This window comes from Amaranthus tricolor, chromosome 3, assembly GCF_026212465.1.
Source record: "Amaranthus tricolor cultivar Red isolate AtriRed21 chromosome 3, ASM2621246v1, whole genome shotgun sequence".
Taxonomy (NCBI): Eukaryota; Viridiplantae; Streptophyta; class Magnoliopsida; order Caryophyllales; family Amaranthaceae; genus Amaranthus; species Amaranthus tricolor.
The window spans coordinates 30,161,290-30,301,605 of NC_080049.1; the positions used below are offsets into that span (position 1 = coordinate 30,161,290).

The following is a 140,316-nucleotide window of genomic DNA, read 5'->3' on the forward strand; positions in this document are numbered from 1 at the left end:
CAAATTTAGATCCGTATCCAGCATGACCTGGACTAGATCTGACCCATTACAATTCCTAGTTCCAATTCTAATATATTTCTTTAGTATGCTACCGTATAAACTAGGTGCTACACTCATATCATAGTCAATTTAATATAATTCGTCAGCTAATTTGCTTTTTAAATTTGCGATTCACTCAATTTGACTCAAAGAAAGCCCAATACCGACCATAATTCATTTATGACAAATTCTTTAATAAGACCGTCTCATCGTAAGACGGCTTAATATGGTTGACCAAATTTTATTTCTTAAAAATTAATGAAAAAAAATTTATCTAATTATCTAATGTGTAAGTTTAACTCAACTAATTTTATTTTAAATATAAATGACTTGACCTGCTAATATACAGTGAGATGGTCTCATACAAGATCTTGCTTTTCATTTATATGTGCCATGATGGTTGAGGAGTCTTATACAAGGAAACAGAAACATGGAAACTTCTTTGTGAAAATTTAAAATCAATAAGTGAAAAAATTAAAAAAAATGAACAAAATAATCTAAGTTTCAAAATTATTCTAAAAGTAAGCGTGAAAATTTTAAACCTGTGGTTTGGAGCTGTTCGCAATTAGTAACTGCGAACAACCAAATAGGACAAAATAGTTGTTCGCAGTTAGTTACTGCGAACAGCTATTTTGTCCTGTTTGGCTGTTCGCAGTTACTAACTGCAAACAACTATGTAATATTTTTTTTCCTAATTTTTGAGTTGTTATTTGTTGTATTTGCATTAAAGACATCAGAATAAGTAATTACAAGTCAATGTATGTTTCAGGCGGCATGATTTATCGCCAAAACTCCTATCATTCGTAAGTGAAAGCTTGGAGGCTATGATAAAGTAATTAAACATATATATACAACATAATATATACAAATGTATATATATATATATATATATATATATATATATATATATATATATATATATATATATATATATATATGTTTATATATATATATATATATATATATATATATATATATATATATATATATATATATATATATATATATATATATATTCGATCCAAATACACAAAAGTTAAACGTTAACGCTCACGACCTTCATCTAACCTATCCAACTGAGTTGGTCTCCTACAATAGTAAGAGGTGTTTGGGTGTCGCTCTGGCAGTGGAGGGGACTGGTACTGTAATGGCTGTGATAGCCCAGCCTGCGAGTTCCTGGCAATGTCAACGGGGTATGAATGGTCCATCTCCTCCAAATGATAGTCATAAGCAGGAGATGAGACGTGCGCATGGGCGGTAGTCGGTGAGGACTCTGCAGCGACTTCCGGTATGAATTGTTGGAACTGCGAGCCGACGAGCATGCCATGCGCAATCTTCCTCACTGGCTCCTCATGGTTGTACCGCATCACTGTTGCCGCACCTTGTACCTGCAATTAATATTTAGTTAATGTAACATTATATTATTTAATCGGCAACTTAATCATATAAATGCAAATAAAGAATTACAAATCGGCGCGTGATGGAGAGGAACCACGGCATGTAGTCTGTTGTAGTAGGTGCGCCATGAACGTCGATCGGCGTACCTTGTGCCAACAACTCCAGTCTACCATCCCAACAAGCGATATGACGCCAGTTGATGTCCATCCAGTTTGCCGTACCCTGATTTTTGCGCGAAATCTGGTGCAGCTGGGGTTCAGTGCACAAGCGGTGGAATGCCTCGTACCAACCCATCCTCTATGTGACATGCTTATGAATACAAGCCACGAACCACGACCATGCACTTATATTCTCCTTCTCTACCAAGGAAAAGGCTAATGGAAAGATTCCCTTATCACCATCTTGGGTAATGACATTCAATAAGGTATGACAATATTTACCATACAAGTGTGTGTTGTCAATGGCGATAAGAGGTTTACAATGATTGAAGCCTTCAATGCAAGGTTTAAAGGCCCAAAAGACACGTTAGAAGGTCCTAGTATTAGGTCTCACATATATACCCGTGTCATTGTCCTCCTTAAAATACCACTCAAGTACTAACCCTGGGTTGGAATGTTGCAAAGCTTCTAAAAAGCGTGAAAGGAGTGAGTAAGAACCTTCCCAGGTCCTGTATATGGACAACAAGGCTTGTTGCTTTGCACACCACGCTCGCTTATAATTCATATCCACACTAAAATGATCTTTAACCATCTGTCGTACGACAGATACCTTAATGGATGGGTCTTTAGCAACATAATTTCTAAGGACATTCTTAATGACAGAAGATGTCAGGTGAATGTGTCCAGCTGAAACAGTGTCACTACCCAATACACAAGAACCATGCTTACCCTTATACGGAACAATACGGCATGAAGATAAATAAGAATCAAACGTAGCCCTAAGTCTCCACGAACAACCCCGCTTACACTTCAAGGTAAGGACAGTTTGGTTCAAGGTCTCCGTTCTGTACTCCACATTTCTGCGAATATGATACACTCTGATAGCTTTCAACAACGCTTCCTTGCTATCAAACATCATGCCCTTCTCAAACTCTCCGTCTTCGGTGTATGTGGTATCACAAGCCCAAGTCCTCCATGAGTTGTCCTCCTCATACTCGTATAAAGGTGTACATAGGACATAAGGTGTAGGAGGAATGATTATAGGAATGTTGCCAAGGGTCATGTCATTTGCTAGCGCATCCTCATCGACATCCACATCGTCCTCAAAAGGATCGTCAATGAGTTCATTACTCTCATTTCCATCATCCCAAGGTCCCATCTCAGCAGTTTCTCCTAAGTTAACCGTTGAATCAATTGGAACTTGATTCGTAGGGGGTTGAAAAAAAAGTACAAGAAGCGGAAGAAACGACGAGATTTACAGTTTCCTGAGTTAAAATAGGCATAGGGGTAGGAGTAGGATTAGAAGCAACTACATCCTAATGGTACTTCTTCTACGTATAACTCCAAAGAGAGAATTTGGGTGGACTTTGAATGCTCCCACATAGCATCTATAGCTTCATCATCCTCAACAGGAAAGGCAAGCAATTCTCCACTCATGTCATATTTAAAGCTTAGATTTACGGTACTTCTAGTAGGGTCCAATCCAATCTTAGAACATATAAAACGTTTAAAGTGGTTCAAATCCATGTTCGAATTGCATGCAAACAACTTACGTCTTCCCCCAACATAATGAACTTTGCCACTACTTTCTCGAATACAACCAATCCAAAAACATACTATAGTCACGCGAAATTATGTCATTTTCTACATTAATACAAAGAAAATCAACATCATCATCAACTTCACGCCCATAAAAGTACATTATATTCATTTCGTTATAATCTTTTTTGGTCTAAAAATTATTAAAATCCATAATGTAACTAAGTTTATACATACATAATACACATAAAATCCAAATAATAAATCAATTCTTAAGTTCATAAATAATATTTCTAATATCAACATCAACATTAACATTTCTAATAATATTATCAACATTGAATTCAACTAATTTAACAGCATTACTTCAAAAAACAACATAAAGCTATAAAAACAATTATAAATTACCTTCAATACTTATGGATAATTAAGTCTTGATTTAACAACTAGTAACCTATATTTGAAAAAATAAGCAAATTTGATTATAACCCTAAAAAACTACATATACACAAAAAAAACACAAACAAGTTTACCTTTGAGCAAGCTAGAGTATCGCACATTAGTTTTGAAGTGCCAAATTGAAAGAGGAATGCAAAAATTGATGGATTGAATCAATGGTTTTAGAGGGAGAATGTCGAGTGTAAAGGTAGGGTTTTGAGAAATGGGGAAAAATGGGAAAAAAGAAAGCTGATGCGTGTTTTTGTGCAGCAGGTCTGTTTGCAGTTATTAACTACGAACAACCAAACAGGACAAAATAGCTGTTAAGCAGTTACTAATTGCGAACAACTATTTTGTCCTGTTTGGCTGTTCGCAGTCACTAACTGCGAACAGCTTCAAACCATAGGTTTGGGATTTTCACGCTTACTTTTAGAATAATTTTGAAACTTAGATTATTTGGTTCATTTTTTTAAATTTTGCACTTACAGATTTCAAATTTTCCTTCTTTGTTTGGATATTTGAGTCCAAGTTAATGGATTGAAAATTAGTCATACATTGGATCATGTTCGAACCAAAAGCGCTTGTAGTTTAATGCATAGAACATCTGCAAGTGGAGCAGAAAGTTTGGAGTTCGACCCCTATTGGGTGCAGGTACAAGTTGGGGGGTTTCTTGACTACGCGCATCTCTCTTTACTCTCTCCTTCGAGGAACGAGTATAATTTGTCCGCATTTTTCAGGAAAAAGAAAACCCCCCACCCGGACCCTGTCTTATGCAGAATACTGAGAGTGTCCTTCACCCTTTACCCTTTGTTGGGTCATGTTCGAGTAATTAGGTTCAAAAAAATAAAATCTAAACCCTTAAAATCCAAAATAGTTAATAAGTCGGGACACTTTCAATCTAAATAAAGTTCGAATTTATAAATCAAGTATGTGTTTAATATGATTCAATTGAAGAAAGTGTAGTTATTGCAAAATAAGACTATATGACTATACTTAGTTATCATGTGATAAAAGAAAAAAATAAATAAAATCAACATTAAAAAACCAAAAATGTGATTTTTATTTATCCCTTGTGGTTTTGCAAAAACTTTTACAAAATCACAAAAGTTGTTTTTAAAACAATATATAATCACCAACGTCAGACCAACACACCATAAAACATGAGTGTATTTGATTCAACATTAATGTAATAAACGTGATTGTTCTTATTTTTTAATACTCCCTCCGAACCATTATAAATGTCCCATTTGCTTGGGCACGGTTATTAAAAATGGTGTGGGGTCCATTAAAAAGGGTAAATAGTGAAGGGTAAGTAGTGAAGGGTAGTTGAGTAAGTAAGGTATATGAGGGTATATTCGTAATTACTTGTGTGAACTAAGGATATTTAGGTAAAAAAAGATTGACAAAAATAGAAATGAAACAACTAAAAAGACTTTGCCAAATAAGAAAATGGGACATCTATAATGGTTCGGAGGGAGTATTATATTCTTACACTTCAATTCTTTACCAAAAAAATATACATCCTGCAATTAAAATAAGACCTAAATGATTCAACATGCAACATATTTAAATTATAGGTGTTCATTTGAGACATGTTTCACATCAAGTCAAATTGAATCTCGTGTCGCCTTAAGTTTAATTACAAAATCGGATAAATATAAAATAGTTTTGAATATTAATTTTTTTTTTCTCCTCTAAAAAAGGAGAAAGAGGTAAAGAGAGAGAGATTCTCTTTCTACAAGATTCACCACTTTCCCTCTCCTTTTCTTTCCTTTCTCAAAAACCCCTGAAAAAACCCTGCTTTTTTTCAACTTCCTTCACAGTTCAGTGTACTGATGAATTTCTGCTAACTGTACTAATGGTGATTCATTTCAATCATCTCTTTGCTGTTCTTCCTTTTACCATCTTCTTCTTCTTCTTCTTCTTTGAAGGGTCTATTTCTGTTTCTGGTTCTGGGCCTCACATTACCGATGTCAATATTCTTTTGCCACCCAAAATTACTCATCCTGTTGAGTATCGACTCCTTGCGTCTGATGGATGCTTTAAATGGTTTGTATCTAATGCCTTCTTTTTTTCTATGAAAATCATGTTTGTTTAATAATTTATCTGCTCAACTTGGTTTTAATCATGGGGTTACTTGTTTGTGTTGTGATATTCTATGATACTGCCCTTTTTCTGGGTTGCTTTTTACATACTTTTCTGCTCACCCCTTGAATCCCAAGTTGCTACTGCTTTAATTCCAATAATGTACATCATTTTTTAGCTAATGGTTATTGGTTACGATCTTTCTTGAATGTAAATTTCTCCGTGTTTGATTTTTAATGGAGTAGTTGCAGTGAAACCATGTCTGAACAATTGAGAATTTTGGGTAATTAAATGCACTTTAACCATTTCAGGGTTCTACTGAGATAACTAAGGATATACTTAAGAATATCCTCCTAGCCATATTCCCCATGACAATAACATCAGGATTCAGGGGTATGGGATGACAAGTGGGTGTTAATTTGGATGTTAAGTCCGAACTTTCAGTCAGGTGGGAAAAACAAACTCTTTTTTCCTTATGGCGATGTAAATGGGATTGGGGCTGTGAGGAGAAGAAATCAAGTTGTTAATTTAGTCTGAGTTGTCCATAAAGGGTTTGATAAGATGCCAAACCTTGTTGTTTTTAGGGATTTTTTGGGGCATTAGCTTCCTGTGGGAAATAGATCATAATTTTTGCAGCGAAGTTCAGTTTTTTAAGAGATTTATGATTGTTATTGAAACATTGGAATCAAGCTTCTTTCTATGAGTTTGTCTTAGTGAGAAAGGAAACTACATTTTTTTCCTCTGCCAGTAATTACCACCTTCAGCATTGGTCATCTCAGATTTGCAAATGAAGGAAAAAATAAGTAAAACACCATGTATATATTATGTTGTTTTATGTTTTCTTTGGCAGGTCATGGGATCATCATGATATACTATCTGTTGTACCTGAATATAACGGAACCAACCTTTGTTCAACTAGTGCTCGGCTGAGATCAATTGCTCCTTACACTGGACGGAAGGAGACCGCTATTTATGCTTCTGATGTTCGCACAGGAACTGTAGTCCGCTGTAAAGTTTATATTGATATGTTCTCCAAGATCCAAATATTCCATAGCTCTGTTAAGCTCGACTTAGATGGTCTTGCTACTCTCCGGGTCCGTGCTTTTGATAGTAAAGGTATCTAAACACTAATTTACACATTATCGTGAGGTCGAAGCACTTGTTCTATACGTCATGATTTTTCTTGGGCGTAGTTTTTTCGCTTGAGATAAAACTTTGGATACTTATGTTGGCTTGTGATATTTATAATCCTATAATTGTTGCCTGTTGGTAGTCTCGAGTTGGTCTTTCAACATTGCAACTATATGAATCTTGTTTATATGTTTTTACTTCTATATATTAATTGAATGGTTTAGTGTCATTTGTAGCAAATGAGCACTATATGAGCTGACTTTTGATTTAGTGTCATTTATTGCATAAAACTCATTCATGATGTGCCATGCAGATAACATTTTCTCCTCATTAGTGGGCTTGAGGTTCATGTGGAAACTGATGCCTGAAAATGATAATTCATCTCATCACCTTGTTCATGTCCCATTGGCCGATTCTCCATTGAGTGACTGCAGTGGATTTTGTGGTGATCTGAATATTCAGATAAAACTTGAAGATAGTGTATGTGTACTGTTTCATGAAGCTGATTCTTTAATTGATTGTGTTTAGTGTTTGTCTAACATAAATTTTTTGTGCAGGGAGTGTTTTCAGACCTTTTTGTAGTGAAGGGAATTGGTATCGGACATGAGATTGTCTCTGTTTATTTGCATGAACCACAATTGGATAACTTGACGGATAAGATTATTTTGACTGTTGCTGAAGCCATGTCATTGGATCCTCCTTCTCCCGTTTTAGTTCTTGTAGGGGCAACAGTGCAATACACTCTTAAAGTCATTAGTGAAAACATTCCTCAAGGTTTTTTCCTCACATTTAGTTTTGTCCATGTGTTCTTTCTTGTAAATGTTATTATGAAGATTGCCTTGAACAAAGTTGTGCTCTGTCATGAATTGGTAGTAGGGTATAGGCAATATAGGGGTTATCAAGTTTGAGACATTGATAAATCAAAAAATCCTTTGTCAACAACTTAATACATGGTCACCCCTTTGATTCCTCTCCCACTTCAAGAAGTTGTTTTTTGATAAGGGTAATGAGAATGGGTGGGGCAGTAACAAGGGCAAAGAGAGCGTTGGAGACATCAAGGTTTGAACTAATTACTTTTAATGAATATGAGGCAAAATTAAAGGAATTACCAAAAGTGAGAAGCTGTGAGTATACAAATACTTGAAACAAGCTGAGAATATACAAATACTTGAAACCCCAAGATATGTTATGTACTCTATCATATACAAGCTTTGGCATGTGTATGACCCCCTCTTTCTTTTATTTGCTGGATTGTTAATGAAGAGTGTGCTTCGTCATCCCTACTCTTCACTTTATGTTGAATTCATGGATGGATGATGTGCTCCATTAAGGCATTATTTGCTAATGTGCCTAGGAACTCTGGAAATCTAGATAAGCCAGGGCAAGTACTAAAATATTGATCGGTGCTGCTGATTTTTCTTTGCGATGTTTTGAATCTAAGGAAATTCAGCTTGTTCAGTATTTTTCCAGTAAATGAATATAGAGGAAGAGAAGATCAGAGAAAAGAAAGAAGTTAAAGTTCCTAATGTCTGGTTTAATGGTTGAAATTGAAAGGAATAATAATATGATGCTTGGGACGGAAAGATGAACAGCCGGAGAGGAAAAAAGACGGCCAAATAACTTTTCATTTTAAGCTTGCTTTTATTTCAAATCTCTGGAAAGAATGGAAAACATGTATTTCTTAGTCTTCTTTTCTTTTGGGTTCCTTTAAATGATCTCTTACACATAATGTTCTTCCAAACATGTGAAAGTGTCTCTTTTTCCCTTCCACTTCCTTTCTCTTTATAAATCTTCCCTAACAAACACAGTGTACCCTTGTAAGTTCTTTTCTAGCCCATGTTTTCTTATTTTGTGAATCATTTAGGAAAATCTATATAGGTTTAACATGTATTCAAGCATTAAATCGTAGTAAAGTCTATGATTATGTTTTGTTTGCAAATGGTGAAAAAGTCTTTAGGAAGTTGTGTTTGTACTAGATTTAAAGATAAAGCATTAATTTGAAAAGGCTGAAGATTATTTTTTTCTTTTTCTTGCAGTTGTGCCTTTGCCTTCTCCATTTCACCGCTGGTCTTCGTCAAACATTTCTGTTGCTCGGGTGGATGCTATGATGGGTCTAGTGCGGTCATTTGAATTAGGTGAAACAAGTATTATAGTGGAAGATACCAGGGTTGCTGGACATGTTCAGACGTTGTCTATGAAGGTTGTACTACCAGATTATATGTCCTTATACTTGTTGCCTCTGTCTAAATCTGGTGACCCTATGGAGGGAGTAAAATCTACAGTATCAAATACACGTTGGTATGTTGTTGTTGGTCGACAATATCTCATTGAATTGAAGGTTTTTTCTCAAGGGCCTGGTGCTGGTGTAATTTATTTAACTAAGGTACAAACACTAGTTTTTCGTCATTTGTTACTGAAGAATTTTTTTCATCTTAAAAATATCTTGTGATACCCTAAATATGTTGCTTTTGTCTTTTTTATGAGCAATCTATCAATGACTTGAATTGATGTTTCATTTTAAAAAATGCTATATTGTTCTGTTTCTGGTTTTCTGTGACGTTAGTTAGAATCAAGAATGAATTTGTTTCTCTTGTATATTGATATGAAGTGGCTCCATTGTGTTCAACATTCCATAAGTGAACATATTGCCTGTCTATGACATTCATATGTCTCTGTTCATATTGAAGAGTAAAGCCCTCAACAAATGTGTTAAAATCTGTGGATAAGTTTGACATTGCAAACATCATTAAAATCTGTGGATAAGTTTAATTAAAATGGTGCAAGTTTTTTTCTCATTTTTCAGGTTTTCTAGAACATATATTCTTCGTTAAACTATCTTGCATCTAATGTATGTTATTTCTTGACTTTATTTGTTCTGGACTTAATTGCAGAATGAGGATGTGAATTTGTACTATGATCAACCAAATCATTGGAAACATTTTCCCATACCAGAAGGTACTGCAGTCAAGTATGGTGGACTGCATTCAAGAATTTTGGAGGCAACTTTTGGAGGACTTGGAAAGTTGTCGGCTTCTTTAACTTATTCAACTGGATATCTTGAGACAAAGGAGGTAATTTTTTGGCTATCACTGAAACTATTTGACTGTATGAAAATTCTAATGATGCCTATTTTATTTGTATGAACATCTATATATGTTTATATATGACATATAGATATTTAGTGGATCTTATTAATTTATCTATATCCTGTTACATTTTTTCATGGATACACTATTTTGACAAACAGCCACAGGTTGACTTTTCATGTTTGTGGTGGTGGTCAAATTATCTCTTGATTGAGGAGGAGTAGCTGTCTAGTCTATTGTTTATAGCTTTTGAACTGATAGTCAAAAAGTGAATAGAGTTCCATTTATTTATTTTTTCTTTGTGAATTGGTTAATTCCACAACATCAATGACAAGAACTGTAAAAATAAAAAATTAAATTTAACGCAGTAAAAACTTGAATTTGTATTTATATTTGTATTGAGATTGAATCCCCTCTTTTCGTCCCTCTCTATAATCAAGTCTCGAGATTCATCTGTAGGTTATAAAGGTTGTGCAAGAAGTTATCGTTTGCAACCAGGTGAGGGTCAAAGGAGGATGGAGTACATCATCATCATCATCCATTCTGCTGCCATGGTCACAAGATATATATCAAGAGGCAGAGCTTACCGCTGTGGGAGGTTTTTTTCTCACCTTATGAATCTCAATTAATACTTTATCATGGTTGCTTGTGACAATAATCATGATTTCTCTTGGCGGTCTTCTAGGTTGCGCAAGGACACCTGCTGATTATAGGTGGCTTTCCTCTGATAATAGTATTTTATCTGTATCCGCTATGGGTGTTGTTCTGGCCAAAAGGCCTGGTAAAGCCACTGTTAAAGTTGCTTCTGTTTTCGATGATCTCAATTTTGCGGAGGTAAAAATCTTTGAAACTGTTATTATATTCTACTTATTTTTACAAAAGAAAATGCATTAATTCGATGGCGGTGTGAATTTGTGGAAAAAAATTTAAAATGCAAAGGGGTCATCTAAACTACTTTTCATGGTTGCTTTGTGTTCATGTAAAGGAATACATTTGTTGGGTACGTACAATCTGAAACATGCATCTATATCTAACTTTGTTTTATTTTTGAACTTATTACCTATTACTTTATCAACTTCATTTCAAATGTCACTTGTTTGTGGATCTATTCTCGAAAACTTATCTTGTAGCTCAAGGATAAATTTTTTTGTTTACCTGTGTATGCATGAGCGATTCTATTAGCCTAAGAGCTTATCCCTAGCTTCCTTTGGATCAATGCGTGATGATTCTGTTCTGTCTATCTTGGGATTTTCCATCTAGGTGTTGAAACAATGAGAAAAATTGATAGGTTTACTGGTGTCGGGTGCTTTGCAGTTGCATATATAGTCCAGACAGTGAGTTGTTTATTTCAAAAATATTAGTGGGACTTGCTGGATTCTCTGTTCTAGGCCACATTGCATATTGTGCCTCTATTGCTTAGTACTTGCTAAAACTTCTTTTGAGAAGCGTTTTAATCTATTGACTAATCTGACTTAATTCATTCGTAAAAGTACAAAAAACTAACATCGAGAACTTCCTTTGAGAAATCTTTCTTCTCAACTTAATTGACTTTGTAGCGACTCCTTTTTGTGTGCTGATTTGTTTTTCTGTTGTGTAGGTAAGCATTGAAGTTGCTCTACCTTCATCAATGGTGATGTTGCCAAATTTTCCTGTAGAGACAGTTGTAGGGTCACATCTTCAGGCTGCTGTGGCTATGAAAGCATCTAATGGTACTAGCTCATGAATTTTGTTTTGTTAGTTCATATGTATGAAGAATGAACATAAAAGTGCTAAAATGCCCGCTCCCTCTGCACAACCACTTATGAGTACTTTATGTATTCTGGATAACCGCAGGCGAGTTTTTCTATCGTTGTGATGCATTTAGTTCCTTCATAGAGTGGTCTACTGGAAGTGAAGCTTTCAAAATTGGGAATACTACTTTTGAGGCATCTCCAAACAATGTTCTCAACAGCTTAAAATCTATATCTGATCCTGCTTGTGCCCAGATCTTACTTTATGCTGTCAGTCCCGATCGAGCTGTTTTACATGCGACTCTTTTTAATCATGTGAACAGTGGTTTTAGCAGGCAGATATTACTAAAAACATCCACTTCAATTTCGTCATTTTCACCACTTGGTGTACGTCAAGTAGGAGATGGCAATAAGTTTGGTGGTTACTGGTTTGAATCGGAGGAAAAAGGAATCCATGATGGATTGGAAAATATAAAAGATTTATATCTCGCACCTGGATCCCATTTAGATGTTGTACTTGTTGGAGGACCAGAAAGATGGAGCAAAGAAGTTGATTATATTCAAACTGTAGATGTTCTTGATGAACTGTATGCCCTTCCTAGAAATGAGGCCCTTGTTCATCGAGTCAAAAATTCAGAAGGAAATAGATACAGAATTTTATGCCAAGTGCTTGGTAACTTTGTAAGTCTTTTGTTCTGTCTTGTTTAGTGATTAATTCTCCTGTAGCGGTTTGCCTTTTCTGGTAGTTGGAAATTCACCTTCTTTCTTGTTACGTTTTCAGACTCTTGTTTTCAAACGTGGGAATCTGGTTGGAGATGACCATCCACAACCGGTGGTTGCAGAATCAAAATTGCGACTTGAGTGTAGCTTTCCTTCTTCAATTGTGGTTCTAGCAGATGAACCTGGTTTGTTTCCCATTTGTTCATTTAATTCGTCTTCAAAATCTTGTCAATTGAATATGGAAGCTTGTGTAATGCATAAGATAGCTATGCAATAATGCAACAAATAAAATCAGCAAAGCTATTACAACAAAAATAATATTTTGCATCCTGTCACACTAAATATGTGATGACAGACTCAGGAACTTATATTAGACACCGAAGAGAAGCTGCAATGGGGATATTTATTATTAATGGATCCTTATTTTTTAGGATTAAGGATTTGATGTTGTAAGATGCTTGTAAATTTTACATTTAATGTAAATGCATATGATGACTAATAGAATCTTCAAAATAGAACTGATGAGAACTGAGAAGGCTAGTATCAGCAGTTTTTTCCTGCAATGAAGTCCTTAAATTCTTCATTTTCCTATCAATTTGCTTTGGGGTATGGACATTAGTGTGATTTCAGATTCTCCCATTTCTTTCTATAATCAATCATGATGAAGCAATCCTCAATAAAATCTTTTTTTATTTTCTCAGATTTTCCTTTTGTGATTACAAAATTGCATCTAACCCTCCTAACCTTAGTACCCTAAAAGTTTTAAAGTGAAAAAGATATTTGTTTAGAAATTTTGGTGCAAATGTGCAAGTGTTCATCTTCTTTTAGTTTCAGCTGTTTGCAAATCCTCATAGAAACATATGGCTAGTGCAGTGAACAAATGGGACATTATTCTAAAAAGTATTCAAGCTGACCGTGATCCTGGTCGCATTCGCACCATGCCTATAACTGTTGCAAACGGTCGTACCATTAGAGTATCAGCAGTTGGAATAAGTTCTTCTGAAAATGCTTTTGCCAACTCATCTTCTACCCCCTTATCATGGGAATTAAGCAATTGCCAGGAGCTGGCATCTTGGGATGAAGCTTTTGATTCTCAGATGTCTGTATCCAGTTGGGAAAGATATTTACGTTTGGAGAATGCGTCAGGACAGGTACTTTGGACATTTTTATGATTATTTAACTGCTGGAGGCTCTTTATGCTTCCAAAAAGTGGTTTATATATAATGACTCTGGGGTGATTTGTCAATCATTGTGATGCTTATGTCAAAAGCTGCCAGCTGTATAACTTCTCGTTTATTTCTTTTTGTTCATTTCTTCAGTTTCCAATTTCTTTTAGTCCCATTTTCATCTTCTTTAAGAAAGTGAAGTCAAAGCAACCAACTGATTTTGGTATGTTCTTTTCGTTGAGTTTGGCTTCAATTATGAGTAGCTGGTTTAATTGCTAACTATCATAAGAAACAACAAAAACAAAAATGTCAAAACCTTAATCCCAACAATATGGGGTCGTCAAGTTTATTCAAATACAGCAGGTGATGGACCCTATGATTCCAATTACCTGTAGTTTCCTGGATTCCTTGACTCACAAGTCATTTACTTTATAGCAGCTAATCAATATCCAAAGTAGTTCAAGTGTTCAACAAACGAACTTGTCAGCAGAATTATTACCACCAAGAAATGTACCTTATAAACCAAATTATAGCTATTAAGTTTGAAAGTTTTAGAACTTCAAATCCAGATGTAGAAGTTTTGTATCTTGAGTCCTCATGCCCTATAGATGCTTGGTTTCAGTAAAACATTTCGATTCACTTTCTTACCTTGATTAGTATTTAGTAATCACCATTCAACTCATGTTATTGTTCTTCATCAAAGACAGTGACCCTTATCCACTATGTTTTATCTGGTTTGTAGTGTACTGTTCATGCTATGGTTCATAAACATTTCAGCTATGGGTCTCTACTATTTGATGCTTCGGAGAATGCTCTTCGAGATGCTGTTCGTCTTCAGGTATGTTCTGCAAATATCTTGTTCTTGTCAGTTATAAAATGGTTATTTATCTATAAAGACAATTAAGCTTGCAATAATAAGGAACAGGGGTACTCTGTGTTAAAACCAATGAAAAGAGGGAAGTCGGTCATATTTTATGATGACCTGTGTATATCTCAAGAAGACTTAAGGAAAGAAGGAGAAAGACATAGGCTTTTGGAACAGAAGAATTAGTCCACTCCTGTCCGTGGACCTTTTAAACGCCCTTCGTTCCAATGTGTGTTAAAAAGGAAGGCATACCTTCCACCTATCTCTTTGGACTGATCTTTGTGCTTACTGCCTTACTCTAATTTAATTTGTGCATCATTGCACTCAGTCTCAGCTGTATGTAGTATTGAATCCTTCCATACAAAACCAATGGCTTTTGTATGGATGGTGTCTGCAGCTAACCAGCTAAGATCATTCACTATTTCAAAAATACTCATCACCAAAACCTCAACTCTTTCCTATCAGCCATAAGCACATTTACAAGAAGAAGATAGCGTTTTATGCTTGGATCGTTGGATGTTTATCTTGTCATCTTTTCATTCAGGTGCCCTTTATTTTAGAGCTATAACCTGATGCCGAAGACCTGTAATCCACGACGGGATTGAGTGTGATTAGGAGTATGTCAAGTTCTGAGTGCCGAGACTTCTCAGCAAATAAGTATTCCTCTTTCATGCTTGGAGTGGATTGAATTGGTAATAAAGGAGGGTTTATGGCTATATCTATATGACATATGCTATATGAAAAGATTATAAATCTTATAGGACACTTCTTTGAAGCCATTTTATCCTCTTTTACTGATTCTGTACCTCACAAAGGAGGGCATGCAGAGGAATCTAATGGTAGCATGACAACTTACCAAGCTTTTAAGCTTGTTATTGAAGACTATACCTCCTCCTGAATTCTGATACTTGTTTTCAGAAGAAGTCAGTTCAAATGTTGAATTACCAAGTTTTTTTTCAATCTAGTTTTTCATATCAAAGGCCCAAAACTTAGACCTTCTTCGTTTCCATTCAAAAGAACCATGTAACTTCTATAGCTTCTCTGCCACACAATCCCTACATCCTTCAATTCTGAACAATGATACATAAATCAAGAGAATATAAGTTTCAGCTGTGGCAGCCTCACTGTCGATGAGATACATGTGTTTCATTTATCTGTAAACATATGAATATGTCTCATTCCTGTTTCTGGCTTAAAGTAAATTGTAAGCAGGACATGAAATATACATTTATCAGTTTCTTCTAAAAGGTGATGGTCATAAACTCATTACATGGTGTATCATATATACTTTTGCATAAATGTGTGGCATAGGTGTCTTTGACTTTTAAGTTAATTTTTAGCTCTGTTGTGGAGAGGCTGAGAATAAAAGAACTCATAATTTGTTTTACATTTCTGTTAAAATGCAGGTTGTCTCTACACTGCACGTGTTCCCTGAATTCAGCTTACTTTTCTTCAATCCTGAGGCTAAGGTAATTAGTTGGTGCAGTTATTTATTTGCATGCTTAAACCTTTGTGCTTATGAAAAAGCATTGAATCATTTGGGCACTCAGTTGAAAGGATTATAGAGAAATGTACTGCATTGAAAATTGTGATAACAGTTCAGTAGAGGGTTTTCCCCTCTCCAATGACTCCATGAATATTTCAGATTTTGGGTTGCCTTTTTCATTTATAATCTTGACGTCTATGTGGAATAAGAATTCCATTCTGTATTTTCTCTTGCATTTTACTTCAATTATTTTTAAATAGCTTTTCTCCATGTATTTGCTGAAAATAGTACAAGCTTTTAAGTTCTCTATCTTTATTGATTTTTGTGTTTTTATTAATGGACGACTGGCACTAAAACTAACTCTCATATCCATAATTTTTAAAAATTTGATGCATTTGTGTTGGACATACTGGAAACTATGTTGTCTGATTATTGTTACTTTCTACTTTCAATGCTATTGTTTGCATCAGCTATAAGTTAATCTACCTTTTCTCATGGGTATCTATCACTTTCTTTAGTGTTTAATGCTCTCTTGTAAATGCATTTTCATATTCATAACCTAGTGTCATCAAATAGATCCCACCCATGGGAGCTTTTGGAGGTTCAGATGTACGCAACGTTACTCTAGTTAGTGATAACAAAGATGTTTCCAATTGACTCAACCTTGGTAGCAAACTTCACATAAATAACAAACGCACTTGATATAATGAGCAATTTTACTATCTATTTGAATCGAAATCCTCTACAAATAAGTACTATAATATAATGCTCTCTTTTAGCTGGAGGATGAAAATTGATTTTATGAAATTTCGTTCAATTATTGTGTTTTTCTAGTTTCTAAGCTGAAATTTATTTCAGATGAATCTTTCAGTCTTTGGTGGAAGTTGTTTTCTGGATATTAAAGTGAACGATTCTCGAGTAGTAGAAGTTATGCAGCCTGCAACAGGTTTAGAGTGTTCACAATTGACTTTGATTCCCAGAGGTGTGGGAACTGCAGTGGTGAAAATTTATGATGTTGGGCTTTCTCCATCTATCACAACTGCGTCAGTGGTAACTCCTTTTCTTCAAGCAATTGTAGACACACATACACACACATAAATTATAATATATATGATTGTGGATACTTTTTTATTGTTCCTTAGGTCTGAATTTTAGTCAGCCGCTTAACGTCCATGTATGATTGACATGTCGCTTTACATGCTCATATTGGCTCTTTGTGTCTTTTGCTCCATGTAGTACCTTTATCAATACATTTTCTGATGTTCTATTTTGTAATGGAAATAACCCTCAGAATGTACATATTTGGGTGTTATCATTTCCTATGGCCACCTATGGGCAATTGCCATATTACTTTTATTCTTTAACAATATTATCCCCAACACCGTACATATGTGAAAATCTATTATCTAGGGGTACTTAAATACAATGTAAAGAATTTAAATTTCAATGTGCCGCATATCCTTTCCAAGTACGACCTCACTATCATTTGCAGGACTATTTATCTTAATGTGATAGACTCTGGTCTTCAAAGTATTTTGCTTTGTTTTTTCGAAGTACTGCACATGTTTAGTTCAAGATTGACACAGTCTAGTTGCAGGTCAAAGTTGCAGAGCTGGACTGGCTCAAGATTTCGTCTGGAAAAGGAATAAGCTTGATGGTTAGTTTATCCTGATTTTTGATGCTATAGCTGTGATACATTCATACATTGACTTTTACCCTTGGATGTGCAGGAGGGAAGCAGAATATCTGTTGATCTTCTTGCTGGAACGGACGATGGGAATATATTTGATTCCTCTCAGGTTTGATTTGATCCCTTGTGGAGTCCGGACTCCGGAATCATATTTTAACTCTGTGAATGCTCTGTTTAAAACTGAAAGAAGACATGGATAGTACTTATGCTGTGCATATGTAATTGTCATCAATGACAATTGACAATTTTAAAGAGTTTATAATAAAATTATTATCAAGTAAATTATAATGGATAAAATATTAATGTAATTTCATTTTAGATAGAAAATCCTTGTAAACAGGAGACGTGAAGAGAAGATAACTTTTGGAAGTTGTGTTTCTTGATTGAAATTTTCCCTATTTGGAGAAATTTAGCTTCTCGAATTGCCAATAGAGGGAAAAATCAATAACCTATTTGCCCTGGAATTTTTCTTACTTTCTTTATTCATTCCTGTTTTCTTTAATAATTGCTGTAGTAATGGTGTGTATGTGGCACATTCATTCCATAGTTATTTGTGAATCATTGTAAACACAACCTAAATTCAAACACTTATTTTTTTGAAGCATATTAAATGGGACTGAACTGAACTCTAGAGAACAAACCCCAAGTCATATTGTGAATTTCTTGATAAATTTGTCTTGTTAGATGATTTGATCAGACAATTTATATTTGCTCATCTATAAAATTAAGAATATCCATCAAAATGAATTTACACATGGTAATTGATACTTTATGCAACATGAATGTCCATGCCGTAAGGTGAGTTTTTGCTTTGCAATATAGAAATGTTATGAGTTTTGAGAGAAGGATTGATAAAATACAAAATTTGAAATTTTTTTTAATAAATTACTTTTGCTACATGAATGTCCATGCTATAAGCTGAATTGCATTATGCATAATGAATTGTCTGTAACATACATGTTACCCATCTATCTTTGCTTTGGTAGTATGCTTTCATGAACATTCAAGTTCATATCAAGGACCAAATTGTCAACCTTGTAGATGGTGATAACTTCTCAACTACGGGTGATAGATGTGTAAATGCTTCCAGCTTTACATTATATGGCAGATTGTCTGGACTCACCACTCTTTATGTAAGTGTTCACACAGTAAATATTCCAACAACTTGTCTATTACCAAACATATTTTGCACTTCGCACAACTAGAGGTCATATTTTTGATTACTTTCTCCTTCCTTTTGATCAAAACGTAGGTGACCTCTAGGCAACAGTCAGGTAAAGAAATATTCAGTCAAGCTATCACGATTGAAGTTTATACCCAACCAGTCGTATACCCAAGTGATATTTTCTTGGTTCCGGGTGCATCATACATGGTACGTGTCTATTTATTTATAATATATATTGCCTTCGCTATAGTTGTGATGTTGTATAATAATCTTGAGTTTGCAAGTACCAATTAAGCCTAACTAAACTTAAAAACTAATATGTATTAAACTCTTCTAGATTTGCTCTTTTAGAACTCGAAACTGATTGTTTAGTTTCTTGGGTTGAAATGACTCTAACTTAGAATCTAAGGCTTAATGAGATGCAGGGTATATTGTACAGTGTTTGGTTTTTACCTCTTTTGCGGAAATCCTAATTATATAGATTGGTTTATTTATCATTTTATGCAAATATCTACTCGAAACTAGGATAGTTTGGCTAGATAAATCATGTTAAGTAAAGTAATGAAAGGTATTATGGTAATTACACAATTGTGTCAACTTAAAAATAGGATTAGAATTCTTGTGTTAAAACTTGTATATATTTAGGGGATATGTTATAAAATAACAGAATACCTTATATGTGTTGATTCGGTTCATCGGTCGGTTTTCGGCCTTTAGGTGAGTGTGGGCTGAGTCATTTTCAGTTCTAGTGCATGATGAGTTGTTGTGTTAGCTATGTTTGGGTCATCTTCGAGTCGTGTTAATTTTGACTCAGTTGCCTAGCTCTAATGATCTACCCATAAACACCCAAGTAATCTAACCTCTTGTGCACTTTTAACAACAGCCTCTGGTTTGTATTTAGCTTGAATCAGACTCTTGACCCTTGTTCAATATGATCACCTCATAACAAAAGCATCCATACCCTGTATTGACGCTGTTGAAAGTATGAAAACCTTGTCCTCAAATCGTACAATATCGATGCCCATGAATATCATTAAAAATTCAGGTATAAGCAAGAGAGAGGACCTTGGATCTAAGTTCCTTGGAATTTTTCTGTGACTTAGCATTTCAAATTTATTAGGGAGTTCATAAATAAGTCTTATAGGTCCTTCTCCTTCCAGAGTTTCTGCTCATCTGATTTATATTGAAATGTTACTCTGTTTTGCTTCATAAATTAATTTTACTTGACCTAAAATTATTTTTTAAAATTCTTTTTAGTTAAATACCACTGAATTTCATTAAATCTATTGAGCATAAACAGGAAAGACTTTCCTATTGTAGAACTCATGTAAGAATATTGCTGCATGATCCCTCTCATCTTTTGAAACATCTTGTGCTGTACTGTAATTCTGTAAACAACTTATATATACGAAAAATAATCATTTTAATATGTTAGTTCCTTTACAAAAGGATCCTTTTTTATAGTAAAGAACCACTCAAAGTAATGCGATGTGTGAATGCGTCACTTTTTTTTGTACTAGTTTCTTTTAGCCCATCCGTGGTTGTCCTGGGGTTTTTGCATAACATTAAATGTCGTTTTATTGTATAATTTTAAGCATTCAAGAAGCTTCTCTGGGTTCATATTTCATAATACCAAGTGCAGTCCAATTAATCTGCTATTTTTGGTATCACTATCAAATGAACTGCATTTATCTTTTCTTAGGTAAAAATGTTAAATACTTGAAAGGAAAATCATGAAATTATTTTCAATGGGTTGCCTCAAAACTTTCTCCTGGGATTTATTTACTTATCACCAATTTCTTGTGTCAAGTCTAACATCTTCTTTAGCTTACTGTCAAGGGTGGACCACAAGTTGATATCGCTGTTGAGTTTACAAGTATGAATGACAGTACTGTCGTCACTCATGCTTCTGTGGGACAAATATCTGCCATAGCACCAGGGAATGCTGTAAGAGAATGACCTTGCTTTATCTTCTATTTCCTTCCTGTCTCCAATTGCAAGAGTTTCAGTCTAACTTGCTAATTCTGGTTTCTGCTAGACCATAATTGCCACCTTTTTTGGGAACGGAAGAGAAGTCCTTTGTTACGCACACGGTAAAGTCAGGGTAGGGACTCCATCAGCAGCTATCCTGAATGTGCAGAGTGAAGAACTGGCCGTGGGACGCCAGATGCCTATATTTCCTTTCTTAAGCGAGGCAAGAAAAATTAGATACATGATTTCCCCCTTCCCTTACTTTTTTTTTTCTGAGTTGTATTGACAACGTCAACTTCTTCAGGGAGACTTGTTTTCATTTTATGAACTTTGTAAGGATTACAAGTGGACTATTGAGAATGAAAAGGTCAGATTTTTGGTGATTGTTGAAACTAAGCACTTATAGTAATGCTATGTTAATCATTTTGTGTTATTGACTATACTGAATGATCATATACCCGTAACTAGGTACTGAGTTTTCAGCCTGCCAAGCATATGAATGATAAGAACTACGATTCACCAAATTCGGGTCTAAGCAACTATGATGAGCAACAAGTTGATTTTATTAAGGTTCTTCATGGAAGGTATAATTTTTTTGTTATTCGTAAATATTATGTTCCACTCTTGTTTGGGCCAAGAAAATTCAGTTTTTAAAAGTGTAATACCAAAGCAAAGTAAAAATTGAGACTATAGAAAGGTTCTGATAACTGCCTGACAACAATAGGTGTAGTGAATCTTGGAGCAACTCCCGGATATCTGTAACACAGAGCCTTCATTTATGAGCTTCAACATGCTTAGAAACCCTATTTAACTATAAACTTCCCTTTTCTAAGTTAGAAGATAGGGTGATCTAAAGGCTGAATAAATTTTGGACAATCACTAACCAAGACCTTAAAAGAAATATGGTCAGCCCTAGTGCTTTGCTTAAGGTCATTAACTAGCACTCATTGGGCAATATTTGATATATTTAACCTCTTTATTTTGTCATCGACTTGAGATTGTAGACTCTTTTTCTTGCTGTCCCAAGAAAGTTGTTTATGATGTTCAAAATAAATAATTGGGCTTAGCTCTATCTTGTGGTCCAAAGATTTCGCTATGAAGCGGAGGACTGCCATTCCTATTTCCTTTTAAAATCAAGCTTAAAAGCCACAAAATGTTTCACCTATTGAAATCATAATAATTGGTTCATCTCTTTTTGTTACTATTGTCTTCTTAGTGCGAAGTAGGCCTTATATTCTTGCGTTTTCAGTTATCATCCTTGAGGAAGAAGTAATATGAATTTTGGGGAATCAAATTGTGTGTCTGATTCATTGTTACCTGGAACTACATTCGGTTTGGAACGGGGAACGGGAACGGGAACAAAGAACGCAGCCTAGATTGACTCAGGAACGATTGGGTAGGAAACACATTATGTATAAAATATATATTTAAAAACAAAATTAAACTAAAATGTTTAATTTGCTTTAAGAAATTAATTTCAATTGGAATATTTTTAGATATCTAGGTTTCATCTTGTTTTTTTCTCCTTTCTTTTTTCTTTAATTTGTAAATGAAGGCCAATATACCTTTTATAAAAGGTCTTCTACACCAGAACGTCACCTTGAGCGATTTGTGTCGTGTTTCGTGGTGATTGGGACGAACGTTCTCGGATCGCGGAACATAGCTACGTTCCACGTTCCATGTAACTATGGTATGATTTTCCTAGCAAACCCGCTTGGATGATTTACTGGTTTATTGAGCCACATCTGGGAGGCATGAAGGGAAAATAAAGTAAATATGGGTTTGCTTGCATGACTGTGTTTGTAGTGACAAGGTGTATCAGGATAGATGTATATTTCTTGCTTTTTTAAGCTGTCATTCTTTTTTGTCTATTTTTGGCTGAGATTTACTCAAATTCAATGAAATAATAGACACAATATAATGTGACTAGTTCCTCAAGGGCACTCATTTGTCTTTGTATGTTACAACAGTTTCTACTTGTTTATGTTTTCTCAAGGGCACTCGTTGGTTTTTGTATGATGTACTAGTTTCTACTTGTTTATATTCTTGCTATTGTTACCTAATTCGCTAATCTACCTATGAATTGTGAAAAAACAAAGCAATTTGTGGTCGTTTTTGGTTTATTTTTGTCTCTTTTGGGCGAATTGCAGAATTAGAAATCAAATAACATAGCAATTTGTAGCATTGATTATTTGTTTTGTTAAAATATCATGTAATTCATTAGAATGTAATTCCTAAAATTCAAAAGGTGTATACATGTATAAATAATCTATTTTCTCTGGTTTTTTGAATTCAGAGCTGGTGGGAAAAGCAAAGTTGCACTTACATTCACCTGTGACTTCTCGTCTCCAAGTTCTTACTTGCATTCCAGGTCTTATAGTGCTTCTTTATTCATAAGGGTTGTCCCTGATCCTCCTCTAGCGCAAGGAATTCCAATTACATGGATTCTTCCTCCACATTACACTACATCAGATCTTTTACCTTCATATTCGAAATTACGTAGTAGAAAGGATGTTCAGAGTCAAACTGGATCTGTTGCTTATTCTTTATTGGGATGTTCCAGTCGAAATGATGTGGAAAAAGGTATCATTTCTATTGATGGAAATAGAATTACAACTACAGATGGCGACAATCTTGCTTGTATCCAGGCAAAAGACCTCAATACCGGAAGATTTGAGGTTGCCTCTTGTGTGAGGGTGGCTGAGGTATAAATATATGCACTTAACTACATGTGATTTGCCCTATTAAATATTACTCCCTTTGTCCCATGACTTTTGTTAAATTTTCCATTTTGGTTCATCCCATGGTGTTTGATACATTTCCATGGCCTACATTCTTTTTTTAATTTTCATCCGCACATTTAACTTATCTTTTCATCTCGTCCACAGATTTCTCCCACTTCATAATTCAAACCTTATAAACCATTTCTCTTTCTTTTCTGGATTTTCACAAGGATTGTACTTATGGTAAAACTCACGAGACAAAAATGAACTTGATTAAGTTAATGTCAAAATACTTAATTCTACCAATCGATTATTGTTCCTTAGATATTTATGGCAAATGATAGTCATCTTCTTGTTCAGCTAATGGGGTCTTTTCATTTTCGCAGGTTGTTCAAATAAGATTTCTGAGAAAGTCAACAGTCCGCCTTGCTGTTGGCGCCAAAGTTGAACTTCCTGTGCTTTTCTATGACAAATTAGGTATCTACGTCTCATATTGATTGAGTCATGCTAGAATATCATTAAAATGTCTCTTTCAATTATTATTTTTGGATTTCTTTGAGCAGGAAACCCTTTCCTCGAAGCACATGAAGTGGCTGAGTTTGATGTTGTTACCAACCTCAAGGACATTCTTGCTATTGATAATGTTGATAAGAAAAATGGAAGTACTATTGTCAAGGTTTAAATAGTGATCCCTTCTAGAGTCATTAAGCTCCAGTTTGTGTATTCATATTATCACCCTTTCCAATATAGACACTTTGCCATGACTTTCATGATAAAACATGATATGATTCTATGATTTCTTCTTGTGTTAAAGGCAATACGGCACGGTAGAGCTCTTGTTGCGGTGAGATTCGTTGGCAATGTGATGAAGTCAGACTATGTCATGGTAATTTTTTGGCTGAGTATTCCAACTCTACATATGAATAGTTCTTCAGATTTTAGTTAGAATAGAAATGTTACATAAAAAGGTGTTTTGTACATGCTTTTGTAGGTTTTATGATTTTAGTTTGTTGATTGGGGGCAGAAGAGGGTGTGAGGAGAGAACTTATCTTAAAAAAGTAGTGAAATATTTATATATAGGGTATTAGTCAAGGAAAGTAACTTACCAGTTACAACTGATGACTTTAGGGATTTCATGAGTCATTATGACCTTCAAAAGTCATTTGCAACTTGCAATTACAGAATTATGTGCTTTTGTAAAGAGGTCTATTCTTTAAGTTGTTTAGAATTTTTATTTCTTATACTTGGTCAACTCTTCTCTAATGTTTTAGGATTAAGGCTTTAGCATTGTTGTTGATTCTTGATTCTTCCACAAGGTCGTTAATTTTCATTTGAGATAGTATAATGTTCTTTTAATAGGAAAACTTTATTAATAAATGAAGAGCAACATACAAGGATAGGGATGAGCCATCCCATAAAAGAACAAGAAAATTATATTTAGATTCTTCGTTCATTCCCAAACATCTAAAGGAAGTGCTCTACCCTTACAAATTCTACCATTTGTTTCCATACAGATGAACCAAAGAATGGCGAGGAAACAAATATTCCAAAGAATTTTTAGGTGACCCTTAGTACTAAAGCTAAAGAATCTTGTTTGAAGGAAATTTCAATTTTTTTAGAGGCTCTATCTAAAACTCTCCCCTGACGCCAAATTACTCGCAAACTTGTGGTAAAAGAGATGGTTGTTATCTTTGAAGTTATTATACACAATATGCACCATGGAGGGTTATGAGATGATTATGGGTGTCTTTTTTGAAAGATCTCCCAGGTGTGAGCTTGCCCATGGCCACAAGCCAAGAAAACATTATAAAGGGAGTCTTAGCTTTTCAAATCTTATTGGCTAGGAAGTGAGGCAGATTATAAAGAGGTGGAGATAAACCAGAATAAAAAGATGCACTAGAGAACCTCAAGGAAGTGTCATGATTCCAAATCCTGAAATCTGGATCCAGAGAGGGGCGAAAACTTTCTAAAATGAGAAAAAGGTCAGTAATAGACTCAGTCTTTAAAAAGGGTCATGTCTAAAGGAAAAAGATCATGTGAACTGGCTTGGGTTATAAAATGATGCAACTCTAATTAATAAGTTAAATAATCTAGGAATGACAATTTTAAGAGGTTGATCGGCAACCCAACTATCCTCCCGGAATCTAGTCTTAATCCCCCTCCACCCCACCCGACTTCCTACTATAAGGCTCGTAAAAGGAAAAAGATTAGACTGTAACTTAGAAATGGCCTTCCATGGACTAAGGCAAGAACAAGACGGACCAGCAAGCACATCCCATCTAAAGCCAGGAGCACCGTATTTACTTTTGATGACCTTATGCTAAAGCAAATCAAGTTCCAAAGGGATTATCCACAACCATTTCCCAAGTAAGCCATTATTTTTGACCTCCAAATGTCCAAGTCCTAGCCCATCGTTATCTCTAGAAAGTTTCACCTTGAGATAGTATAATGTTCGTTTGTTTTTCCTGGCTATATATTTTGAATTACATGAGTTGAAAATTATTCCTTTTGCTTGAGCATGATTTGGTGTTAAGTGGTGGAGACAATATCTGATACATTGATCATTATATATTTTGTGTATTTTGAACACTGTGATTACAAGAATTTAATATCTTTTTAGAGCATTCAGCATACTTCAAAAGTCAAGGACTTGATATACCTCATACTCCGAGTATCAAAGCAAAGTTGGAGCTACCTTATTGCATTTACACCAATAATGAAGGAAGTTTAGGACCAAATTGAAATTCCGCGAATAATGAACGTGGATTTGAGAAATTTTGGGGTTAGATGTGTAGTTGATGTGCTTGAGGTTTCTGATGTCACATGAATTTTATGCCTTGATCATGGGAGAGGTGTTTCCACCCAAATTCTTATCATGTTGATTCGTTCTTTTTGGTTGGATTTAGAAATGTCACATGATGTAGTCTTTTGTTTGTTCAGATTACTGTGGGAGCACATATAGACCCACAAGATCCAATACTTCACCCTGGAAGCAATCTGAGCTTCTGTGTAGAAGGTACAAGGGGACAATTTTAATCAGTTTACTTGAATTGACTTGGTACTTTGTGAAGCATGTGATTCCTTGATTTGGGATCCTATGTCTGCTAACATCGATGAGGTGCTTTTGTAGGATTACATGATGAAGCATCAGGAAGATGGTTGAGTGGCAATGAAAGTGTTGTTTATGTAGACTCAATTTCAGGTAAAGCTGTTGCTGTTGGGAAGGGTACATCCACAGGTATGAAATTCTTACTGCAATAAGATGTTCCAAGATTAATTCATGAAGACTTTACTTGAAATTATTTCACCTGCTTATGAGGAGGTTACTGTGTACAGTGACATTTCAAAGCTCTAGCTTAAAACTACAAACCACTGTAAGAGTGCTGGATGGTGATCTGATATTTGTACATACTCCAACAGACACCTTAACAAATATTCCTTTTCCCCCAGGAGGATACAAGTTCTCTGTGAAATTCAGGTTTGTGAATTTGCTTTTAGTTTTCTGTATGCATGTATTATTTTGTTTTAAGCATGTTAAATTTTACACCATTTTCAATGTGTTCTCATGCTCGGTCAGTTGGCCTATGTTATTCTTTCAACTCCATGTTCAATGAATTAGCTTGATCGTTTGGCCTCTTTCAATCATTTAATAAAATAAACTATGCTGCCTCATAGTAAAGCAATTTTTTATCAGGCATCTCTCAAATGCCACTGCATGTAAAGTGCTATATCACATTGTAATAAGAAACCTTACCTTGTCTAATAGTTTTGGGAAAAACCTTGTGTTTTGGGTCCAAGGCCCCAATAATAATTGGGCCTCATATTTAGTCTATGATAGCCCATAGGATGGTCAAACCCCAATTTCAGGTTACGTATCAGTCCGTCTCATCAATTATCAGTTCATAAGCCAGCTCCAGTCAGTTTCATGATCAGTACAAATCTAGCTATAATAAATACTCACAAATCATCCTAATGATGTAAGTTTCCGGCCATATTCTTTCTAAGTAATTCCATTTTCATATTCATATTCAACCTCCATCTGACTCTTTGTCGGTCAAAGATTTTATATATTCATTTGTCATGGAATAACTTGGGCAGCAATTTAGCCCCAAATTATTCCAACCAAGTCAGGGCTCTTTGTCAATCAATGATCATATTTATTCATTTGTCATGGAATAACTTAGGTGGCAATATCAACCCTAAACTATTCCAATTAAGTTGGGACTCTTTGTCAATCAAAGATCCTATGTATTCATTTGTCATGACATAGGAATACATAGGATCTTTGATTGACAAAGAGTCCCAACTTAATTGGAATAGTTTAGGGTTGATATTGCCACCTAAGTTATTCCATGACAAATGAATACATAGGATCTTTGATTGACAAAGATCCCCGACTTGGTTGGAATAATTTGGTGCTAAATTGCTGCCCAAGTTATTCCATGACAAATGAATATATAGGATCTTTGATTGACAAAGAGTCCTGACTGGATATTGCACACAAGTTAGTAGGATCTAAATTTCATTTCATTCATAATTTACTTAGAGCAACATTACACATAATTCTACACACCATTATCATTACTTCAAATTAAACCCAGAAATATTTTTACTTTTTTTTTTTTTGGAAAAAATCTTCCATTTTGTCTTTAATGGCAGCCGGCGGACTGTTTGCAAAAACAGTTTTTACTTTCTAATGCCAGACTATGTTTACTTTTTAATCCTCAACCAAAACTTCTTACTAGTACTAGTTGCAAGAACAATTTTCAAAATCTTAAAGTCCTTATAATGAAAAATAATATACCTTAAATACATGGGAACAATGTTCAAAAGCGGAAGAGGCTCAACTGGAAAGAAGAAAAAGTCATAGACTTCACTTTCTGAATTTCATGTGTATGGTCGAAATTTTAAGTAGAGAATGAAAACCATCTATATTTGAAAGTCTTCAAATGCAATTGATGTATACTCGGACTCTTGTTTACCTTCGAAAACAAGACAAAGAAGAATGGCTGGTTGTGTATACTTGGGCAAATGGTTTGTAAATCTATAAAGAAGGTGACTGCACTTGTTTTCAAAAAGAAAAGGCAACATAAGGTAAAAAAAAAAAAGATCTTCAACCTTTGTTCATTTTGTAGGTTCATTCGAAGGTCTTCAACCTCCTTCGACCATCTTCAACCACCTTCGACTACATTCGATATCATTCAAACGTCACGGAATTGGACTGGGCTACCCTATACTTGGATACGTGGACGTCTCTACTTGGACATACATTTGGCATTACCCTTCCCTCACTTAATACAAATTGTAACTAAGTTTCACCCAAAACATCTTGCATTGAGAATCAATGCCTCTATACTTTTTTCTTACCATACTAGATTTTCAATGTCATGAAACAACTAGTGTACTACAAAAATAGGCAATACATATAATACATAAAATGGGATTTTTTAATAGCATATGTCGCACATGTACATGTGCAACAATATATAATTTTCTAATTTATTATATATCTAATATTAGAAGTTGATATCAATACTTAAGTATATACTTCCTATGTTTCGTTTTACTTCCAACTCATCTTTATGGCACACAATTCGAAGAAGAAAATTGAGAATGTGATAGACATATACATTGGGATTAGCACATGTACATGTCCACAAAATGTTTATTCAAAACTTTAATTATGTTAATTAAAAATACGAGTCCTACTGCAACAACTATATTTAAATATACATAGATTAAGTCGGTAAAAATTAGTCTATTTGTGAATTGCGATCAAAGATAATATTCATCAATACATGACCTTTCCCTTATATAGTCAGAACAAAACAAATCCTTCTAAAGTTAGAAAGAATTGAAAGGAAAACACTGTCTAGGTTCTTCTTCCCCTCTTGTTCCTTTTCCTTTGCCAATGCTCTCAAAACACTTTGTTTTTATTCAGTTGGTTGTGACTTGAAAAACTAACAATGTTAATTCCGCAATTGCTGCGGAACACCTAGAAAAATAATCATGCGCTGTTTTTTTTTTCTTGAACTATCTGAATTGGTTGCTCCTTTAAAGCACCTGCTGCTACCTTTATTGTCTAGGAGAGGTGATAGGTCGCATTGGATATTTTTATTTTGATTTTTGTGTCTTGTTAATTACTCACTAGATGCATTAGTGGTAGTGATAACTAGAAGGTGATTTTGCTTAATTTCCTACTTTGCCTACTTCTCTGCTGTTACATTTATGAATAATGCTACTTCCTGCTGTATGACAATGATCCCCTTGGTCAGTTTAATAATATCCAATACTTCTATGATTTTGATCCCTTTTTAATTTATTTTACTTTTTTTTTGTGGTTTTTAGTAACCATGGATCTGGAGCTACTGACAGAAATGTTGATCTTCCTTATGATTGCCTAGTGGAGCCTACTTTTGTTGGGTATGTTCCTGGACTTGACTCACTTTCAAGCGTTACATATCATCTACTTATACTTTTTAATAAAAAAATTTCAGGTATGCCAAGCCATGGAAAGATCTTGACACTGGTGATTCCTATTGTCTTTTCTTTCCTCACTCTCCTGAACATTTAGTGCAAACTGTACCCAAGATGAAGGATAAGAAACCAAGCATATCCCTCTTCATCCATGCTAAACTAAGAGAAGCTAATGATGTGTCTGGTTCTGTGTCTGCACTCTTTCTTGGTGGTTTTTCGATTTTGAATATGGACAAGGTAATTGTTTTTATCATGGTACCCGTACATGGCATATTGAGGGAGATGACAAAAGTGTGAGTGGCCAATATCAATTGTAATGTTATAATACCTAAGATGGGTTAATAGGGATTCGAAATCTTTGCATTGTTGTCCATACTATTTTTAGGAGACATTCCCAGTATAACTTGTGTGATTGTATAAGTTTTATTTTTTCTTTTGACCCTTGACCTAGAAGCTAACTAACATATTAGTTGTGAGAGAAAAGATAGATTAATGTAAAGAAACGGTTGATTTGGGTCATTACATCCTGAAGCTCAAATGTTAAGCAATACTCCAATTTGGTTTCTTGTGGCGCATTTGTGTGATCCTACTGTGCGCTTTTCCTTCAAAAGTTTCTAACACTTATATTTTGATGCTGACAACAATATCAGGATCCTTTGCAGCTGAATCTGACACAAAACTCAAACAGAAGCGTCATAACACTAGTGGGCAATACAGGTAAAGTTCGTAACTTCATGTGTCTGCTACAATCATGCTTAAATAGCTTCTATGTTTGTAGAAAGTTGGAATTATGCATGATTCTACTTGTGAAATATCATTATTAAGGGGACAAGGACAACAATCATGACTTCATTGCTTAAATAGGCATATTACTGATATTTGATACTTTTGGCATAGGTTAATAATCTTCACACCATCACTTTCTGTTAAACCAAGTTGTTTTACGTTGAAAAAGATAACTCTAAATACGGGTGCAGAATGGCATTATAGACAAAAAGGGAAGGAATTCTAAATCTCAGTTCATCAATATCAGACATATTAGGGAAAGCCTTACATGAGAGTTCAAAAGTGTCGGTCCTTAAAAGTAATCAAATAGGACTCTTGTCTATGTAAGTTCCTGTTCTTCCTCTCTAACAGAAGAATCCACAAAGAATTATTCTACCAATTGTAGGATTTTTTCCGTCGAAGCTTCACATTCAAATTTGTGGATAACCACAAAGACTCAAACTAAAAGGGACAATCTAATAAATCTTAGTAAACATTACCCAAAATAATCCAACCTTTACTCGATTTTCCTACAATAATTCCAACTATTGATTAACCATGAATAATCTGAAGTTTTAAATCACTTAACCAAGAATGTTGTTCCACAAATATTAACTTGCTATCATAGGTTAACTTTTAAAAAAATATAGGAAAAATACAAATAAAAATTAAAATTAAAATAAAAATTAAAAGAAAAACAACCCCTCCCCTTCCCCTTTCCCACTGCCACCCCATCTTCACTGTCTTCCAACCGTCTCCCACCCTACTGTCACTGTATCTTTTAACAGGCCACTACATTCCTATCCATGACATGCAAAAAAGAATTTCAATATCTCTTTCATCCTGTTCCAACAAAACTGACCCATATGAACTTGGTTTTCACCAATATCTGAAAAACAGATTAGTATCACTCATCAATTCATAAAAGATTAATCAAAATAATATGATCATTAAAGAGCTTCCAATGGCAGCATAGCCTAGACCTTTTCCATGGCAGCAAACAATTGCCATCTCTCTGCAAATGGCTTCCAATGGCAACAAATACATGACCAGTATAAACACAAGTGACATAAAAGAGATTCTATAGGTCAGCCATGGCTTCCAATGGAGTAGCATAGCCTGCACCTTTTCCCTTTTTTTTTTTAAGTTTCATGAAGTTAAGATTGAGATGGGTTTGTATTAGAACCCCAAGTAAGGCAATACACGGATTTTATTTTTTTTTTTGAAAGTTTCATGAACAATTTTTGTGGGCAGTAGATACTAAAGAGAAGCATTATAATGAAGCAAATAGTACTCCTAATGTTGAAGAACCGATAATAGTGGTCAAGGTGTAGTAGTGGTGAAGGGGAAGAGGGATTGGGCCAACGAGGAATACGTTGGTGGTGGTGGGAAAGTGTTGTTTTTTTCCAGATTTATTTTGACAATTTTAATTTGTTTTTTTATTTTGTTTTACTAAAAAACCTGCTAAACAAGTTAAAGGTCATCCGAGAGCACTCTTGGCAAACACTGTCTAAAGTTGGGATTATTCATGGTTAATCAATAGTTGGGATTATTGTAGGAAAATCGAGTAAAGGTTGGATTATTCTGGGTAATTTTTCCTAAATCTTATTAAGATCCTAGGCTAAAAGGGGTGTGTGTTTTTTGAGGATGCTTCATATTGAACTTTCCCTTTCATTATGAAGTACTTTTCAATTGCCAATTTGCCATGCTCTTTCCTGGAATTACGAAAAAAGAATCAAAGATAAAATGTCTTTTCCATATGCAGTAGTTTTGTGAGTTGTGAATACATTTTTGTATATCTTTTCCATTTCTCTTGTAAGGTCGGAGTGTTCTGTCCAGTGGGAGTAGTATTGATTTTTTGTATTATTGATTTTTTAAAATATCTTCCATCCCAAGGAATTTGCCTTAACTTCCATTTTAAAGAAGATCGAACAATGCACCAATTAGAATTAGAAAAGTGGAAGGTTGAGATTAAGGGTAGCTTTGAAGAGGAAGAGGTGGGCCGGAACAACTTTGGACAAGTGTGAAGAATGGGGACTTTTCAAGAGCATACCACAGTAGTTAAATATACATAGGTGGAGAATTTACTCTTAATGATCATTAGAATTAATTTTCTTGAAGATTGATATTAGATATGCCGAATTACGTATAATTTTTGTTTCCAACGATCTCGTATGTTGATTGTTTTGGTTCATGTAGTCAACTTCATCCGTTGGATTAAGGCTTTGGCATTGTTGTTTTTGTTTAGGTCGTGAAACTCCATTTATATAAAATAAACTACATCTTATTAGTAATTCAGCATACTTCTATCTTTATTCTTTCCTATTCTAGTTTTATATTGTATATATTTTTAATAAAATATATTTCTATGATTTATCTACCTTAGAGTGACTTGACAAATTTCACAATTATTGTAAAAATTTGAAGGTTAAAATGCAACTCCTGCACCCTGATTCACTTTCTTCCAATGTTTTTTCCTGGTGGATAATATATAGCATGAGCAACCTAGGGTCTCTCTTTTGTTAATTCCAAAGATGCTGCACTCGATCATAACTACATAGCCCTGTGTGCTGCTTACATGTATTTTTATTTTAGATGTTGACATCCACTGGTTGAACCGAGACCTTTTGCTTGTTCGGACCTTGCTCAAGGAAGGTTCTGGCTTCAGTGGCCAAGCAAAATATGAGGTAACTTATCATCCCTCAATATTAACTAAATAGCCAAGTAAATTTTCATGATTCATCTGTCGGGTAGTACATACAGTAAACAATATTTCCGTCAGCTAAAACCATGACAGCGATGAACAATGAAAAATTAAATCTGGTTCTTATCTGACAGCCTGAAAGACTCGTAAAAAGAGTCGTGTATTTGATATTTTGATTTTCTAGGTGAAACTGTGATTCTTACCTTTTCCTTTTTGAATCAATTGTCTTCAGATCGAAGTGCTAAAACGAAAGCCTTTCAAGGACACACTCACATTTTCTCTCCCGTGCAATGGTAAGCCTGTTCATGGCCTTCGCTTATTTCCCGTCTGGACGATTTATACTGAATTGATGGAGTACATGCTTTTGTACCATTACACTGTCGAGTTACGTATATTTGAATCTGACTGCACACGGTATACAATTTAACAGGCCAGAGAGTAGAGTTACATGTAAATTATGAACTAAACGAGGCAAAGGCATCAACTATTGATGTAAAGCTGTGGGTGGGAGTAATATTGTGTTTCACAGTCTTGATACTCACTGTGATATTTTTCATACGATTCCTCGACAAACCTGTTCATACTCGGCCTAATGCAAATCTCCACACCCAACCTGTTGCTTCACCTCTTACTCCCGAGCGTACCAGTCCTGCTGAAAATGAAGGGTCTCCACGGACACCCCAACCATTCATCGACTACGTGAGGAGGACAATAGATGAAACACCATACTACAGGCGTGAAAGGAGGAGGAGGTTTGATCCACAAAACACGTATTGAATCGTCAGCAATCTAGCACCCTTGCTGAAAGGTACGTCCAGCTTAGAATCCTACCAAATCAGCCTCGCAATATTTATGTGAGTTGTTGTGATATTCAATTGCTACCATCCCAATTGATCGGAAAATCTTTAAACTCGACATCAGGTATTAGCAAGTACTAAAACATGTAAGTTTTTGTTGAACTTCGCTTATTCGACATCATTTTGAAACAATTCTTGTAGGTAGATTGATCTAGGACTCGTAATATGATAGCATCGTCCCATATTTATCATTCTTGCCAAAATTCATGGTGCGTTTTTGTACGAAAAGATGATTGCAAGGAGGAAAAACCTTTCAACTCTTTAATTTGCTACATATTCTATTTTATTTGTCTTATTTAATGTTATTTTTTGTTTTATGAATATGTTCCCAGTACATACATTAATTCTTGTCTATACATTTTTTCTTTCTTTTAATATCAGTCACGCAATTTGAATTTGTTTTATTGATGTACAAAATGGATATAATCATGTAAAAAAAATGCAGGACAACAAAATGGAGATTAATCATAAATTTATTGTTTAGCATTTTATTAGATTGGAGATGATGGAAAAACTTGAGAGTCAAGAGGATGAAAAGCATGTAGTACTAAACATTGTGAAGATAAGAAGTGTCCTTGTTTGAAGATTGCATGTTTCTAAATTTAATTTAAGCGAAGGTTGTAATTGTCTTATTAATTTTTTGTTCTAACCAGTTTGCCTTATTTGCTTTTGACATGGAGATTAGAACATTGGGTATAGTGGACTAAAGTAGTGAGGTAGTTAAAAATAATAGAAAATAGATATTATGGAGTTAAATGGTGGTGTTGTTTCCTAAAATATGAATGTGAGAAATTCATTTAGACAAATTAAAATGAAAAATGGGCCAATTTAATGGGACAAATAAAAATAAAATAAAGAGAAAATAGTTAAAATAATGTAAGGTTAATATTTTGTTATTTTGATAAGTCTAAAATTCCCTCAAGGGAAGGGAAAAAAACCAATCCATCTAAACGGTTAGTCATTACTAATGGTTTGTTTGGTACTATTTAGTTGTGAAAAGATGATAGTCTCACAATTAACTAAATAGTCCATTTAAAGTATTCAAAATTTTAAAACACCCAACCCAACCTATTCATTGAATTTTTGAAATTGTTGAGCGAAAAAATAAAAAAAAGTAATTAAATAAGCGAAATTTTAAACAAATCCCAAAAGTAAGCGTCTAAACCCCAAAGCTGTGCTTTGAAGCTGTTCGCAGTTACTAACTGCGAACAGCATATAAGACAAACTAGCTGTTCGCAGTTAGTGCGAACAGCTATTTTGTCTTATATGCTATTCGCAGTTAGTAACTACGAACAGACCTGATATACAAAATCAGATCAGTTTCTGTTTTTCGCAAAATCGCATTTCTCAAACCCTACTTCACTCGACATTTCCACCTTCTCCCTCTAAAACCTTTGATTCATTCCATCAAATCGTGCAATCCTCTTTCAATTTGGCACTTCAAAATTAGTGTGGGATACTATAGCTTGCGCAAAGGTAAATTTTTTTGTGTTTTTTTGGTGTATATTTGGATTTTAGGGTTTTAACCAAATTTGTTTATTTTTTCAAATGTAGGTTTGTAGTTGTTGAATCAAGACTAATCTTAATCATCCATAAGCATTGAAGGTAATTTCTAATTGTTTTTATAGCTTTATGTTGGATTTTGAAGTAATGTTGTTGTATTAGTTGAATATTATTAGAAAATGTTGATGTTGATGTTGGTATTAGAAATGTTATTTGTGAACTTATGAATTGATATATTATTTGGATTATGTGTATTATATATGTATGAACTTAGCTACATTATGGATTTGAATAATTTGTAGACCAAAAAAGATTATAATCAAATGTATATAATGTACTTGTATGGGCATGAGTTGATGTTGATGTTGATTTTCTTTGTGTTAATGTAGAAAATGGCATCATTTCGCGTCACTATAGTATGTTTTTGGAATGGTTGTATTAGAGAAAATAATGGCAAAGTTCATTATGTTGGGGGAAGACGTAAGTTGTTTGCTTGCAATTCGAACATGGATTTGAATCACTTTAGACGTTTTATATCTTCTAAGGTTGGATTGGACCCTACTAGAAGTACCGTAAATATAAGCTTTAAATATGCCTTGAGTGGAGAATTTATTGCCTTTCCTGTTGAGGATGATGAGGCTATAGATGCGTTGTGGGAGCATTCAAAGTACACCCAAATTCCCTCTTTGGAGTTATACGTAGAAGAAGTACCATTAAAGAATGTAGTTGCTTCTAATCCTACTCCTACCCCTATGCCTATAGTAACTCAGGAAACTGTAAATCCCGTCGTTTCTTCCGCATCTTGTATTTTTTCTCAACCCCCTACGAATCAAGTTCCAATTGATTCAATGGTTAACTTAGGAGAAATTGCTGAGATGGGACCTTGGGATGATGGAAATGAGAGTAATGAGCTTATTAATGATCCTTCTGATGACGATGTGGATGTCGATTAGGATGCGCTAGCAAATGACATGACTCTAGGCAACATTCCTACAATCATTCCTTCTACACCTTATGCCCTCTGTCCACGTTTAAACGAGTATGCGGAGGGCAGCTCATGGAGGACTTGGGCTTGTGATACCACATACATCGAACAGGGAGATTTTGAGAAGGGTATGATGTTTGATAACAAGGAATCGTTGTTGGAAGCTATCAGAGTGTATCATATTGGGAGAAATGTGCAGTACAGAACGGAGACCTTGAACCAAACTGTCCTTTCCTTGAAGTGCAAGCGGGGTTGTTCCTGGAAACTTAGAGCTACGTTTGACTCTAATATATCTTCATGGCGTATTGTTACCTATAAGGGTAAGCACGGTTCTTGTGTATTGGGTAGTGACAGTGTGTCGGCTGGACACATTCACCTGACATCTTCTGTCATTAACAATGTTATTAGAAATTGTGTTGCTAAAGACCCATCCATTAAGGTATCTGTCGTACGTCAGATGGTTAAAGATCGCTTTGGTGTGGATGTGAATTATAAGAGAGCGTGGTGTGCAAAGCAACAAGCTTTGTTATCCATTTACGGGACATGGGAAGGTTCTTACTCATTCCTTCCACGCTTTTTAGAAGCTTTGCAACATTCCAACCCGGGGTTAGTATTTGAGTGGTATTTTAAGGAGGACAATGACATTGGTGTATATGTGAGACCTAATATTAGGACCTTCCAACGTGTCTTTTGGGCCTTTAAACCTTCCATTGAAGGCTTCAGTTATTGTAAACCTCTTATTGCCATTGACGGCACACACTTGTATGGTAAATATTGCCATACCTTATTGACTGCCATTGCCCAAGATGGTGATAAGGGAATCTTTCCATTGGCCTTCGCATTGGTAGAGAAGGAGAACATAAGTGCATGGTCCTGGTTCATGTCCTGTATTCGTAAGCATGTCACACAGAGGATGGGGTTATGCGTTATTTCTGATAGACACGCTGGTATTTTAGCAACCATGGAAGAGCCGGAGTGGCAACCACCTAATGCTTATCATAGGTTTTGCTTACGCCATTTGCTTAGCAACTTTAATCGTGCTATGGGTAATGTTCGGTTGAAGAAATTGTTTGGTAAAACAGCTGAGCAAAGACAACAAGTTAAGTTAATGAATGGTCTAAAGGCAATTGCGACTGCAAAACGAGAGGCAATTTTCTGGATTGATGACGTGGGTGATATGTCTAAGTGGTCATTGTGTCATGATGGAGGTCATAGGTATGGCGTTACTAACACGAACTTAGCTGAAGTTTTCAACTATGTGATGAAGGGTGTACGTTTCTTACCTTTGACAACACTAGTTGAATTCAGCTTCTATCGGGTTAACGATTATTTTGTTCAAAGGCGTGAACGTGCTAGCGCATGGTTACTTGGAGGACACATGTACACAGTGCATGCCACTAGAATTATCAATAGAAATACTGAAAAGGCAAATTTTCATGAGATAATCGCATTTGATTACAGTAGTGGCGTATTTGAAGTTAAGACCGGGAGGGGTACTAGAGGATCGTCCAAGGGGGGAAGATTCAACAAGTTGACTTGAATCAAGGGAAGTGCACATGTAACAAACTTGAGATATACCACCTTCCTTGTTCACACATACTTGCTGTGTGCATCAAACAACACCTTTCATTTGGGAGGTTCGTGGATCCGTGCTATACTAGTCAAAGTTATGCAAGTACATACGAACATTACTTCATGCCAATATGGGTTGGTACAGGGCATTCCACCGCCTTGTGACACTGAACCCTAGCTGCACCTAATTTCGCGAAGAAATCAAGCTGGGGCAAACTGGATGGAGATCAACGGGCGCCACATCGCTCGTTGGGATCATAGACTTGAGCTGTTGGCACAAGGTGCGCCGATCGATATTGTCGGCGCACCTACTACACCTGACTATATGCCATGGTTCCTCTCCATCACGCGCCGATGGATGACACCACGTGCCATCTTGGAAGCAGCACATTACGCACCTGCTGCGCCTACGATGACCCAATTTGTAAGTCTTCATTTGCATTTATTTGATTAAGTTGCCAATTAAATAATAAAATGTTACATTATCTAAATATTAATTGCAGGCACAAGGTGCGTCAAACGTGATGCGGTACAGCCAGGAGGAGCTAGTGAGGGAGATTGCGCATGGCATGCTCTTCGGCTCGCAGTTCCAGCACTTCATACCGGAAGTCGCTCCACAGCACTCACCGACTACCTCCCATACGCACATGGCATGCTCTCCTTCTTATGACTACCATTTGGAGGAGATGGATCATTCATATCCCGTTGACGCTGCGGGGACCTCGCAGGCTGGGCCATCACAGCCATCACAGTACCAGTCCCCTCCACTGCCAGAGCGTCACGCGAACGCCTCTTTCTATCGTAGGAGGCGAAGGAGACCAACTCAGTTGGATAGGGTAGATGAGGGTTCGTGAGCGTTAACGATTACCTTTTGTGTATTTGAATCGACTATGTACATATATATATATATATATATATATATATATATATATATATATATATATATATATATATATATATATATATATATATATATATATATATATATATATATATATTTTAATTGACTTGTATATTTCAAACATTTGTATATATTTTGTTGTATATACATGTTTAATTACTTTATCATAGTCCCCAAACTTTGACTTATGAATGATCGGAGTTTTGGCGATGAATCATGCCGCCTTAAAGATACATCGACTTGTAATTACCTATTCTAATGTCTCTAGTGCAATTACAACAAACAACAACTCAAAAATAAAGGGAAAAAAAATTAATTAGTTGTTCGCAGTTAGTAACTGCGAACAGCTATAAAAGACAATATATATGTTCGCAGTTACTAACTGCGAACAGCTCTTTTGTCTTTTATAGCTGTTCGCAGTTAGTAACTGCGAACAGCTCCAAAGCACAGCTTTAGGGTTTAGACGCTTACTTTTGGGAAAAGTTTAAAATATCGCTTATTTGATTAATTTTTTTTATTTTTTCGCTGAACTTTTTCAAATTTTCCCTATTCATTTATGTTGAATCCACACTTATACAGTCGACAACTCCATACTTATTCCGATGGCAGATGACTATAGAACAGAGAAACTGAGAGACCAGCAGTATATGAAATATGATATCTGAAGCATACACTTAATTTAATTTATTTAACTGAAAAAATTATTTAGATGCTGCAAATCCATAGCATGACTAGTACTAAATCTAAGACTTGAATCCTTGTTTTATGGCAGTTTAACTAATCCATACATATATAACCATAACCACACCACTGTATACGAGTGCAGTAAATAATCAATTAACAGGACGTGCCTCTTATCGCTGCAAATAAAAGCTCGGGTTTCCTATCATTTAATGCCAAACCAAAAAGCATACAAGTGAAAAATGTAAAAGACGGAGACCTCAATATGTTTAAACAGAATACATCAAACTAGCACTAGCACAAGCAAAGGCGGTTTTCTGAGGGATTTATCTGTTCTTACACCATGCTACCTGGAATATGGATGATAGCGCCCATTTGCTGCTGCGCCGCCACCACTAAATCCTCCTCTACCGCTACTTCCACTGCCATACATGGAACCACCACTGCTGCCTCCATAGCTGCTTCCCATGGCAGAATCGTAACCTCCCCCATATCCGCTTCCCGATCCAGACCCACCATAACCCCCATAACCATCGCCAGGCCCACCGTAACCACTGCCCATCTCATAACCTCCTCTACTGAAGCCACCACTGCCATAACGGCCAGAATATCCATACGAGAGATCTCCCCTGTAAGGACCCATGGCACCTGCACCATATCCTCCATAACCGCCAAAATCAGGACCACCATATCCACCACCATATCCACCAGCTCTTGCCCCATATCCTGCACCAGCTCGATAGGAAGCAGGACCAAATCCACCACCTTCATACCCGCCATATGCATCGTCACCAAATGCCCCACCATGGGAAGACCTCGAATCATTATAACGTCTGGAGGGTGCAGGAAGATTTGGTTTCTTTGGCTCTGCCTTCTTAATCTCCACCTAAAGAGGAAAAAAAGTTCACATCAAAAACACAAGTTTGTAATTGGTAAAATGAGTAATAAACAGCAAAAGCCAACAAACAACATTTTGATTAGTAAACGAGTCCAAAGCAGTAGACTGATTTAATACATGTGATAAAAGGACCTAGAGAATCACTTCAAAAATCAGCATTTACATGGACGTCAAATCCTAGGAAAAACAATCAAATTCCTTCAACAAAAATCAGGTTACGACAACAGAGCCGAAGTGGCACTTTCGATAAAATACAGGTCAACAGAACACCAAAATGGTTGAATAGATAACACACAGAATTGAATCTTCTAGGACTTCATCTCTGAAGCGACAGCCCAAAATTTCTCGGTTGACTAGAAAAAATCTAGGAGGTTCGACTACTGATGGGGATGAGGACAGCATTAAAAATAATGTCAGAAGAGCTTTCTAAGATATTTTTGCAGTGCTTGTCAACTGTATCTATCTCAGAAAAACTGCACCTACCATGCTTTTTATTATCAGTCAAATGACTGCAATCTTCATCCTCAAAAAATAAGTCATGACCAATGCTCAGGCACAACATCAAGAACAAAAGCCCTTGGACTATTGCTAACAAGGTAGTAAACACACCAAAGAAGTTAATCAAGAACACTGAATCCCATAAACAACATGCACATAAGCTAATCCGGTACCCAGCAAAATAAACATAATTAATCCTTCTCCAGTTACAGATAGTACCTGAGTTCCAGCAAACTCAATTCTGTTTCCCTTCGACAAAAGATCATCAACAGACTCTTCTGAATCGAATGTCACAAACCCAAAGCCACGAGAACGATTTGAAGAATGGTCACGCATTATTTGGTGCTCTGTTACATCACCAAATTTGGAAAAGAAGTCTCTGAACTCATCTATAGTTTGTTCACATATAACACTTGATGTCAGATAACCCTTAAGTCCAATCAAATGAAAACAAATGTGAGGAAAACTGCACATAAAAAAGTAATCTGACCTTCATTAATGGATGTTGGAATTCCACCCACAAATATCTTTTTTGTTTTGAAATCCTTAGATCCGATTGCACCCTTTGGTATTGTTCGCTTGATTTCTACCTAATAACAGCACAAACATAAAATCATTAGCAAAAACCAATACTCGTAAGACATTCCTCGAATTATTCAGAACTTGGCATTCACTATGCTTCTTGAGCAAGCAACCTAATTACATTACAGCAACTCTTTTCTGGCAGATCTATACAGTTTCAATATAAATAAGCAACTCGTGTTCCTCCTATCTTAAATTCAACCTACTTGTTCAACAAGCAGTTTTAATCCACTGTATGGAGAAGTGCACATTGTTTTGCAAAACTGGTCAAGGGGAAATCACTGTCTCAAAAAGGGTCCGTGGTCACTTTGAAAACATTATTTTCTGTGTCGGGGAGGGAGGACGAGAGCCCTATTTCAGAAATTACAGGCACATCGTCTATTTTCGAACTTCTAGAATCAAGTTATTTATGCATCTTGCTCATACAATATTTTGATAAAAATTAGAAGATAACAAACTTCATGCATTGACATACTTGTTTCCCATTTATAACATGGGTATCCTGAATGACTTTATCCAATACAGAAGGATCTGCATAAGTGATGAAGCCAAATCCACGTGGTTGACCGGTCCTCCGATCCTTCATTATTACAGAATCTGTGATTTCACCATACTTGCCAAAATGCTTGACAAATTGGACTACAAGAACATTCAACAATTATCATTTGCGTTAGCAACCTTGTTATCATATAACCCCACCAAGAACAATACTACTTGTCTCAAGTCATGTTACTGTAGCATAAGAAACCAATGAAGATGATGTAAATGCATATTTAGAATAGTGTGTAAGTAGGGATGGGAAGGGAAGAGAGTGAAAGAATATTATATACAAATACAACGTAAATGGGAAAGTGGAGATAAAATTGGTGGAACCTAATGTCTGAAAAGTAGCAGTGTGTTATGTCTGAAAAGTAGCAGTGTGTTAAAGATAAATGTAGTCAAAGAGACGAAAAGCAAGAGATGGAAAAAACAACTATAACGAAGAGATGAAAGAAACAGAAAGTAAATAGCAATAACTAACCAGAAGTTGTTTCTCTAGCTAAACCTCCTATGAATATTTTTCTGCAATGACATATGCTAACATCAAAAATTTGCAAAAAAAATAAAGGAAGAAGAAATAACCTTGAGATAAGCGTGAATTAAAAAACAAACATTTGATACCAAAAACACAGTATCAAATGAATCTACAACATTGAAAGTGGATAGTCTTTTCACTTTGAACAAACATGACAAGAAGCAAGAGCTTCTTAAAATAACTTCGCCCATTAAAGAAAGGTACAAACTCCTTAAAAATTTTCTCCTTTGGAAACCTATCCAATGTATGGACAATTTGGTTTATTTGGATGCAAGACAACTTTAGGTAGTAAAAGCTACATTACTTTTGAAAGAGTTTAGAATGCCTTTAAAGATTGGCATTCATAGAATATTAGTTTATTCATAACCCAAATATAATTGTTTCTCGAGTCTCTAGAGATGATTATTGTTGCCTCCAAGGAGTCTTTTGTGCCTCATCCCCGAAAAAACGTTCTCCAATCTGAAATTCTACAGCTCTTTTCGTGTAAATGTGCCATCTGCCTCGTTTTGTAAATTTTAATCATCTAATCACTTCTCTTCTTTTAGCAAGAGAAATGGTCAAACTTCAAGGAATCAACTAAGCTAAGGCTCATCATAAATCATTCAGGCATCAAAAGACTTTCTATATAGATATCCAAAAATTTAGCTTGAGGCAGTGAACAATACTTGTGTAATCAATGCCGCCAACCATCAAAGGATGCTTTTGTGGGTCACAATATTGTAATGAATGCTTGGTTGGATCTGGGTTTACTAGATGTAATCACTAATTTCGTAGAAAATGTGCTCCAATGCAAAATGGTTATGTAGAGTGTGACTCAAAAACTCCATGGAATGTGGTATGTGAAGTTATGTGACGTATGGAGTCAAAGAGGTGCTAAGTAACTTGGAGTATGCTTTGCTTGGGGCTGTGTGGGAAGAAAATGGGTTGTTGTACATGCGCGGGCAAGCACCTGCATTTGCCTAGCTTCTAGACTGATTTGCATTGAGTGCTTGGGTGAGCACTTGGCTCTTTCTGGCAGGCACAATCTAAATTTACAGGTTTTTTATACCCTATTTTATTCTCCCGTATAAATATTATAAGTTCTTGTTTCTAACACATTGAGAGGCATTAAACCACAAAAACAAGGGTTTTAGGGTTTACGGAGAAGATATTTCTTGAATGCTCAAATTTAGTGTTGGATTCAAGCGTCATTAGCAACGCATTAAAACAGAGGTCTTTCGATTGTTTAAGTTGGTTTTATAGTCTAAGAACACATTTATTTTTCACCTCCCAAAATCGTGTCTTTCTTTCTCTTCTTCTTGTTCTTATTAACCTAAATTCGGCCATTTGCTCTAACAAGTTACAAGCAAAAAACATAAAAACAATTAACAAAATAAAACCCTGATTGGAAAAAGACAATAGAAATTGAAAGAAAACAAACCCAGCACTAGCTCCATCGCCAGAACGAGGCTGAGACCTCTCACCATCGTCATGATTATGATGTATATCGTCGTTAACATGAGGCTCAGCCTGAGCACCATAGTTGGCATCTGCTTCTCTGGACTCCATAACTGAAGAACTTACGACGGAAAATGATTGGAAAAATCGGGAGATGAACTTGAAGGGAGAGAGCGGGGGAAGGAAAGATTGAGAAGCTAAAACCCTAGAATTGACGGTTCTGATGAACGCTAGGTTTTATAACTTAATCCTATTGAGTCTTTATTGTGTCCAATGCCTCTTTTTATTCTCAATCATTCCTTGAACCTAATGTACTTACTCATGTTTTCTAACTCACCTCGTCTCGAAACCGTCTTACCGTGAAATAAAATTATATAATTAATTATTTTACATATGGATTATTTTAATAAAAATTATCTTATTGAGATTATTTCATTTAAAAATTTGTGTTTCTAATTGGCTTAATTTCATGTATAAATACATCAAAATCATTACTATTAGCTTATTAATATGAAAACTCACCTAATGTAGAAATTTGTTAAAATTTTAAAATGATACAAATATATATTATTATAATCAAAATTTACTAAATAAATGACATTTTCAAACCAAAAAATAATTATAGACTTTTTTTTATTGAATAATTTTTTAAAAAAAATTTAATCAAACATATCAAATTTTAAGTTAGATTGATAATATTATTATAATATGACATATATATAATTTACCTAATTTAGCTCTGATTTTAAATAAAAAAAATTTAAATAAGACATATTGAATTGTCATAGAATCGACTCTCATCTACTAGTTTTTCATTATCTTCTCTATTATACTCTCTCCTATTCAGCTTAAATGTCCCATTTGACTTTTCACACTTGTCGAGGCAATATTTTTAACCCTTAATATCTTAAATTATTCTTAATTAAAAATTATAAAAAGTTGATATTAATAATTCTTGTATTGAGACGAATCAAACAAGATCCCACATGATTATGTTTTAACTTATAGATTAAAAGTAAAATACAAATCAAAAGTGATAAGTGAATAGTGCCAAAAATCAAATAGGACATTTAAGCTGAATAGGAGGTAGTATAAGTATATGATTACAAATAAACCAATTTGATATTGTACTTATTCATATACTCCATGTCATACATATTTGTCATAATTTTTACTTAAAATATTGGTTGAACGTTTGTCTTGTTGCCCTTGAAAATTTTGGCTATTGTACGTGTGTTTTTAATATTAAAAATTTCAAAATAATAAAATATTAAAAATTTATAATTTATTTTTGGCTATAGCGATAATAAGTTGACTTTTGAGAATAAAATAATAACCTTTGTAAAGGTAAAATAATTACTACCATTAGTCGTTTTGAAAGTGAATTAATAAAATATCAAAACTTAATTATGAAATGATAAGAAAGTATCTAGATACATAAAAGACAAAATGAGAAGAAACAAAGAGTGTGAATTTGAGTAAATTCAAATAATTTTATTTTTTTTGAAATTTAAAAACATATTTTATTCGGTTTTTTCTCTTTTATATATAACATAACTCTAATAATTTTCTATCACTAGTCAACTCTTTTAAAAATTGTTACTTATTTTAGCTGAAATTAGGAGATGAGCATAGATCGGATATGGGTTAGATTTTATTAGACCAAGACTTACAGGGTGAAAAATATATTATATATAATTTTTTTATATTTTTAAGTAACGAGTAACTTCATACTTTATATTAATTGAGCGATTAAATATATGAAGCATTCTAACATTAAGGTTTTTATAATGGAATATTTATTAATTATTTTGATTTTTAAAGTATATAGATACGACAATCCAAATAACACAAACTAACATTTTATTAATTATTTTCAAATCACGTAATGTTCTAAAATATAACAAAATTTCAAATTAAATAATTAAATACACATAATAACTAATATTTAATTTTATTTTAAAAAATAGATGCAAAAGGGTTTATAAGTCGAATATGAGTCTCAAAAGTGTAAACCAAAACTAGATCCTTAGGTCACAAAGCAAATCCAAAAATAAGTAAAATTAAACTCTTAAATTAAGATTAAATTATGATCTGATCTGATCGGATCTAAATTTTTACCGAGACCCATCCCCATCATTAACCAATACAAATTCTAAAAGTTTAAACTTCTAAAGAAGAGAAGTGGAAGAGATTTTTCCACATTTGTGGCTTCGGTGGACGCTGTACATTCCTCCTAAAGTCCTAACTTCTAAACACACATTTTCATTTGTAATTGTTACCTCCATTAAAATTGAATCCATAGAATCTAGGAGCTCCAAGGAAGGGCGAAAATGGCGTGGTCGAGCTTAGCTCCATTGCAGAAGGTACTAATTCAATAACTTTGAATCAGATCATCCTATCTTAAAAGCCTTACAATTTGATAATTGTGAGACGCTTTGTTGCAGATGCAGGTTCCTGCAATTGTTTGCAAGAAGAAAGATAGAGAAAGAGATCAAAATTACCCTTATAAAGTCATCGAAATCACTCCCCCTCCTAAACATCTTGGTGTTCGATGCCTTCCTCTTGTGAGTTTCTCCCTTTTTGTTTTTTTTATTGCTTTAAATTTTTGCAGGTATGAGAAAATCTCATTGTATCATTTTTATATCATCAATCTATTTGGAAATTGCCGGTTTGATTATATAATAATTGCATTGTTTTGATTGATGCTACTTCCATTTCCATCTCGACATTATCGATAGTGGGTTTATACAACCATTGATTCATCATAATTCATCATCATCATATTTGGTATACGCACTTATAGGAGCTACGATTAGGGTATGGGGAGGGTTGGATAAGGGGAGACCATATCCTCCGGCTGAGTACACCACCATTGTTTGATGGCTGTCATTTTCCTCGAAAGTCATTATTAAAGTCATTTCTAGTAGTTATTTTAGAGCATTTTTTAGTTTTGTATCGCCATGAATATCCTGCAATACTAAGTTGCTTAGTTCAAGAAGAAATGGGATGCTGTTAGTCTCTTGTCGTGGCTGAGGATGTATGTTTATAGGTTTTACTGATGCTCCTATATCAGGGTTCACAATATATGCTAGAGGATACCTTGCACTAGAAGATGTATCCCTTTTGTTATATGTCAAAGCATCACATGCAACAGCACCCACTAGATGGATTTTGTACCCTCTTTGTTTGAATGAGCCAATGAAAAATTATATATCTCAAGCGAGCTTTTCAGCAAAAACGGCTCTCTAGGATCGTATCGATTGGTTGAAAGGACTAAAAGAAAATGTTATTCTAGGGGGAATGATACTTATTGGAACCAGATTTAAAGGAGTTGAACACAATTCAAATCAACATAAGGGTATTCCGTTGTATAAAAAACTTATGGTTAGATAACTCCATCCATGGTCTCTTCCAACCACACTTCTAACTTTAAAGTTAGCTCTAGTTGGTTCTATCACAAGTGTAATCGAACTATCAATAGACATGTAAGATGAACCTAATTTTTTGAACTGAGACTTCAATTGAATTTTTAATTAATCTGATTCATCATTTGTTCCAAGCCTGTATAAAGGAGGAGACTTGTTGTCTCGTGCAAGATTAGTGACAACCAGCATAAAAAATTGTTACATCTTCTAACACGAGCCAAACTCAAATATGTCAGGTAGAGGATTGTTACATCAGTTCACTTTGGAGGTTGTTGTCACTGACAGAGTTACAGGAACAATTTATCATATATGTCAGGTAGAGGATTGTAGCATATTTTGGGGAAAGGAAGCTATGTGTTTGATGGACCGGAACTTTGTCTCAACTATTAACTTATGTGTTCTAGTTGCATTTTTGAAAGTTTCCACTAGTGAAATTAAAAGAAGGCGTGTAATGGATGTGTTTGGGAGTCGAGAATGCAAGATTGCTACCTCAGCTGGGATTTTTCGCAGACACGTTTTATGCTAAAAGAATGAAACTACTTAATGCTAATAGTATCCTAAAAGGATTAAACAATTATATAGTAACGGCTAGCCCTGCTAAACTCTTACTCTAAATGACACAGCGAGTCTGGTGACTGTGGTGTTACTCGGAAACTGGAAGCTCTCTTAGCAGGTTGCTTTGATTCGGATTGGACTTTTCGAGACTGAGGGTGCTGTAGCTTTTTTGTATCCTTTCGTCAAATGTGCGTGTTAATTTTGTTCATTTTGGGTGAAGTGTAAATAAATTATCAACAAAAGGGCTGCATGTTATATCTGAAAGTGCGACTTTCTATCTTGATATCCTTGTTTGAAGATGTAACCTTCCGTTTGATCTTAAAGATTTGACATATTAGTGTGATATATACATCAATCTTCATAAATGTTGTGCAGTTTTCTTTCATTAGCTTTTGGAAGAACCCTGATCCTCCTCTTTTTAGCCTTTTTTAAATGTAAATCTCTTAGTAATGTGATAAATAACTCTCCCCCTTAAAAAGGGACATTAGTTTTGCCAAGTTGACCATATGCAGTTTATGAAAGCCCAAATAAATTTGAATCTTCCTAATAAGGTTTAGTCAAGGCACAGTTGCTTGTCGCATAATAGGAATCCATACCAAACATAAAGTAATTACCCGCTAGTCATGTTGCTAATGTCTTAAAGTAAGAACATCATGCTTTAAATTATGATGAAAAAAGGTTATTGTTAGCTTAGTTCTTCCTTCTTCAATGGAGGAGAGAGTTGTTAAATGTATCTGGTAATGTCAGATTATTCCACCTCAGATGGACTTTTCTTGAGTTCAAAACTAAGGTGAGGAGAGGAGGATGGTTAAAAATTGAAATGGGCACCTGCATATTATTTTGGAGCTAGATTGCATAGATCAGGTACATTCTATAATTTTTCAACTTTTTGTGGGTGTGTGTTATTTATCTATTGATCTGGACAATGCCATTTATAATACAGACATTGGTGATGAAATCATTATAATTGTAAGCATAATAGGAGTTGTGTGTGCATAATAAATCATCAAGGGGGCAATATGAAAGGTTTTTCTGTTCATATAGTCATCGACTTTGCACTGGTACGTCGGCAAATACGAAAGGTTTTTCTGTTCGTATAGTCATCGACTTTGCACTGGTACGTAGGCGAACTTGTTGACGCATTGCAAGCTTGCAACATGCTTAGATTCCTCCTTTACAGCGTATTCAGTTCCGCGTTGGTAGTTTTTCTGGACTTGTTTTGTAATATCTGGAGCTGTTTGAAGGCTGTGCTTGTGCAGGCTGATCTTCATCGGTTTACTTGCCAATCATTGAGCATTTTTATGACCGAGATCTCTAAACACCACCCATGATCAAGGATCGAATGCAGGACATTGCTAAAAAGCCTTCCCCTTGCCTCTCCTTCCTTCCCCACCTGTCCATTCCATTTCCACCATTTCTATTTTTACACTTTAAAGGTTGCAATTTCAATGGATGACTCCTAAAATGATACTTCCTCCAATTTTTATTACTTGCACCCAAACCCATTTCAATCCGATAAATGCATTGGACTGCGTAAAAAGGTATCTGAGTGCAAGTAAAAAAATTTATAGGAAGTATATGGTTCTTTATGAGTGGATTTTGCTCCCGCCTAACCCGTGTTGTAAAACAAGCTTAACGAACACAAAATCCCAAAGTTAACTATATTATTCAACGCCTTTTTTAGAATAATTGAAAGTCGTTTTTTTGGAGGAGCCTGAGAGGAAAATGGACTGTCTGTGGTTACCTGTACATAGATATCTGTAGATGAGAAAACATCAGTGACATGTCTCCTCTTTATATAGGTAAGATAGCACAAGTTAAAAAGCTTATCTGTCATGTTCCAATGCTTTGAGCCACAAACTTTGCTGTTGGAGTGACATGAATGGAAATGTTGTGTTTGATGATTCTCTTGTTGTGGCATCTTATGATTGTCGTCGTTTGTTTTTTGTCGCAGAACGTTCAGTGTGGGGAAAGTGTCACGATTGAAGGTCAAACATACACAATTTCGGCTGTTACCCATCGGTACCAGCTGCGTAAGGGAAAGTATGAACCAAGTGAGAAACGACTCGATGTTTTGTCCACCGGAAGATACATTTTGAACCTCTATCTTGAAAATTTGTTGCAGAAATCGTAGAATTATTTTTTTTTATTGTAGGATTGATGTAAACTAATTAGTTCATTGTAAACCAAGATTACCCATGAAACTCTTGTGTACGGTAAAATCAAATATAACTACTATTTATTGGTTAAACGTACTTTTCCTTTTATTCTTATGATTAGATTTCAATTTTTATCACTTACTGAAAGGGCTGATTTTCCTTTCCCTCTTGCAAGTCGGGAATTCTCCAACCTAATCCGATCAAAAAATATATATTTAACTATTGTTTATGAAAATTGAGTCTTATTTGTGCGCATCTCAAAACTTTTGGTATACAATTACCAAAAAGTCTCCAAAATAATCAAATCTTATGATTAACCCAAGTGTAACTTAAAACTTATTTTATCTAATTTTCTTTTACTATTTTCAAACACAAATTATTGTGAGAGATGGTCTCTTTGAGAAATTATTTCTAACTGGGCTGACTCAGAATATATTTTTAAAATAAAATGTTATAAGTAGACATTAAGAATATGGTAAGTAAACATTAATTTTTAATGGATTGGGCTTGAGATATGTCTCTCAAAAAAACAGTCTCACAAGAGACTAGCTGATTTTCCAAACTTATACTTTATTATAAATTTTTATTGTTTTTCCAGATATTTTTAGCTTGATCGTGGTTTTGTTGTAAAAAATTTTTTTGCTCAGCCTTTAATTTCATTTATCACTAACTTTTTGTTTTTCCCTTTTAATTTGGTCTGAAGTGACAAATTTGCTTTATTTAGTAAAAATAAAGTTTTCAAAGTAGTGGTGATAGAAAAAAAAGCCTAGGTGGAGAAGTTAATATTGAAAAAAACAAAATACTAGATACTTTCTCAGTACATTTTATTTTGCTATAATAAAACAGTTGTTTTATTAATTTGTAGTAGGAAAATACGATGAAAAATAAGTTAATGATATATAGATTGTTTATTAATTTGTAGTAGGAAAATACGATGAAAAATAAGTTAATGATATATAGATTGTTTATTAATTTGTAGTAGGAAAATACGATGAAAAATAAGTTAATGATATATAGATTGTTTTATTAATTTGTAGTAGGAAAATAGGATGAAAAATAAGTTAAGTGATAATCCTATGATCTAGACAAATGATATAAATCTAAAGTAAGATCATAATATTGGTAGGATTTTACTATCTTAAATCATAAATAAAATAAATTTTTGAATGATAAGATGAAAATACAATTTAAAGGTCCTATGGTCTAACAATATTGAGTAAAATTAGTCTCCATTATAATATTTCAGCTAGTGTTGGACAAGACCGTCTCAATATGAGACAGATAGCCCAATTAAATCAATTATAATTTTTCTCAATTTGCACTCAGTACTTCATCTATTTAAGGTCATAATTGATATATTTAAGGTAAAAATTGAATTTTTTAATAAGTTGTAACTGATCATAATTAATAGCTTTAAGGTCTGAATTAATCATTCTTAGATCAAAACTCAAACATTATACAACAAAGAAGCCTTGAACTCTTGGTTATTTTCAAGAGCATTTTTTGAATCAATTGGCAAACATAATTCTAAATCGAAACTTCCTCCACCTTCACATCCAGGGTAAACACACATTACACCTACAACTTTATTTTTAATCCCATTATGATCATAAACTGTTGAGGAAAGAGCAACATCACTATTATTGGTCATTGATTAAAGAGTATAAGTACTTTTATGTTCCATTAAAACTAGCAAGTATGCATTGAATAAGAGTACTTGTATTGTGCAATGTTTTAACCTTTTGTTGATAATTTTATTGACAATTTATTTGTTGTTTGAAATTCATCAATTGAATGATAGAATAATACCATTTTATTAAACTTCATTCTGAAATTGTGAAAATAGAATCGTATTTAGGCAAAAGTTGATCAGTTTAACGTCAAAATTGATCACTTATAGGTCCAAATTGACATTTTTATTTTAATTGTTTTGTTTAAGTTTTACTTTAGGTTGAATTTGATAGCTTTAAAGTCAAAATTAATACCTTTAAGGTCAAAATTGATAATTGCACAGAAAATGGAAAAAAGGAGGGAAAGCGTGATGTTGTTGCACGCGCTAATTGTACCAGCTCATATTAACGGGGTCTCATAATGAGACCGTCTCGTCTAAGTTTTTATGATAATATTTTCTTTGTCCTATAGCTTTTGTTAAAATTTTCCTTATGTTTTGTTGTATAGAGTTTCTTATATCTTTATTTTCGACAATGATCCATACTAATTATTTAATTCTTATTTACACATTTTAGTTATCTTTTCACCTTATTATCACTGCATTTATCGCATTTTCCAATAAATCACACTTTTTATTGATAAATTATTGCTTGATTTTAGTACACTTTCGTCCTCTAAGAATTTGACACACTAGAAGTAGTTATTTTTTTATTTGTACCCTAGTTGTAGAATAAATTCAAAGACAATATTAGTTGATAAAAGTGAATATAATGAAGATACGAACACATACTTTCAATAAATTTGTGGATGGAATTTGGAAAAAAATATAAAATCATATCTTACATAAAACTAATTTAAAATTACTAGTCAAAAAGAAAAATAAGTTAAAATATTTAGGACGAAAGAACTCACTATTATTTCCTATGTTTCTGAGAAATTACACATCTTTTTATTTTAATTTGTCTCTTTAACCTTGCTATATTTTTATTTTAGATATTACATCCACCACTTTCTTTAAATTTTTACCCACACATCTTCTCTTATTTTCTCTCACTTTTATTCTTACCAATACTAGCAATAACAAATTTGTTTATTTTGTTTCAGTACAAGCTAGACCGAAAGGAGAGTAGGCGAGGGCTAGTCAGCTAAAAAGAAGCAACGAAAATCAAATTCAATTCTTCCTAAATTAAGTGGTACATCATCATTATTATTGTACCTAGTGTATTCCGTCCATAAAAATCTATGATTGAGGTCTGAAGAGGATGCGACTAAAGAGTCCCGACTTAAGATTCAAAGGATATATTCCTGCAACAAAAAGAAGTGAGTGAAGTTGAAATTGAATCCGTCAACTTACATGTTACTATACAAGCTTGACTTTTAATTATAAAATTATAAATAAATAAAAAATACATATAAATAAAATAAAAATAACTAAGTAAAAAACGAGTAAAAAAATAATAAGTAAAAAACAGAATTAAGTGGTATATGCTGAAGCTAAAATAATAAAAAAAAAAAAAAAAAATGTCATAGGGTACTTTTTTATACTACTTCAATTTGCTTAGCTGGTGTAAAATACTGGTTAGAAGTTCGAGTAGTATAATTTTTCACGCATGCACAAAGGCTTAAAGCCAAAAGTTTCTCTTTCTCACGTTCTTCTTCAGTCTCTCTCTCTCTCTCTTCTTTCTCTCTCCTCGTTCTTGGCTACCAAGCGCAAGCTGCGGTACACTGGATTTCTCAATTTTCTTGACTTCCTCCCGAATCCCTACTTTTTACAGGTAATTATTTGTTTAGATCTGAATTCACGCCACATGTTGATTAAATGCCAATGAGAACCTTTAATTTTTCATTTTTTCATTTAAGTTCTTGAGACTTAGCCATTTCCTTATACTCAGTATTCTTTGTTTTGATTAATTTCTTAATTGGAATCTTGGTATGGCTTCTTGAACTTCTTTTGTTTTGATTTCTTGCATAGTATTGTTAATTGATTGTAATTGATTGAATGATCGATGAGTTGAATGAATCCCATTTTTGTGGAGGTGAAATTAATGGGTATTTTCTGAAGTTTTAAGATAAGTATGATGTGTTTGTGAATATTCAAGAAATGAAAGATCTTTTAAGGAAAGTATGTAATATGTTAATATAAAGCAATGATTCTTGCTTAATTTGTTTTTTTATTACCAATAATTTAGATTTTAAGATTGCTTTTGAATTAAATATGTTTCTTTCAATGATTAATTTTGACAAGAGTCAATTTTGTGAACTGGATTATGTTGTTACAGGGTGTTAACATCTATCCCTATTGAATGGATTATGTTGGTGGTGATACAGTTACACTTATCATGCATAATCAGAATTCTAAGTTACTCAAATCTGAACATTCAGCTGCTGTTGACCATGGTGTAAAATCAGTTCATCATAAGAATAGGTTTTCAATGGGTGAGAAACAGACCCAGAAAGGAAAAGTGGAAGGTAAAGGTTTATGTGATTTAGGGGAAAGCTTGAGTTACAATCAGGTTTCTGGGTTTGAGTCCAAATGTTGCATTAATCATCCTGCTGATGATCCAAATAGCTCGGCTGGTCAGCGAATTGATCAAGGAATCCCTGAATCAGCGAGTTCATATTGTCCTAGCCCTCAAAACAGTTTTCATTCTGCCACCCAATCTATAGAAGCCAAAGAAAGTTGCACCATTACTGAATCAAGTGAATGTCATAGTAGTATTGAGAAATTGAAGGAAAGTGGTGATGTTAGTCAATCCTTTGACTTTGTTGAGAGTAGAAAAGTGAGTAATACTTACAGAGAAAGCACTGGTAGTGATGTTAGTGATGAAAGTAGCTCCAGTAGCATTAGTAGTGCCATGTACAAGCCTCACAAAGTAAATGATGCTCGATGGATTGCCATCCGCAATGCTCAATCTCACTACGGGGTATTACAGCTAAATCATTTCAGGCTGTTGAAACAGTTAGGATGTGGAGACATAGGCAAAGTATATCTATCTGAATTGGTTGGGACGAAAACTCATTTTGCAATGAAGGTAATGAACAAAGCAGCTTTAGAGAGTCGAAAGAAACTTGTAAGGGCTCAAACTGAGAGAGAGATTCTTCAGTCTCTGGATCATCCATTCCTGCCCACACTGTATACACATTTTGAAACCGAAAATCATTCTTGTTTGTTGATGGAGTTCTGCCCTGGAGGTGATCTGCACTCACTTAGGCAGAGACAACCTCATAAATGCTTTCCTGAGCATGCTGCTAGGTCAGTATTACATGGTCTTTAATTTGTGTGAATACTATTCTATCACATTTTATTTCTTTTATGCAATAAATTCGGTAAATTTACAGTTGTTTCAGTTGCCTAAATATCATAAATAACTGTTATGCAGTATGACATTAGTTTTAGATTGTTGGCATCACTTGGGCGCTAATATGCTCCATATTTTTTTGGCATGCATAACTTCATAGCATACAAAGATGTTTACTAAAATATCTTTCTGCTGATTAAGTGGGATTGTGGTCATAATTAAGAAATTGCTTAGGTGATGGAAAAATCAAGTTTGGATTCATGGTTCAAACTCTACTTGATTTTTAACATGCTTAGCTACACTAAATTTGAGAAGGTAAAACATGCTAAGTATTGGTACGAGAAATGTGTTCCTTTGTTTACCCGCTGGTGTTGGTTCGAGGGGTGCGGGTTGCATCTTGCATAGAATATAATGTGAGATTAGAATGGTTGGTGTGAGAGTCTGAAGATTCGTGTGAAAGATATCTATTGGTGTTTTCTGCTTGCTTTTGGTAGCTATGTTTTTGTACTGTGATGGGAGAAGGGAAAATGGATTAGCCCTCTAAACCATGCTCTTTGATGTCATTTGGTCATTCTACGAGAATCTTTAAAACGGGCATTGGTGTCTGTTATAGTTATTCTATCCCATTGGTCTTACTTTCTCTACTTCTACAGGTTTTATGTTGCAGAGGTGCTCCTTGCGTTGGAATATCTACATATGCTTGGTATCATTTACCGAGACCTAAAGCCAGAGAATGTTTTAGTTAGAGAAGACGGTCATATAATGCTGTCAGATTTTGACCTTTCTCTAAGATGTGCAGTCTGCCCAACACTTGTCAAATCATCAAACTCAGGTCTTGAGTCCAAGAGCTCAGCATACTGTGCTCAACCTGCGTGTATAGAACCAGCTTGTATGATTCAGCCCGCTTGCTTCACGCCACGATTCTTATTGGGTAAGCCCAAGAAAGCAAAAAAACCCAAACCTAAAAATGAATCATATTCTCAAGGATGTCCTCTGCCGGAGCTGCTTGCCGAGCCAACAAGTGCTCGTTCAATGTCATTTGTGGGCACCCACGAGTACTTGGCGCCTGAAATCATTAAGGGTGAAGGGCACGGTAGTGCTGTAGATTGGTGGACATTCGGAATATTTCTTTATGAGCTACTGTTTGGAAGAACACCATTCAAAGGGCAAGGAAACCGTGCCACATTGTTTAATGTAGTGGGCCAGCCCCTAAGATTCCCCGACTCCCCTTCTGTAAGCTTCGCTGCAAGAGACTTGATTCGAGGTTTGCTTGTGAAGGAGCCTCAGCATCGCCTTGCCTTTAGACGTGGTGCCACCGAGATCAAGCAACATCCATTCTTTCAGAGCATTAATTGGGCCCTTATTCGCTGTGCTACCCCACCCGAAGTTCCCAGGCCTTTCATACCAACCCTAAATGGTGATCCACCTGTTGCATCCGCCACAGGTGCTAAGGTACCCGGTCATGATGCGAAATCAACGGGTAACTATATCCAGATTGATTTTTTCTGATTCTTTGTGATCATTACGTGTCGACTTTTCCTCGTGCTGCTCCATTGACCTCATGGCATTGTGTAGCTCATACAATGACGGAGAATACATCATGCATATGCTCTGATATGAATCAATTTTAGAAAATGCAATTGTATTGAATAGGTAGTGTAATTCTTGTAAATTTGCATTCATTTCTTGAGATCAAAATTCAATATGATGTAATCTTCGATACCATCTGTAGATGAGGTTACATGCTTGTATTCTTCTGAATAATGATCAAAACCTTGCAGTTTGCTTCAAATTTCAAATGTATATTGGTTTCAAATTAATCAGGATCTTCACAAAGTTTTGAGATGTCAGATTCAAGGTTATATTTTCTAAATGTTTTCATGTTAAGAGAGTATATGAGGCTGCTTTTGACTTTGTTTTTGATATAAATACGACATTTGTTGTTTAGCGACTCTTATCTCCTCTGATAAAGCTATGTAATGGCATTAAAATTAATGTTTTGAAAGCGCAAGCCTCAAAGAGGTTCAACAATAAAAAATAAATGAAAAATATAATGTAAAAGAAAACACAAGTGTTTATGAGGTATCTTGAATATCTCCCCCTCAAATATAGTTTATTATAATGAATTCAACAATTACAAGTATAATAAACCTCCCTTATCTTGAGAACAATCTCTCAAGACCACAAATACTAAAGCAAAGTAAGAACACTCTCAAGCTTCTAACAATGCAATAGCCCTCTCAACAATATGTGTGTTTGTGGTGAATGTTACTATGAGTGATGAATCCTATTTATAGGCAAAATATTCATCACTCTTAGTATTCCCTCATAAATCACCATAAACTCACATTTAACAACTCAATTAACATCCTAATTAACTATGACAATAAACATTACAATAAACAATAGAGTAATGCACCACATAATTGCATACTCACTTCATATTCTGACCAAAACAGAATCCAAAGTAGTCTGTTGATCTTCCTGTTGCTTTGATCAAACAACTCTCATCAACCGTTCCAAACCTTATACCATCCATATTCGACATATCTTTATCGACCCCCTCTAAAGTACAAGACAAAGCATGTTCGATTAAATGTTTAAAGTTAACGTCGTTATTAAGATTATTGGCACTTGTTTTAACATGTTTTGTCTTAGTTACAGTAAATATTAGTGTACTATACTTTTCTCAGATATGGTGATGAGTTCGTTTCTCACTTTACCCTCTCCTTCCCTCCTATGTTCACAAAAAAGTTACGTAATTATACTAATTTTTCTAATTTCAAATGATTGTGTATATCTATGAAAATGATTTAAAATTTATTACAATAATATATTTATAATAGCAAATGAAAATATTAAATATATTGAATATGGTAATGATGAGGACAATAAACAAGAAAATGTGGAAAGCATTCATCATCAAAATTGGATCAAAAGTATTCATTGATACTTACATTTTATAACTCATATTTTATAAATAATAAATTAATTTGTATTTTGTACACAAACAAATATGTTTAAGCTTATCACATTGAGTTCAATTGTATTTGAGGATATTTGATTGGTTAATTTAATTTTTAAAAAAACAATATAAAAATTCAAATATACTCCCTCCGTTCTTTTTTGATCTTCCACATTAGAACACATGTCGACTTCACAATAAAAATTTTTCCGCGCTTTTTATGTTCTTATTAGGCAAATATTTTTTTAGCATATCATGTAATATCTTTCTGATTAGATTTGTTCAATAGATTAGTAAGAAAGATTCTAAAAACTATATCTTACTTACTAATTTTTGTCATATACAATCAATTAAAATATGTATTATCTTTTAATTTACGATGGATAATTATCGGATAACATTAATTATTTATGTAAAAAATTTATTTTCATTAAAATATTTTTGTAATAAATGAAGAAAAAAAAATTGAAATAGATTTTTATAGATAATCATATATACTACTTACATCGCTATATTATAAAAATTACACAAATTTATTAGATTATACATTAATTATTTAAGTAAATAATAAGAAATAAATGTTGGTGAAATAAATTTCAAATGATAATTCTATCGCATATGTTTGACAAAGTTATAACACATAAATAAATAAATTAGGTTATAAGTTGATTTATAGTAAAACAATACTCCCTCCGTTCCTTAATGAAGTTCCCACAAAGAATGTTCACGAAAATTAAGAAAAATAAATCCTTTAAATAATAGACATATTATTTTATTAAATAATAAATTTAATAGAGGAAAATTGGAGACCATAAACTTTTAAAAAACATTAAATAAAAGTTAGTAGAAAAAATATGGGGACCATAACTAATAATAAATTTTTTTTATAAAGTTAGTGGAAAATATATAGGGACCATAAAGAATATAAAATGTTAAAATGAAGTTAATGAAAATTTGGTGGGAATCATAAGTATTATTAAAATATTAAATCAGAATGAATAAGTTTATTTTAGTTCAAAAATTTGTAACATAAACAAAAAGATTCTTTATGGGAACAATAAATGGAACACCATAAAATGACAAATGGAAACTTCTTTAAGGACTAGAGGGAGTATGTTCTTTAGACTGAAAATTTATTTTAAGGTTTTACAAAGACATTTAACATTTAAATTATTATTTATAGGGAAATTTCACAAGGTAGCATTCAGTTTTCATGAAACGCCAATAGTAGTACTTTTGTAAGATTTTTCCGCATGGTAACATCCAGTTTATGCACTATCTAACTGTCATAGCATTTTCCGTTAAATTCTTGTTAATTTTCGTTTAATTTGTCATTTTGTAAGATTTTTCCACGTGGTAGCATCCAGTTTTTACTCTCAAATGTTTAATTCACCGATTAATTTATCAACGCCCTTAAATATTGTAATAATTAAGTAGATACTATGTATTAGTGCTTGGAATGCACCTTTTGAGCTTATAAAATGCGTCTTTTCAATTACTCCCTCCGTTCTTTTTGATCTTCCACTTTGGGTTTTTCACATATATTAAGAAAGATAGAATCTTTGGGTTGTAGTGGGTATTATTTTAATTAAATAGTAGTGAGAAGTAATGATTGTATTGGAAGTATGAGGTTGTAGTGGGTATTATTTTAATTAAATAGTAGTGTGAAGTAATGATTGTATTGAAAGTATAAGAGAGAAAATAATTATAAATAAAAGAAAATGGGGGTTTTATGGGGTAAAAGTGGGATAAAAACTTTCCACAAATAGAAAGTATACACTTGTCATGGTACTTCTTACTCAATTAATTTATTTATTTAGTAATTTGCATCATATTACCAAAACACCCCTTGACCTTTGTAGTGGACTTGGACTGTTGGTCAAATGGGCTTTTGGATCTCCCATCTTCCCTGAATGACCCATTGGGTCTCTACTTCCAGGATACCTTAACTTCCTCCCTTGGAAGTAACTACCTGTTTGACCTAACTTCCCATTCATCCACATTCTTTGATCATCCTTCTTCCACGGTGGATAACTGCCAACTATCTTCCACTCTCCATCATAACCACCAATTGCTGCCCATTACTCCCATGATCATCCACTCCTCCTCAACAATAACTTCCTTTCCTTCATTATAAATAGGGGCAGCCACCAAGAAAGGAGGGGACATCTGAAAATAATCCTCTTAAGCATCCTTGCTCATACTCCGCTCCATTAGCCTACCAACATTCCAATAACATCACCCACTGCATCTTTTTGTATTCATTCTGTAATCACTAACTCCATATTCTCATATCCCCGTTCTAACTTGAGCGTCGGAGGGGTTTTCCGGGAGATCACCCCTCGGACAAGGCTAACGTGTTGTTTCGCAGGAATTCAAGTCGCTTCCTTTCACGAGTCGCTGCTCTTGATTACGCTTCTGCTAAACGGTATTTCAAGTGTATCCCACTTCCTCGTTTCATTACCGAAACAACACTAAAGTGGAAGAACTTTTGAAACTACCCGTGATAGTAATGTGGAAGATTAAAAAAGAACGGAGGGAGTACCTTTTTATGTGTTGAACATTTCTATTAATTTTGATGTAATTACTTATGATCTATATTGTTTAGTGCCTAATTTTATGATTATGTTTTATACTTTTATAACTTTTAAACAAAATAATTTAATATTTCAATATAATTTAGGATTCATATAATAACTTGAATACTTATATAAAATAAGTAATTTTTTATTTAAATAATTCATAAATGGTGCTTGAGATGGTAATCTATCTACTTCTAACCTAATTAGTGTAATTACGTAACCAAAACCAAAAAAACGTTAAAAAGAAAAAATAAAGAACTGTGTTTCGGAAGCAAAATGCAAATGTTGTTGGTTAGTAGAAGTTGTGTACTTTGGATATTTTCAACAACCACGAAGCAACAACAAAAGCAGCAACTCCTCCATTATTCTCTCTCCTTCTACTTCTCCCAAACTCCCTCCATTTCTCCCTTCTGCTCCACCTCATCCAAATCTCCAACAATGGCTTCCGATGACTCTTCAAACTATGGATTCAATCGACCTGAGATGTACTCTAGTTCTCTCGCTAATACCGTCAATTATTACGAACGCCATGTCTTCCTTTGCTACAAAAATCATGAATCATGGCCTTCTTCTGTTGAGAGTTCAGATGATGATCCGCTTCCTAAGATGCTTGCTTCTGCTCTTAAGGCTCGCAAGGATGATATTCCTGTTAAGGTTATTTCTTTGATTCTTTTAGGTTTTTTGTTTTTGAGTATTGGATCTAGTCTTGATTTATTTCAGCGTTTTGATTGATTTATTATGAATTTATACCGTCGTAGCGACCTAGATAATTTTTGTTTCGATTTGAAATCGTTACTATTTGATTAATTTTGGTGTAAATCTTCTTATTTTAGCTGTTATGTTTCTTGTATTCTGGTTGGTGTGATATTCTAACATTCAGCGTGTGATCATGTCATGCGACAGTGAAATTAATTTTTTATCATCTGCTTAGCAAAATATAAGATGAATTAATTTTGTGGTCTGCTTAGCAACAAATTTGACGGCTAATTTTGTGGTCTGCTTAACAAAAAATTAGATGCATTAATTTTGTAGCCTTAGCAAAAAATTAGATGAATTAATTTTGTAGTCTGCTAGCAAGAATTTAGATGAATATATCTGAATTTGATTATTAGTGTGATTTGATCAATAAATTGGTACAACTATAAAGCAATACTTTCAATACTGTTCAAAAGTATTATAATGATTTCAATTAGGTTAATTATAAAGGTTCATGCCATTAAAAAGTAAAGCAATCAGCTATACTGACTTTCTGATCATTACTCTCTCTGCAGACTCGTCTGACATTATGTGGGGGATGCAATGATAATCAGTGCTCAGATGGTGATGTTTACATTTTCCCAGAGATGGTCAGCTATAGGTAATTCACTTTGGAATATTATTGTGTATGATGGTTGTTGATGAGCTCCCATTGTCATTTATTTATTTATTTTGTACTTACTAATATAAGCATCTTATCAGACTTGATGGAATATAGGCTTTGACATGTAGCGTGTTGAATTTTCTCTACAGGATGATTTTGTGTGCATATTAATTGCAAGATAGGTTTAGTGTTTGATTTATTTCAATCACTTTCTTTTCTTGGTGCTTTTTAGTCTTGACATTGTAATTGTTTTGCTGATTGAAGGGGTTTGACGGAGTCAGATGTAGATGCATTTGTGGACGATGTTCTTGTGAGTGGTAAACCATGGGCTTCTGGGCCTCCAGAGACTTTGATTGGTGCATATGTTTTTGTTTGTGCCCATAGTAACAGAGATAAAAGGTGTGGTGTCTGTGGTCCTGTTCTCATTGAAAAGTTTAAGGAGGAGCTTGAGTTGAGGGGTTTGAATGATCAGGTGTTTGTGAACTCTTGTTCTCATATTGGGGGTCACAAATATGCTGGCAATGTAATCATATTTGGAACAAATGCTGATGGCAAGGTTATTGGTGATTGGTAAGATATATTCATCATCTGTTTCCCTTTTGTTTTATGTTATGTATGTTTATAGAGATATGGTGTATTCGACATATAAGTTACTTCTTGATTTTACAGGTATGGTTACGTCACTCCAGCTGATGTAGCAGACTTGCTTGATGTCCACATTGGCAAAGGAGAAGTTATCGAAAAGCTATGGAGGTATGTTATTGTATGGATTTGTGTGTCACTTATATATCTGTTATGCAATTTATTTGTCTTAGGGTTAGAACTGTTACGTTTGTAGCAATTGTTGGATCCCCCTTATTTTTAAGTACAACTGTACAAGCTTACTGCTACTAGAGTTGAGTAAGGTTGATCATTTTAGGCATCACCCACGCTTTCGTGGTTCACCATTGGGCGTTCACTTTAAAAATATTGATCTATTCCATCATCTCAATGTGATTAAGTGACTCTCGCATCCTAGATAGGCTTTGGGAAGGTTGAATGTACGCAACTTTCCTTGTTTTAATAAAAAGGTTGTTTCCTATTGACACTTGATAGCAAACATTATCAACTAGACATTAATATATTGATCTATGTTTAGAAAGTTATGTACTTTTTTGTTTTTAATGCAAATAGCAAAGCATCATTCTGATAGCTTTAGCAATATTATCTGAGAGGTGTGTTCAGTTTTACTACATTATGCTCAACATTCAATGATCAATTTCAGGGGTATTCATGTTTTTTGAGAATGAAATTTGATTGTTAACTTCTCTATTTAAATGTTGAAGTATATTACAAATGTTTTAAAAGATTAAGAATATGCTTTGATTCCATTGGAACATTCACTATGATGTGCTTTTAGTTTTTTTTCTGCATTATGTTTGACGTGCAAAACGCAATTATCAATTTCAGGGGCCAAATGGGCTTGAAAACTGAGTCCGAGAAAGAAGGAAGCAAACCCACAACCGAAAATGCCCAGGGAAACGCTGAAGAAAAATCACCAGCTGCAGATAATGAAGCCAAGGAAAGCACCACAAGCTGTTGCCAGGGTGCAAACAGTGTTTCTTGCTGCAGGGATAGCTCAGCTACTAATGGCGAACTTGCAGAAGGCGATGTTAAGAAAACAACAGATGGTTCTTGCAAGAGCGGCATGGCGTGCTTGTCAAGTTGGGCTGGTAAATGGGAGCAAAGTGATCTTCTAATGGCTGCTGCTGTTGTCGGGGCTGTCGCAACTGTTGCTGTGGCTTATAGCATCTTCAAAAGGTCGCCATAAGCTATCTAAATGACTCAATGCAGTTTATTATTTGCAAGTGATTACCTTTTTTAGTGAGTATGCTTACAATAATTTTTAAAACCCCACATTTTCTTACTAGGTTGCTGCTAAATGCTAATATAGCCCTAAAAAAGTAGGGATGGGTCTTGGTGATTAGGTAGATTTTTTAAAGATGAATCGTATAAATGTCCCATTATATTTTGTATCTTGCTCTTTTGCTCAGTGTTACATTTGCGTCCTCAGTACTTCACAAGCCATATTTGGGGATTAAAGAAATTTTGTACTTCTAAATATAAAGCGCACTTGAATAAGTGTATTACCATGTTTATGTTTGGCTGATATTATCTTTGAAACATACTTGTATTTGTACGATTATTGCTTATTTGGTTGTTGGTACTAAATGGTGGTATTTATAAATAAGGATTTATAGTGCAAATATTCATGAAATATATTATGTCATTCTCATGGTAATGAAAATTTGATCATAAAAAAATTTCTTTTGTTTATAATTTTACATTGCCATTTAATATCACATCCCTAAATTGGTGATGCATTGCAATGAATTTTATGAAAAAAAAATGAGATGGTTTAAGTAAAATAAACACGACCACTACACATGTTAAAAGATTTTTCCACCAAAATCATTACCATTTTGGACATTAAATACCAACTACGATACAAGACGTTAAAGTACTGATAGGATGGAATAACATGGCAAAAGATCTATATTTTATTTTAAATCCATAAGATAAAACATAATCTAGTTAAATATTATTTGAATCACCCAAACCTAATATAATTTTAATTAATATTTACTTTTTATAATTTTTAATTATGTCAAATTAATAATATTAACAATTTAAACAATACATTAACATATATATGTATCAAACAATAAATTGATCAAACCACTATCATCACCGTGGACAAAACACCAACAATAACAATATTTTATTACCTCAATGTCATGACTTTAACTTTCGGCGAAGATTGCCCTCGGATGCATGCAACCTCACTCTTATTATAAGAAATATACATATTTTAATGAATCATTTTATTATAATAATAAATATTCTATAATAATTAAAAACTAAAAATTAGAAGTATAAATTTTTAACCTAATCGAAAGTTGAGACGGTATGACTCGAAGACAAAATCCAACCGTGTAAACTATATTCCGTATTATATTGTAGCCTAGTTGTTCCCAAAGGTTAAAACTCAAGGGATAGTCATGGCGGCCGATGCCGAGGTAACGGGAAATTGCAGAAAACGGAAGAGAAGAGGAGGAAAAGGAAGGAACCGCAACAAATCCTTGAAGAATTCAATTACCTCTTCTACTGCTACGTTGAATGTTGCCTCTAATTCCTCTCTATCCAATTCTACTTCTACTAAATCATCGAATTTTCTCGAAAAGGTATATTCTCGTCTTCGCTTCTTCTGCTTAGTTCTACAGTTATCAATTGAGAATTTATTTAATTTTTTTGGTATTGTTGTTTTAGATGAAGGCTAGGTTATCGGGAGGCCATTTCAGAATGCTCAATGAAAAGCTATACACTTGCACGTAAGTTCCTTACTTTTCTTCCTTTTTTTTTAATTGAGAATCAGATGTCTGCCGTTTAATTTTTATATATGATGTTTTTACTTGTTTGTGATGATTTCTTGATTTCTCTCGGGGTTTTCGAAATTATATTGGGTGCTGAAATTAACCTGTGTAGTCTAATGGAAGTTTTTGGAGACTTTAATACACTCTGTTTATTACAGATGTGGATAGATGTTGGATTATATGTGAGGAGATGAGGACGCCGAAAGTATTCAATATGTGTTTAATCGCTTAAGAAGTTATCAGTGATTGTATCTATTAGTTATTAGCTTAGCTTAGGAAACTGCTACGGATCGTCGCTATAAGTGATAAGTTAGTTTAGGGAACTGCCGCCTATCACAGCAATTAGTTAAAAGCTTAGGAATATTAATTATTCTAATGGACATTTTTAATAGCTATGAATTATGATGATGGGACAGTTTTAATTGTTTTGGCACTGTAATGTACTAACTTTGATATCGAGAAGGTGTGTCGAATAAAAGTTAGAGGGTTTTATCATGTTAAGGTAACCGATGATAGCTTTTTTTGCTGTTGAAATTCTCCTGTTACAAATTAATGTTTAAAACCTGCCTTGCCATTGGAGTGTGTTGTTTTCCTCCCAAAACAAACTTAATCGCTTGTTTCTATGTAAAGATGTTTTTGTTATTGTTGCATGCTATACTTGGTGGCATGGGGTTTATGGAGTGTTGTTATTGTTGTTGATGTCATATCTTATGTTGGCATTCTTTTTGTTTTGCTAGTGGGAAGGATGCTTTGAAGTTTTTCAAGCAGGACTCTTCACTATTCAATATGGTAGGGTTCTGTTCCCATGTTTGAATTCCGTTGTTCTTGGTATGCATAAGCTAATAGCTTAGCACCCATGCAATGCATGACTATATATTGTCACTAAATTGCCTAGAAACATCTTTGAAAGTAAAATTAGGTTCCCACCAGCAAGAGGCACCTCATTTCCTTTTCCTGTTTATTCTCCTTTGACTTAGTAGTTTACTCTTTTGGAAATAGTACAACTATTTGTACTCCAATTTCCTGGGAGTATGCTGCTTTCAATAGCTTATATTATTTTTTTATTGAAAAAACAGAACCTTCATACTAACCCTAATAATATTTTAACACCTCTTAAACGATTCCCCCACATATTCCCATATTCAAGTCTCACACCTATGCTCTTTAAAAAAAAAGTCTCACACCTATGATATATCCACATCCGAACTTCTTAGAAAATATATATATTCAGGGCTAGTTTTGTGAAAACAAGAAAATTTTGTGCTGATATTTCATCCTCAATTGGTGTAATTTTACTTCACCTTCTGAATTGTTTACTTGTGTCATAATATTTCTGGTGTGCATGACACCTGCTGGCTGCTACAGCTTCTTTCCTCCACAATTCTCCTTTGTTTTGTGTTCTCATTGTTTTACTTCTCATTTGTCCTATCTAAAGGACACCATTTATTTTTGGTTTATTACCAAACACCCAATGGGAATGCCGAATTTGAGATGACATTTCTTTGACTTAAATGCCAGTATCATGCAGGGTATCAAGAACAAATGTCACATTGGCCTGAGCTACCAGTTAATGTAATCATACAATGGCTGAAAGATCACAGATCATCTCTTGTTGTTGCTGATTTTGGTTGTGGTGAGTCTTTGTAAGCTTATATAGACTGTTGCCTTCTCTGATTGATGTTTGGTGCATCGAGAAGGCTCACCGCTCAATCGCTCACCAATTGCCTTGCATAAACATTTTGGACATAAATGCATTTTTTAATGTCGATTGCAGGGGATGCACGCTTAGCAAAGAATGTAAAGAATAAAGTCTATTCAATTGATCTCGTTTCTAGTGATCCTTCTGTTATTGCTTGTGATATGTCAAAGGTATGTAGGTTAGCCAAATCCAATTCTTTTTACATCCCTATAAAATTGCATCCGTTTTTTAGTTGTAGTATTGATTTTTAGTTGGAGAATAAGACAAAGACAAAACACAAGTGGATGGAAGAGATGAGTGGACGAGATGAATGGAGAGAATAATTTTGTAGATGAGATTAAAAGAAAGGGTATTGGACTATTTCCAAAAAGAATGGTGCAAAGTTAGTGGGAGAAACTTCAATAGAAATAGGTGTAATTTCATAGGACAACGAGTATTTTGTAATTTTATTTTATGTTCCTTCATCTTAACAAATGTTTAGTGTTCTATTCATAGATAACTCAATATCTTATCATCCTTCTAGTAAATTATTGATTCTCTTGAAAAAGTTGGGTCAAGCTACAAAATTATTGCCACCTCTTGTCAATATGTTTGGGTGACAATGTGGGCGTTTTTTGTTTTGGGTTATATGACACGAGTAACTATCCTTAAAGAAAATATTTGAGAAAATGGAGGCTTCTCTTACTTCCATTATATTACCACACTAATTTTTTTTAATCAAGCTTTGTTTAAATTTACGTTTTGCTTGTTTTAATGGAGTGTACTAATTCATTAGGATTAAGTCATTCAAATCTTTAGTAAGTATTGGAAAATGTGTAAATTGAGCTCTTAATTTCTAGCAGAATGCATTTGCCTATATAATCCGTTAAGTTGTTTCATATTGTTTTTCTGGTTTTTACATGGTATATTCATATGAATTAGCCTGTTCGGACTTCAATGGGCAGATTATGCTTATTTGTTACTCTTTTATGTTTGGTCGTTTAGTTGATGCAAGGCTCTTCAAAAGCATTGATATTTTGTTGCATTAATACGTCAGCATCACAAGGTTATAGGTCTTTTCAGGTGTGTTAAGGGAATTTTATCATAATGTTTGCACTTATAGGATAAGTCATAGCACAAGCTTCGCCTCCCCCCCCTTGTTACATTTGGTGCACTGTGCTATTGTAATGCAATGACCTGCACTCTGTGTAATCTATCTTTGTGACGTGTAATTTGTAAATGCTGAAGAAGTATTTTTGCAGACTCCCCTGGAATCATCTTCAATAGATGTTGCTGTATTCTGCCTTTCACTCATGGGAACTAATTATCCTAGTTATCTTCAGGAAGCACACCGAGTTCTTAAGGCAAGGTAATATTTGAATATGATGTTTTTCGGAGTTTTTCTATTACTTCAAAACTTTTGCTGGGTTTTTGATGAGGTTACGGTGCCTGCAGTGGCTGGCTCTTGATAGCTGAAGTGAAGAGTAGGTTTGATCCAGACACTGGAGGAGCAGATCCCAACTTATTTTCCAAATCCATATGTCAACTAGGATTTACGGCGGTAACAAAGGTACGTGTCGTTTTCCTTTCTCCAACAAGAGGTATTCCATTACGCAACATTTCATCATCCAATGTCGTTAAGTGAATCACACCGAGGCTTCCACCCAGTTTTGGTTTAGTAGGGCTGAATATACACAATTTTATCCTTGGTAAAACACATAGTAATTTTGATTGTCCCTTGGTCGCGAACATTATTTGTAACTTCACGTAAACAAGTATACATGATTTAATGAGCCGTAGGTATTTTGTTTTTAGTTGTACGTTATGTCTTCAGCAAAGAGTATTGGACATGTACTTGTATTAATGCAAAAATCGCTAATTGTTGAGTTGTTTTCTTACAGGATTTTTCGAACAAGATGTTCATCCTGTTTTATTTCAAGAAAAAGGTGCGATTAGCTCTCCCTCTTTTCGTGTCGTGTCACAATTCTGACTGAAAAAGGCATACATGTCAATTAACTATTTCTCCCCAAATGTTCTTTTCAATTTTTCTTGATCAGGCAAAGGAAAGCAGAGATTTGAATGAGATTGAATGGCCTGATCTAAAGCCTTGTCTCTACAAGCGTCGATGAACAATTGTGAAGTTGATGGTTTTCCTTATATAGTGGACTACCTTCTGTATATTTAAAGCTAGCTTCGTTATGTTAGGAAGAATTCGATGCTCGAAAATGATTTTTCGAAAGCTTTGATTCTGGGAAAAGGTTGCTGGAGTACAGATGATGAATCGTTCTCGAATCTCGTCTTCTGACAAATAGATTATTTTGTTTTATTTTATTTTCAAAATTTAGTAATCATAGGAGATTTTAAGGTTTGTAACTGACATTTTTTTTTTGAAGATTGGGTTGTTTTTTTCCTGTTTCCTTGTTTTTTTGTGCAATATCCTCCTTTTGTATGGTAGTCTTGGGTTGTACACTTGGTAAGCCTTAATACAAGCAAGAGTTGTGTGGTAATATTTATTTTTTTAATGTATGTACTAATCTAAAACTAAGAAAATTAATTTCATTTATAATACATATATACTTCCTCTGCTCTAAATTACTTGCAATATTAGAAAAATGACACTATTTATTCATCACTCTTAGTTTGTAATTTGTTTTTAACCTCTAGGTTAAAACATAATCAAGTAAGATCTTATTTGATTCGCCTCATAGCGAATATTATTAATATCAAATTTTTATAAGTTTATATTCTATACATAATTAGAGATATTAAAAATTAAATTAGTGTGTTGGACTGCGTAAAAAATCAAACATTACAAGTAAATTGGAAGGGAGAAAGTAGTTTTGATTTCTTTTTATTTGCTTAAGTTAACGTAAATTTCAATTTTTACATGGTACCTTAACATATGAATCTTAACTTCTGTTGTATTTCTACAATTATCAATTCTAAAAGTTCAAAATTCTAGCTCATATAATAGTTCTAGTCTAATGGTAGTTAGATTGGATTTTTCTTTTATTTAATCTAAGTAGCAAATCTCAATAACTTAATAAGTTGCACATTGCTCTTTATTTTATGTCGTCTCTAGTTTTTTAGCGGTGTTGTCTGACTAATAAAATTTATTTGTAGCAGTTAGAACTTTTATATATATATAGTAGTGGATCTTGAATCTAATTCAAATTCATAAATTTAGATTTGAATTATACTTATGAATCATCAATATCTTTTTTAAGACATAGTTTTGTTTGTGACACACTTATCATGTAAATTTTATTATTATCAATTTATTATAATGTCTAATTATGCACAATTAGATTCATTTAGGATTAAAATATTGTATTTAATAAAGTATAAAAATTAAATAAAACAATAATATTGAAAATATATGATGAAGTATATCTCTCAGACAAACACCCGACATGAGTATTTCGTTATTATTACTGCTAATAATAATATTTTCTTTCACAATATGTCACTATCACTTACAATTTAAAACCGATACAAAAATTACTCTGTAGTTGCAATTTTTCTCATCTCAAAAGGTCATACCTCCCTAGAACAAAAATAAAATAAAATAAAATAAAATAAAAGGTCAAACTTCACTATTGTCTCACATAGACCCAAATTTTCCATAGTTCTATCCATTAGATCCATTCTACCCCTCTTAATTTTGTTGTGTGCTGTTTTTCTTTGTTGTTTGTTATTTGATAAGCACGTCAAATCAACGCGTAAACTCACTATAATTTTAATAATAAATAACACTTTCATCCCCATCTTCCTTTCTTGCTTCCTTTTACTCTCCCATTTCTCTTCCTAATCCTGTTTCTACTCCATTTTCTTCATTTTTTATTAACATATAAATTATCCCCGTTTCTTCCCCAACCGATAACCTACCCATTATTGTATTTGTCTTGGAACTCCCAATTTTATGAACTCTATATCTTGATGGGTGTTTTTTATGAGGTGGGTCGATCTTAAATTTAACATAATTTATTGTAGTGTCAAATGTTTTGATTTTTTATTGATTATTAATAGTAATTTCAAGTGAAAAATGGGATCTGAAAATGGGTTTTATTCAATTCAAGAGTTTAATTTGGATGCCAAGTGGTTGATTGATGCTAAACATCTCTTTGTTGGCCCTAAAATTGGTGAAGGTGCTCATGCAAAGGTTTATGAGGGAAAGTAAGTGTCTTTGTTCAAATTTGTTTATACCCTTTTTGTTTTTTTCAATTTGAATGAATGTGATTTATCTATTTATTTTTGGGTATTTATCTATTATTTGGAAATTTGAATGAAATTACTCTTTTATTGTGAGAAATTTGCTGGTCTGATTGATATAGTATTGTATTATGCAGATATAAAAATCAGGATGTTGCTATAAAGATTGTAAATAAAGGGGAAACACCAGAGGAGAAAGCTAAAAGAGAAGGGCGTTTTGCTAGGGAAGTTGCAATGTTGTCCAAAGTTCAGCATAAAAATTTAGTCAAGGTTAGGCTAAGATATTTGAAATATATTTATCTTAATTTGTCTTTCAAATAAAGCTTTTAGCAATAAGCTCTTGTATAACGGTACCCGTCTTATTCAATTTGCGGTAACGGAAAGCTTATGCTGTAACGAGAGTAATGCAGTTATAATATGGCCTAAATATTGGCTGAAACCATAAGATATCACGGTTTTTTTACACCTTTACAAAGCGGCAAAAACCGGTTCGTTTATTTTGAAAACCTTTACAACGCGGTCGACATCGATGCCATTGTTGTTTTGACTTTTGAGGGTAGATTTGTAGTATATTTGGTTGGCCAAGTGTTCACTATACTTACCTTTGAACCTTTCAAGGTTTGGACTGTATGAACACATTTGAATTTTTTTGGAGATCAGACCTTAGATTATGTTTGGTTCTCCTTAAATTGGTTTAATTGAACTTCTTTTTTCAGAAATGTGTGAAATTATGGACTAATTTTACTGACCAATTGGTTTTTAGTGAGTGAAACTTATTTTTATGATTCAACTTTGCTTAATCTTATTGATCACTAATCATAATTGATTTTTTACACTCATTTTTTATTGAACTTGCACAAATTCTTGTATGAGACGGTCTCACAAGAGACGTGTCCCGTACTTGAATTAAATAGCCTAATAATAGAAAATTTTAGCATAATGCACCTTTTGTATGGAGTCGTCTCACTGTGAGACGGTATCATACAAGAGGGGGCCTTGAACTTAATTGAATTGGATGGTTTAGACTCATCAAACTGCCTTCATTCCCCCTCCTCAGACCCTGCTTCTGAGCGGGACTCATTGGGATGACGATGATGATGATAATGATGAAATCGATCAATTATGTTAAGTATTGCATGCAACAAATTCAGTATTCTTTTATTGGTGGTGTAATTTAATTAGAATGGCTAATGTTTTATAACTCAATAATAGTAAGGTTTTACCTCATATCTCAACATATTTCTTGTATTGAATTTGTCAGTTTATTGGAGCTTGTAAGGAGCCTTTCATGGTAATTGTGACTGAGCTTCTATTGGGTGGGACTTTACGGAAGTACTTATTGAACTTGAGACCTAATTGCTTGGAAACAAAGGTAGCAATCGGCTTTGCTCTTGATATTGCTCGTGCAATGGAATGCTTGCACTCCCATGGAATTATACATCGTGACTTAAAACCAGGTATATTCACTTTTACTTGTTCTTCTAGCTCTTTTTAATTCGTTACCTATGTGTTCAGCTGCCTCCTTTTTTACGACATCAATTTAGCTAGCTAGTAATATTGAAGAAGATTGCACATATTCGAACTTGTAATCACATTAAAATATCTAGTGTGAAGATCACCGAGTGAACAACACAAAAAGCTTATTTAGTACTCAATGGAGTATGAATTACAATAGGTCAGAGACTTATAGTGCATAGATGCAGTAACGGACGCGATCGCTGTAATGACATGGCGATGCGGTAATAGGATTAATGCATTTATCGACTTATTGAAATGCCAAATATCGACCTAAAACACAAGATATTCATATGCCTGAAAACAGCTCAAAGCGCGTGTTTTTTTACACATTTAATCGTGGGAAATATTGGTTCAGTTTTCTTTAAAACCTTTACCACGCGGTTGATGCGAAGCGATGCAACTTTGTTTTTGCACTGTGGTCATAGTTGAGCTAGATCAGGATTTGAGTCAGACATGTTTGACATATTAAATTTGTTCGAGGAATGATGAATGTTCAATTTTCTCTGCTTCCAGAGATAAACTGTTTATAGTTCATGTATTCTGATTTGTGTTCGGCTTGTCTCCAGAAAACTTAATCTTGACATCAGATCAAAAAACAGTCAAACTTGCTGATTTTGGCCTAGCTAGGGAGGAGTCGGTAACTGAAATGATGACGGCAGAAACAGGAACCTACCGATGGATGGCCCCAGAGGTAACATAGATGACTTTGGCATACTCCTCTTCTTTTCCGTCCCAAAGAAATGTTCGTGTTCGATTAAAGTAATGGACTCATATGAGCAAAAATTGAAAAAACTGATATTAATAATCCAACATTGCACCCATCCACTGTGAATAGAAACTAATATTAATAATCCAATCTTTCACCCATCCGCTGTAAATAGGATTATTTTTTAATAAACCAACCTTTGTCCTTAGTTTGCTGTCAATATACTAATAGGGAATGCTGATAGAGTGATAGCAAACAAAGGGCATAGGTTGAATTATTATAAAATAAAAAGTTATGCTGATAGCAAACTAAGGGTAAAGGTTGGATTATTAAAAAACAATCCAAATATGAAATTATTCACAACGAATGAGTAATAAAATTATTAACAGGTTGGAATATGAATATCAATTTTTCCTAAAAAAATTGGAACATATCTTTGAGACGAAGGTAGTAATAAAATATAAGTAGAGGAAAAGCTTGTTATACACAAACCTAACTAGTTCTAATTGCAGCTCTATAGCACCGTCACATTAAGGCGCGGGGACAAGAAGCATTACACTCACAAGGTTGATGCCTACAGTTTCGCGATTGTATTATGGGAACTCGTACATAATAAATTACCATTTGAAGGCATGTCCAATTTGCAGGCAGCCTATGCGGCTGCTTTTAAAGTAAGCATTTCTCGTCTCTAATTGAATCCGTGAGCTGTTGTCTGTCTTCTTTGTATTAAGAAGCAATCATGATGGATATCTTTGTGATAGTTAAAAATATCGGAATCATGTTTTCGATGCCTTAAATATAACTATGGGTCCGTGTAGATATCCCTCGAGCTCTTGGACGCAAGAGTCGTATTTCAACTGAAAATGAAAATCAAGTACCAACTTAAAATGCTTACAGAAATAATTTTGCTTTCAAAACTTTTGTTACCTTTATTTATGGCTTCTACCAGTGTTGCATCATTCGCTGGCCGTTTCTTAAATTTGTGATTCACTCAAAATGGCCCAAAGTCGACATAATTTGCCTTTTCCGATTCACAAGGAGGTTAGTGAATCATGTGACACTGGATTTGACATATGCAATTTTGAGTTACTCGTTTCATTATTTAAGTTTATTAGCTTATTAATGCTCTAAAAGTTCGGTTCCTGATAATTGCAATGCTGTAATGCAAGAATGTTAGACCTAGTGCGGAAAATCTTCCCGAAGACTTGTCCAAAATCGTGACCTCTTGTTGGGCAGAGGACCCAAATGCTCGTCCTAATTTCAGCCAGATAATTCAAATGCTCTTGCATTATCTCTCGACTTCGTCTCCAAAACCTATGATCCCGCCTCAGATAGTCTTTCCCGAGAATGGTTCAGAGTCTCCCGCAACAAATACGTTGATGACTGTAAGACATCGGACAGGCGAATCGTTCAGAGTAACTGACATGGAAAACAAGCAAAGAAGTTTTTTCTTCTGTTTCAAAGAGTGCTACTAAACCCGATAGTCTTTAGTTTCGTTTGATTAGTTCGGGTACAACGTACCATTGTAATCTATGTATGTTGCTAGAAAACGAATGTTGTAGCATAAACACAAAATCGAAATGTTTATGAAAACCGGATAGAATGTAGAGTAGGTTGCGATATTGTCGTTACAATTCGCATAATTAGTCACTCATTGTAATGTGGCTCTGCATTAGGCCCTTTGAGATTATGGGCCTTTGTGATGTAAAAAATGTATAATTAATCAAGTCATAATTAGTTATTAAGTTGATATTTTCATATTTTGCAGCTCTTTACTTCTCAATTGCTATTCTATTTGATTTCTAGATTGGCTATTCAATAAATTGATAAGTGCGTGACCTATGAAAAACCCGAATTCAATCTTGTCTCGGTTGGAGCAATTATTACTTTTTTCAGATAAAATCTAAGATTCCATTCTTTGATGTCTTTTCCTTCTCTCAGCCTACCCAATAACCAAAAAAATATAATTATTCTACCGAATTTGCCACAATTTCTATCTTTGTCCATCCCAATATCTATTAAATTTTATTTAAATTCTTTTAACAATAATCTTTCTAACAAGCACTCCTAAACAGGGGCGAAACCAGAAAAAAAAAGTTAAGAGGCAAAAAAAATATAAAGTAATACTGACAATATACTCTAAGCGGAGCCAAATAAATCTTTAACTTGTTTTGAAGGTGTTGTGTTTACTTTGTCAATCAAAGGCTATAAGTGATCACTTATGGATCTATGATTTCATCAGATTCAAATAATGAACAAATCTGCATCTAACTACTGCATGAATATCAATTCTAGCCCTAACTATCTTTTTTCTCTTAATTCAGCTTCAGATTTCAAGGCAAATGAGCATGCATTTGTAAATCCAAGATGAGCATCACTTTGCGAAGATTTATCTTTGACAATAATTATAATTTGTTAAAAGGTAGGGAGAATATAAGGAGAAAAATTAGTATAAGAGATAAACTTGTATTTGTTTTATCTTTTTATTACATTTCTCATCTCTGTATTACAATAACTTGTAAATATATATATATAGTAAAAGATGGGAAGAGGAGACAAATGTGATACTGTTGTGAAAGACAATGCATTCACTTGTATTGTCACATCAATCTCAACATAATTTTTATAATTATATGTTTTATTATTGATTTTTATTGCATTTATATGTGCACCCTAAGAAACATTTGTGGCATGTCCCTACTAGGTGCACTTAATGATACAGTAGGTATACTAGAGGCGAAGCCAAGTTCTAGACGAAGAGGTTGAAAATTGCTAAATCTTTAGGGTATTCACCTCTGACGTATACAACCTTTTTGTTATCATTAACATTTGAGTAATGGGATGTTGTTCGAGATTGACGTTGTTAGTTAATGGCTGATATTAAAACTTGGGTGTCTTTGTTATCACTAACAAATATAAGGTTGCGTATATCCAATCCTTCAAATCCTGTCTAGGTGGGAGCAACTTAATGACATTGGGGTAATAGAATTTTATTGGAGGTTACGTTGTTGATTAATGGGTAATATTAAAACTAAGGTGTCTTTGTTATCACTTATAAATATAAGGCCCTGGCTAGGTGGAGCAACTAATGACAGTAGAGTTGGGTGTCTTTGTTAATACTAATAAATGTAAGGTTGCTTAATGATATTGGAGTAATGAATGTTGTTCGAGAATGAAGTAGTTAATTAATGGGTAATATTAAAACTTGGGTGGTTGATGCAGTGGTCAATTAAGAAAACCAAATGAGATGTTGAAGCTTATACTTACTACTTTTGTTGGGATTGTGTTTGGGTTTTATTTAGGAGTATCATTTCCAAAACTCCCTAAGACAAAGGTACAATATGCTTTCCTTATTAAGGGTTAAGTTTGTTATGTTAATAAGTTTGATTTTGACCAGATGAAATTGGAAGTATCTCTTATGCCTTCAATAGATTTGACATATGTAGAAGACAAATATTCAGGGCTTTCAACACAAGCATGGTTGAATGTTTGGTCCACTTTGAAAGGCAGAAAGGTTGGCCCTTCAAAAGGTCACTCACTAAATGACACCAAGGTGAATATTCCTTCTTTAATTATGTCTCTAAGAGTATGTTGTATGGTAACGGTCACGAAACAACTTTTACGGATAATGCAGATGGATAATGCAGATGGTGTTGCGTTGATTTGGTCTATATTTTAATTGTTATAAGGTTGAAAATCTTTTATAATATGGTCCTAATATGGTGATGAAGTGGTTATTTACACTATGGTCCCAACAAATAAATCATATTTTCTGTGTTCCGTGCCGTTTGCCACAAGTACAATCTTTGTGGAACCCATAAAGGGAGAAAAGTTAGTAAAAAATGGGATTTATGGGAAAGTGGGATAAATGCGTGAATCTAATGAAAAGAAAAGTTAAATGTGTGGACGATAATTAAAGAAAAAGCGTGAGTCATGACCAAAAATATAAATGAAATAAACCCCATGGGACAGACCAAAATAGAAAATACACTAAAAGCCATAAGACGGAGGGAGTATATGGTTGTGCTTATTGCTCAAGATATATTGGTCTCCAATCTCCACTCCACTATGAAAGTTTTTTTCGATTGGGTAAGGTTAGAAAATCCTCTGCAATCAAGGGGAAGTGGAAACCAGCCTTTGGTGCTTAGAATTGAATCCTTGTCACAAAAGTAAAAGGAAAACTTTCAACTACTAGGCCAACCCATAAATCTCATACTCCACTATGAAATCTTGGGTTTGTCACTTCTTTTCTTCCAAACCACCTCAAATTAACGTCTCATCAAGAGAAAAAAAATAAAGAAGCTCCTATTGATCATCTATGAACTTAGTATTTCATGTTTGCATAAGATTTGGCCATTTGGGCTACATATTAGTAGGTAGATTCATTATAATTTGAGATAGTTTCTCTACAAGGGAGTTTTATTGATTATAAGCAAGAACATTTTAATCATATTTCAAAACATTTGAACATTTTGCAGGTTTGGGTACCAACAAATCCGCGAGGAGCTGAAAGACTCCCCCCAGGTAGACCGATATTTGTAAACGTAGACTCTATGGTAATGCCCAAAGAGGTGTGTCCTCCATCCTCATCCTGCTTATTTTTCTGTCTACATTACTGTTCAAAAGTCGTTCAATCGAAACAAATGCTTTGTTATTTCTAACAAGAGTTGGGTTGCGTACTTGCGTACACCCTGGCCAGGCGAGAGCCACTTAACGGCGTGAGGCTAATCCGATGGCACAAGTGCCCGGTACTATATCTGGTTTTTGCCGCCTTTTTATGGTTGAGTTCTGCAGGATCTTAGTAGAAAACCCAATTACCTAGTTGCCTTCACAGTAGGCTATGAGCAAAGGGATAATATCGATGTGTGCATCAAGGTTAGGAAGCTCATTCGATCTAACGCTCCTCCCCCCACCTGGGTTTTCCAATCATATATTCATATACATGTTGAAGTATTTGCTGAAATTCGATGTTACAGAAATCAGACAACTTTATGATAGTCCTGTTTCACTATGATGGTCGGGTTATAGAATGGAACGAATTCGCATGGGCAAAGCAAGCCATCCATATCAGTGCATCAAAACAGACTAAATGGTGAGTGATAGAGACTATCTTTTGTGTTTGAGACAACACTTTTTGATGCTATAAGCTCACTTTATGTGTGCTGATTTAGGTGGTACGCTAAACGGTTCTTGCACCCTAGCGTGGTGGCGGCCTACGATTACATATTTATTTGGGATGAAGATCTCGAAGTTGAAAACTTTGATGCTGAAGAGTAAGCTTATAGACATAGACACACCCTTAAGACTCATCATGCCATATTTATAATTGTGCTATTCGGAGTAACTGTTTAGTCGACTGCAAATACCTGAAATTAATAAGGAAGCACGGACTGGAGATTTCGCAGCCTGGCTTAGAACCGAATAGAGGTCTAACATGGAAAATGACCAAGAGAAGAGATCAGGGTGAAGTTCGCAAGTATGAGGCACTAAATCTGTTCGTTTTAGCTTTCAGATCTATTTGACAAATGGTTGTTGGTTTGAGCTGTTTGCTGAAACTGTTGGCTGGTTTGACTAGTTGGAAGTATTGGCTTGTATGCTAACTGTTAAGTTAGTTGTTTAATCCAACTATTATGGAGATGTTTGGTAAACATTAGTAATTGGTTGTTGGCTGTTTATTAGAAAGAGGGTCAAAAGCCAAAAGCCAATTAAAAAGCTATTGACAACGGCAATGTTTGGTTTATGGTTTTTTACTTATCTTTTTGGTTGGCTTTTTGGCTTTTGGTTTATTTGTTGGTCAAACAACTAAAAAGAGTGTTTGGTAAATGGCTTTCAAGCCAAAATAAAAAAAAAGTTACTCTAATTAGCTTTTTTGTTGGCTTTTGGCTTGTTGACTTACTTTTTCTTTAATAAACAACCAACTGTCAGTACCCAAATTTACAAAACATCTCCATCAACAGCTAACTTTTTCAGCTAGTTTAAAAGCCACACATTTCCAGCTAGTCTAACAAGCCAACTAAAAAGCCAACAGCCAATTGCCAAACACCCCCATAGCTTTTTAATTTTGCCTTAAAAGGCAGTTTTTCAACTGGCTTAATAGCCATTCACCAAATACGTTTTTAGTTGTTTGAAAAATCATTTACCGAGCACACCCTTCACCAATCATCAAACTTAGCTCCTCGCTATTGATATCTTTGCATAGTGACCGAAGAAAAGCCTGGTGGTGCCCTGATACGTTCCTACCCCCATGTGCCGCGTATGTATAATAATTCTATGATATTGCTACATGCTTATTGGCTAGTTGTTAATTTAGTTGTTTGAACTTACAAGTTCATCGAAATCATGGCGTCAGTATTCTCGCGAAACGCATGGCGTTGTCATTGTTTATGGCACATGATTCAGGTAGTCCATTCTTTGTTCTAATGTTCTTGTTTAAACAATAATGGTGTGTTGCTTTATGACATTTTAGAATGAGTTGGTGATGGATGGGGGCTTGATTTTGCTCTAAGGATGTGTGTGGAGGTTGTTTCAGTTCCCTTCTTTTTGGTGTTCCATTAGTTCATGTCTTTGGTTCATAGAATGACATTTTGGTGTTCTAATAAATGTTGTGATTTCTTTAATGATACAGCCCGCACATGAAAAAATTGGGGTTATAGACTCACACTGGATTGTCCATCAAACAGTCCCGTCGCTTGATTGTTTTAGGGGAATAGTTTATTTAATTAGCTGTATTTTTTTATTCATCTGAAGTTTATCATAAAGTAGAGTTGTGTATATGTGGATGCTAAATTACATTTTATTGGTGTTGGGGTTGGGGTGACATGTTGTATTCGGTTAGAAGGTTAAAATTATGTTTATTTGGACAGGTGAAGCTACAAATGGAAAAGCGCCATGAAAAACATCATAAAACCACTCAGATAGAATATAAAACATCATAATGAAGCAAATACTTTGAACAGAGGAATATTTTGTTGAATATCGTGTTTTTTCTTTATAATAAAGTCATCCTATTATTGTGACGAATTTGAGCAAACGAATCGCAAAATGTGTTTTTGTTTCGAAAAACAAAACTACATAGAAAACTAGAATTGGAAATCCCGCTTTTGCACCCTGCATCGACCACTCGAGCAAGATGTGCAGGATAAACCTGTTGACATTAAGCGTTTGAAGAACATGGTAACCAAGTGCTAAGGACAAAATCAGATACACAACAAACTAGAGTTTAGACGACATCGAACACTGATTTGAATTCGAAAATAAGAACAAGCCCTTTATGGCTAGAGTACTCGACTCTACTATCCGATGGCTAAGCATCCATCAAGGCTCCGTATACATAATTGTCAAAATACCCGCCACCAATGCTCGTCTCTTATAAAGCTCACAGGAAAAGGGAGAAATAGTAGGAAAAACAAAGGTCGTACTAATCTCATAACTACATCCTGAAACGCCTCATACCACACAATTTAACGACCCCAACACCTATATTGAATGTATGTCAAATGTCAATGGTTCGAAGCTTCAATCCGTTAAGCCTGCAAATGATTCGGATTGATAATTGGGGCAGAAGTATGGTGTGTTCCTCATACGAACAGTTGCTCGAGATTATAGATGCAGCTCTAGCCCCATCACCGGATAATAAAACGCGGACTCATGTACTGCTATAGGTACCCTTTTGCAATTTGTTCCTCTAGCTCTTGAAATTCAAATGCATCATCAGCAGTGTATTCCCCTGAAGCCGAAATATGTCAGCTAATGTTTGTATCAAAACAAACGAGACATCCCTTAAAATACACCACTTTTAATTTTCAAATAAGGAATTTAATTCAACGGGAGTTGAAGGAGAGAGGCTTTACCGATTGAGTCTCTTCGCAAAGCCGTTAAATGAGCACAACTGCAATACAATTTCGTTAGATTTAAAATAAATAACGTGCATGATTGTTCAACTTATAAAGAAGTTATGGCCCGTTTGATAGGTGGTAATAAAAGGTAGTAACGGGAAAGAAAACTAAAGTAAATTTAGTTGAAAAATCTCTTGGCTACCTTGATGGCTATGCTCATCTAACTTCAATCATCCCATTTTCTTCATAAAATTCATTCCAATGCATCACCATGGAAAAGGTGGTATTAAGTGGTAATGGAAATTTTATAAACAAAAATATTTTTTTGTGATTTAAGTTTTATTACCATGGCAGTGAGAAGAAACTTTCGATAAAATTTTACGCTATAAATTATTCTCATTACCACCATTTAGTACACTAACCAAACGGGCCGTTAATGTAATTTAAAGAGTACAACAATGGAAAAAACTTGTTACCGACACATATGGGTCAGTAACATTATCATTCATGAGTAGTTAATTTGCGCCATATTATTATGATATTTTAACTAAAAAAGAATGTTTCTTATGAACACATTAGATTATACAAAATCTCTCGTGACTCGAAAAATATATAAAAAAAAAAACTTCAATATTTTAACATAAGTTACCTTCCAAGAGCCATGCCCAAGTCTGCACACAGGGACCGAATGTAAGTACCTTTCGAACACGTGACTCGAAATATTAAATTTTGCCTGCATTCATATCAATGAAATTAGTATGTTTCAGTTTCTTCTAATTAGTGAAACTATCCTGCCTCACCATTTTTTTCTTAAAACATTATTTAACTACCAACATGCACCAATAGGTTTATTAGTTACCTTCTACAGAAAAAATTTCATGAAGGCTAATGGCAAATAGTCTTTTTCCTACGTAAAGCATCATCTAATTATAAACATCTGACTATTGGAACAAAACAATTCATAAAAGATTGTTCTAGACAGTGGCATGAAAACATGGTACTGGATACGGTATGACATGCACAATCTTTTACTGTATTTACAATTGGTTGCCTCGACTTCTAAATTTATATGGATCGCGTAATGATAAAGAGACTCAACAAGTTGAGTAACACTAAGAAGATTCAAGCTCACTATCATTTCCCAGAAGTTAATGTCTATATTCAGTAAGAAAACTTATCGAGCTCAAAAGTCAAAACGCGTGCTTGGCTCGACCGCTTGAGCTCAAGAAACTACATATTCATAAGCATTTTAAGTCAAACTAACAAGATCTCAAGCCAAGTCCAAACTTAAATTGGGCCCGCTTAAGTAGGTCAATAACCAAGTTGAGATCATGTAATTTATGACACAAACTATTTCAGAACGCCCATCATGATTATGTTGCCATATTTTTCATTTTGGGTAGATTTACTTTCAATTTTCTCCTCCACAAATTAATTATTTGAGTCATTAAATTGATGCAATCAAAGTGGAGAGAGCAGGACTTAAAGCTTTCTTGAAGTCTAGAATAAGTTTACCCTTATGCAACTAAAAAAGGTACAATATAATGTCAAAGAGCCATACGTTATTGCTTTATAGGCATGTAGCAAGAGGAATAGTTTGGCCTTGTCAAACGTCATAAGCAACTTTTTTGCAACTTTGAACTTCAATTTTTCTTCGAGGAGTTTTTTTCGAGGAACCCACAATCAAGATGAGTAGTAAACTATTACAAATGGGGCAAGACTACCCCCATTGTAACATAAGCCTGGGGCTACATGGGTGAAATCCAGACCCCATATAATTGAATGAGTCTCGAGGGTAAGGCGGGGAAGAACTGAGCACTACTACATGGGATACAATGCTATGACACAAAGTCTCAAATCTGAGATCTAATCTTTTACATAAGGCACTCTGAACAATCTTGCAATGGCCAAAGGATAGGCCGAAGCACTTAAAAAGAGAGGATGAACAGAGAAGTAGTTGAACACGTGATCTTGAGATCATAGGGTACAAACCCCACAAAGTGAATACTCAATTAGGGAAGTAGTTCAAAGTTTGAGAAATTCAATTTCTTGACTACCAATCCAACTTTGGTGGAAAGTGCATGTTACCTGTGGTCCAAATAAGTTGCAATGTATTTTTTTTGGGTCATCACAAATTAGTTGGGATAATTCCTTATAGGGAAAACTTTACCTACAAATCCTCAAAATCTAAACCAAACACACTCCATATAATCCCACTTTGATGCAATATATGAAAAACTTTAAGCATGAAGCTTATCAAGAAAGACAATCAGAAGGTACCCTTTTAAAGAGCTAAGTTTTGACTAACCTGTCTTCCAAGCTGCGTTCTATGTCAAATTGAAAAATTGAAATTCGTCGAGGTGAAAGTTCAATGCTTTCTCCTCTCCTTGCTTTCTCATACATTTTTTCCCCACCAACCTGAAAAATGGAGGATCTTAAGATAGAAAAGAAAATTTTGTAGCTACAATATTATATAACATATGCATTTGAGAGAACATCAATGAACCAGCATTTAGAATGAACAAAACCATCACTTCCTTCAACAATAATCCACTATAGTAATGCCTAAGTCTTAAACCTAAATTATGGGGTTCCAAGACAAATCAATGTGAGAGCTTATCAGTGACAATGCATCTTTCCTTCTATCAAGAACTAATCTAATGATTATCAACAAATATTCTCCTTTTCCATTCATTCTTATTGTTGTCATATGGGCTTGGAGTCCTGATTTTTCATATCATTATTTTTGCTCGAGTAATCCAAGTCATTTTTGGCCTACTTTATCCTCTTCTAAGATCACCAAATTCCAACTTTCCACTTCTTGTGCACTTTTCAATCATCTTTGCACATTATCAAACAAAAGCAAATGGTTCCCTTTCATCTTGTCAATATTTACAACTCCAAATCTCTATGTTTTCATTTTGAATTCTACCTTTAGGGTATGTCCAATCACCTCATCTTCCCTTTATGATACTTTCAAAAAGCATAATAGTGCTAGTCTTATGACAATACAGTAAATTTTTCCTTTGAATTTAGTAAAACGTTTTTGTTGCACAAAAATGTAGTTGCACATCTCCAACTAAACCAACCACATTTAATCCTATTATTTCCATCTTTAACAGTATCTCTATTCCTTTGGAAAATGACCCCAAGTACTCACAAGACACTTAGGGGAGCTCCTTGGTATCCAACTTTATAAACCACTTCTAAGATCAAATTAAATGCATTGGTGTTATCCTGTTTTTAAGGAAATCTACCCACCACAAAGATCATAAAAGAACAAAACGAACTCCATATATCTCATTTCTACACAATCCTAAAAGAAGGTTGGGACATTAATTCCAATGTCACTTTTCCCAGCCAAGATCCTAGACGGGGAGATCCCATGTCTGATTTCTTTTCTACATGGTGTAGAATACTAAGGAATTCAAGGTTCAGCTTAACCCTGACTTCAACTTAATCCTAGCCTTGGGAAGATGCACATCACTAATCAGGGTATTATTTAGAGAATACATTGAATATCCAAAAGGAAGAGACTAAATGAACTACTATGACATTTCAACCCAGTGTTACCTAATTTGCTAAATACTCTTTGAATATCGAATTAGGAAAAGCAAACTGCGGTCGGTTTAGGTTTATTTCTATCCAATTTTGGGAGAATTGCGAAATCAAAAGGGGGGCAGGTAAAACTGTTTTCTTTTTATAGAACACCATCGTACATTCGTACTCATAATGCTCCTCAAGACCATCTATATCCTGTTTTATCAAAAATAATAACACAAAAATAAAATGAAATAAAAATAAAGAGCTTGTATATCATGCACTGAATTATTGGGTGTGAATGAAATCAAAACAGAGGTTAGTAAAAGACCTACTTTGATTGCAGAAAACATAGGGGGCACTTGCCATATTTCACCAGTAAACGATGCAGCAGCCTTTCTTATGTCCTCATCCTTGATATGTTCCCATGGTTCGCGCTGTATTACCTAAAAGATAGAAACATTTGACTATTCATAAAACCTTTTTCAAACAAATTCATTCTAGTAAAAAAATAGCAGTCCAGGAATAGCTACTAGCTAAAAGAATAACATAAGCATGAAGGCTCGTCAATATTGCAGCTCCACAAACAATAACTTTGCAAAGCAAAAGATTTATGAGAAAAGAAGACAATACTAGGTACTCTTAAAAACAATCTACTTCTATAATGCAACAGAAAGTTCGCCAATCATCAATTCAAAAATCGTTAATAGTAACACCAACATACAATAAATCCATCATCCCAATGCCATTGTAGCTCCAACCTAAGCTCCCACCAACATAAACATAGAAAATAGTATCTTGCACCCAGGGGCACGTAGTGGCAGGTGGACCCAAAGGCAGTTTTTTGCTTTAAAAAACCACCTTGGTGAAAAAACCCGGTCAGATGCCATTTTAAGCACAGAAATAACAGGTAAGATACAAGAAAGAAAGCCCTATCTACAAGTTCATAACATGTAAAACATTAATATGTGATCAGGATAAATTTGCAAGAGTCAAGAAGCTTCACTATGTGGAATTCCTATTGGATGATACATATGACAAAAGGTGATAGAAAAGGTCAGGAGAACAGTCTCTTAACTAGTTCATGACTGCAAACGCCTGACATTTATCAAAGCTCGACATTCTATTTAATATTGGTGTTATTGCAGTGATAGTAAAAAAATTAAAAAAAAATAAAAAGAAAAAAACTCTATCCCCTCATCCTAACAAGAATGTCTCTTTGACGCAAGAAAAAAGCGAATCAAATGTATAACAGTATGCCAAGATAGCATAGTGAATTGAGTAACAGTTTAGGTTTGCTAAGTTGCAAGTATTACTAATAAGCCTTTCAGGATGAAGTCAAGATTTTTATTATCAGCTTAGGTTTTAGTTAAAGCAAGCGACACTCAGTTTGTTATCTGAAATATGAAATAAGAGCGACACTTTCTTTTCCCCCTTTCTGAAATAAGACAGACCGGTGAATCTGCATCCCATGTGGAAGTTGCCTCGCCCAAACGGAAAACTCCGCTGTAACCCTTGATCATGCCTTGATATCTGCAAATATATTAATTCAATTCAGAAACAAGCAACGCGTAAAAAAATTACATTGATGTAAGATCAGATGACCAAACGTGGACCAGATAAAATAATGAACCAAGTTCGAAACTTCACTTTTAAAAATTCATCCTTTTCAAAACTAACCTGTCAACCAACTTAGTTGACTTCCCAACACAAACAATCAGCAAGCCAGTAGCCATAGGATCCAGAGTCCCTGCATGTCCTACCTGTAAAATGCTTATTAGAGGAACATGAGCATACGATGTACAAAATAAAAAGGCTTGCCTTTTTAATTTTAGTCAAACGACGCAATTTGCCACAGACTGTAAATGAAGTCCAACCTGTACAGTACAAGTGTCTTTTTAGTATCTATTTCAATTGACGGGCAAATTAGTTTATTGCGCAATTTTAGCTTATTTTGATACAAATAAAGGGTTAGGTGGTCAAACCAACCACTGCTAATATTTAGTAAACTAGCTGGTTGAAACAGCTTATTGTAATAAATAAGCTGTTTTTGAACAAGTTGCTCATAGCAACGGGCTCAAAATCAGCTGGTTAAACTTGTTAATAAAATCAGCTTGTCAACTCAGCCACTGTAATAAGCTATCAGTCATTTGTTAAACGCCCTTTCAATTGAAGTCATACAACTAAAGATATAAGGTACAGGGGTTTATTTTGAGGTAGTTATCTTTTTGGAGTCTTGTAATTGGAATCATAATTTGAAGTCCCATTAGCATCACAATTAAGGAGTTTATATCAATTAAATGGTCACTATGAACAAGCAAGACCTCTCACCAAAATTAAGCAAATCATACAACTATATGTCAACATTCAACAACGCAAGGAAGAGGAAGCAAAATACACAGAAAATCACAATCTCTACTTTACCCTAATTCACCTGTTGCATAATGTCAAAGAACTTCAATTCTACAAGTAAAGGGGAATCAAAAAGAAAACAATCAACACAAGACACATAAAATCAGAATTTCAATTTACATAGATAATACTACAAACATCAAGCCATTGAATTTGTTATATGTGCATCTTCAACGTGAGAGTTTTTCATAGCAAATGTAGCAAATCCAACAGGACGGGAGAAAGTAATAAATGAATAATCATGATAGAAAAGAACTCTCACCCTTAGGCTTGTTCACCAAAACAACAGTTCCAGCAGGACTATCCCATTTAGGAGGCAATCCAGAAGTCCTAGAAGCCAAAAATGGCTCGGCTACACCACAAACTTGAGAGTTCTTACTGGGAACTTTCTTCAAACACTTGAAGAACTCTTCTACCTTCTTCTCAGATATGTCCTTACCGCCATCCTTTCCTACCTCATTTTTTTCTTGATTACTCATCCCATCTTTTCCTTCCTCAAAGAAAATCATTCCTTTATCTTCCTCACCCTTATCTTCCCTCTTCTTCCTCGACTGACGGGCACTCAAATTCGACTGCCCAGGTTCTAAAAAAGCCTTATCTAAACACTGATCAGGAAAATACTTCTTCTCCAATTGATACACCATTTTATAATGCTTATCCTTCTCCCATGGAAAAGCTAAAGTATCATAGAAATACAATTCTTCTTCCCTTTTATGAAGTGTTCTTAACTCAACTACTTCAGGTTTCAACTCAACAAATTCCCCTTTTTCTCTTATCTTCCTTCGTTCATCATCAGAATCAGAACCATACATTTTCTTCTTCCTCTTGCTGTAATACTTTCTTTTAGATTTATCCATTTCTTCCAACCCATTAGTATTACTTTTATTCTCGGTTAGTTTCTTGTCAACCCAGTCCTCAAAACTTGATGGGTCCGAGTCAGAATCGGATGACTCAGTGGGTGGTTTGGAGTGAGGAGAATGAGGAAGCTTTTGATGAGGATGTCGAGGAGCAGGGCGAGAGATAATCATATCGTACTGAAGAGGATAAGGAGTGGAAGAAGAAGAGATGAATCTTGTTGTTAATGGAGGAAGGAGAGAAAGAAAGCATTTTGTGGGTCGGCGTGGAAAGCGTTTCGAGAAATGGATAAGGACTGAAAAAGGGAGTACTTTTGTAGCTGCGGCTGCCGCCATGGATGCTCCTCGAAGTGTTGTATTTGTATCACTACAGTTTTGTGTTCAGCTTTGTACGGGAAGCAGCCAATGTCAAAGGGGTTTTTGGCTATATCGAATGAGAATGGGAGACTTAAAAGAGTAATTAGGTTGTTTGTTTGGAACAACCATAGAGATCTTGTCGTGTTAAGTGTGATGTTTATCGTATTTCGTATCAAATTGTATTATGCTAAGTATTATTGTGTCATTTTAGTCACTAAAAATTAAGTCTAACTATGAAAATTATGTCATGTTGGACAGTCCATGTAACATGCCTACTTTAAATTGTATTGTATCAAGTCATGTTGTGAACAGTATTGTGTCGTGTCGTATTGTACCTTGGAACAAGCAGAACCATGCCTAGGCAACCCGCGTGCCATCTTTACTTGGAAGGACTTTGGGAGAGGGATAGGAGTTTTGGGTTGTGAACTACCAAAAAATGTTTATTTGAGGGGTGGAGAAGTTGGGGGTAGGATGTGGAATTTCAATTTGATAGTAAAAGTTGCACCAAAAAAAGTGTGTACTAAAGATGTTAATATTGGAAGTGAGATTTGAGAACTTAACTAAAATGACATATTATGAATTGTCATTTATACATATAAATGTCAAGAAGAATTAAGAATACAGTTGGTCTTGAACGAGACGGCCTCATAATGAGACCGTCAATTTGGGCTGACCCAATTCGCGCGTGTAACAACCTGGGCATTTTTTTTATTTTCTGAGCATTTCAATTTTGATCTTAAAGGTATCAATTTTCAAAATCAATATCTTTAAGGTCATAATTGATAAATACCCAGAAAATTAAAATGTTATTACACGCACGAATTGGACCGGCCCAAATTGATGGTCTTATAATGAGACCGTCTTGTCCAAGTTTTTGTGTTAAGAATATAGACTTGAAATTATCAGTCACTACAAACTAAATCCTTAACAATTTTCATTACTTAATTTTACTACGCACAATTCAAGTCATCACGGGGGCAAAACAAGCACATCCTACTACCAGTCACGCTGCGCCAAGAGCACCATTATGCGGGTTAAGCATAATATGACAAGCAGTCTGCAGGTTGTACCTATGAAGCCCGTATTTTTATAATAGCTACTTGAATTTAAGAGTCCTAACTTTACATCAAAAAAGAGTCTTAACTTCAAGTTGATTGATTCTTATTTTGTGTCGCAAAATAGCAAATACATTGAATTAGTAGAAATATAGATGGATAATGAATTACTATTTACTAATGTGGTTAGTAATATTAGTTATTCAAATTTAACTTGACTTAGAGTTGCTTGATGATCAAATTTGTTTAACTTGTGCTTGTGTAACTTGTGCTTCCTCATTTCTTTATATCAACGGCAAAAAGAAATACAGAATTTGAATCTTAACATTCGATGATTCTTGGTACCCAACTGAATCAAAACAACAATCTTCCTGTAGTACATGTTCTAGTTATTATGAGACAAATCACGGTAATATTCACGCTTTATCTTCGTATACCTATAAAAACAACTCAACGAAATAAGATGATGGAATATATCCTCAGATCTAGGTAAGATCTTCGAGATGGAAGGATATGATGAAGCTGGAGACAAATCTTTATCATGTCAAAGAAGAGCTCTTATGATCTAGGTCATTTGAAACTGACGAAGCGACTTGAACTCGTTGAATGACAAAACCAGCTTTCTTACAGGTCTCCACTAGTAGCTCAACTTGCGATTCTCCATCTGGGCAAAATGCAACAACAGCCCCTCCACTGCCCGTAAATTTTGATGCAGCACCTACCTCCCGTGCTACTTCCACCATCTTTAGATTTATATCACCAAGAACATCATCTCCAAACATACGTCTGCAAAATCGCAACATATGAAAACTATATTATACAGCTAAACTCTTTTTCCAAGGCAATATAACCTGCCTTTTTCTAAAATTCGATTAGTTATTCTCTTGCTCAAACTCGGCAGCCAAATTGATGTTTAGGTTGTCCAAGTCATACAATTTCCATGTAAGTATGATTTTTTCTCCAATTAGTTACACTATTTCCACTCCTGTCGGGTGGACAAGAACATGGGAATACAATAGTACATTAGTATACTCGATGCTTCATAAATATATGCCCAAAGCCCCAAACATAGAGCAAAGTCACTGTTTTACACGTGTTTTTCCCTTGCAAAATATTTATATATTTGTACCACTATATTACAACTATCTCAACTGCTAATGACCTAATCAAGATATAACAGGTTGATGCCCAAATGCATAAAGCTAATGTCATGATCTTGGTATTTTCTTAAAAAAATCCAACTTATCCATGTGGTATCCAATTATCATATAGTTTGCGTCCTCCGATGTTTGTGAGAATACCGACATCAGTTGGTAGTTGGCACTCTTAAATATTCTTTTCAAATTTCTCACAATGTATGACAAATTGAGACCCTGTTCTATATGCCTTACGGATTGTTTCAAAACAAGGAAGTTCGGATAAGGCTCAACAGGAGTCAGTTAAATTAGATAAGTTCGTATAAAAGGGCGACTAAGGGCCAATAAATTTAAATAAGTTTTGATTAGTCACCCTCAACCAAGTTCAATTCACATATCCAATAAGCTCTATTAAGTTTCAGTAAGGGCCATTAAGTTAAGATACGGGCTAAAGTTCATAAATAAGTGTTTCTAAAGTTTAATTCACAACTGCAATAAGCTTAAGTATGTAGCAAGTCTGATAAAGGCGCTACAAAGGACAATAATTTCGTATATGGGATAACAAAAGCCAATAAGTTCAGACAAATTCAAATACGTTCAGATAAGCCATAAAAAGCAAAAGCCTTGGCCAAAGTATTTAGCGCATAAGCAACACGTGAAAAATCCATGAATTACAATATGAAGTTATGAACAATGCATACTCTTACCTGCGAAGGTCAAAATTGTGATTCATCAGGGATGCCAGTTTGGCGTAGTCCTTTTCGAGTAAGGCTTGTCTTCCCTCCACAGCCAAATTAGCAACTTCATTCACTGTAGATCGTATGAACTCATCACCATCTAGCCATCTTCGCCTCACAGTACTATGCACCTGTCCGATGTAATCGATAACTTTATCTCTTCCTTTAAAAATGAGGGGAGCTAGTACTAATTATAATATTTGGGCCCAAGGCAAAATCATTAGGGTTTCAATTCACAGGCTTAGAGTTCTATTTTCAGAGGCTTGAAGCCGAACATGAGTAGAAGCCCCAACAATTTACCATAGGATGTCGGACCTCGCTCTTCAAATCAGAGCCTTATGATTTCTCTTTTCTTCGCCTCATAGAAAGAGTTCGATACCGAACAAAACAAAAATGATCTCTGATTGGGATCAGCCATTCCAGGTCGAAATGGATTCTGGAAATCCTAACCACACACAACACCATAAATTCTGAAAAAGCATGTTCTCCTAAAGAATATGAGCGCATTCTGTGCACGTCCTCATACAATCAATAGAGGCACAGAGAGGAATGGACATAGTACAAACTTAATATTCATATAACAGTCACGTAATACATCCACTAATACAGTACAAAGCTACAAATAACCAACTATTCTCAATATCACCGACTCAGCATTAGGGGAATGGTATATAAAGTATAATAACAGCCAACGATAGCTTGTTTGCGTATAAATGCATACATGAGACGAGACCTTCAGAGGTTCGGGTGTCATTTTTTTAGTTTGCATAATAGACTTAAAAAGTATGAAAAGACAGGAGAAACGAGGAGGTGTGGAACAAAGATGAGTCAAGCCTAGTGCGAAAATGCAGTTTCTAGCGGTGATGAGGTAGCATTAAACAAGGGTGATGGGATTATCTTACCGCCAAATATGGTCAAAACCATGGGATCTCCCCTTGAACTATCCTAAAATGTGGTTTTCAAACACATTTACGGTACGACTAGTATGGTTCAATTGATTTGAAAATCTTTACAATGCGGCCTTGTTTTGGCACCATGGCACAAGACCTGGATATCACTATCAACATTAGACAAAGATAAATAAGTCGTGCTTACCTTTCCAGAATCACTAGGATTTTCAGCATATATGAGGTATAGAGGAGGAAGTAGACTAGTATCCATTGGTATGTAAATACCATGTCCCAATTCATCCATGTGATTTTTGCTGAAGTCCTATAGAAAAGGAATTCAAGTCAAAAAAATAAAAAGATATATGATAGGTTGCAGTGAAAGATCAGATAAATGTTTATACCATAAAAACGAGTCCACCATAAACTTGTGCCACCCGGTCTTGGAGACCAGCAACAATTCCAAGCTCTTTCTCCGCATCCAAAATAAGATTAGGCCTCTCTTCCATTTTCACCAGATGCCTAACTTTATAGAAGTCAAGCATACAGTTCAGGGCAGCACATACAATGGCACTAGAACCGGAAAGTCCTGTCTGAAAGTCAAAATTAAACTTCAGATGCATAATGTGGCAGACTAAACATAACTTCATACATACGCAACGACACAGAGAATGAACAAATTAAAAAAACCATGTCAAGAGATTTAATTCACCTGTCGAGGAATATTGGTTTCATATGAAAGAGTGAAACTCCTATCGTGAAGATCCATTTCTTTTCTTTTGCAGTACTTGTAGAAGACCTTACAGATGGCCATAAGCAAACGTGCACCGCCATAGAAACCGTCAGACTCTAGACGGTGAACCTGCCACCAAACTTATAAGCTACTTTTCCAGTTTGAACAGAAAATGACAAGCTATACTAGTATGAGTATCAAACATATCTCATTGCAGTTGTAGAACTGAATTTTGGTTGTTTGAAAGAAGGAAATTTGCGCTACTAACATATCATGAGTCTATTGACCAATGCGCAACTTGTAGGGCTGCTAAAAGGTCACTGCAACAAAGTCAATCAAAAATATCAACTAAAACCTAACTAGAATACCAATATAAACTTCAGTTTTAATTTTCTTATCAAGATGTTATGCTGAATGAGTTAGCAGAAACCACAATATAAAAAGCACATGTAAAAGGTTGGAACATAAAGAAGATAAATGCAATCATACGGATAGAGAAAAGTATTAAGGAACAAGTATAAAGACAATTCACTAACTCATTGGAGGAAGAAACAAAATTAAGTCTTCTTTTTGGCAATTAAATGTCTAATTAATAAAGCTTTATCCAGTGACGAAATCTCACTAATTCAATTTTATATCATTAATTACTGCATTTCTTTCTTGTAACAGTTATTCCAGGCTATCCGCTACTGTAGTACATCAGCCATATTGCATTAAGGGAGGTAGTAATGGACTCCCATACAAGGCCAGAAAAGGGGTCTCATCTTAATGGACGTATGGTGAGCATTGTCATGACAGAATTCAGCTCAAAGAAAACAATTCGCCAGTTTTTAGAATGACATTAATAACATCTCCATAAAGTCTCAAGCACCTAATTACAAAAATCTCCATTTTCCCATTCATTTTAGGATGATGGGATATGGACCTCAACAAATGAACAAATGTATTAGTTGCAGCCTAAAAGCCTCTTTCTAAAATCCACTCATTAAGATGTGGAACATATTTGATACCATTAGAGAACAGAAAACCATGGAGTCCCAATATTTCTTTCACAAAAATTGCAGTCATACTAAAAGCAATATAAGGATTTTTGAAGCTGATAAAATGACAATATTTCATGAGATGGTCCACCACTCTACCACAGACTTGGGCTATACATTAGAGGAGGTCAAAGTTATCTAAATAACTAAAAGGGACAAAATTTCAACTCCCTACTTTTAGTTAAAAACTACACTTTAACCATTTAGCCACAACTTTTTATTGTAAATGTAAAGACAATATTTTGATTGTATATAGTAACGAAAAGAATCGGGGGGGTGAGAGCCTTCCACAAAGGATACGGTGATCTCATCCCAGACTTAAAAAGGGCATGGGTAATGGTTGTAGTAATTCTGTACAAATTTGGTGGGATGCTTTTTCTTGTTGACAAACGTGGCAACCGTTAACATATCGACATATTTATTTCCTCATGCCCACCCAAAACCAATCTAGAGCAATCTTCAAGTATGTTCGTAGGTCACCGACATGCCCATCTACAAGATAATTATGATATTCTCGCAAGATCACAGGTATGGAGGAAGCGTCTTTGGACAACACGATCTTGCTCTATACTAAGTTTTACCATCCTTTAGGGCTGTGATCTTCTAATCCTCTATGTTGCACAAATATAAATGAGTACTACTTTTTCCTTCACGGTTGCTAATTGCCCTATCAAGTCTGTGATGTGTCTTGAGGATAGAAGGCTTGGGTGGGTTCATGGCATTCTAAAACATTCGGGACTTTGCGTTCCTTAAGAACCAATCCGAGAGCATAAAGGCATAACATGACATCCATCAACATTGTGTTTCACCATATAGTTGCTAATTGCTATGACCTGTTATAAAAACCACTAAGCAATCAAGTTGAATTGAACTTGCTTCCAACATCAGAATGATAAGACTTTGAGTAGTATAAGTACTCAAAATCTCCTGTTTCTAAAAAAAAGAACAAAATTTTGGTTCTTAGACATAGTTCAAATTATAACCAATGAAAAAATTAAAAAAATAAATTAAAAAAAAAAAAAAACTTGGACTAAATTAAAGACTGATTCATTTTTTCAATTTGTCGAGTGACACTCCTTTAACCACAAATACTGTCATGATAAATGTGAAATGCCACTGTTCTGACACAGCAACAAAATGCTATGTTAGATAAGGAATCAGGATATTAGTATAGGCAGGTTGAACACTCATCTATGCACGTACATGATTTGCCCTATTATTCTTTTTGAACATGATCCTAACTACAATACCACATTAAAACCCACAATTTATTTACCTCACCTATATTTACTCCGCTAAAAGACATGATCCCATGCATACCCCACCAAAATACACACTTTCTCTTTTTCCCTGTCTTGTGTGCAAAATTCTCTTAAGCAACCTCTAGGGGACAAAGGAGTACTATTTTGAAGAAATGCACTGAGAGAAAATGTCACTTTCACGATCAAATGCAATTAAAGGGGAAGGAGAGAATCAAGATGTATTAAGATATTTAATATTTATAGGGGTTTTAATCAAATTACCCAGGCCATAGGCTATGTGGGCGGTAGGCCTAAGCCAAGATTCCAGCGTAAAAATGGATCTCCTAAAAATTACGTGATCCAATAAATAGCATGGACCACAATAATGTTTAAAACCCAATTTCACACCAATTTTGAAAAACACGATCAAAATCAAAAGAACGGATACGAATGACTATTTAAAACCAATGGTGCATGGGATCAAAGCAAAAAAACAAGCATTAAAACCTAAACAGATACAAATAAATGTTAAAAGCATCAAAACAAAGAGAGAGACCAAATGATTAAGAGAATCAAACTCGACGAGATCGTAGACAGGATGAGGCATAATGACGAGACGATCAGACGGAACCAACCGAACAGAAGCCCAGAAATTGGAAATGCTAATGGAGATGGTTTTGCCATTGTAGACATCACTTGGGTTTCCCAGAAATCCGATCCTGGCGTAAGCCTTATGCTCGATAAATTCTTCTTCCTTCGCATCCATCTTCTCCGATAATTAATCTTGAGAATTCCAGATGATTCGAATCCGTATCCAAATCTCTTCGTCCTTTGTCTGGATTTGCATGTGCACCGGATTTATTTCCAAAATAATCGCCCATCAAATCCGATCTTTTTTCAATAATAATAAAATACTCCTTTTGACCATTGCCAGCTTTCAACTGCACATCAATTGTTTTTGCACTTGTTTTTTAATGGTCCCACTATCTATTTTCTCATTTTAATAATTTATTTCTAATTTTTAATTATTCATATATTTTTTTTCTTCAACTCGATTTCATTTTCATTAAATTTCACCTTAAAAGCATGTAATGCTAACTAAAAGAGACAGAGAGACTAATTGTATCATCCCATATTTAGGTTACTCTTAAAAAAAATCTAAGGGAATACCACCCGAAAAGCAAGTAATCCAAAAAGGCCCTAATCACAAAAATGTTACCGTCACATTTAATTATTAGAAATAAATATAACGTTAAACAAACTTCAAAATTAAACCAAAATAAACAAATGTACATTAGTAGGGACTAGGGAGTATAAATTAGTGAATCTCATAAACAAATTCAATCTTTAAAATATTTAAGTAATTTGAACGAAAATAATTTAGATTATATCTAATCTGATTCAGTAACTAAATTCTATGTGAATCTCACTTCATGATCTAAGACGATTGTTAACTTGCAAAAAAAATAGAACTACAAGAAAACAAGAGTGATCACTCTCAAAATCAAGAAATTGAGTAATTTCAACTTCATTCCGTAAAATAATTAAGTTTAAAAATAATTTGAGAAAATAATATATAGTAGAGTTAAAAATAAATTTGTGCACATTGTGTAATATCACATATTAATTTGATATTTAATAATGACAATCACATTTTTCAATTATTAAATTGAGGAAATGAGAATATCGGTATGTCAGAGCTTTACTCATATAATTAATTCAGTAAGAATGTCGTCACCTTAAATAATAAAAGGCTAACATAGTAGTTTTAGGTAATTTTAGTGTGCACAATACATTCCTCCTATTTGGATCACAACAAAAAAGGAGAAGATCATACATCATTTATATAAAGTAGTTGAAAAGACTCGTCGGTATCTTTAGTTAGTAAACACAACAACTTGTTTATCATCCATATACTTGGATCACAATAAGCAAATAATTTAATTTTCTCATGTGTTCACTTTGATTGATTAATATATTTTAACAATGTTAATAATAAAATGGTGGGTCAAGGTTCATCAAATCAAACAAAACACACGCGGCATGACATGAGCACGCAGAGAGCTAGCGTGTTCGACTGTTATTTGTAAAGTTTGCTTGAGATTCATACCCTGCTACGGTTGTCCGGCATATGTTGCAATGTCCAAGCACTTAGATTATTGATGGCACGTGGAAGAGCGTTGTACTACTCATATGCTTTGACATTGTTGAATTACATCTGTCAGAGTGCGTATTACGTCAGTATGCAATGCTACAGGGCATCCCTCGAATGTACAACACAAATTCCCAGCTTTATCAATCTATCAAAATGGCTCCAGTGCCGAATAATTCGAGCAACATCAATATGCCCCACATGATATGATATCCCTACTTACCACTTATTATGTCGATCAATAAACAAACATATGATATCCCTACGCATCCTAATTACCAACATTGTTTCTTAAATTCTTATCTACCACACATACATAATTGGGTGACTCCACGACATGTTGTTGATGCAACCCAATATGTACTGCTCCCTTAATGTCTACATTTGTAAGAACTATTTTCTGTTATGAAATTATTGTTATTCATTTTAGTTATATTAAATTTCATTCCAAATATGTATTTAATCTTATTACAGACACAAGGAGCGACTTCTATAGTTCGTTTTAGTCAGGAGGTCCCTATGTCGAGGAGCCTGTTGCTCAACTGTTTGACGAGGAGCAAAGTTCATCCCCAAATATGGATACGCATTTGGATGAGCTCAACGTATCCTACACGCACATGACAGTGCAATCACAGTCACTAGTTGTACAATATGAGACACCCCATTGTTAGAGTGTCACGTCACAATATCTTACTATTGTAAGAGAGGTCAACGCAATTAGATAGAGTAGACAATGAATAAGAAATTATTATGGACGACATTTTTGTAAATAATATATATATATATATATATATATATATATATATATATATATATATATATATATATATATATATATATAAAGTTATTATATATCTTATGTTTAAATTGTTGTCATTGAAATCAAAGTAGAATTAAATACAAAGATCATTAGAATTATATTTAGCTTAAAAAAGATGCGAGGAAAGGAATTGTCAGCTGTTATTACTAATAACAGTTCATTAATATTGAGTTAAGAAATGTCAACTTTAAAGAAACAATCTACTCTTAGTAACATTGAGCTATTTCTTCTTAATATAGACTTTTCTTGACTCGATGTTAATTGGTCACTATTACTAACAGTAGACGATTCCTTTCTCGATGTTCAAGTTAAAAGATGCTTATTATTATCGATTTTTTAAAATTTTTAATAATTTTTTCTTCCTATTTTTCCTTGTCCGGCTGAATCACGTAAATCAGCCTAGTTGTAAACCCACAAGCGATAAGTGTGATTAGCAGTGAACCAGTAAGTGAGGAAATTGGACTTCATTTGAGTGCTCTCCCTCTTGCATAGAGGCTTGAGTTTTCCTTCTTATCCTCCTCTTCTTCGTCAAATCATTGAATTTTGATGCCAAAAACAGTACAGGAAGATCTCTAATTACAGTTTTCCAAATGAAGCAACAAAGGACTGATGGGTATTCTATTTGCCAAAGTTCATCCCTCCTCAAGCATGTTTTACTGGGTCTTATCGTCTTCCTTGGTCTTTCTTGTCTCTATTTTGGCTCTTTTTTAGCTCCTCGTGATGCTGACGATGCTATCGACCCTGTGTTTAGTAGCTTTGTTCACAACCCAGATGCCATTGAACAAGATAATTCTCATATTCAAAACCTTGATTCTCTGCTTCCTAAGACTATTCCGGTATGTTTCTGTCCTTACTTTCTGGTTTTTTATGTGTTTATTGAATTGGGGTTTTAATGCTGTTGCTCATGCTTGATTTATTACATTTTTGTGCAGATCTGCAGCATGTGCTTCTTAGATTTGTCATTTTCTTCGTTTTTTGATTTGGGTTCAATTTTTTTATAGAATTTCCTCCTGGATTATTTTTTTGATTTAGGTTTCAATATTTGTAGAATTTACTTCTGGGTTGTGTTTGTTTTGATTTGGGTTTCAATGTTTTGTAGAATTTACTTCTGGGTTGTGTATTTTCGATTTGTGGTTTCTATTGCCCAAATTCATTCGATTGGAGGATTGAAGTGATGTAGTTTTGGGGTTATATCTTTCTTTTTACAGATATGTGACATGAAATATTCAGAGTTAATACCATGCTTGGATAGAAATCTTATATATCAAATAAGGTTAAAGGTTAATCTAACATTAATGGAGCATTATGAACGCCATTGCCCACCTCCGGAGCGACGTTTCAATTGTCTTATTCCGCCACCAATTGGTTATAAGGTTGGTGAATTCTTTTTTTAATGGAGAAACTTAGAGATTGTTCTGGTTTTACCTTTTCTATTATTTCAACTAGATTGTTGTTAGAATATCAGATACCTATCAGATGGCCTGCAAGCAGGGATGAAGTATGGAAGGCAAATATACCTCATACACATCTTGCACAAGAGAAATCTGACCAACATTGGATGGTTGTTAATGGTGAAAAGATTAATTTTCCGGGTGGCGGAACTCATTTTCATGATGGTGCTGATAAGTATATTGTTGCTCTCGCAAGGGTATGTAGTGTTTGATTTATTTTCCTCTATGTTAATTGTTACAATGATAATTCTTTTCATATATGCTTTGTTTGTTTAAATGGAACTCTCTTCGGTAGAGGGAAAGGAAGGGGAGTAGAAGGATAAGGGAATACATTTCTTTCATTTGGATAGCAGAAGAGGAGGCGGGAAAATGGAGGGAAGGGAATCGAAGGATGGAACTCCTTCACATTTTGTACGAAACAAATCCATTCTTCCAATATTAGAAAGACTTGGAAGGAAAACAAACTAATCCTCCCTCCCCTTTTCATCCCCCGTCTTTCTTTCCCTCCTAAAATGGTTTCCAAAGTCCAAACGTAGTGTTGTTTACGGTTCAAGTTTTCTAATCAGTCAAGCTTTGCAAGTAAAAAAATATGAAGTATGTTATATTGTTATGATTCTGCTTTTATCAGGTTAAACATGGTAATGAGTCATGTTGCATGGATTCATGCAGATGCTAAAGTTTCCAAGTGATAAACTTAGCAATGGTGGAAATATAAGGACTGTTCTTGATGTGGGATGCGGAGTGGCAAGTTTTGGTGCCTATCTTCTTTCGCATGATATTATAGCCATGTCATTGGCACCTAATGACGTACACGAAAATCAAATTCAATTTGCACTGGAGAGAGGAATTCCATCTACTCTTGGTGTTTTGGGAACTAAAAGACTTCCGTATCCTAGTAGGTCATTTGAATTGGCGCATTGCTCTAGATGTAGGATTGATTGGCTTCAGAGAGATGGGATTCTTTTGTTAGAACTTGATAGAGTACTGAGGCCAGGTGGGTATTTTGTGTATTCTTCTCCTGAAGCATATGCACAAGATCCAGAAAATAGAAGAATTTGGAATTCAATGTATAGCCTTCTAAGGAGAATTTGCTGGAGAGTTGTTTCAAAGAAAGACCAAACCGTTATATGGGCAAAATCACTGAGCAACAACTGTTATTTGAAAAGAGAACCCGGAACTACACCTCCATTATGTAATTCGGATGATAGCCCAGATGAATCTTGGAACGTGTCGATGAAAACTTGCATCACTCCGTATTCAGCTAGTAAGTATCACTCTATTAGCAGATACAACATTAGCTTATTTCTTGTGCCAATATTTTACTTTGATATGCTTTTATCTATCGCCTTGGAGGCATCAATTTGTCTGGCAATAACCGATTTCTTTTATTTGATAAATGCCTTTTGTCTGGCATGTGGATTGATCGCTTTGGATTGTGAGGCCAGGTTAAGATTTTACTACTATTCGTGCATTGATGATAATCATCTTATGGATACTCGCGCTTTATTTATGAGCAAACAGTTAAACTATATTTATTTTCATAAAAAACTTGTTGAAGCTTCATTTATCATTTTTCCTTTCCTTGTTTGATCATAATGTTTGATATTACGTATAGAAACTTTCGTCCTATCTTAGTACTGATAACATCATAGTTAAGACGGAAAAACAAAGCTTGTTGGGTTCTATACCAATACCACTTGGAATCACTATTCACTACCACTAGTGACGTACTGGTGTTGGGTTCTTTACCCCATTTCCATCTTCTTCCTCTCATCATCCTCGACATATATGGTGTGGTTGTTGTTTTACGCCGATGTTGTTCTTGATGCATTCATAGTGACTACTTTTCTGTCCTCAATCACTTAAATATTTCTACTTAAACCTTCACCTTTTTTGACATGACTTTGCTCAAGTCTAAAACTATCCAAGTTCATTTAAAATGATGAACATTAAGGTCTGATGTTGTGTTGATTTATTACGAAGTTTAATCAATTCGATAAACAAAAGAACAACAATCCAAAGCGATAATTTCAACAATATAAGGTTTGCTATATAACCAAAACGAATCAACGTGGGCGATAGTTGCTAGAAAAAATTATACTTTATTTAGGGTATCTTTTCACTAATATACAATCAAGAAAATCAGTTCTAATGATTTTCCACATATATTCTTCTCCTTCATTCTTTCATGAATATAGTCATATGCCCTTGTAAATTCCCCTTTTCACTTATACTATCTATATTATTTCCAATCTGATTTTTTCTTCTTTTAAATTCCTCAAAGTTCCACCCTTCATTTTCTAGCAGATGCATTTTTTTTGTCTTTGTCATATTGACCAAACCAATGGAAATGATTTTCCCTCATTTTTTCTTCAATATCTACACGTCCAAGATCTTGTCTCATGTCTTCTTTTTGAATTCTATTATTTAAAGCATGTCTGTTTGTCTATCTTAACGAATACTTCATCTCATTGTTCTCATCATTCTACAATAGTCTCTGTTATAAAACCACCATTCTCACCTAGACATTTCGGTAGAAATTTCCTTCTAACCTTATTGGTACACTGTGGTCGCATAATATTTCAGTTGTATTCTTTATTTGAGTCACTTACGCAGCGTCCTACGCTTAAAATGATGATATGCAAAGACAAATTAGAGGAGAGAGAGCTATAAGGAAAAAAGAAGACAAGGGAGTTGGACTTGATGTGATTCATTGCTTTTTCATTTTTCCGGTCAATCTACTTGTCGAAACCTTTAAACATTCACTGACATGGTAGTAGTAAAATCTTTTTTATTTACGAAAGCATTAGTAATTAGTAGTGCTCTTAATTAAAGTTCACAATTTTTGCTAACATTGAGCTTCAAAAAATTCTACATAGAACTTTTGTTTCATAGAAATTGAAAAAGAATAATAAAAGTAATTTCAGAAGTCATTTATTATAGAGATGATGATTTGCGGGTTGCCCGCCAAGCTCGATTCATCTGACTCGAAAAATGAGCAGGCTTTGACAACATTTTAAAAAAAAGTTCAAAGTATAGGCGGGTCAAGGTCGTTTAAGGTAGCCAACGGCATAAAAAAATTACGCGCGTTAAAAACCCGCCCGCCCTGCTTATTTTCTATATTTGTATATATTTATTAAGCTTTATATATTAGGAGTTATTATCAAAGACTCTTGTCACTTCTTGTTTTCACATATTTCAATTAGGCCTTACAATTAGAAAAGGCAAACAACCATTTTATATTCACTCTCAAACTTATCGGCCGCATTAGATTTTTTTAATTGGTCCTAGAAGTTTTTTATTATTGTATAAATGCTCATGTGGAGCCGTTTATTCTATTATTCTATAGCTATTATTGAAAATATGTGAGCAAATCACATTTTAAGTCGACAATGCTAATCTTTTTTGTCATAAGTTGTAATCTGAAAAATAAAAACCTAAAAACATACGTATTTATAAAAAAAAGCCTGTATGCTTGCGGCCTGCGGGTCCCGGGGACACCGGGGCAGGTAGCGGCAAATAAAGTTAGCCCGCTAACGTGGACCGACTTTAAACATTTTATGTGAGCGGGTAGGTTTTTAGAGGTAAGCCCGGTTCGCTACCTGCCCATGAACACCTCTAATTTATTGTCATAGAAGCTCTCCCTCATCTTTATTTTTTATCAATATTTTTTCGCTAATATGTTTGTGTTACATAATGCTTTATAGAAATGCACAAGGGAAAGGGAAGTGGCTTAGTTCCTTGGCCTCAAAGACTTACTATACCTCCACCTCGCTTGGATGATATTGGCATTAGTGCTGAGGAGTTTCAAGCTGACACTGTAAGTTATCGAGATTATCCTAATTGTCTAAACCATGTTGTGTTGTCTTTGACAGTAATTAAATTTAACTTTGACTGACTTCGAGGATCCATAAATGACAGAGCACATGGCGTTTAAGAGTGAATGAGTATTGGAACCTAATGAAACGTGTTCTACAAAAGAACACCCTGCGTAATGTCATGGACATGAACTCCAATCTTGGTGGATTTGCTGCCGCTTTGAATGATAGAGATGTTTGGGTGATGAATGTTTCCCCTGTTGGTTCTTCTGCAAAGCTCAAGATTATCTACGATCGAGGTCTCATTGGCACTGTACATGACTGGTAAGAAGCATTTGCGTGTTGATTCTTAATCCTCATCGGGCCAGTATCTGCACATGATATGCAGTTATGTTAAATTTTTTTCCTTACATGGTTGGAATTCATAAATTGTTTCATGGGATAAATAACTCTCAAATATCCATTGGTATATAATAAATTGATAACTTCGTAGTTGTAGCACAAGTGGAATTCCAGTTGGCAAAGCTATTATGAAAGCCGAAACCCTCAATTGTATTTTTTTCAATGTTAATAATGGTATATAGGATTTGTGCAGATTTCTTTTAAAGGACTTCAATACATTGCACAAAATACCGTCCAGATCACCTTATTGTAAAGGGTTTTGAGCTAACATGACATAATATAAACAACCGTGAAATCGTCCACATTGACTGCACAATCCATTTTGGGACCGTTAAGTCACGTTTTTGCCCGATGCTTTAAATTCTTTTGGATATGGGGAATTCTTTTTTTTTTTCGCCGGGGGGGGGGAAGAGAGAGAGATCTGAGGTACCTTTTTCCGGGCATGAAGTTTTGGTTTATCTTACACTTTATTGTGTGTCATTTACAGTTTTGAATGCAATTTTATGTGTGTGTGGCAAAAGAGTTAAAATGAAAACTTTAACTTCGGATCTGAAATGCATCAGAGTTTAAATCTAACTTATTTTCATGTACATGTGCTAATATATCAACCGAAAGCATTTTGAGATTGAAGCAAATCTTTCTGTGTAGGTGCGAAGCATTTTCAACATATCCACGCACGTACGATCTACTCCACGCTTGGATGGTATTTTCCGAGGTTTTAGAGAGGGGTTGCAGCCTAGAAGATCTTTTGATTGAAATGGATAGAATTTTGAGACCAGAGGGATTTGTCATTATCCGAGACAAGCCTTCAGTTATTCGTTACATACAGAAATACTTAATTACCTTACGTTGGGATGAATGGATTTTGGAGGTGGAACCAAGGGTCGATGTTTTGTCAAGAAGCGAAGAAAAAGTCTTGATTGCGCGTAAGAAGCTGTGGCGCTATGATGTTACAGTCAGATGAGAATATCTATAAGGTACGTACATAGCTTAAAGTTTAAATGCTTGTATATCAAATTGCTCTGAAGACAAGGTACCACATTTTTTGAGCGATCTCATTTTGAAACAACTCGAAAGATCTGACCTGAAATCAACCCGATGACCCAGATGCACACCTAATGCAATTCTCCGTTTCTTTTTACTTGCAACACAAATTTTACACTTCTTGCTTTCTTCCCTAAACACTCGATCATATCGAAAAAGGATGCTTCTAAGTTCTATCGATGTCGTCAAACTGGTTTATGCGCGTTTTGAGGCTCAACCTAAACACTCGATTCATACCGATTCATACTGAAAAATATAGATTTCCTGTGCTTAAGTCAAATAACCGAGAATAGAAATTGGTTTATGCGCGTTTTGAGGCTCACCATAGCTCGAATCTTGAGGCTTACCGTAGCTCCTTCCTCAGCCTTTTAGTTTGCTTCGTAGGAGCATTCTGCGATGTCGTCAAAACTGGCCCATGTTTTAAGCAATAAACCCTTTTGATCGGCGTTTTCACTTTTACCTACACTCTAATTTGATGCAATTGTACATTTTATATAGTTGGATTCATTTTTTTCGAAGATCGAATATCATTTGATAGTTGAATTTTCCCTCTCTTGAAGGCGGTCTTATTGTTGTAAACAAGATTCAAATCGTCTACAAGCTGCAACAGCGGCAGGAAAACTATTTTGGGAGACGCAACAAAAAGCAAACCAAAGGTTTGTATTCATCATTCGGAAAACTCAATACTTTTTTAAGGTACACGACAAAGTAGACGAACCTTTTTTCGAGGGTGAAAAAACTTAGAGAAGTACATGTGTTCGGCTAAAAATGTGCACGAAGGCTTAATAGTTGATAGTGCTTTGTACCTCGGCTCTTGTTTTAGTTGTAGCGATGTTTGCCTCAGATGTTTTTGCTCATGTTAAGTGTGCTTATTTATCCCCAAGTCTAAATTTTGTTCGTTTAATCGCTTTGGGTTAATGGAATGTCTTTAATTACATTTTTTCATTTCTTTCAACTGTTTATATCCTAAATAATTTTGGTTGACAGAGAATCGGGTCTTCATTTAGTGGAAGAGCAAATGCAAAAATTATGGGGATTACAACTCTTTAAAAATGTTTTTATAAAGTTTAACAGGTGGGGACTATAAGCAATATGAAAATGTTAAAATGAAGTTATTAGAAAATAAGTGTGGATCTTAAGCATTATTAAAATATTAAAATGAGGATGGATAAGATTAGTTTTGTTCAAAATTATTTATATAAATAGAAAGATTTCTTATGGGAATAATAATTGAAATAATACAAAATGACAAATGGAAAGAACTCTTAAGAAACGGAGGGAGTAGTAATTAGTACGGATTATGTTAATGTAGAATATTTTTTTTTAGGGATGGTAGCAAGTAAATATTGTGACTTGTGAGTACATTGCATTCATTCCGAGGGTGTTTGTTACTTGGTTTTTTTTACATTGGGGATGCTTGGTACTTGACTTTTTGGTTGACTTTTGACTTTTGCCTTTTAGTTTGTTGATTGGTCAAACAGCTATAAAAAATATTTGGTAAATAACTTTTACCAAACTAAAAAGCTGGCTTTTAAGCCAAAATAAAAAGTTACTCTAATTAGCTTTTTTGTTGACTTTTGACTTGATGGTCTACTTTTTCTCTAATAAACAGTCAATATCCAATACTTAAATTTACCAAAATTTTCATAACAGCTGGCTTTTTTAGTTAGCTTAAAAGCCAATAAAAATAACCAATATTTTCAGCCCAACTAAAAAGTCTACAACCAAAATCAATTGCCAAACACCCTATACGTATTGTTTTCATTTAATTTTTATATTTTAGTGATTATTCCATATTTATAACATGTTGAATTTTTAATCCAATACAATCAGAAAAAATAAATTTGAAATTTTACCAAAAAGTAGTAATTAGTAAACACTAGTTTAAACTTTGAAGTATTTTATAGCAACTTGAAATTAGAAATATTGATTTAAAACTCAAAGTTTCGCTTAATTTACGAAACAATCAATGGAATAAAGTTGGATTAAGCACATCATATATGATTGCAACCTAAAAAGTAGTTTGCCAACAATAAAATAATCATAACAAAAAAAATTGAGAAATGGTAGTGGGGTTAGAAATTAGATAAATAATCATAATAAATTCAATAAGTTTTCTAAGTAGCCCACTCATATTATGAAAAAAGTCCATATAACAAACCAATTGATAACTTTAAAGTTCTACACATTAATTTTAAAACTATTAAAAAAACGCAAATTTTTATGAGAGTCGACAGCATTTTTAATTTGGTCAGTCTATTATCTTCTTTCAGTTTAAATAAGTTTTAACGAGTTAGGTATGAGAGACATATTTTAGAGAGACGGTCTCTCAAAACACCGACCGTAAAAAAATTACCTTTGAGATTATAACTATAAGTAATCACTTTAATCATTTTAAAATAGTAAGTTTACATTGAACCAACCAATAAAAATGATCTCATCGTGAAATGGTTTTTATTTGAAAATTATATAAATAGTTTTCTTTTAGGAGTAGTTTTTTTCCTTTTGTTTTCGCAAATTCCCACGACTCTTAGTGGTAATTAAAATAATTAATATGATGATTTGACATTTATACAATCTCGTATCCAAACTCCACTTTGACTCGATTTGGTTAAAAATGTCAGATTTAAAATCAACTTTATAACCCGAATAAACACATTACATTATTAAAAGTCCTAAATTGATTTAACATAGTCTTATTAAATTGATTAAAATATCTATACATTATATTGAAGCAAAATACAAATCACATAAGCAAACTCAAAATCTAATGAGTTGTCGATTTTTCAAGAGATTTTTCCCCTTCATTTATCAAAGATGATGTCATTATTTGCTAATAAAGTGTTTAAGTGAAAAATATGTGACTTATCATTTTGTTGGCTTTCATTAGATTGTTCGAATAGAATGCATGTGACTTTCATTGTTCAATTCATAATAATAATTTGCTACTCTCTCCGTTTTTTTTTGTTTGTCCACTTTAAGTTTTTCAACTATATGAGAGAAAAATTTTAATTTGATTTTTGAAATATATATTCAAGACAAAATATATTTATGTGAGATCTTGTTAGATTCGTCTTGATACAATTAATTTTAATATATTACAATTTTTTATTATATATACTATGAGATTTCGATGTTCAAAATTTGCTTTGAAATATGTAAAAAAGTAAAGTGGACAAACAAAAAAGAAGGGAGAAAGTAGTTTTTACTTTTATAACAAAAAAAAATTATTCTCTGTAATAATAATTTGCTAGCCATTATATATTATAAATAATTTATTAAAAATCAACAATCATATTTTTTAAAATAATAAAAAATAATACGAAAAATTACCCTGAATGATACGAACTTTCACTGAGTTCCCAATAATAATACGAACTTTCAATTAACCATGAATAATACGAACTTTGACATGTGTTTTCCGCTGTTATACTAATTTACCTGAAACTGGTAAATGTGTAACACCCCTGGATTTCAGACCCTTCAGGGGTGTCACTTGTGGAAATAAATAATTATTTAAATAGGAAAAAGAAAGATGACGTTTGAAAACTTCCAAACAAAGTCCTACGGAAATTTCGGCAGCATCTGCCTTGAAATTTGACGCGCCGAAGATTTAGACAAACGATAAATCATCATAATGAAGAGGCATCAATGGCCTCGTAACAGAATCACGGCGGAAAGGTCATCGCCAAAACCTCTGTCGACATGCTAAGCATGGATCGTGGTTCCCATGTAAACGCTTGGGTTTTCCAAGCAAAAAGATAATCCACTGTACAAGCCATTCAAGATACTATAACAAAATATAAAACGATATAAATCTTTGCAGCGGAACGAATTACATCAAAAGGAGGACTCATGCCTCAACCAAAACATATACACTTTCAATTCGAAATCACATGTAGCGTCAAAAATGGTTCGAACAGGGCACGCGTCAAGGTTCTCACTCGATTTCCCCCCCCCATATGCAATGCAAGGAAACTCCAAAACCTGCAAGACCTATCTACGACGTCCCTGCTGCTCAACGTAAAGTCGTAGACCAAACGTGTCATAGCAGGGCCATCAGAGACAAGCCGTCAACAAGGAAACAAGCAGTACACATCAGTATCTAGCAACAAGTTATATATGCAACCAACAATCAATTCAACAAGATGAGAGAAGATAGACACTCCAATGTATAAAAATCTACTCCAACCATTCCTCACTTCTGTGCACTTCTCAATGCCTTCACCATTTTCTATTTCTTCCTTAATTCCACGTATCATCTTTTGTGACTAGAGGCCACCATATTGGGGTTTGCAAGACCCACATGGCAACACCTCAGCCAAGGGCGGTGACGGCCATGCCGGCGCCCAATGGCAAAGTATGATCATACCCCCGTACAGCGACCATATATAGATGATCCATGCCTCCGGGAACTAAACCAACTGGGGTACCAATCCAGTGGAGTCACAGTAACATCCAACTTAATATCTCATCAATAAGGGACTCATTCCCATTCCATCTCATATAATCCAACATTCTACTCTCGCGATATCAGAACTCAATCTCTACTATCTTTACAACTGATTTTCACTTGTAACACAAACTTAACCGTATTTAAATAGCAAATCATATTCATCCTAGTTCGTATAATATTATCACGCAAGGAAAATAGATTGAAGATGCATGCAAGAATCAGTTACTGCGTGTACTTACCTGCACTGCAAGATGACAAGCCACAAAAATCGCTTCGAAGGGGTTCTTACGCCCCTCTTATGAACCGGGCACCTATACACGTTTAAAGTAAGACTAATAAGCCTACTTCACATCATTTACGAAGCACCGACTCCATACAAGCTACGCTATTAGCCAATTAAGTTTCGATTCAAGCTAATACGCATTCTACGCATACTCATGCAATAAATTCAACCCATGTTCATACATGAACTACGCCATCAATTCCAATCAAACCATAACATTAGATTCTAGTCAGGTTTATATCAAGATATGTTCAAGAACACGTAATACATGACGTTACACTTAATAACAATCATATCACCTATGATAGTAGTGGTTTATTATTTTTCCAAGGTTTTTAGAGTGAAACGATTAAGAATAAATTAGATTTGTAGCTTGGCGAATCAATAACGATTCGTATAATTTGGGTCAAAGTCACCCAACTTAGCGACACAATTGAACATATCAGTATAGCAACCGAGCTCAAAACTAACCACCTCATCAACGACTATAACCACGATAATACTTTCATTAATGACAATCGCTACCTTAATCCGTCTCAGTAATTATTATTATCGTTTACTCTACAACAATGGATATTAACAATACTAGTCACCATTCATCCAAAGTGTCACATACACAAGCTTATACAAGATTTCCAATACAAAACATCATCCAAGCCACAAAAATAGTATATACTACTTTTAATTCATCCACCCCTAACTTATTCAAGTTCAATTCACACTTTCAAATGCTTACCCACTTTAAATCCTATTAAGATATAACTTAATCCAAGCTAAGATTCATGAATTTACCCAAATTACTACCTTTAAATTCATCATAATATAAACCGTACCTTATCTAATTTCAGATCACCATAATAATCAAACCCATAACAAAATCAAGATATTCATACTCCAATTTAACAAATATGAACTCTAAATAATAAGAAATCAAATATCAACACATACAAACTTAATTTGGGTAAGAGATTGCTCACAAGGGGAACTAGAAATGGGTGAGGGTATAAGTGGTGTTGTGGTGGTGGTGGAGCACGAAGGTGGACAGCTAGACACGGCTGCTGCTGCCGGGAAAACCACCACGAAGGTGGCTGCCCTTGCTGTGGGTTCACGTTGCTGCAACAGGGAGGAGGAGGATGAAGCAGCCACTGCTGCTGCGTGTCGCGAGGGAGGAAGGCAGGGCTGCTGCTGCTACGATGGTCGCTCACCGGTGGAGGAAAATGCGGCTGGTGGTGGTGAAGAGAGGAGGCGGCTGCGCCCGTGAGTGAGGGAAGCGAACTGAGAGAAGAGAAGGAGAAGAGGAAGGAAAGAAAGTGACGGCTCAAGCAAGAAAAAAAAGGGTTTCATGCCTTTTATCCTTGTTATTATTATTATCATGTTTATTTATTTATTTATTTAGATTCATTTTTTTCTTGCGAGGCCTAACTAAGAGACTCACCTTCGGGGGCTTAGACGTTTTAATAAAATAATCATTTTAATTCGAACCTCTTTATTTTTTGAATCGTAATTATATTTTTAATATATATATATAAGTTAACATTTAAATTCGTATACGAAAGAAATTTATTAAAATAATTTCATAAATAATTGTAAAGTCTTTAAAAACTATTAAAATATTAAATAATTACTTCATTAAAATCTCTATTAAAATATTAAATAATTACTTCATTAAAATCTCGGGGTGTTACAGGCTACCCCCCTTAAAAGGAGTTTCGTCCCCGAAACTAGCGCAACCAAGGTACTAAATTGTGAGAATTTACATTTGTAATAACTCAAGAAGGTGTCTTAATGGTTTTAAGCCCAAGGAATTAACTCAAAGATCGCGACTTATTGATGCTATTATGCTCGCTCTGTCCAAATATTCATAAATATTTCGTTTCGTGCATTCATAATCATCTAAATTAACTCAACACCCAATCAAAACATGTAATTGTCACACATTTGACTTAACACGATCAATCAAAAGCATGCAAATTTGTAATAGGTCGGTATCATAAAAGAGAAAATACGTGCGAACGTACGAAATTTTATCGCATTCTACCCCCCTAAAAAAAACTTAGTTACGACCCCGTAACTCACTAACCTCGGAAAAAAGGTGCGGGTATTTCTCACGCATGGAATCTTCAGTTTCCCACGTTGCCTCCTGTGTGCGCTGGTTAGCCCATAGAACTTTCACCATCTTTATATCTTTTCTCCTCGTACTACGCACCTTAGAATCTAAGATCTTGATAGGTTTCTCTTCATAAGATAAATTTTCATCCAGATCTAAGGGTTCGGGATCTAGCACATGAGATTTATCGGGAACATATCTCTTCAACTGCGAAATGTGAAACACATCATGCACCTTACCCAACTCATTGGGTAATGCTAGTCTGTAAGCGACCTTTCCTACCTTCTCTGTGATCTCATAAGGTCCTATAAACTTGGGGCTCAACTTCCCCCTCTTGCCAAACCTCATGACTCCCTTCATTGGTGAAACTCTCAATAACACATAATCCCCTACGGCGAACTCATCAGGTCTCCTCTTAAGATCTGCGTAGGACTTTTGTCGATCCTGGGCCGCCTTAAGTCTTTCTCGAATCATTTTTACCTGATCAGTCATCTCCTCTAACATAGCCGGTCCTAGAGTAACAGATTCACTGAAATCGTCCCAACATACAGGATTACGACAACGACGACCATACAGAGCCTCAAAAGGTGCCATCTGGATGCTTGCCTGGTAACTATTGTTGTATGAAAATTCCACCATATCTAGGCACTCATCCCAAGATCCTTGCCTATCCAAGGCTACGGCTCTCAACATATCTTCAAGAGTCCGATTAGTGCGCTCGGTCTGTCCATCAGTGGCAGGGTGAAAAGATGTGCTTCTTAGAAGTTCTGTTCCCAGAGCTGCTTGAAAAGCCTCCCAAAATTTTGACACATACCTAGTATCACGGTCAGAAACTATAGATCTAGGGACACCATGGTATCGCACAACATTTTTAAGGTAAGCTCGAGCCAACTGATCCATACTCCATTGATTATTCATCGGAATGAATCTTGCACTCTTGGTGAGTCTATCAACGATCACCCATAACGTGTCATTTCCTGACCTAGTTCTCGGTAAACCCAAAACAAAGTCCATTGATATGTCATCCCATTTCCATACAGGAATATCCAAGGGTTGGAGTAAACCTGCAGGTCTCTTATGTTCACTTTTGACCTTTTGACATGTCAGACACCTGGAAACAAACTCAGCAATATCTCTTTTCATCCCAGGCCACCAGAATGTTTGCTTCAGATCTCGATACATTTTATCTCCCCCCGGGTGGACGGAATACATCGAACCATGAGCCTCTGATAAGATTTTATCCTTGAGCTCTGCACAAGAAGAGGGTACACACCATCTACCCTTGTATCGAATGCTACCATCCTCGAATATTGTGAATCCTTCAGCTTTTCCTTCTTTAACCTGCTCCCTCGTTTTTTCCAATAAGGAGTCACTCACTTGATGTGTTAAAATTTCTTCTAAAATTGAGGGTCGAATTGATAAGGCTGTTAATCTGGACCTCGGCTCCCCGTGCTGCACAATCTCGAGGTTCAACTTTTCCATGTCTCTTTGCAACTCTCTAGGAATAGTCAAGGTAGCTACGGAATGATTGGTCTTTCTACTTAGAGCATCGGCTACCATGTTCGCCCTACCCTCATGGTAATTAAACTCCACGTCATAGTCGTTAATCAACTCTAGCCATCTTCGCTGCCTCATGTTCAAATTTTGTTGCGTATACAAGTATCGCAAACTCTGATGATCAGTGTAGATCTTGCACTTCACTCCATACAAGTAATGTCTCCAAATTTTCAAAGCAAAGACAATGGCTGCTAGCTCCAGGTCGTGAGTTGGGTAATTGACTTCATGTGGTTTTAGTTGTCTGGATGCATACGCGACCACTTTCCTATTTTGCATCAATACACATCCCAACCCATACTTCGATGCATCACTATACACAAGGTACTCAAGGGTGCTATCTGGAAGAGTAAGCACGGGTGCGGTAGTCAACCTCTCCTTCAAGGTTTGGAAAGCCAAGTCGCACTCTTTAGACCATTCGAATTTCTTGTCTTTCTTCATCAAGTTGGTCATAGGGCGGGCGATCTTTGAGAAATCCTTCACAAATCTCCTATAGTAACCAGCTAAACCCAAAAAGCTCCTTACTTCAGTCACATTCTTCGGTGCAGGCCAATCTCTCACCGCCTCAATTTTTGCGGGATCAACGGCAACTCCTTCTTTGGACACAAAATGCCCAAGGAACGAAACCTTCTCGAGCCAAAATTCACACTTTGAAAACTTCGCGTACAACTTATTGTCTCGGAGTAATTGCAACACCTTCCTCAAGTGTTGTTCGTGTTCCACCCTATCTCTCGAATACACCAAAATGTCATCAATAAAGACCAGCACGAAATTGTCGAGGCACGAACTAAACACCTGGTTCATCATGCACATAAAAGCTGCAGGTGCATTAGTCAACCCAAAAGGCATCACTGTGAACTCGAAGTGCCCATATCGAGTCCTAAAGGCTGTTTTCGGAATATCGCGCTCCGCAATCCTCAGCTGATGATAGCCAGACCTCAAGTCAATTTTGGAAAATAACCCTGCTCCCTTAAGTTGGTCAAACAAATCATCGATTCTCGGAAGAGGGTATTTGTTCTTCACAGTTATCTTGTTCAGTTCTCGATAATCAATACATAACCTCATACTCCCATCCTTCTTACGAACAAACAAGACAGGTGCTCCCCAAGGCGAAACACTCGGTCGAATGTATCCCTTCTCTAATAACTCCTCGACTTGCTTTTTAAGTTCCTCCATTTCAGCTGGTGCCAACCTATATGGTGCTTTTGATATAGGTCCCACCCCTGGTACCAGGTCTATGGTGAACTCAACAGCCCTAACAGGTGGCATCCCCGGTATCTCCTCTGGGAAGACGTCTAGGAACTCATTCACGATTGGCACTGATTCAGGAGTCAACTCCTCGTCTTCTATCTTACGTACATGACATAGGTAGCTTGGCAGTCCCTTCCTCAATAATGTTTTCATCTTCAGGGACGATACTATCTTCGTTTGCATACCTGAAGTAGCTTTGCAATACTTAACTTTCTTTCCCTTGGGCCCCACAAGCCTGACTTCTTGCCTCTCACATTCAACAATAGCTTTAAACCGACCCAACCAGTCCATCCCAAGAATAATGTCTAAGTCGCACATCTTTAACTCATATAGGTCACTAGGAAAAATGGTTCCCCCAATGGTCAAAGGAACACTCTTATAGACTCTAGTGCATTGATACAACTCTCCTGAAGGAACTGCTACGGCGTACGAAGAAGGTTCGGGATCCTTTAATCCTAACCTTTCAATTATTGATGCAGATACAAAAGAATTTGATGCTCCAGTATCAAATAACGCATTGACAGGCACGGAGTTCACAAGAAACGTACCTGTCACCACATCCTTTGCATCCTCTGCTTCCCTTGTGCTGATGGCGGTTAATTTTCCAGGTGTTGATTGAGTAGTTAGCGCACTGGTTCCCGCACTTCCATTACTTCGACCATTCGACTCTCCGGGTTTATAGTTGCTTGGACTAGGCCGATATCCGTTCCCGTTCTTCGGCTGATGTAAGTTTTGACCACGGTAGTCACTCCCATTCCTCTGATTCCCAAAATTCCTCTGATAAAAATGCTGCTGTCCCCCATTCTGTTGATTCGGACGCCCATGCTTGGCATAACATTCGAAGCCACGATGACCCAACTTGCCACAAACATTACATTCTACTAAATTCCCATTACAATCCTTCCCTGGGTGGTTGTTTGGACACCTGCGGCAGAAATAAACCCTTTCCTTACTATTACTGTCTCCACTCTTCTTTTGATTGCTGAACCCCCTATGGTGCGACTTCCCATTTCTTTCGAGGCTTGAAAAGCCCATGTGTTTCTTATTCTGCTGGGAATGGTGTTGTTGCTGGAAGCTCTCCTTTCTCTTATCCCCACTGTTGACACCTGCACTGTTAGTTTCAAGCTTCTTTCCCTTATCTTTGTATAGTAGACTTCCCACTTGAGCAGCTCTTTGGTACATCGCATCCAGAGTGGTGTACCGGTCACTATCAACATGCACTTGAATTTCATTGCTCAGCCCCAATTCAAAACGCTGCATCTTCTGCTCCTCGGTAGGGACGTCATCAGGGCAATATTTCACATACTCCATGAACTTCTTATAGTATTCGTCAACCGTTAAATCCCCCATCTCGAGCTTCGAAAATTCATTGGACTTTTGCTTCCTGATATGAGGTGGGTAGTATTTTTCCCGAATCACCCTTTTGAACTCTTTCCATTGCAACGGCTCCTGAGGATCACTCATCAAGTTGTCTCTAGCATTGGACCACCAGTAATCAGCTTCTTCTTGTAGGTAGAAAGCGGCTTGGTCCACTCTCAGGTGCTCAGGGCATTGCACCACGTTGAAAATCTTGTCAAATTCCCGTAACCAATTCTCTAAGATTGCGGGTTCTCCAGTTCCTGTAAACACAGGGGGTTTGTTCTGTGAGATGCTCTTGCTCATGGAGGCTGCCGTCTCAACTTCGGGCGCAGACCTAGATCTCCTTTCCTCGGCTAGCTCCATGACCAGTTCTCGTAAGGCCTTGTTCGAGCGTCTCTTCAAACGTTGACTAGACAACGGAGGCATTTCCCTGCAAACAAGAGTTTCACAAACGAGAGATGTTCACCATTCGATAAGATAACATGCTTCATCGCCAAATACACATTTTGCATGCAAATTCCAACCAGGCATACATTCTTATTTTGCGTGGAATTCGTCCTTATTTTGAAATATAACAACTTTACTAAGGAAAATGAACTAGTAAGCTTATCTAAATAATTTTGACATAAACTACTAACCAATGAAACATAAACACATAATCAACTAATATAAGGTTGCAGGTAAGTACGGCAACTCGTAGCTTAACAAGGACAGACACATAAAAAAAAATGTAGCCTCTTAAGCAACCCATAACTTGCAACATTTGCTCCTACAAACATAATTCATGCTTAAAATTTCAATTAATAAAACGTCATCTGTTAAGTTACCACAAATTCATTACAAAGATTCATTCCAATCATTGCAAGGATCGTAAGCCTAAGCGTGCAAATTCATGTGCAATAATACTCAAAATGCATGCATATATAAATGAACCTAACCCATGTCTACCCATACTCTCAAAGCAATTTAACTTCGAAAACAAAACAGGAATAAGTACTAGAGAAAACACAAAGCGTTTGGGAAAGATAGGAACCACTGGCTCTGATACCACCTGTAACACCCCTGGATTTCAGACCCTTCAGGGGTGTCACTTGTGGAAATAAATAATTATTTAAATAGGAAAAAGAAAGATGACGTTTGAAAACTTCCAAACAAAGTCCTACGGAAATTTCGGCAGCATCTGCCTTGAAATTTGACGCGCCGAAGATTTAGACAAACGATAAATCATCATAATGAAGAGGCATCAATGGCCTCGTAACAGAATCACGGCGGAAAGGTCATCGCCAAAACCTCTGTCGACATGCTAAGCATGGATCGTGGTTCCCATGTAAACGCTTGGGTTTTCCAAGCAAAAAGATAATCCACTGTACAAGCCATTCAAGATACTATAACAAAATATAAAACGATATAAATCTTTGCAGCGGAACGAATTACATCAAAAGGAGGACTCATGCCTCAACCAAAACATATACACTTTCAATTCGAAATCACATGTAGCGTCAAAAATGGTTCGAACAGGGCACGCGTCAAGGTTCTCACTCGATTTCCCCCCCCCCCCCATATGCAATGCAAGGAAACTCCAAAACCTGCAAGACCTATCTACGACGTCCCTGCTGCTCAACGTAAAGTCGTAGACCAAACGTGTCATAGCAGGGCCATCAGAGACAAGCCGTCAACAAGGAAACAAGCAGTACACATCAGTATCTAGCAACAAGTTATATATGCAACCAACAATCAATTCAACAAGATGAGAGAAGATAGACACTCCAATGTATAAAAATCTACTCCAACCATTCCTCACTTCTGTGCACTTCTCAATGCCTTCACCATTTTCTATTTCTTCCTTAATTCCACGTATCATCTTTTGTGACTAGAGGCCACCATATTGGGGTTTGCAAGACCCACATGGCAACACCTCAGCCAAGGGCGGTGACGGCCATGCCGGCGCCCAATGGCAAAGTATGATCATACCCCCGTACAGCGACCATATATAGATGATCCATGCCTCCGGGAACTAAACCAACTGGGGTACCAATCCAGTGGAGTCACAGTAACATCCAACTTAATATCTCATCAATAAGGGACTCATTCCCATTCCATCTCATATAATCCAACATTCTACTCTCGCGATATCAGAACTCAATCTCTACTATCTTTACAACTGATTTTCACTTGTAACACAAACTTAACCGTATTTAAATAGCAAATCATATTCATCCTAGTTCGTATAATATTATCACGCAAGGAAAATAGATTGAAGATGCATGCAAGAATCAGTTACTGCGTGTACTTACCTGCACTGCAAGATGACAAGCCACAAAAATCGCTTCGAAGGGGTTCTTACGCCCCTCTTATGAACCGGGCACCTATACACGTTTAAAGTAAGACTAATAAGCCTACTTCACATCATTTACGAAGCACCGACTCCATACAAGCTACGCTATTAGCCAATTAAGTTTCGATTCAAGCTAATACGCATTCTACGCATACTCATGCAATAAATTCAACCCATGTTCATACATGAACTACGCCATCAATTCCAATCAAACCATAACATTAGATTCTAGTCAGGTTTATATCAAGATATGTTCAAGAACACGTAATACATGACGTTACACTTAATAACAATCATATCACCTATGATAGTAGTGGTTTATTATTTTTCCAAGGTTTTTAGAGTGAAACGATTAAGAATAAATTAGATTTGTAGCTTGGCGAATCAATAACGATTCGTATAATTTGGGTCAAAGTCACCCAACTTAGCGACACAATTGAACATATCAGTATAGCAACCGAGCTCAAAACTAACCACCTCATCAACGACTATAACCACGATAATACTTTCATTAATGACAATCGCTACCTTAATCCGTCTCAGTAATTATTATTATCGTTTACTCTACAACAATGGATATTAACAATACTAGTCACCATTCATCCAAAGTGTCACATACACAAGCTTATACAAGATTTCCAATACAAAACATCATCCAAGCCACAAAAATAGTATATACTACTTTTAATTCATCCACCCCTAACTTATTCAAGTTCAATTCACACTTTCAAATGCTTACCCACTTTAAATCCTATTAAGATATAACTTAATCCAAGCTAAGATTCATGAATTTACCCAAATTACTACCTTTAAATTCATCATAATATAAACCCTACCTTATCTAATTTCAGATCACCATAATAATCAAACCCATAACAAAATCAAGATATTCATACTCCAATTTAACAAATATGAACTCTAAATAATAAGAAATCAAATATCAACACATACAAACTTAATTTGGGTAAGAGATTGCTCACAAGGGGAACTAGAAATGGGTGAGGGTATAAGTGGTGTTGTGGTGGTGGTGGAGCACGAAGGTGGACAGCTAGACACGGCTGCTGCTGCCGGGAAAACCACCACGAAGGTGGCTGCCCTTGCTGTGGGTTCACGTTGCTGCAACAGGGAGGAGGAGGATGAAGCAGCCACTGCTGCTGCGTGTCGCGAGGGAGGAAGGCAGGGCTGCTGCTGCTACGATGGTCGCTCACCGGTGGAGGAAAATGCGGCTGGTGGTGGTGAAGAGAGGAGGCGGCTGCGCCCGTGAGTGAGGGAAGCGAACTGAGAGAAGAGAAGGAGAAGAGGAAGGAAAGAAAGTGACGGCTCAAGCAAGAAAAAAAAGGGTTTCATGCCTTTTATCCTTGTTATTATTATTATCATGTTTATTTATTTATTTATTTAGATTCATTTTTTTCTTGCGAGGCCTAACTAAGAGACTCACCTTCGGGGGCTTAGACGTTTTAATAAAATAATCATTTTAATTCGAACCTCTTTATTTTTTGAATCGTAATTATATTTTTAATATATATATATAAGTTAACATTTAAATTCGTATACGAAAGAAATTTATTAAAATAATTTCATAAATAATTGTAAAGTCTTTAAAAACTATTAAAATATTAAATAATTACTTCATTAAAATCTCTATTAAAATATTAAATAATTACTTCATTAAAATCTCGGGGTGTTACAAAATGTGCTGAGCTCTTTTTAAATTTTTTTTTTTCTGATAAAATTAAGGAGAAGAGATTGCAAGACGCAGTACCAGCATCTTCCTCACGCAGCTGCTTCTCCCTCTTCACAAACATTCACTGATTTCCATTGATTTTCTCTTGTTCTCACGCATCAACTACAAAGATATCATCTGAATTCATGGTTAGTTTATTCTTCTCAATGCAATATTTATCCCTAAATTTTGTTTTAATCCCAAAAATTAGGGTTTGTATCCATTTAGTCGAAAATGGATGAAATTCTGTGTCCATTTACTCGAAAATGGATGGAATTTTATTTTTATTTTCTCAATCCATACATGATTATTGTTTGATGTTAATTAAAAATGTTTGTGCAACTCGAAAATGGATGTAATTTAGTATTTTTTGCTTATTTTTAGGCTAATTTGAATGATTCAATTACTTTGAAGTTTTGGTATGATAGGGTATTAAAAAAAGAACTTGTGGGGTTTGTCGATCAACATAGCTTTCTCTTCTTCCAAACAAGAAGAAATTTCACTTGAATACTCTACATCTTTTTCCCACTTAAAAAATTTGCAATCTTGTGCCTACATTTCAAACCAAATCATGAAACCATACATTTCAAACATTCCTTCCCTGATGAATTGCATATTTTCTTACTGCCTCCTTAAATTCAACTGGGGTGCTAAAAACTTGCCCAACAATCCATTTGAACTTTCTAAAAACGGTAGTAGCATCCTCATCTTCATCATCACTATTTCATACTCAGATTAACCCTGTGTGCTACTACACTCACCCAATTTCAAAACAGAATCATCCACTTGCTCTGCTTCTTCGAATGACAATGAGAAATCTTGACTATGCACAAGCTCCTCCGAAATTTCATCCTCATACGATAGCTCATAATCAAGATCTTATGAATCATCCTCCTCAGATGCATCTTCATCACTTACCTCAGCACTATTACCAAAATGTGATTCATCTTCAGAAAAATCATATTCAAGAGGTATGCAACTTTCACTAAGGGATTGTTTTGCCTTAGATGCTCTCTTAGGGGTCAACTTTTTCCTATTCCCAAAAGTGGACAAAACTTCACTACCTTTAGTACCACTTTTTGATATTTCTAGAACCAACATCTCATTATCCTTATCATTAACTACATACACAGATAGTGCTCTATTTTCAACAGCTATTTCAGTCATTTTCCCAACACAAATATCATTGGTAACTCTCTTTAACCCTTCCAAAAAGCTAACAGCATTAGGTAATTGATACCAGAGACAAAACTCATGTTTTACCCCAAGATCCTCCTTTACAATTCCTTCTAACTCAAAAAATGACATCTTATCCAGATCTATGGAGATGGTTTTACATATACCATACACATACTCAAAGCCCACAACTCCTTTTTTTAATACCCCATCATACCAAAACTTCAAAGTAATTGAATCATTCAAATTAGTCTAAAAACAAGCAAAAAACACTAAATTACATCCATTTTCGAAGGCATAAACGTTTTTAATCAACATCAAACAATAATCATGTATGGATTAACAAAATAGAAACAAAATTCCATCCATTTTCGAGTTAATGGATAGAGAATTTCATCCATTTTCGACTAAAAGGATAGAGAATTTCATCCATTTTCAACTAAAAGGATAGAGAATTTCATCCATTTTCGACTAAATGGATAAAACAGTAAATTACATCCATTTTCAAAGGCATAAATGTTTTTAATCAACATCAAACAATAATTATGTATGGATTAACAAAATAGAAACAAACATCCATCCATCCATTTTCGAGTAAATGGACACATAATTTCATCCATTTTCACCTAAATAGATACAAGCCCTAATTTTTGGGATTAAAACAAAATTTAGGGATTTATATTGCGTGAGAACGGGAGGGAGAAGAATCAATGGAAATCACGAGCTTGAGGAAGATGATTGAAGAAGCAGTGGCTGCGTGAGGGAGACTGCTCTGCTTCTGTTTGCTTTACTTAGTTTTATCAGCAAAAAAAAATTTAAAAAGAATGATAAGTTTACCGGTAACAAGTAAATTGGTATGCTAGCGGGAAACATGTATCAAAGTTCGTATTATTCATGGTTAATTGAAAGTTCGTATTATTGTTGGGAAATCAGTGAAAGTTCGTATTATTCAGAATAATTTTTCCAAAAAATAACCTTACTGTCCAAAATGCACATCCATAAAACCTCTCACCAACCCTTATTTCTTTTTTGACTATTTGTAATTTAGCATGAACACCATGTTTACATGAAAGAATTCCTTTTGCAATTGATGTTCTAGATTGAGATGATGACGAAGAAGAATACATGTTAAATATCAAATTACTTTAGAGGTTAAAATGAAAATGGAAAAAAAATTGAGATGTTGGAAGGAGTAATTCAAATGGAAGAGCAAAGTGAAGAAATGAAGAAGATGAAGATTGCTGTCCAGTATAAAGTTATAAACCCATGAAACTGATGAAGGAAATGAGGAAGTGACATTTTCTCCTGGTTATAAACCGATCAGGTATACCAGCAGAAAACACATCTCAAAGTTCGTACTATTCATAATTAATTGAAAATTCGTATTATTCAGGATAATTTTTCCAAAACAATAAAATGAAAAAAACCATGCTTTACATGGATTATCCAATTATTTTTATATTAAAACACTTTTTAATAATCGTCCACTTTTATAGTTTTACTTGACATTACTCTGCTCAAAGCCATAAAAAAATTTTGGATTCTTCCTGAATCTTGTGACTCGGTCTGAGCGAAGTTCTCCATTTCCTCCACCGCTTAAATTTGCTAAGGTTTTTCTCTGCAATCCTTCTTCAATTTTCCTTTTTAATTCTTGTTCTTCTTCTGATTAATAAGTGTTAAATGAAATCTTACCCATGATTTCACTTAATTTCAAATCTACCCACAACCAAGATCTTTATAATGGTGGCTAATTTTTAAGTTTTATTGCATTTTATCTGTAATAACATTCTGGGTTTGGGTTTTTTTGGTTAATTGTTTCTTCAATTCAATGCTTTTGACTTTAATTTCTTGACCTGGGTAAGATCTTTACTCCTCTGTCCCGTTGGACTTTTCCTACATTGCGGAAATTGAGGTATTAGTTTTTTTAATCTATTGTGCAGCAAATTGGAATACATATTTTTTGCGTGTAAAAGTGTTCAAGTAGCCGCTTTTTCTGTTTTTCCATTTTGGGACATTCTTTTGTAATTTCTTGGATCTTGCATTAGAGTATTATTCAATTAAGGCACGTCAAGATATTTATTCAAAGTATTTTTTGATTAATTCGGTTGATTTATCTTTTCAAACTTTTGTATTGTCTTGGTTGGCTTGTTAAAGTTTGTGGGTTTTTCTTTTTCCAAGTGAATATTCTTCAATTATCAATCATAAATTATATTTAAAGTTCTGGGTTTTAAATTTTGTGAGTGAATATTCATCAATAATCTTTCTATTTTGTGAAGGGAACTGATAAATTCTGTATTTGGGTGATCAAACTTTTTGGGTTTTTGATTCAGTGAGTAAATATTTATCAATCATCAATCTTTTTGTTAATTCTGTTTCTGGGTGATCAAACTTTTTGGGTTTTTGATTTTGTTAGTCAATCTTTTTGTAAGGAAACTAATAATTTGCATCTGGGTGATCAAATTTTTTGATATAATAATAGCAGTTGATAATAAATTGAATGGGAGCAAACAGTTCAAAGCCAACTACACCAAGGGAATACCATGGGAATCACTATGGAAATCAGCAAGCACCATATTCTCAACCATATTATGTGCCTGATCCTCAATATAATCATGCATTCCAACAGCCCTATCCACCACCTGCAGCCGCGGCGGCACCTGTATCTACCTCAACCTATGGTGGTCCCACTCATGAGCACAAGAAGCGGTTTGAGAGGATGTATTCAAGGATTGCGGATGAGTATACATCTTTAGACCAGGTATGCCTGTCCTGTGATTACTTTTTCTCCTCAGGATTCAGTCTTGTAAATTTATAAAGTATATTTCATTACTTGCTTTTTGAGTCCTTTGCTTTTCAAGTTACTCATGTATGGTTGCTTTACACTTGCAGCCCGTTTGGTAATCGGTACTAAATGGTGGGAATGGTAATGAAAATTTAAGTAATAGTAGTTTTATCTCTTGACAAGTTTAATGGCTATGGTGAAACTCCTTCAACAATCTTATTTTCTTCACTAAATTCGTTTTAACGTATTACCATTTTTTCTTCACTAAATTCGTTTTAACGTATTACCATTTAAGCATGTGGTATTAGGTGGTAATGGAAAATATGAAGAAAAAACTTTTCTTATGATCAAACTTTCATTACCATGGGAATGACATAATACAAATCATGAATATTTACACTGCAAATCGTTCCTATTCCCATCATTTAGTACCGTTTACCAAACGGGCCATTGGTGTTTGTTCATTGATGTTTGTACTTTAGATTTACAACAGATGTAAAAGGAAAGATCTTGATAAATCAGACAGGATACTTGTTTGTTGTTTAGAGTAGGGCAATCTTTCTATTATGTTACAGTAAAAGTGTGGTGAATATCTTTGATATTATCCTTTTATCTAGTTTATACTTTTTGGTGAATGTGATGAGGCGGCTTGTTCGGAGTTGGGAGTATTGGCTTCACATCACATATATGACAATGTCTTGTTTGTTTTCGTGGCGTTTCCTTTATTAGTTTCTATAACAAGTTAGTACTTATTTTTTGAGATTTTCATCCTCTTGTACCTTGTGGTTTTCCTCATAATAGTTGATATAAGAGACAAGGTTGTGCTAGGATACTAAGATTGTTTTGTCTACACCTGTATTCCAGATTCCATTATATAAGGAGTGAGTAAAATTGCATTATTGATCATCTTTGTTCCATGTGCTAAGTACTAACAAATCAAATGGTTTTCTCACTTTTTGATAGCATGTGGCATGTGCTAAGTAGGTACTGACAAATCATATGTTTCTGAAAAATCTAAAATGGGCTCTTCCATCTTTTTTGTTTCATATCCAAAACCCCTGTGGACGCTTGCTTACTTTTTTAATACCGCATTCATGTAATGTGGGTGCTCCCTACACCCAGGGTTTGGGAAGGTTCAAGTAGGAGATGCACTCGTGATGTGATAGTATTTAACGCTGATTGTTATTAGCTTACCACAATCCTCTGTTACCCGGGCTAAGTTTTAAAATTGTAGTTTTTGGTAGTTAAATAAAATTTTGCTTTACCAAACACATTTCAAGCGGACATTTATCTATCTTTACAATACAAAACAGTTGTTGTAAAGGTAATTTTATCACATAAAGCCAATTCTGGTAACTGTAAGTCTAACCAAATCCTTTTTTTTTTGTTGAACCAAAAAATTGATATATTTGGTTATTTCAGTCATGTGCATGTTATTCATCGACATATTAGTGATATATTTATGTTGGATAATATCATTGGCATACATTCATCGTCATTTTTCTTGAACATCATTTGTAGGTGACTCAAGCTTTGGCTCGTTCTGGCCTTGAATCCTCTAATCTTATTGTTGGTATTGATTTTACAAAAAGCAATGAGTGGACAGGTAATATATGATTACATCATTATATTGAATTTTTCTCTTGAATTCAAATTTTAACTTGTGATGTACAAACAGGTGCCAATTCATTTAATAGAAAAAGTTTGCATCATATTGGTGGTGGCCTAAATCCATACGAACAAGCAATATCTATAATAGGAACGACATTGGCTGCTTTTGACGAGGATAATTTAATTCCATGTTATGGATTTGGAGATGGTATTTTGTGCACTTCATTTTGTTTGTTCTTGTTTCTTTTGCATTCTTAAATGGTCTTAATTTCTTTAATTTGGAAATCAATAAATGCTATTTTGCTTTTACAGCATCGACACATGATCAAGATGTCTTCAGTTTTTACCCAGATGAAAGATTTTGTAATGGTTTTGTGGAAGTTTTGTCCCGGTATAGGGAGATTGTTCCCAATTTGCGACTTGCAGGTGCTTTATCTTTCTAATGTTTCTACGATCTGTTATTTTCTCGTGATGAGTAATTGATGTTTATATTGGCTGTTTGTTCGTTTGAATTTCATTTCAGGGCCTACATCATTTGCCCCGGTAATTGAGATGGCCATGACAATTGTTGAGCGGAGTGGGGGACAATATCATGTTCTATTGATTATTGCGGATGGGCAGGTATACACTCCCCGGTAATTGAGAATATGATGTTTATTTTCTTGCAGCTTAAACACACGGAAATGTTACGCTCATGATTGAAATAACGTTTAGCTACTCTAGTATCCTGGCTCCTATGCCAAGGTTTGTGTTGATTGTTTATCCAACTTGATTTAATATAGATCCAGGATCTCAAATCAGACACCCGAGACTGCTTTTGAATACCAACCTCTGCTTTTGGGATCGTTTGAAGTTTTTTTTTTGGGTCGGTCCTAGACTAGAAGCCGACACCTCTAAAGTTAGACACTAATTGAGAAGAAATGGACAGATTCGCTTTTAAGAAACAGAACTATATGACCCTTTGAGAAGCTAAAACGGTTATATGTTGGTAGCCCCATGGTCAAATTTATTGTCCAATGCTCATCCCCAGGTCTAAATACATAACTTTTGCGGGATTTATCATTTATATGATCTACCTCCACCTCTGAAAAGAATGCTTCTTTTGCAAAGAAATAATTACTCTATGATATTCTCGCCGTGAAGTTTCATTCATAGTTAATTGTGGAATCTCTCTTAATTTTCTACTTGTTTATAATCTGAATAATGAAACTGAGAGTTATGAGTTCTACACTAATTTCAAAACATACGGGTCATTTTCTCATGATAGATTGTTTAGTCCACAGTGGTCTTTGATAACAGCTTGCAGAAAAATTAAGTCGATAATTCGGATATATGAAAAACCATTTAAGCTTCCGAGGGATATTCTACACATTTGTGGCTTATCGTATTCATTATAAAGGAGAAATTCCTGGAAGGACCGAGTTGTCCACTGGCGTACGCATAACTCTTAAAGTGTTGTTTCTGTAGGTTACCAGGAGTGTTGATACAGAACATGGCAGACTTAGTCCTCAGGAGCAGAAGACGGTTAATGCTATTGTTGAAGCAAGGTTCAATTCAAATTTCTTCCGTTTCTTGTCTTGTATTGAAGTCAAGTTTTGAAATTTCGTGTTTCTAATGTTTGTTATGGTGATTATCGCAGCAAATATCCTCTTTCGATTGTTGTTGTTGGGGTCGGGGATGGACCATGGGACATGATGAAGGAATTTGACGATAATATACCTGCGAGAGATTTCGATAACTTCCAGGTGAACGCTTATTATTCATGATTCTTTTGGAGTTGCCGTGTTTTTTTATGGTGTACTGAATCAATTTTTATTTGTGATTTCAGTTTGTGAATTTCACTGAAATTATGTCGAAAAATTATCACCAAACTCGGAAGGAGACAGAATTTGCTCTATCAGCATTAATGGAGATTCCTTCTCAATATAAAGCAACAATAGAGCTTAACATACTAGGGTAATGTTTAACGGCTTTTCCTTATCTTTGCTTGTGGATGCTAATTTCGGTCGACCTTTTTCTAAAAGAGTGTTCTGCTAATGCATCTATTTTATTCGACCTGTTTTCAACGATAGCAGTAGGCGTAGGGGAGTTTCTCCGGAGAGGGTCCCACTTCCTCCTCCATTATATAATTCACGGCCATTAAACAGCGCATCGTCTTTCAACTATTCGGAGCCTTCTTCACACTCTTCAAGTTTTCAGTCAAATTCACCTTCCTATTATCAAGATCATAGTCGTGTTAATACGCCTCCATCTGCGCCTAATATATCCTACGAGACTAGTCCAACCTCTCCAAGCTCTGAATACAATAATCTGGTATTCACGCAAACATGCCTTTTCGTTCTCGTATTCTTTTTTAGAATAATTTGCGAATTAAAGCCTTAAAGTTCAATACTTTTGCGAATTACAGTATTAATGTTTATTTTTTGCGAATTAGAGCCACCAAAGTATCTAAGTCTACAGCGTTCAAGCCAAACAGACTTCCAACTATTTTGGTGGTCGGAATTCCGTGATTTGGCCTGAACTTTGTAGACTTAGATACTTTGGGGGGTAATTCGCTCAAATTAAACATTAAGGCTATAATTCGCAAAAATCCACAACTTTTAAAACTGCAATTTGGCAAATTATTATTTATTTATTTATAATATGATCTGTCCATATTTATGTGAATTACTTATGTTGTTTCTCTGATGCTCTTCAACAGTTGTGCCCTATATGCCTAACTAATAACAAGGACATGGCTTTTGGCTGCGGACACCAGGTATAGTCTAAAAATTTTCAGAGTGGTTGTGCAATCAGCGTCACACGATTCGCTAATTTTCTTGTCAATCAAAAAAGCGAACTATGGTAACAAATTCAAAAGGCAAAGAAGCCCACGATTTATGTTGCAATGATTGTGTTTTTTAGTTTTATGGTTTTTCGTTTTTTGTTACATGGACGTGATTGTAATGTAGATTGCATTTCTTTGGCAGACTTGCGTTGAATGCGGGCAAGACCTCTCCACTTGTCCGATCTGTCGAAGCACAATACAAACGAGGATAAAACTCTACTAAAAACTCTACCTTGATTCAGTGTGGATATTAGCAGAAATTCTTTCATTTGTTTTTTCTTGGTTTTGCTGAACTTATGTATGTTTTTCAATGTTGAAAACATGGTTGTATTGTATTTGTACATTCTCCTTGCAAATGAATCCATCTTTGTAAATACAAGATTGGTTTTTCTTTACAAAGTCAAAATAATATCCTTTGTTTGTGACCCACTTCTTTATAATCATTCATGCGCGGGTTTAGGGTTGGATATATGCAACATTACAGTATGACAATGAGGTTATTTTTCGGTAACTCTTGATAATAAACATCATCAACTTTATGCACGAGATTTAATTATTTTTTTTTAATTCATTATAATCAAAAACAAAAAAGTAAGCTTGAATTTCATTGTGATCAATGCTCAGATTAAAAAAAAAAAAACTTTAGTGGTTTGGAAGTTTTAGCCATTGAATTTTAAATAATTTTTTTTTCTTGTTAGTTTTCTTTTTAAAACCTAATCCACTCTAAGCAAAAAAAAAAAACTTGATCCACTATCAATTGAGTTCATGTGCCTCAAATTTACATCAAAATACAACAAATGAAAAATATTATGAATGTGATTTTTCCTTATCATGTATTAGAAGTTTAAATGTCCAAATAAATATTACATTGGGTTTATAGGAACATTAATATAATACACATAATATATTTACATGTTATGACATTCATAAAGTATTTTTCAAAAGATTATTATAGATATAGGATCAAATAAGAAGCTAAGTCTACTTTAAATAACAAATATAAAAACAAATTTTCTGATCATTATGTGTAAATAAGTTACTATGTTATAAAATAAGAATATTTATTACAAAAATTATTTTTTATAACATGGTAACTCAACAATTTAAGATTTTTTTTTGATTTATATTGGCTTTAGATTTTCTTGATCACACCATAGATATTAGAAATTCAAATCAAAACGTAAAATATAAATTTAAGTCAAATTTTATCATTTTATTATACATAAATAAGAATTAAAATACAAAATTACTTTTATTAGGTTGATTTACATAAGTTTTACATCATATCCCCACATTAAACTCTTATAAAAATAGAAACCCAACGCCAAACACGTTCCACCATAAACTATTTTTAGTAAGTCCACAATAAATTCATACCTCAATATATATTTATGGCCAAGCGATTCCCATGTTAAAAATATTTTGAACAACCATAAAAATATAACTATATAAAACATCCATTAATTCTAATACAACCCTTATTCTTTGTTCTTGCAATTGTTTTAAATCATCATAAAACAACACACAAATTGCATTTTCAAAAGAATCATAAATCTAATAGATTTCTGTTCATTAAGTATGGCTCGACAATATGTACTTTTTTTTACCATAATTTTTTTTATTGCCCTAACAAGTTCTGTGTTGGCTAGCGGACCAGCACCATCGCCGACCCAGAAAGCTGAGTCGCCAGATGGTGCTGATTCAAAAGCCCCGAAATCATCTGCATCACAAGTATCACCATCGCCTAAGGCAAGTTCGGAGTCTCCTTCAAGCGAGGAGACTCCATCTGCTTCGTCTACACGTAGTGCTAGCCCTGCATCTAGCTCGTCGATTGAAGCCCCGACAAGCGAGGAGTCGTTGGGATCCCCGGTCGAAGGACCGGCTGTTAGCCCTGACGTTGGCGCAGATGCTCCTGGGTCTACTGAGTCTACTGCTGCTGATGCACAAACACCTCCTAAGAGTGGTGCAACAACTATTAAGTTGTCATCTGCCTTTTTGGGTCTTGTTGCTGTTATGTCCTTTTCCTTTTATTAAATAATTTAATAATAATAATAATAATAAGAATCATTCACTCATTCTGTCATTTTGAATTTGCTCCACGATATCTAAAAGATTATATTCTGATTTGCGTTATGTAGCAAATTGAAAATAACGGAAGTATATGATTTAAGTTATTTATGCTGTTAGGATGCTTGATTGCTTCATTTTATATTTTATTTTAATTGTATAATTTGGTACTTTGTATTGATTAATATTAGAAAAAATATATATTTTATTATTCGGAGGAATGACTTTAGTTTACATTATATTTCATTTCATGCTTTACATGGGTATATCTTTGTAAGTGAATTTTTTTGGTCTTTAAAGTAGTGTTCTTGAAGAAATGTGTATGATGTTGAAATAATTATTTTTGTATGTTAATGTAATATACTAATTGTATGTTCATATGGTTTTTTTCTTTGTTAGGCATAATCATCAAATAAAATTTCACTATACTATATTTTAAGCTATAGATTAAGAATCGTATTGAGGTAGAAGATAGTTATCAGCTGGTCTTGGACAAGATGATCTCATAATGAGACCGTTAATTTTGGCCGCCCCAATTCGCACGTGTAACAACCTGGGAATTTTTTTTATTTTCTTGGCATTTTTTAATTTTGATCTTAAAGGTATTAATTTTGACCTTAAAGGTATCAATTTTCAAAAATTGATACCTTTAAGGTCAAAATTGATAAAATGCCCAGAAAATTGAGTTGTTACAAGCGCGAATTGGGCCGGCCCGAATTGACAGTCTCATAATGAATCCGTCTCGTCCAAGTTTTTGTGGATAGTTATTGTTGATGTTGGCGTTGGTGTTGGTGTTGATGTTGCTCGGATTATGCATGCTCCGACTTTGATACGACTAAAAGCCCTTCGCAAGGCTTTGAAAGGGTTGCTCCTAAGGATGGCAATGGCCGGATTCAGATCAGATTATGCATATTCCGACTTTGATTTGATTATAAGTTGGGCTTTTTTTGCATCCACCGTATCTCTAACTCGGATTCGAATTAATCCTCTGACTTTGCTCGGGCTCGAATTCTTTGACCTCCGGCAAAGTTGGATTATGACATTTTTAGAATAATTATTTTTTTTAAAGTATATAATTCATAACAACTTTCAATTAATTGATATTTGCGAATTCTAATTAAAATAAAATTATTTATTGAGCTTTTATAAATGATTATATTAACTCATTATACATCGATTTATGCATTCAAGATTTAGATGTTAGAACGAGTTTTGAGTACGATATTTTGAATTAGGTCAATTGTGAACCTTATGTGTACTTACTTGAATATCTCATCAATCTGATTGTACATTAAGTAATATTTAAATAGTCATCGATTAAAACTTTATTTATGAGTTTAAATAGGTTTAGCTTATGTTGTTTTTGGACGATTAATCCTTTCTACCATTAATTAAATTGTTATTCAACGGTCAATCCTTTCAACTATTAACTAAAATTGTTTTATTTGATTATTCTAACTTGTTTTATAATAAATGTTTGTAATACTTGTGGATCCAATGATTAACTACGTGTCTATTATCACTCTCTAATTAATTGGTGAGACTTGGTAAAATCTTATAATAGAAAATTTTGAATAACATAAACACATTAATATGTCTCTATTAATATCCAAATATAAAAATTTATATAAAATAAATTATACACTTAAATATTGGGACAAAGTCGAAGTCGTAGTCAGATGTTAGGTCGAGTCGAAGTTCAAATAGGGCCGAAGGCAGATTCGAGTCAAATTATCGAGTTTTCTACGATCCGCTCCAATCTAACTCTGATTTGGAGTAGAATTTTCCGTCCTCGGATGAGAATCAGATTTTTTTTTTTCTCGGGTTGAGTCATATTAGGGTTGTATTCGAATCTAATTGTCATCCCTACTCTACATAAAAGTCGGATTTTTTAACCTCGGAATTGGACCCAAATTTTATATTCTCCGATATTGCTTAAACCGGAACTCTCAAATTATAATATTTTGTCGTGAGAATCAAATCCGTTTAAAAATGCAGAAACAAGAGACATACTTCTTTTCCTAGAATATAAATCTGATTATAAACCTGAGATGATTCAATTTAAGTTCTAATCCTTGATTATTGTTAATTTTAATCCTTAATAATATCCCCACCATTTCACAAAAATAAAATTGTTGAATATTGTTAGAGTATATAACATATCTTGGGGCTTCAACCATCAGCTTAAGCTTTTGGTTGAGTTGGTTCCTTGACATGGTATCAGAGCCAACGTGAGAGGTCACGGGTTCGAATCTCAACCGCCCCTCATTTAAAGTGAAATATTCAGCGCCTATGCGCATCCACACTTCTAGTCCAATATATCCTGAGGCTTCAACCATCAGCTTATGATTGAAGCCCCAGGATATGTTATATACTCTAACAAATATAATTTCAACTTATTATTAATTACCTATATTTTTTTCTTAATCTCTTTTCCACCAACCAAATTGATCACATTGTCTTGGTTGGTTAGCAAATGATTTTTATATCAATCAATAAAAAAATTGAAAACATGTCTTCCTCAAAAGAACAAATTATTTTTTTAGTAAACCAAGGAGAGGAAACAAGTAAATTATCTAAAACAAAAGGCATTGGAACCGAAAATTTAGCCATCCTTGGTTTATATAACACCAATAATAATAGACTAGGAAAAATCCAAGAATAAAATTAAGCATTTATAAGTATAGCCAAATTGCTAAAATAAAAAAACCATTACAAAAAATTTAGAAAAAAATTATTTTTAATTAACAAAAATTAAAAAAAATGGGATCTCAAATTATAAAAAGTATATTAGTATTAAGCATTGCAATTAGTATAATGATGATGATGAAGACGACTGAAGGGCGAGTTATGGGCCTTATGGCCCCCTCATCATCCATGACTTTGAATGGGGCTCCTACGTTGACAAGCATGTTAACAATTAGTCCTACAAAGTCCCCGGCACCGAGCCCTGGTAGTGCAGACACAAAACCTGATGAGGAGTCTAACGATGACGAGCCAGACGAAGAAACCTTGGCTCCTGATGCCGATTCTCCTGATGCTGCTGATCAAGAAGATAATGCAGCCTAAGCTTGATAGTCAATATTGTTGTTTGTTTAGGTATCACAAATATAATTATTACTTCTATCATCAATGAGTTTAGTTTCGAGAGTCGGATTTTGTGTCAGTTTTAGCAAGTACCGCTTGCTCAGGTTAAGTTACGGGTTTGATTCTCGCTTAATAAAATATGAGTTTAGTTCTAATTGTATTGTCTTAGCTTCCTTTTTACTACATTTGTAGAAAGGAGTTTGGTTAATGAAACCACTTTCGCCATCCTAAATAAATCATATTGCTACAATAAATTATATTAGCATTATTTTGGGAATTTTGAACTTTATTATTATGTGAGGAATAAATTTTTTGATCTATAAAGATCTATCTTGTTCTGATTCTAATTTGTTAATTTAAACTTCATAAACTCTTGTATGAGACGATTTCATCGTAAGACACATCTTTAACATGGGTAAAATGGCTTAATAATACAAATTATTAATATGTGAACTTTTTGTTTTAAGGTCGTCTCATCAAGAAACGGTCTCTCACAAGAGAAACTCTTAAAACTTGCATTATATTTTATTGAACATCGAAAAAAAGCCAAACCCGTAACAAAAAAAAAGGAAAAAGGGCGAATAAAAAAGAAAAGGATAAATGTACATAAATTTGAAGTGCATTAGGTATGTCTAAGAAGGAAGTACACATTAGGTACAAAACATCAACGCAAGTCAAAAAGAGAAAATTTGAAAAAAGTAAGATAAATAAACAACTTAATTCCAAAAATAAGGTTCGTGAAAACTTATTTCCCAAAATAAGCGTCCGTACATCCAAGTCTAGCCTCGGGATAAATCGCTGTTAGTAACAGCGAAAGAGGAAAAAAAAAAAGAAAAAAAAAACCCCAAAGTCGCTCTTAGTAACAGCGAATGAGGAAAAAAAAAATTAAAACCCCAAAGTCGCTGTTAGTAACAGCGACTTTAAGGTTAACTGATAACTTCTTAATCTCGTAGGTTGGGATGAGGAAGTAATTGAGAACAAAAAACTTAAAAAACATTAAGTCGCTGTTACTAATAGCGACTTAAAAAAAAAATTTTTTTTTTTTTCAAGTCGTTGTTACTAACAGCGACTTTGGGGTTTTTATTTTTCTTTTTTTTTTTTCCTCTTTCGCTGTTACTAACAGCGACTTATCCAAACCAGTGGTTTGGATGTACGGACGCTTATTTTGAGAAATAAGTTTTCATGGATCTTATTTTGGGACATAAGTTGTTAAAATGTCTTATTATTTTTCAAATCCTCTCAAAAAGATTGGCATGAAGCCATGAACCTGCCCTAAAAACCCAATGTTAGAAGTAGGGGTGTCAAACAGGTCGGGTTGGGTCATTTTCAGGTTCGGATCATATATAAATGGGTCAATAAACCCTTAACCTGAACCTGACCCATTTAATTAATGGGTCAAAAATTGAAACCCTGACCTGATCTGTAGCAGATCGGATCAACCTGCTAATGACCCATTTAACTTACTTTTTTTTTTAGGTCTTTAAATTCATATATTTCAGGTCATTTGACCCATTTAACCTTAATTAAAGACTTCCTCCAAAAATAAACGTATGCCACTTAATGCAGCGAGCACACGGTATTCTTTAGTAAAAGGCAAGAATAGTTCGCTTTGTGCTCACGGCGTGGCTGCGTAAGTTGGTATGAGATCTGTAGAAGTGATTTAAAGGATTTTTCTTTCATTAGTATCTTTCATAGCCGATGTGGGACAACTTCCTTTGTTATTGAAAGTCATCTTCAGCTGACAAATCCCTTAGCCGATGTAGGCAACTTCCTTTCTTATTGAAAATCATCTTCAGCTGACAAATCCCTCAATACATGGTAATTGGTATTATCTTAGTTTTACGAAGTATTTGGCAAATGTTGATCCGTCTTAAATTTAATAAATGGGTTAAACAGGTTTTTTCGGGTTTAAATATTCAACCTGAACCTAACCCATTTAATAAACAGATCAGGTCGGGTTGACCCATTTAATTAATTGGGTCAAAAATCTAAACCCAAACCCGCTAATTTCGAGTCGGTTTCAGATCAGATTAGCAAGTTGGGTCAGCTTTTACCAGCCCTAGTTAGAAGGGTTCACTTCTTTTCCTCAAGCAATAAGCTTCCCGATTGTCACCGAATCACCGTGAACTATGTAGATTGTAGATGTTAATTCCATAAGTTAAAAGCTAATTACAAGACAACCATGTACAAAGTAGGATATTTGTCGATGACCACTGAACTCTTCTTCGAATACGCAATCCATTCTGCGGATGAGTTATGACGACAATTTTTCGTGCACATTCAACAGCTTTGACATAAAAAGTTTCCAAATAGTTGTGGTGCGACTCATTCTGTGGATGGGAATTACGATGACAATTCCCGCGTATTTTCAACAACTTTGATGTAATAATAGTCTCCAACGAGTTGTGTTATCCTGAATCATTCTGTGGATGAGAGATACGATGACAATTTCCGCGCACTTTCAACAGCTTTGACATAAAAATAGAGTCTCCAAAGAGTTGTGTTATCCTGCATTACAAAGTATTTTTTTTCACCGAAGTACGTTTTAAAACATGCATTTGGGAACCAGAAAGGATTAGGGTACCTGTTCTTCAAGATCAACATATATCTTGTCTAAAGAAACAGTATCTGATGACGACTTAGACTTGCCATGGTGGATGATTTCCACAATCCGACCAAGATTCCGAGCTGGAAGTTTCTGAATGAGCTTCCGAAGATGATGCTTCTCTTCGCAAGTCATAGGCCTACAAAGAAGAAACATCATGAAGTAAGTATTATTTGAAGCTTTTTCGTTGTACACTATCTTGTTTATTTACTCGATCAATCAGATTCACAGAAAAAGTGTGTTTTAGTAGTTCTAAAAAGGTAGATAATCCTAAAAGCTCTTAACTTCCTAACATCTAACTTCCTCTGAGACATAATTTGCTAAGAATTGAAGTTCGGGGATAAATATTCATGCTAACTATCATAAAACAAGCTTTAAGCAACCAGTAAAAGCTCTTCAGTTTCATAACGATAGCTTCAAATTTGCAACTTCATATCTAAGAAAGGCATATTTTCTATCATGGGCAAAAAAGTATGTACCAAGTGACACATTCACAATTACAGAAAATTTATAGAAGATTTCAGAGTCTCTGGTAATTGTGTTAAAATGTTGAATAATCATTCTGATTGGTTGAATACTCGATTTCAGAATAAATTAATCTGGAGCACAAGTGGAAGTTGGAACCTCATCCGGGTCATTGACACTATCCATGGGGTTGTAGCCTGGCCCCTCAAATAACAAGTCTATTTTGGCGCACTTTTTTCCTCACTCAGTATGTACCCTGAGAATATCCCAGAAGGTCAAACATTCTAAGACTGCTCAACACCAAGCATGTTTGACTGGAGTTATTAGCAACTGAGCTTCCTTGAAGAGAAGACGCACCTTGTTCATATGAATAGTATCATCTACCTTAAAAAGCTCGTTTATTTTGAGGTATCACAGAATTCACATCATCTCAGAATCAGGTATCACAGTATGGAAGTTCAAAATAGTTAACGACTTAAGACGTTGAAAACCAAAGAATTCTGATCACAGGAAAGATATATCATTGACTATACTTTCTGGCACAGCTTTTTAAGGAGGTTCAGTAAAAGGTTGAGAATCATAAAAATAACATAATTCTACAACAATCACAGTAAGATAAAGTATGAATCAGTCATGGTTGCAACACAAAGTAGACCAACATAAGTTACCTACCTACACTTAGAAACTACTGCAAACAATAACTCTTCAAGCTGCTTCTCCATGTTATTTAACTGCACAGAGCAGCAGAGACCCTCAGTTTTTCCATGAAAATTATACAGCTTGCTTACACAACTGAAATTTCCCTGACCAACTCAGGGTTACAGGTCATTCATATACAGGCATGTGAAATAGTATGGTCATGAGCCAAGCAACAAGAGGTATATACATGAGTTTTCAAAAACTAACCGTTACATGTAGCTCATCAGAATGTTTTGTCATAATATCTTCAACCAGATCATCTTCGCTCTCTAACAATACCTTCAAATCTACACTGACCTGGTAAGAAACTCAGAAAGCGTGCAAATGAAGGATTGCTCAATCACATTTAACATGAATAAAGCTATACTAAAACAAAGACAACTAGAGCCCTTTGAACAAGTATACAAGCAATAAACATGTTATTGCTCCAGAATAAGACCTAGCTGCATTTGCATAGAGTTGACAGCTATTTGCAAGTCACTAGAGCCCTTTTCATTTTTCTTACATTAGTTTCTTTATCATCATTTCCAATTTGATCAACTAAAACTCCTCTGTCGCCATCTGAAGATGACATCTTGAGCTTCTTACGATGCTGAGTAACAGAATCCTCAGCTATGGGAGCTTTTCCACCAGTGTTCATATTTCTTTTGGAATCTAAGCAGGACCTTAAATGGCAAAGACGAATAATAGGATCAAGCATCTGCATCTCAAAAGTCAACCATATAAGATAATAACTTACAAAAGACTAAATCTAACAAGATATTGCTTGCTGATGCTTGTGTATTTCCACGGTTTTTGTGAGATTGCACTCTAGAGAATTTAGGGGATTTCATGGTTAATTTTTGTGAAGATCAAAGGGGATGTGAATTTATTTTGCAAAGTTCAATCAATCAATGGTTACTATGGACTTTAGTCTCAGATATAGCACAGTTGCATTAAAATTAAGAACTAAACATAAGTAATGTAGCGAAGAAATAATTTGAAAAATGAGAGGCTCTGCAACTACAAGTCACAAAGGATCTTCGCCTCCCTGAAACAAAGCATGATGTGCATCAAGATATCATTTGTAAATAACATGGTTATTTCAGTTCTGTTAATAGATACAATTAATAATGAAAGAATAAAAATTTAATTTATACTATTTCTATAGGTCGTCCTAAACAAATGAGTTTCTTCTTATGCAGTGAGCACACTAATTTGAAATTCACCGAAAAGGACTTGCAGTGATTCGTGAATGCTAGCTAAAAAATCAACTTAGTAATGTTTACATGATTTGAAAGATAACATCAACGCCAATTTTGTACTTGTTACACGATGATGAATTTGGACACCTTAAATATTTCAATTTTCAACACTATATGTGGCCGAAAGGAATTCAAGCTTTCACCATATTTTGGACTTCTGCATGAACGCTACTAAGAAACTAAAAATAATTTCGCGATGTTTTATATAAATCAATTAAGTTTTATATTAAGGAAATTTTGTCAGAATCCTCCTTTGACCATTCAACTTTTTTGCACTTTGTAGCACCAAATCCAGTTTTTCCTTAGTTGTCCTAAATCTTTATCGTTTACAATAATGCGTTGATTAGTGATTTTTTTATCAATTCTAAGAATATTTTTTCGCAAAAATTACCTTTTTAGCATTGTTTTTAGTAGAAGACAACCTTTTAACAATCTTTTTTGCAAGACCATTCTAACTTTTATGGTCTAACCTAGTTTCATCCACCACAAACTTCTAATCAATTGCGACTAAACAAACAATATAATAGAAAACTTTTACGTAGGTTATACGCTTCTGAGAAAGATTGAAGGAACAAACAAGTTGGGGTTTGGTTAGTTTTGAAAAAACACGCATGAATATAAGGTTTGGTTACAAAAATGCTATCAATGATTTTAATTATTTCTCTTAATTTCATTCATAATACGACTATTTAATACACCACTGGTGGATCAAAAAGTGAAGGAAAGGCCATGAATGATAGAGATTTGGTAGTTCTAAAAAAAAATATTATAAAAAATAGGTATTTACAGCACAAATCTTTAAACGGTAGTGTTTGAAATAAAAATGCTATAACAGGTATTTATGGCAAAACACTATTATTATAGAAGAGGATCAAGAAATACGTAACCAGCAAGTCATGATCAACAATGGAAGTGTGATCAATTTAACTCTAAAAAGGTGATTATATAAAATGTAATTTACGACAAATTTTCCTTATATGAATTCACAAGCATGAGTAATGTTCTTCAATGATTTTTCTACCCTACTAATCTATTTATATTTCTCCTTCGAAAAAAATGTTTTTTTGTAGATAGAGTAGCTTGTATCTCAATGTAGACAATTGTATCTCCAAACAGAACACTGATGCCAAAGCCTTAAACATAACCAAAACAAATCAACATGGGAAATTCTCGCTAACAATATTCTACTTTATTTAAATCTATCTAAAAACTTCACATAACTACACCTATGAAAATCAATTCCAATGGCCAGAATTAACCTCTATTCTTCATTTGATAATCTTATCCAGAAACAAAATGA

General features: G+C 34.7%; 15 protein-coding genes and 1 non-coding gene across 33 annotated transcripts in view; 11 read left to right on the forward strand and 5 right to left on the reverse strand.

Moving 5' to 3' along the window:
* Positions 1–5,287: 5,287 nt before the first annotated feature.
* On the forward strand, positions 5,288–35,040 carry LOC130808978 (nuclear pore complex protein GP210). 3 transcript variants are annotated; one of them, XM_057674558.1, is made up of 36 exons: positions 5,288–5,621; positions 6,508–6,773; positions 7,102–7,268; positions 7,346–7,562; positions 8,825–9,171; positions 9,680–9,859; positions 10,334–10,472; positions 10,560–10,708; positions 11,472–11,583; positions 11,708–12,285; positions 12,386–12,509; positions 13,198–13,475; positions 14,233–14,328; positions 15,762–15,824; positions 16,700–16,891; positions 17,439–17,498; positions 17,572–17,640; positions 18,518–18,664; positions 18,784–18,903; positions 20,524–20,643; positions 20,735–20,890; positions 20,972–21,034; positions 21,136–21,251; positions 22,964–23,372; positions 23,777–23,867; positions 23,954–24,066; positions 24,205–24,276; positions 26,331–26,406; positions 26,521–26,628; positions 26,727–26,868; positions 29,739–29,813; positions 29,888–30,104; positions 30,518–30,584; positions 33,228–33,319; positions 33,569–33,629; positions 33,767–35,040. In XM_057674558.1, the coding sequence occupies exons 1-36, from the start codon at positions 5,431–5,433 to the stop codon at positions 34,111–34,113; spliced, it is 5,820 nt and encodes a 1,939-aa protein (XP_057530541.1). In that variant the 5' UTR covers positions 5,288–5,430; the 3' UTR covers positions 34,114–35,040. The 3 variants fall into 3 exon arrangements, with proteins under 3 accessions (XP_057530541.1, XP_057530542.1, XP_057530543.1); XM_057674559.1 differs by lacking the exons at positions 26,331–26,406; positions 26,521–26,628; positions 26,727–26,868; ... (4 more) ...; positions 33,569–33,629; positions 33,767–35,040 and adding exons at positions 24,905–24,951; positions 25,239–26,265; XM_057674560.1 differs by lacking the exons at positions 26,331–26,406; positions 26,521–26,628; positions 26,727–26,868; ... (4 more) ...; positions 33,569–33,629; positions 33,767–35,040 and adding exons at positions 24,905–24,951; positions 25,235–25,256.
* Positions 35,041–36,649: 1,609 nt separating this feature from the next.
* Positions 36,650–38,892, forward strand: LOC130808979 (uncharacterized). The gene is made up of 2 exons (XM_057674561.1): positions 36,650–38,677; positions 38,757–38,892. Exon 1 carries the CDS (start codon positions 36,668–36,670, stop codon positions 38,219–38,221), a length of 1,554 nt encoding a protein of 517 aa, XP_057530544.1. The 5' UTR covers positions 36,650–36,667; the 3' UTR covers positions 38,222–38,677; positions 38,757–38,892.
* A 994-nt stretch (positions 38,893–39,886) lies between these two features.
* LOC130808980 (heterogeneous nuclear ribonucleoprotein 1) lies at positions 39,887–44,604 on the reverse strand. Its single transcript, XM_057674562.1, has 6 exons — positions 44,309–44,604; positions 42,835–42,875; positions 42,289–42,452; positions 41,722–41,821; positions 41,451–41,620; positions 39,887–40,721 (listed from the first exon to the last, which is right to left on the reverse strand). The coding sequence occupies exons 1-6, from the start codon at positions 44,434–44,436 to the stop codon at positions 40,182–40,184; spliced, it is 1,143 nt and encodes a 380-aa protein (XP_057530545.1). The 5' UTR covers positions 44,437–44,604; the 3' UTR covers positions 39,887–40,181.
* Positions 44,605–46,511: 1,907 nt separating this feature from the next.
* On the forward strand, positions 46,512–50,559 carry LOC130808981 (uncharacterized). Of its 2 annotated transcripts, none has more exons than XM_057674563.1 (3): positions 46,512–46,691; positions 46,773–46,892; positions 50,263–50,559. In XM_057674563.1, exons 1-3 carry the CDS (start codon positions 46,659–46,661, stop codon positions 50,440–50,442), a joined length of 333 nt encoding a protein of 110 aa, XP_057530546.1. In that variant the 5' UTR covers positions 46,512–46,658; the 3' UTR covers positions 50,443–50,559. The 2 variants fall into 2 exon arrangements, with proteins under 2 accessions (XP_057530546.1, XP_057530547.1); XM_057674564.1 differs by having other exon boundaries at positions 46,518–46,691; positions 46,779–46,892.
* Positions 50,560–53,728: 3,169 nt separating this feature from the next.
* LOC130808982 (serine/threonine-protein kinase D6PK-like) lies at positions 53,729–57,229 on the forward strand. The gene is made up of 3 exons (XM_057674565.1): positions 53,729–53,913; positions 54,418–55,391; positions 56,091–57,229. The coding sequence occupies exons 2-3, from the start codon at positions 54,442–54,444 to the stop codon at positions 56,944–56,946; spliced, it is 1,806 nt and encodes a 601-aa protein (XP_057530548.1). The 5' UTR covers positions 53,729–53,913; positions 54,418–54,441; the 3' UTR covers positions 56,947–57,229.
* A 4,028-nt stretch (positions 57,230–61,257) lies between these two features.
* On the forward strand, positions 61,258–64,590 carry LOC130808983 (uncharacterized). The gene is made up of 5 exons (XM_057674566.1): positions 61,258–61,638; positions 62,256–62,341; positions 62,609–62,914; positions 63,014–63,097; positions 63,794–64,590. Exons 1-5 carry the CDS (start codon positions 61,261–61,263, stop codon positions 64,152–64,154), a joined length of 1,215 nt encoding a protein of 404 aa, XP_057530549.1. The 5' UTR covers positions 61,258–61,260; the 3' UTR covers positions 64,155–64,590.
* Positions 64,591–65,293: 703 nt separating this feature from the next.
* LOC130808984 (ribosomal RNA-processing protein 8) lies at positions 65,294–69,957 on the forward strand. The gene is made up of 9 exons (XM_057674567.1): positions 65,294–65,568; positions 65,654–65,715; positions 66,495–66,546; positions 67,276–67,390; positions 67,532–67,626; positions 68,698–68,804; positions 68,891–69,005; positions 69,337–69,381; positions 69,493–69,957. Exons 1-9 carry the CDS (start codon positions 65,386–65,388, stop codon positions 69,562–69,564), a joined length of 846 nt encoding a protein of 281 aa, XP_057530550.1. The 5' UTR covers positions 65,294–65,385; the 3' UTR covers positions 69,565–69,957.
* A 1,083-nt stretch (positions 69,958–71,040) lies between these two features.
* LOC130808985 (serine/threonine-protein kinase STY13) lies at positions 71,041–75,629 on the forward strand. Its single transcript, XM_057674568.1, has 6 exons — positions 71,041–71,611; positions 71,785–71,917; positions 72,909–73,104; positions 73,732–73,856; positions 74,384–74,542; positions 75,041–75,629. The coding sequence occupies exons 1-6, from the start codon at positions 71,481–71,483 to the stop codon at positions 75,344–75,346; spliced, it is 1,050 nt and encodes a 349-aa protein (XP_057530551.1). The 5' UTR covers positions 71,041–71,480; the 3' UTR covers positions 75,347–75,629.
* A 2,306-nt stretch (positions 75,630–77,935) lies between these two features.
* On the forward strand, positions 77,936–80,399 carry LOC130808987 (uncharacterized). The gene is made up of 5 exons (XM_057674571.1): positions 77,936–78,247; positions 78,350–78,442; positions 78,666–78,746; positions 78,848–78,963; positions 79,043–80,399. Exons 2-5 carry the CDS (start codon positions 78,425–78,427, stop codon positions 79,146–79,148), a joined length of 321 nt encoding a protein of 106 aa, XP_057530554.1. The 5' UTR covers positions 77,936–78,247; positions 78,350–78,424; the 3' UTR covers positions 79,149–80,399.
* A 544-nt stretch (positions 80,400–80,943) lies between these two features.
* On the reverse strand, positions 80,944–89,019 carry LOC130808986 (uncharacterized). Of its 2 annotated transcripts, XM_057674569.1 has the most exons (9): positions 87,921–89,019; positions 87,068–87,123; positions 86,927–87,009; positions 86,701–86,779; positions 85,582–85,692; positions 84,015–84,124; positions 82,356–82,439; positions 81,722–81,759; positions 80,944–81,597 (listed from the first exon to the last, which is right to left on the reverse strand). In XM_057674569.1, the coding sequence occupies exons 1-9, from the start codon at positions 88,846–88,848 to the stop codon at positions 81,527–81,529; spliced, it is 1,560 nt and encodes a 519-aa protein (XP_057530552.1). In that variant the 5' UTR covers positions 88,849–89,019; the 3' UTR covers positions 80,944–81,526. The 2 variants fall into 2 exon arrangements, with proteins under 2 accessions (XP_057530552.1, XP_057530553.1); XM_057674570.1 differs by lacking the exons at positions 86,701–86,779; positions 86,927–87,009.
* Positions 89,020–90,139: 1,120 nt separating this feature from the next.
* LOC130808989 (glucuronokinase 1-like) lies at positions 90,140–96,618 on the reverse strand. The gene is made up of 6 exons (XM_057674576.1): positions 96,255–96,618; positions 93,397–93,546; positions 93,089–93,277; positions 92,893–93,009; positions 91,768–91,928; positions 90,140–90,710 (listed from the first exon to the last, which is right to left on the reverse strand). The coding sequence occupies exons 1-6, from the start codon at positions 96,462–96,464 to the stop codon at positions 90,464–90,466; spliced, it is 1,074 nt and encodes a 357-aa protein (XP_057530559.1). The 5' UTR covers positions 96,465–96,618; the 3' UTR covers positions 90,140–90,463.
* A 2,410-nt stretch (positions 96,619–99,028) lies between these two features.
* LOC130808988 (probable methyltransferase PMT9) lies at positions 99,029–106,322 on the forward strand. 4 transcript variants are annotated; one of them, XM_057674572.1, is made up of 8 exons: positions 99,029–99,506; positions 99,879–100,043; positions 100,136–100,318; positions 100,791–101,385; positions 103,829–103,941; positions 104,043–104,263; positions 104,990–105,318; positions 105,946–106,322. In XM_057674572.1, exons 1-7 carry the CDS (start codon positions 99,261–99,263, stop codon positions 105,303–105,305), a joined length of 1,839 nt encoding a protein of 612 aa, XP_057530555.1. In that variant the 5' UTR covers positions 99,029–99,260; the 3' UTR covers positions 105,306–105,318; positions 105,946–106,322. The 4 variants fall into 4 exon arrangements, with proteins under 4 accessions (XP_057530555.1, XP_057530558.1, XP_057530556.1 ...); XM_057674575.1 differs by having other exon boundaries at positions 99,365–99,506; positions 99,603–100,043; positions 100,117–100,318; XM_057674573.1 differs by having other exon boundaries at positions 99,365–99,506; positions 99,603–100,043.
* Positions 106,323–123,094: 16,772 nt separating this feature from the next.
* Positions 123,095–129,274, forward strand: LOC130808990 (E3 ubiquitin-protein ligase RGLG2). 10 transcript variants are annotated; one of them, XM_057674579.1, is made up of 13 exons: positions 123,135–123,239; positions 123,906–123,958; positions 124,109–124,387; positions 125,933–126,017; positions 126,090–126,230; positions 126,335–126,448; positions 126,546–126,643; positions 127,490–127,569; positions 127,662–127,767; positions 127,851–127,978; positions 128,095–128,335; positions 128,724–128,780; positions 128,992–129,274. In XM_057674579.1, the coding sequence occupies exons 3-13, from the start codon at positions 124,127–124,129 to the stop codon at positions 129,070–129,072; spliced, it is 1,392 nt and encodes a 463-aa protein (XP_057530562.1). In that variant the 5' UTR covers positions 123,135–123,239; positions 123,906–123,958; positions 124,109–124,126; the 3' UTR covers positions 129,073–129,274. The 10 variants fall into 10 exon arrangements, with proteins under 10 accessions (XP_057530563.1, XP_057530561.1, XP_057530567.1 ...); XM_057674581.1 differs by having other exon boundaries at positions 124,112–124,387; XM_057674585.1 differs by having other exon boundaries at positions 123,138–123,239; positions 128,098–128,335.
* A 1,153-nt stretch (positions 129,275–130,427) lies between these two features.
* On the forward strand, positions 130,428–133,985 carry LOC130808536 (cell wall protein TIR4-like). Its single transcript, XM_057673998.1, has 3 exons — positions 130,428–130,848; positions 131,681–131,874; positions 133,749–133,985. The coding sequence occupies exons 1-3, from the start codon at positions 130,428–130,430 to the stop codon at positions 133,983–133,985; spliced, it is 852 nt and encodes a 283-aa protein (XP_057529981.1).
* Positions 133,986–135,517: 1,532 nt separating this feature from the next.
* LOC130809552 (U5 spliceosomal RNA) lies at positions 135,518–135,631 on the reverse strand. The gene has a single exon (XR_009040855.1). It is a non-coding gene; the product is annotated as a U5 spliceosomal RNA (small nuclear RNA).
* A 478-nt stretch (positions 135,632–136,109) lies between these two features.
* Positions 136,110–140,316, reverse strand: part of LOC130808991 (uncharacterized) — a 5,517-nt gene continuing 1,310 nt past the window's right edge. For both annotated transcript variants that reach the window (XM_057674588.1, XM_057674587.1), the window contains exons 3-7: positions 138,278–138,472; positions 137,980–138,069; positions 137,746–137,804; positions 136,588–136,747; positions 136,110–136,511 (exon numbers count right to left, since the gene is read on the reverse strand). In XM_057674588.1, the coding sequence (XP_057530571.1) occupies positions 136,422–136,511; positions 136,588–136,747; positions 137,746–137,804; positions 137,980–138,069; positions 138,278–138,472 (594 nt within the window). In that variant the 3' untranslated portion in view covers positions 136,110–136,421. The remainder of the gene's footprint in view (positions 136,512–136,587; positions 136,748–137,745; positions 137,805–137,979; positions 138,070–138,277; positions 138,473–140,316) is intronic.

What these genes read in the sequence shown, in the direction of transcription:
- LOC130808978 (XM_057674558.1), top strand. Translation starts at nt 5,431, where the DNA reads ATGGTGATTCATTTCAATCATCTCTTTGCTGTTCTTCCTTTTACCATC. An exon ending in GCCAAGTGCTTGGTAACTTT is followed by an intron (nt 12,286 to 12,385) that starts GTAAGTCTTTTG and finishes TTACGTTTTCAG; the next exon opens with ACTCTTGTTTTCAAACGTGG. An exon ending in TGAAGTCAGACTATGTCATG is followed by an intron (nt 24,277 to 26,330) that starts GTAATTTTTTGG and finishes TTGTTTGTTCAG; the next exon opens with ATTACTGTGGGAGCACATAT.
- LOC130808979 (XM_057674561.1), top strand. Translation starts at nt 36,668, where the DNA reads ATGACTCTAGGCAACATTCCTACAATCATTCCTTCTACACCTTATGCC.
- LOC130808980 (XM_057674562.1), bottom strand. Translation starts at nt 44,436, where the DNA reads ATGGAGTCCAGAGAAGCAGATGCCAACTATGGTGCTCAGGCTGAGCCT. An exon ending in GGCGATGGAGCTAGTGCTGG is followed by an intron (nt 42,876 to 44,308) that starts GTTTGTTTTCTT and finishes ATGTCATTGCAG; the next exon opens with AAAAATATTCATAGGAGGTT. An exon ending in TTGAGTTTGCTGGAACTCAG is followed by an intron (nt 40,722 to 41,450) that starts GTACTATCTGTA and finishes TTTCCTCTTTAG; the next exon opens with GTGGAGATTAAGAAGGCAGA.
- LOC130808981 (XM_057674563.1), top strand. Translation starts at nt 46,659, where the DNA reads ATGGCGTGGTCGAGCTTAGCTCCATTGCAGAAG. An exon ending in GCTTAGCTCCATTGCAGAAG is followed by an intron (nt 46,692 to 46,772) that starts GTACTAATTCAA and finishes GCTTTGTTGCAG; the next exon opens with ATGCAGGTTCCTGCAATTGT. An exon ending in GTGTTCGATGCCTTCCTCTT is followed by an intron (nt 46,893 to 50,262) that starts GTGAGTTTCTCC and finishes TTTTTGTCGCAG; the next exon opens with AACGTTCAGTGTGGGGAAAG.
- LOC130808982 (XM_057674565.1), top strand. Translation starts at nt 54,442, where the DNA reads ATGGATTATGTTGGTGGTGATACAGTTACACTTATCATGCATAATCAG. An exon ending in TTTCCTGAGCATGCTGCTAG is followed by an intron (nt 55,392 to 56,090) that starts GTCAGTATTACA and finishes CTACTTCTACAG; the next exon opens with GTTTTATGTTGCAGAGGTGC.
- LOC130808983 (XM_057674566.1), top strand. Translation starts at nt 61,261, where the DNA reads ATGCAAATGTTGTTGGTTAGTAGAAGTTGTGTACTTTGGATATTTTCA. An exon ending in AGGATGATATTCCTGTTAAG is followed by an intron (nt 61,639 to 62,255) that starts GTTATTTCTTTG and finishes CTCTCTCTGCAG; the next exon opens with ACTCGTCTGACATTATGTGG. An exon ending in GTTATCGAAAAGCTATGGAG is followed by an intron (nt 63,098 to 63,793) that starts GTATGTTATTGT and finishes TATCAATTTCAG; the next exon opens with GGGCCAAATGGGCTTGAAAA.
- LOC130808984 (XM_057674567.1), top strand. Translation starts at nt 65,386, where the DNA reads ATGGCGGCCGATGCCGAGGTAACGGGAAATTGCAGAAAACGGAAGAGA. An exon ending in TGTTGCTGATTTTGGTTGTG is followed by an intron (nt 67,391 to 67,531) that starts GTGAGTCTTTGT and finishes TGTCGATTGCAG; the next exon opens with GGGATGCACGCTTAGCAAAG. An exon ending in CACCGAGTTCTTAAGGCAAG is followed by an intron (nt 68,805 to 68,890) that starts GTAATATTTGAA and finishes CGGTGCCTGCAG; the next exon opens with TGGCTGGCTCTTGATAGCTG.
- LOC130808985 (XM_057674568.1), top strand. Translation starts at nt 71,481, where the DNA reads ATGGGATCTGAAAATGGGTTTTATTCAATTCAAGAGTTTAATTTGGAT. An exon ending in GCAAAGGTTTATGAGGGAAA is followed by an intron (nt 71,612 to 71,784) that starts GTAAGTGTCTTT and finishes TGTATTATGCAG; the next exon opens with ATATAAAAATCAGGATGTTG. An exon ending in ACCGATGGATGGCCCCAGAG is followed by an intron (nt 73,857 to 74,383) that starts GTAACATAGATG and finishes TTCTAATTGCAG; the next exon opens with CTCTATAGCACCGTCACATT.
- LOC130808987 (XM_057674571.1), top strand. An exon ending in ATATCGATGTGTGCATCAAG is followed by an intron (nt 78,747 to 78,847) that starts GTTAGGAAGCTC and finishes TCGATGTTACAG; the next exon opens with AAATCAGACAACTTTATGAT. An exon ending in GCATCAAAACAGACTAAATG is followed by an intron (nt 78,964 to 79,042) that starts GTGAGTGATAGA and finishes GTGCTGATTTAG; the next exon opens with GTGGTACGCTAAACGGTTCT.
- LOC130808986 (XM_057674569.1), bottom strand. Translation starts at nt 88,848, where the DNA reads ATGGCGGCAGCCGCAGCTACAAAAGTACTCCCTTTTTCAGTCCTTATC. An exon ending in CATGGGATGCAGATTCACCG is followed by an intron (nt 85,693 to 86,700) that starts GTCTGTCTTATT and finishes TCTATCTTTTAG; the next exon opens with GTAATACAGCGCGAACCATG. An exon ending in GAACGCAGCTTGGAAGACAG is followed by an intron (nt 82,440 to 84,014) that starts GTTAGTCAAAAC and finishes ATATGAATGCAG; the next exon opens with GCAAAATTTAATATTTCGAG.
- LOC130808989 (XM_057674576.1), bottom strand. Translation starts at nt 96,464, where the DNA reads ATGGATGCGAAGGAAGAAGAATTTATCGAGCATAAGGCTTACGCCAGG. An exon ending in TTGATTCTCTTAATCATTTG is followed by an intron (nt 93,547 to 96,254) that starts GTCTCTCTCTTT and finishes GTTTGGTGGCAG; the next exon opens with GTTCACCGTCTAGAGTCTGA. An exon ending in ATCCTAGTGATTCTGGAAAG is followed by an intron (nt 91,929 to 92,892) that starts GTAAGCACGACT and finishes TACATCGGACAG; the next exon opens with GTGCATAGTACTGTGAGGCG.
- LOC130808988 (XM_057674572.1), top strand. Translation starts at nt 99,261, where the DNA reads ATGAAGCAACAAAGGACTGATGGGTATTCTATTTGCCAAAGTTCATCC. An exon ending in ATATTGTTGCTCTCGCAAGG is followed by an intron (nt 100,319 to 100,790) that starts GTATGTAGTGTT and finishes GGATTCATGCAG; the next exon opens with ATGCTAAAGTTTCCAAGTGA. An exon ending in ATTGGCACTGTACATGACTG is followed by an intron (nt 104,264 to 104,989) that starts GTAAGAAGCATT and finishes CTTTCTGTGTAG; the next exon opens with GTGCGAAGCATTTTCAACAT.
- LOC130808990 (XM_057674580.1), top strand. Translation starts at nt 124,127, where the DNA reads ATGGGAGCAAACAGTTCAAAGCCAACTACACCAAGGGAATACCATGGG. An exon ending in TGATTATTGCGGATGGGCAG is followed by an intron (nt 126,644 to 127,489) that starts GTATACACTCCC and finishes TTGTTTCTGTAG; the next exon opens with GTTACCAGGAGTGTTGATAC. An exon ending in AATGCTATTGTTGAAGCAAG is followed by an intron (nt 127,570 to 127,661) that starts GTTCAATTCAAA and finishes TGATTATCGCAG; the next exon opens with CAAATATCCTCTTTCGATTG.
- LOC130808536 (XM_057673998.1), top strand. Translation starts at nt 130,428, where the DNA reads ATGGCTCGACAATATGTACTTTTTTTTACCATAATTTTTTTTATTGCC. An exon ending in GTTGTCATCTGCCTTTTTGG is followed by an intron (nt 130,849 to 131,680) that starts GTCTTGTTGCTG and finishes TTTTGTGGATAG; the next exon opens with TTATTGTTGATGTTGGCGTT. An exon ending in GGGCTTTTTTTGCATCCACC is followed by an intron (nt 131,875 to 133,748) that starts GTATCTCTAACT and finishes ATGATGATGAAG; the next exon opens with ACGACTGAAGGGCGAGTTAT.